This window comes from Myodes glareolus, chromosome 2, assembly GCF_982192425.1.
Source record: "Myodes glareolus chromosome 2, mMyoGla1.1, whole genome shotgun sequence".
Lineage (NCBI taxonomy): Eukaryota > Metazoa > Chordata > Mammalia > Rodentia > Cricetidae > Myodes > Myodes glareolus.
The window spans coordinates 40,846,975-40,991,153 of record NC_142027.1 but is presented as its reverse complement, the minus strand read 5'-3'; the positions used below and the strand labels follow the sequence as shown (position 1 = coordinate 40,991,153).

The following is a 144,179-nucleotide window of genomic DNA, read 5'->3' as shown; positions in this document are numbered from 1 at the left end:
TGCCAATTAAAGAAAAATAAAAGGTTTACTCCATGGAGAGTCTTCAGATGAGGTGACCGGTTTTCTATAAAAGCTTGAATCTGAACAAAAAACATAATAGACATCAAAAAATGTTTATATGACAACATATATATGTATACATATATATTACATGTGAATATATATATTAATTTTCTTTATGGCAATTATCAATTTTCCCTCATTATTTCCTACTTTATACCAATGTTCTGAGAATTAAACATCTAACAATAGTTTAGTGGATTATTTGACACCTGCCGCTATTGGGAGTAATTTTTATTTGGCCATATGATGTACATATGTGATCGTGTCTTAGATAAGAAACCAATAAATTCAGTATGGCTCACTCAAATAGGATATTTGAAAAATACTAAAGAAAATAAAAATGTGTAAAATGACAAAAAAAATTGCTTCAATTCTCCTCTTCACTGGTGAATATAGGTAATATTTTCATGCATGCAGCTCTCACCTTCTACCCATTCATGTGTTTTCATATTTTATTATCATAGGTAGAGATTGCTCGTTGGTTTTCCAGCTACCCAGACTCAAAATAATTGCTTCAAAACTATATTTTTTGCAATGCAGTTTGGCCAATAGCTTATGCATATTTTGAGCTAGCTCTTACATCTTAAATTAACCTATTTCTATTAATCTGCATCTTGACATATGGTTGTGATTTACCAGCAAAATTCTGTCAGTCTGGTGTTTGTCTCCTGTGGTGGTTACATGCCTTCTCATTGACTCTGCCTACCTCTCCTTTATCTCTGTTTGGAATTACTGGTTTCCTCTTTTCTTTCCTGTGATAGACACAAAGCATTTTATTAATCATAATAAAATATATTCATAGCATACAGAGGGAAACTCCACATCATATTATTATTACTAATAATATTAAAATGGTGACAATATACTGTTAAAAACAAGATGAAATACAACACAAAAATATATAACTCAAAATGAAAAACGAGGAAGTACTGGAGAGGTTTGGTTCTCAACACTCACAAAGTGGTTCAAAAGCACTTGTAACTCCCTTTCTAGGGGATCTAAAATCCTCTTTTGATGTCCAATGTTTCCTACATGTATGCAATGCACTTACATATACAAACATCCTGGCCAGCTCACATCACATAAAATAATATTTTAATCTAAGATTGAGTAAAAAAACCTGAAGAATATATACTAGTTTATAGGCTACTTTTTAAAATGTAATTTATGAAAGGAGTTTGGATGTAGATAGCATTTATGGAAGAGAGTGATGCTCTACAAAGACATAAGTTATTACACAAATATTTTTGCATGAACATGGGTTACTTCTTTATTCATTATGTGTCAGAGATCTTCACAGACTCTGTTCTTCATTGCCCATGTCAGTTAGACAGTAAATTCTTATTGCTGAACACAGCAAACACTTTGATCACAGAAAACAGATAAATCATTCCTGTCCTAATAGGAAAACTTCCTCCCTGAGGTAGATATCTTAAGTAAGGGAGCCATTTTAGGGTTGGCAAGAGACTTGACTCTAGAGGGGTTCTCAGGTCCAAGGAGAGGTCTCCAGCTTGTTCTTTGGGCAGCAGAGGAACAGGTGCCTGAACTGGCCTTATCCCATAGCCACAATGATGAATATCTTACATATCGCCGTAGAAACTTCATCTGGCGATGGATGAAGATAGAGACAGAGACCCACATTGGAGCACTGGACTGGGCTCTCACGGTCCAAAGAGGAGCAGAAGGAGAGAGAACGTGAGCAAGGAAGTCAGGACTGCGAGGGGTTCATCCACATACTGAGACGGTGGGACTGATCTAATGGAAACTCACCAAGGCCAGCTGGACTGGGACTGATGGAGCATGTAATCAAACCGGACCCTCTGAATGTGGCTGTCAATGAGGGCTGACTGAGAAGCCAAGGACAATGGTACTGGGTTTTGATTCTACTGCATAGACTGGCTTTGTGGGAGCCTGGTTTGTTTGGACGTTCACTTTTAAAGACCTGTATGGATGGTGGAGGACCTTGGATTTCCCACGGGGCAGGGAACCCTGACTGCTCTTAGGACTGGAAAGGCAAGGACAGGGAGAGTTGGGGGAGGGAGAGGAAAATGGGAGGTAGGGGGGAGGTAGAAATTTTTAATAAATAAATAAATGAGAAAAAAATTAAATGTATAAAATAAAAGACAAATGGTCTCTGGGAGTGGGGAAAAAATTTCCTCCCTGCTGGCAAGCTTTCATCATGCTGGAATGTTTTATAGAAGATTCTCAGAAAGAAGGCTATTAATTACCTTAACCAGCTGTGAACAATTTAAACTGATACCTACCTTCTAGGCAAAATCCACCCATAGATGCGACAGTGGCATGGCTATGTGAGGATAACTTCTTCTTTCACATTGGATTTTAGACCTACACCATAAAGGAACTCATAGCTGGCACTTTACATTTGATAAACGTATATAATGGGGAGGTCATAGGCCATCTGGGGGAAAATAAAAACATTTGTATTTGGAAAACAAATATGATGTTAAACTTCCCTGAAAACTGTCCTGTTTATACTCGTCTATCTAAGTGTTCCTATCAACTTTGATCAAAAAAGCTTCAGCTTGCAGTAGGCGATACTTAATACAGATATGTATACAAGTCAATTCAGTGAGAACAAACGACTGTTAAGTTCTCAGCCTTGCGTGAAATATCTAAATCATCCATTCCAGGCTTGTGGAGAACTGCAAAATGAGAGACCAAAAGAATATAAGAGATGAAGAATGGAAGGAGTGATATAATTTGTCATCTCCTGGACATGACAGGGCAGATGCAAGCATGAATACATATATGGATATCCACACAAACCTACATGGCACATGGTCCATCAGTAATTCCACCATAAATGGAAAAATGTATCATGTGACCTCATTCTCAGAGGAATTACAGCCATTTAAATGTCACAGGGGGAAATATAACTATATTCTCCGCTATTGCAGTCACTCATACATTGTTGTCATTTAAATAACCTCTGACTCGTTCTTATCTAGGTATCCCTAATTAAATGCAGCACCCTATCCATCACAAAAAGTCGTGAAAGTAGTGCATCAGCTTGGAAAGAAGAAGGTATTTGGTGAGAGATGAAGAGATTTGGAAAGGATAATGAGACATATTTTGAACAAACGACATTATTATTTAATTTGTGAAATTATAAATGAAAAAATATACTTTAAAAAATAAATGCTGATATGACATTAAAAGGCACCATTCTGATCATTTGGAGGAACTGTAAACATGCGCAACAACTAGGAAAGCCAGTACACAGGATTCTCAAATAGCTAAAACAGAAAGATCATGAGACCCAGCTCTACCATCCACGCACAAGTCAAGTAACTCCACACACTCTGATACAGATAGCAGTACATGCATGATCGTTGCTGCTCTACACACAATAGCTAGGAAAGACAATCAACCAAAACAGTCAAAAAATATGGAAAAGTAACATATGATATATATTCATAATTCAAATAAATTCAGTTGTAGGAAACATGAATTATGAAAATTGAAGAAAAATTAGTAGAGCTAAAAATATTGCAGTAAGTAATGTAACTCAGACACACAAACCAACTTTATATAATATTCCTCATTAATGAATTACTTTTGAAATTTTTATTTGTGTAATTATGTTTGAAAGAGTATCTCCAAAGATATCATTACTTTCTTCTGCTGTGTAGTACTCCATTGTGTAAATGTACCACGTTTTCCTTATTCATTCTTCGGTCAAGGGGCATTTAGGTTAATTCCAGGTTCTGGCTATAACAAACAATTCTGCTATGAACATAATTGAGCACATGTCCTTGTGGCACAATTGAGCATTCTTTGGATATATATATCCAGAAATGGTATTACTGAGTCTTGAAGAAGGTTGTTTCCTAATTTTCTGAGAAATCGTTGCACTGACATCAAAGGTGCTGTACCAGCTTGTATTCCTACCAGCAATGCAGGAGTGTTCCCACAACCTCTCCAGCATATATTGTCATCAGTGTTTTTGATCTTGGCCATTATTAAAGGCGTAAGATGGAATCTCAGAGTTGCTTTGATTTGCCTTTCTCTGATAATAACATCTTGATTTTGCAGGCAAATGATGGAGTTAGAACACATCTTTTTGAGTGAGATAATCCAGACCCAGAAAGACAATTATCACATGTACTCACTCAAGTGCTTTTTAAACACAAAGCAAAGAAAAGCAGCCCACAAATCACAATTCCAGAGAACCTAGACAACAATGAGGACCCTAGGAGAGACATACTGTGATCTACTCTACATGGGAAGTAGAAAAAGACAAGATCTCTTGAGTAAATTGGAAGCATGGGGACCACAGGAGAGAGTTGAAGGAGTGGGGAGAGGCAGGGAGGGGAGCAAAGAAAAATGTAGAGTTCAGTAAAAAATCAATTAAAAAAAGAATACAAAGAAAGAGTATCATCAAGAGTATCTCCACAGGCCAGAAAACAAGAGAGAATACATAGGATGTGGGGATTTGGGGTGAAGTCTTGTTGGGAACAGTAAAACACAAACAGTATGAAAATAGGAGATATCAAGAATGGGAAGGTATAAATGTGGATGGGAAAGTGGGGTGGAGGAAAGTGAAGGTTGTGGGAAAGTAAACCAAAACTATAGGAGCATGAAAGAGCTACTTAGAAACTTCGTGCTTTAAGGTAACTAGATAAGAAGGAAGTATCCAAATAGAGAGGAAGGAAGAAAAAGTGGGTGATGGAGTGAATGCGAGATAGATAGATAGATAGATAGATAGATAGATAGATAGATAGATAGATAGATAGATAGATAGAGATAGATAGACAGAGAGATAGACAGACAGAGAGATAGACAGATAGATGATAGATATGTCAAAAAACTAAAGTTAAAAAGACCTAGAAACTTGAAATATAAGGCCAGTAGTGTTTAACAGCAGACAAGGTCAACAACTACCAAATGAAGAAAAGTGAAAAACATTCTGATATCTGATGCTTAGTATTTAGAATGGAATACTCAGGATTACTGCTAGGATTGTTTTATTAAGACTTCATCAAAAGAGTGTGATATGTGTACTATACAGTTATTGTAAAAATAAAAACTCCCTATTATATACAGATTCTTTAATGACCTTTTAGGAAATAAGACAGAAGCAATAAAGATTTGAACTATCAGGTTTTAGAGTCAACAGGGAAAACTACTATTTTGAGTCATAGCTAACATGATTAACAATATAGGTGGTTATTATCAAAGAACTTTGAATCAAGGTACTCTGATTTGTGTTGGTCAATTCTGATACCAGAATCCATGGGCATTTTAAGGAAAGTATTATTGTCAGGTTCAGGATAACTCTCTATGAGTTACCTGTGGAGATCCCAGATAATCCCAAAGCAACAGAAGTTGTTGCATTTTCTCCTGGGGCCCTACCATAACTACATGGTAATAATCCATTACAGAAAGGACTGCACACTTGACCCAGGACAGAAGGCCCACCGACTGGAACCAAGCTAGAAGCTCTCTGCCTGCTGAGTAGCCCTAGCCTTCAGAGTCTCAGAAGGTGCTGTTGAGGCTACATGGGAAGAAAACTCCTCAATGGCCCAATGCCCACTGTTTCACGACTGGTGGGGGCTAATCAACATCTTTCTGATTGTGTCTTATATGAACTCCAAGAAAGAAATGTATACCTGGTACAGTAAACATGACCAAAATCACCTGACTATGAAGGTCACAAGCTCTGTGGGTAGGATTTACTACTTGTTATTGTGCTAAATGGACACGTAGTCAAACTACTTTCTAAACAAGTGTATTATTAGTCACAGACGAGGGCAACATTGAGTCTTGGTCAGAGGAGCTCCTTATTGTGGAGGACAATGATTAATGCAAAGACTCAAAACAGGGTTTTTGAATGTGAGAGGATGTAGGTGACAGAAAAAAATTGGACAGAGAAGACAGAGAAATAGAATTGCTATAAATACTGTAAATATGAAATTTTCAAAAAATGTAGCTTTTTTAAAAACTGTCCAAAGTGCTAAAAATAGGCATCTCTATCTAGATTCGTCAATCCTGAATAGGGCAACTATAACACCTGCGGCAAGCAACATGAAGAAAAAATGAGCAGAAAAAAATGTACAAGCCAAATGAAGATTTTAAAGAATGGATTCTGTGAAAAACTAATCTCTGTATTCAGCATGATCATTGCATTATGGACAGACAGTTCATAATTATAAATAGACATCTGTGGAGGATGCTTGCATAAACAAAGACATGAGAATAGGGAGGGGCAATACTTGACAGTAAGAAGAGAATCAGCAGGTATGGGGATAGGATGAGAGAGAACACTGAGAGATGCTTTTGATCATTAATATATGAAATAAATAATAAACAATAAATGGAAAAAAATGGATCCATACACATTGAATCATGCTTCAATAATATGGTAGTACATGTATCAGCAAAAGAATTAATTAATCTTATGAAGGCAATAATTTACAGATAACTCATGTTCTCCTTTGATTGGATATTCAAAAACAACTTATGCTTTATCTTTCCTTAAGGACTTCACTATTTTTATAATAATATTAATACATGCATATTAGCCAACATTTTATTGCTTTACTTAACAATATGTAAAAATATCCATATTATGTGCAAATTACAGGGCAAGATATTATGATGAAGTTGAAAAGAGAAAATTTGCTGATAGGAAACACCTTGAAGTTTTCAGAAGAGGTCATCATTTTGTGAGCCTTCTCAAGGCACCCAAAACTTCTTTATTTCTTAGGCTATAAATAAAGGGGTTCAAAAGAGGAATGAAGATAGTATAGAACAATGAATACATTTTACCCTGGTAACTGTCTGTGTCAGACCCAGAGAGCACATATATGACAAAGAGGGTGCCATAGAACAAAGAGACAGACACCAGATGGGCACTGCAGGTGGAAAAGGCTTTGCTTCTGCCCTTCTCAGACTTTGTTTTCAGGATGGCAAAAAGCACACGGATATAAGAAACTATGATGCTCATAAAAGTACTCAATTGCATAGAAAAAGCAAAAATGAAAGCAACCAATGCATTAATAGATGGGTCAGTGCAAGAAATTGTATAGAGTAGCAAGATCTCGCAGAAGAAATGATCTATTTTATTGGAACTACAAAAAGTTAATCTAAATAACAATCCTACATGAAGTAAGGCATGTAGAAGTCCAATTAAATATGACACACATATGAACTGAACACAGAGTTTTTTGGAGATTACAGCTACATAGTGCAGAGGGTTGCATATGGCTACATAGCGATCATAGGCCATTGATACCAGGAAGCAAGATTCTGTAGTCACACTTGAACAAAAAAAATAAAATTGAGAAAAACACTCACCCAGGGATATCATGTCATTCTTATTTAAAAATTTCATAAGCATCTTTGGAGTCACAGAGGATGAAGTACAGGCATCAGCAAAAGCTAAATTTCCAAGGAAAATGTACATAGGAGTGTGAAGATGGGGATCCTTCCATATGAGAAAGATTAAGCCAAGGTTGCCCAACATGGTGGTGATGTAGATGAAGAAGAACACCAGGAACAGGGGGACCTGCAGCTCTGGACGATCTGTTATTCCTCTGAGAACAAATTCAGTCAGCAAGGTCCAGTTTCCTTCCATCACACCTGCTCAGGCTGCTAGGAGGGAATTTTTTTTTTCATGAAAGACTCAGTAAGAGTAGGATCACATTGAGACCACATTAGTGTGCTTTAGGTGCTCCATAATTAAAAAGATGTTGTGTTTCTGCTTTTTAACCATGCCAGAAACAGAAAATATTTTCTGAACAGTTTTAATATTTTCTGCATCCAATCATCTGAAGGGTAAACAATTAGACTGTAGACACTAATTTATCTGATCTTATGCATACCTGAATCAGTTATAAATTGTGTGAATGTGTGTGTGTATGTATGTGTGTGTGGGGGGGAACAGAGAAAGAAATTGTGTGTACAGAATTTATAAAGAAAAACACATAATACATTTTATACTAAAATGTCTTCTTGTTTGTTTTTGTTTATTGAGATAGGGTTTATCTGCGTAGCTCAGGCTGTCTTGGTGATATTATGCAGACTACATTGGCCGCAGTCTCAGATGCACCTGCCTCATTCTGCAGAATTAAAAGCACATATACCATTCCAGGCTTGTAGTAAAATATCCTAAAGAGACACCAGCTCAATTTGAAAAGTCTTTCAATATCTTATAAATTTTTTGCATTTCATTATTAATACACATTTATTATGCAAAGTTATAGTTTATATAATGTCATTTTCATTCTATTGTATAATGTACTTTGAAAATACACCCTAGAATATCTCCCATTTTCCTCCCACTTTACTAAACTTCTTTTTTCTTCTAGCTGATAATTTTTCTACTGTCATTTTTATAAGCATATATCTTTCAAAAGTTTCATATGGTAAAGATATTTAACTTGTCTTTGATATTCCTTATGTGTGTAACTCTTTCATCTTAACATATTAATAGTCAAGTGATAAGATAGCAATTTAAAGCCTTATTTCTACTTTTTTCTGTTCCTTACACGATCATAGCATTCTAGAAGACTTTTTATTTCCTCTCAACGAAAACATGGGAAAAAACAGTAAGTTTCTTTCAGTTTCATGGGTGAGATTATCAAAGTGAAAGCGAACTATAAGATTATAAAAGAAACAACAGTGAAAAGAAAGACAAATGTTTTCAACAGCTGCATTCAATTTAAGAGCTGAAGTTTGTGATGTTTACAAAGGAAAACAGTGAAATGGAAAGAAATAGAGGGGATGGGAAAATGGTTTAGTGTTTAAGGGCACTTGCCACTGTTCTAAAGGATCCTGGCTCAGTTTCCAATACCTTCATGGTTACTCACAATGATATGTAAGTACAGTTCCAAAGGATCAGACATTCTCCTCTGTCCCCTGAGGACAGGGAACACACAGAGAGTGCACAGACATCAAGAAGGCAAAAACCCAAAGACATCGGAAACAAGAAATTAAATCCTTCCTTCCTTAAGCTGCTAATCAGGCATTTGAACACAGACACTAGAAAGGTCACTAAGTTTGTATGCCATGCTGCACATGATCAAGAGCCCATGTTCAGACTACTGCAGGAATTTGTTCCCAGGGAACGCATTATGTGAAAGATATAAAACAATATTAAAGTTATCTTTTAAAAAGGAAATCATGAGATCAAAATTCAAAAAAAATCAATAATGAAGTTATTAATTAACTTCATATATATATATATATATATATATATATTAGACAAATATATATATTAGACAAAGAAGAAAAAACAAGATCAACAGATATTCATGTGTTCAGTTTCCAGGGAATGAAGCTAGATCCAGTAGAAACCAAGGAGAAGGGAACTGAAGAAACAACCACCACATCATATTTCTGTAACAACACAATATGCAGAATCCTGTATATGATGTGTTTGTGTAAACACAGCACTGCATTGGTAGACTAAAGCAGGAACAGGTCAACTGTAAACAGCAGGTATGAGTGTCTAAACAATAGACAGTCATGGGTTGTTATCAAGCCAGACAAATAAGTTTGTACCAATACCTTTCACTTTTTTATCATTTTCTTATGAATTTAAGTAAAGATCATCATATCTGCATTCTACCAAAAGTATTTTTTTCCAAAAATCATTGTTCCAAACCAAAAGAAAAATGGAGAACTATTGAAGTATAAAGTTAAAAAATAATGTTAACTAAGAATAATTTTAAAGAAATAAAAATATGGAGAAATTGATTGTTACATAGCAAGTTATCTCAAGGCAATGTTTCATTTAAATAGCGGCACTACCCTGGGAAGTATTTCCTCTCCAACCTTACTGTGAATAGGCAAAAAAATTCTGTTTATAGTTGTATTATCCCTGTGAAGACATTAATGAAAACCAGTATGTTTGAAGTAAATTTAAACATCTTATCTCCAATAAATGTAATTTTTAGATGTCATACACCTCTGAGTATGATTCTAGGATTTTTTTAAATGAAAGTCATTTAAAAAGTAACTAAATTATTTGACAGATTGATTTTATTACTTTATCTTAATTAAGGTATTAAAAACCAAATTTTCAGAACCCAATTCAACTTTCAACTTACTATTATTTATATACAAGTTTACGAAGTTTGGTTTACAGTTTTACCACTGTGTACTAGCTTACAATGCAGTTCTCCTCAGCACCTAATAAAACTCAACTCCCCAATGTTATTAATAAGAAGCATAGCATAGAGGTTAACTGCAAAGAATTTACAAACCCTTATGATGGAGATCAAATCTTTCCACATACAGCTACCTGTGAGTCCATAGGGATTTAGCTCTCTCAGTAGAAATTCCATTGTGTTCTATTTATAAAATAAATCCCCTAAAAAGATATTGCCAAATACATTGTCAAACCCATTTGGGAAAGCCTTTATATTTGATACAGGCATTATTTAATTTTTTTAAAAAAAGAAAGTAAAATAAAATATTATATCTCACTCACCGAAATAAAAAAAATCCTAAAAAAATAATACTTTAAGTGAAGGAACAAAGGTATCAAGAATTGTTATTTCTGTGTCAATTTTCCTTAAGAAGTACAGTTTGAAGGGACTATTTATTTCTTCCCATCTTCAATTCTGCTTGTGAGATGAACACCGAAACTCCCAAAATGATGGTAAAAGCTCCCTGTAGGATATATCCAATCAGCTGGGCATTGTTCACTAATCAGCAAATCAAAACTAATAACAGCATTCTAACTGTCTTTGTTGTTCTAGAACTTTAAAAAACTAAAGTTATAGGTCAATTATAAGTAAAATGAAATGTTTACTCCGTCAATATACTTTCAATGATATAACAGACTTGCTATTTCAGATTACTTCTAAGCAACAACCATGCTGTACCACAGTGAAAAATGGGTCTATGAATACATATACATTATTATAAATATGTGTATTATTAATTCTTCTCACAATCACCAAAAGTTCACATAGTATTTGCTACTTTTAGCCAATGTTATGGGAATTCACCTTCTAGCAATTAGACAATAATTTTTTATACCATTCTTACACAGAGAAAAGTTGTTATTAAATAGTGACATTGGCAATGTGCAATCATTTCTGGCTATGAAACCAAAAATTTAATGTGGTTCACTGTAATTAGATTTCTGAAAAAAGACAAAGGCAATAAGATGATGTAAAAACACAAAGAAAAGAAATTGCTCCAATCACACTGATCACTGGTGAAAACAAATAACACATTCATATATGCATTTCTGCCACCTAAATATATATGTGTTAATATTCCATATACAGTATTAGTGTATGCTATTAGAAAATTAACTTGCTGTACACATACTTTTACATTCATTTTAAACAATAATATTAAGTACTCATATTCTCATATTCCAATAGTTTGAAAACAAAGTTTTTCCTAGTCACATTATTTTCATTAATATTTATTATTTTAGCCTTTTAGAATTGAAAGATGATTGTTGAAATATATTTACATTGTTCAGGATTTTGTTTGTAAATCTTCAATGAGGAGATATAATGTATATAATATAATGTATATTTGAAAATATAACATTCTAAACTTTAGACTAGCTAGAAGTAAGTGTGTGTGTGTGTGTGTTTGACTTCTGCATATTTTCTGGTCTAATTTAACTTTTCTTGCTTATAATTGTGGAGTGAATGTTCAATAAATGATTGTCCAGGATAATACACTAGAATTATGGCATCTGAGTAATAATAGAATCTATGCTATACCTCTATGTAAGCCATTAAATATTTCAAGTTGGCCTTATATAAAATGAGAATATCAATTCACTTTAATTTTTCTGAATATGAATAGGCAATTTTGAGCACACTCTATTTTTTTATTCTTTGTGTCTTTCATATCATGTATCTCCATGACATTCCAGTTTCTCAGTCCCTTGCAAGTTTCCCTGCAAAATAAAAATGGAAAGAGAGAAAAGTAAAAAGGAGAAAAAGCTGAAGCTGCAGTGCAACACAGTGTGTCACATAGTAAACCCATTTATCAATATATCTTTCTTCTTGCAAGTGTTCATTGCAGGGAGTCATTGATCTGGGTCGAAGCCTGTGATTTCTGCACTATCTATGCTGGGCCCTCACTGGAATAATTATCCTGCTGTTGCCCTGTGCTGTGAAAACCGCAACCTTGGGTCTGCATCCTTGGGTCATCAGGGACTGCTTCGTTCAAGTTTTCCAGCAGATCACAGGTGGAGTGGATGTTGGTGTGGGCCAACATATAACCCTAGTTGTGGGTTTAGATAGTTGCAGGTTTGGTCAGTCCACCAGCTCTCCCTTATCCTCACCAACAGGGTGCTGTGGGACATTGGTTTACCCTGTAAACATTTGTTTCTTGTACTTGTTTAATAAAATGCTGATTGGCCAGTAGCCAGGCAGGAAGTATTTGAGGGCAACAAGGCAGGAAGTAGAGTTGGGGCAATGAGAACAGGAGAATTCTGGGAAGAGGATTCTGCAGTCTACAGTCGTGATCCAGACACAGAGCAAGCAAGATGTGACTGCCTCACAGGAAAAGATACCAAGCCATGTGACTAATATAGACAAGAATAATGGGCTAATATAAGTTATAAGAGTTAATAAGAAGCCTGAGCTAATGGGTCAATTAGTTTATAACTAATATAGACCTCTGTGTGATTTCTTTGGGACTTAACAACTGTGGGAACCAGACAGAACAGAAACCTCAAACAACAGGGCAAGGAATTCTCTTCTGTCCTGGTAAGTTCAGACCTTACAGCATTGAGCAAGGGGCACTATAACATCTCTTTCTTTTGTGTCCTCAGGGTCAGATCCCCAACAACTATGGACTCAGTTCTACTGTGTTGCCCAGACATGAGGTAAGGGCAACTCTCCTAAGTGCTACAGCTGATGAGAGGCAGGACCAGCTCTCCCACATGCCTAATGCATTGATGGGGAATGGGGAGCATCCCTCTCCTGCCCATGCCACAACATGAGAGATGATTAATGGGGACAGTTCTCCCATGCTAATGACTACAGGGCTAACTCACCCACAGCTCCACCAACAGGAGTGGTCCTATTGTGCTGTCCAAGTGATGTGCATTTCCTGCTCTCCCAAGAGTTGCAGTTGGCGAAGGACATTGGCAGCTCCCCTGCCCTTCTGGCCTCAGGGTTGTCTCTCTCCAACTCATGCCACATTATAGATGAGTAGATGGCTCATCAGTGAAGAGCATTGCCTGCTCTTCCAAAGGACCTGATTTCAATTCTCAGCAGTCACATGGTGGCTCACAACTATTTGTATTAAGATCTGGTGCCCTCTTATTTTTTAAGATGAAAGTAATTTAATTAAAATTAGTTCAAAACAAGTATAGCTATTTCCAAGTAAAATTTTGGGTAGCTAGTAGATTCTGTTACCAGACTCTTCTGTGAAATATTTGAAAATTTCTGTTTTGTTGAAGGGAGTTAGGTTTGGACCTGGAGAGTGTTGTGTTGTCTTAAGAGCAAAAGCTAAAGTGTGCTGTTAAAATAGAATAATTATTCTGCCTGTGTTAAACCTATGTGTGGCAAACACTGGCCTGTTTTCAGTAAGTCTAGGATTATATTTTACTGTTGTAAAAGCATTTATATGCTTTTCCCTCAGGATCTGGATCTGACGGTGGCAAGCATAGAAAAAGGAAAGGCACGAAGTGTAGTCAGTTCTCAGACTGTAACTGCTTAAACAGTCTTTGTAAATCCTGGAGCAAACATCTGCTGGACACTTTCATTGTCCTAAATCCTGTGCTAATAATAAGCAGAAGGAAAATGATGAAGATAACCTCTGTTTTCATAATAGCTCCTAGTGACGTGAGGGGCTGATGCTTTTACTAAGTATAGAACATTGTATAAGCACTGCAGTTGGTCACAGACAGAGAGGTAAAAGAGCTTAGTGGAGAGGGTCTTGTTCTTTTCTGTTCAGTTAAGTCAAAATTCAAAGAATATAAATTATTGTGCTGTTAAAAACAAACAGAAAAGCCAACACTACTTGCCAGTGTTAGCATTCCTCACAAGAATCCTTTGAAGCAGCACCCTGCTGTATTACAGATAGCCAGCTATGATAGAGTGGATGCTTCAAGACGTGGAGTTATCCATCAGTTGGCTGAAGTCCTTTGTTTTACTTGGAACATGGGCAGGCAAGGAGAAGGTTTTTAAGTATTGTTCTTGGCCACCTTTCCTGTGTCTTAGTGTTTGACAGCAGTGGTAGCAGGCACGCAGTAAAAATAGTAGGTAGCACCCTCTAGTGTCTTATATATAGCCCTTGTGTAGCTCTATTTACTGGGACAGTTAGTTTTACAATAGTTATGGTTCCTGAGGATTCCTCAGCCTTTCAAGGTAGCTGACTTTGCAGCCTAAGGCCTAAGTTTTGGGTGTTTCTGCCCTTCAGAGCAGCAATTGGTATAGCTTGCTTTGGCCACTGTCATGACTGCCACCACTTGGGAGGTAGCTACCACTGCCTTTGTTTGATTGTTTGTTTTGTTTTGTTTTTTGTTGCTGCTTCCGCTGGCTGTTGGGCCACAGCCCATTTTGTATCCAATCTCTTCTGTAGCTGTCAGTGCACGTGGCTTCTCCACTTGAAACTCTGCTTGGCAACTATTTAGCTCTGCCTCTGCTGTCTGTCTCTGCTGGGCAATTGTGCAGCTCCACGCCTCTGCTGCATACCAATGCAGGTATGGGTTTGGCTTAATTTTGCAATTCAGCTGGTGGATCGTCCTCATCTGCTGTTGTCAAAGCAACTGGAAATTCTGCAGCCTCTTAGCTGGTATACTGTTGCTCCTACCACATTGTTGTCATGGTCAGAGTTGTGGCCACTTCCTGTCTCTCAGGCACTACTGTCGTGTTTCTGCTTCCAGCTCAGACTGCTCAAGCAGGCAAAAAAAGCCCATCCAAGAAATTCTTTTTACCGAGCCTAATGTTGCAACATAAAGAGAGGCAACACCGGAGTGTATATTAGTTGGCTCAAAAACTGAGCCAGATAGTCTTCTTATCTAGGCAGAAAGGGAGACTTTCACCAATCTTTCATACAAATGAGGGTTCGTATTTATACCAGTTATCTCTTGATCTGGTGCCATCATGAGGAAGAAACCTAGTCAGTCGTCCTCATCAACTTAGGCCATGAAACCCAATGTGGACGAGTTCAACAGAACCACCATATACTGGCTACCCATGCATGCTTCAGCATTGTCAGGGTATAAATTTCATTTCTTTCAATGAAGACAGCTCTCTCGTGTTGGTCATACTTTGGGGCAAGCTCAACACAGCACTGCCAATGGGGTTGTTTTATTATGCTGCTCTTGTACAGGAAAACCCTGTATTGAACTCTGTCAGTTTTCTGGGTTTTGCTCTTTGTATATTTTTATGATATGTAATTAAATTCCTTACTCTACTAATCTTAGACCACTATCCTGATGCTACTCAATTATGAACAGTCAAACTTTGGAGGCTTTTAATTTATCAAGTTAGTAAGTACATAAGATTGATCCTATTTAATATAAAATACTGAGAAAATATTTTGACTAGAAAATGATTTTAATCTGAAAGGTAATCTTACAGAACAACTTACACAAATTTCAAAATTAATAAAGAAAAACACTGCAACATATCACAAAGATAGCAATAATAATTGAAATTATGCTTCATATCACTATGAACTGTTGTAGATACAAAAAATACTAGGTTTCTGCATTAAGTCATAGGAGAGGCAGAGTTACAAAGTTAATACAACCTTTAAAGCACACCAGTTTAAGGACTTTGCCTCTAAAACACAAATCAAATAAATCCTCTAAGCCTTGGTATCCTCACTTTTAAAGCTAATAATAGGAGCTTAACAAGGTGTCACAGGAGCAAAGTGAAGGAATGCATATCAAGTCCTTCTTGTACTTGACAGAGAGCAAAGAGTATAAAATAGTGACTTAACTCACTTTTATCATTGGATCATTGGATTTCTGGAGAGAGAAATTTGCTCATCTCTTTTTTTCAAGAGATACAAGCTCAGAGGAATGAAACCAAGGCATATGCTATTCTGGTGGCAGTTTATGATAATAAAAATTTAACTCCAACCTCTATAAATCTTTCACATCTAGTTCATGCTACCAGTAAGCTATGGAGAACAGAAAGTGATTTAGATGAAAAAGTGAGACATATTTAAGAGAAATAACTGTAGGTGTAGCTATGCTTCAATAACACTTGCATTTAGTATTTTAAGATGAATGCTTCAGCCTGCATCAACCATAGACCTCTTCCTTCCTAACTGCCTTGCAATTTTGAGATCTCACAGTGTTAAAATACATGAAAAAGAACACCAGGTAAAGGATATTTGCAGTTCTCATGTGTTGTGAAACTGCCTTGAAAAGTGTCCTTTATATGTCCTTTATATGTATATAAAGTGCTGCTCTCATCCTTGGTCAGAAAAGCTTCAGTTTGTGATTGGAAACACTTAATAAGACACGAATACACAGTCAGTGCTGTGAGAACAAAATGATTGTTAAGTTCTCAGCCTTAAATGCAATGTCTAAATCATCCCTCCTATGCTTGTGGAGCTTTGAAGAAAGAGGGGCAGAAAGAATATAAGAGCTGAGTAATGGAAGGAGTGATATAAATAGTCATCTTCTGGACGTGACATGGCTGATGTGTGCATGAATACACAATATGGATATCCACACAAAACCTACATGGCACTGGATCCATGAATAACTACATCATGAATGGAGGAATGGATCGTGTAACCACACTCTCAGAGAAATTACAGCAATTTAAAGGAATATAATTATATTCTCCAGCAGTGTAGTCATTCATATCTTATCCTCATTCAAACAATCTCTGATTTATTCTCATTTAGGTAATCCTAATTGAATGCAGTATCCTATCAATCACAAAAAAGTCATGAAAGCATGGTATCAACTTAGGAAGAAGAAGGTATTTGATGAGAAATGAAGAAAATAGAAGGGGATAATGAGAGGGACGCTATGGGACAATGAATGGTCTGGTACCCTGTAAAGATTTGTTACTTATATTTTAATAAAATGCTGATTGGCCAGTAGCCAGCCAGGAAGTATAGGTGGAGTGACCAAGCAGGGAATAGAGGTTGGGCAATGATAACAAGAGAATTGTGGGAAGAGGAAAGAACAGTCTGCAGTTGTCAACCAGATACAGAGGAAGCAAGATGAGAATGCCTCGCAGAAGAAAGCACCAAGCCATGTGGCTAACACAGACAAAAATAATGTGCTAATTTAAGATGTAAGAATTAGTTAATAAGAAGCCTGAGATAATAGGCCAACCATTTTATAATTAATGTAGACCTCTGGGTGTTTGTTTGAGACTGAGTAACTATGGGACTAGAAAAGACAGAAACCTCTTTCAACAGAATTTTGAACAAAGAACATTATGCCTTAAATTTGTGGAATTATAAGTGAAAATAAACTTTAAAAAGAAAACAAATACTGATGTGACATAAAAAGGCACCATTATGATCATGTGGAGAAAGTGTAAACTTATGCAACAACCAGGGAAGGCAGTACACAAGTTTCTAAAATAGCTGAAAAAGAAATATCATGAGATCCAGCTCTACCAACCCTGTGCATATAGTCAATAACTGTACATTCTCTGATACAGATACTAGTACACCCATGATCATTGCTACTCTATACACAAGAGCTAGGAAATATAATCAACCAAGATAGCAAACTAAAGATAGAAAATTAACATGTATATGTGTGTGTGTCTGTGTGTCTGTGTATATGTGTGTGTGTGTGTATGTGTTTCAATTCAGTTCAGCTGTACACAGAATGAAATATTGGAAAAATGAGTAGAACAAAAAATAGTATATTAAGTGATGTAACTCAGACACACAGACAAACTCTGCATATCATTCCTCATTGATGAGCTTAGTTTCGAAATTTTTTATTTGTGTAATTAAGGTTGAGAGAGTATCCTTACAGACCAGAAAGCTAGAGAGGAGCCACAGGATGTGGGGATTTGGGGTGAAGTCTTGAGGAGGACAGTAAAACACAAACAGTATGAAAATAGGAGATACCAAAAGTGGGAAGGTAAAAATGGGGATGGGGAGGATATGGATAGGGGGAAGGTGAAGGATGTGGAATAGTAAATCGAAACTATCGGTGCATGCAAAAGCTATAGTGAAGCCTGCAACTTTAATATAACTATGTAGGAAAAAAGTATTCAGAGAGAAAGAAAGGGGGAACGGGAAGGGCAGTAATGGGATGAATGTGTGTGTATGTGTATATATGTGAGAAAAAGCTAAAGTTAAAAAGACAAGGAAAATTGCACTACAAAGCAAATATTATTTACCAAAAGGCAAGGTGACCGCTTTCTAATTAAGAAAAATGCATAAGTGTCTAATGTCCCATGTTGTTTATTAAAAGTGGAGTATTCAGAGCTACTGCTAGTATTACTTTTTAAGGCTCCATCAAATACAAGATGATTCCATAATAAACAATTATTGTAAAAGTAAAAATATCCCTATTGTATACAGATTAGGTAACCACAATTCAGAAAATGTGAAAGAATTAAATTTTAAAATACAAGATTATAGTTGAATGAATAGGAAAACTACTACTTTGATAGCTAGCTAATAATAATAACAATATGAAGAGTAATAATAAAAGAAATATGAACTTGTTGATTGATTCTGATACCAGAATCCATATGAGTTTTAAGGAAAATATTACTGTCAAGTTCAGAATAACTCTCCATGAGTTAACTGTGGAGGTCCCAGAGGATCTCAAAGCAATTGAAGTTGTTTCATTTTCTCTTGGGTGCCTACCAGAAACATGTACTATTAATGTATTACAGAAAGCACTTTACACTTGACCCAAAACAGGGAGACAACAGACTGGAACCAAATTAAAATTTCCTCCTGCAGAGTAGCCCTAGCCCTCAAAGTACTAGAAGGTGCTATTGAAGCTGCAGGGGAGAACATTCATTAATGGCCCTGTCAACTAAAAAACAAGTTTTGGCCACTGGTTCAGTGCCAGGCGACTCTTAGGGGCTAATCAATGACTTATTGATTAGATTTTATACCCATATCAAGGAAGGAAATGTATACCAAGGGCAGTAGACATGACCAAAAGAACATGGCTAGGGAGGTCACAAGTCCTGTGGGTAGGATTTATTACTTATTATTGTGCTAAATGGACACAAGGCCAAACTACTTCCTAAAGAGGTGTATTATTAGCCATACACTAGTGCAAATTTCAGCCTTGTTCAGAGAAGCTTCTTATTGTGGAGGACGATGATTAATGCAGAGACTCAAAACTGAGGTTTTGCATGAGAGAGGATGTAGGTGACAGAAAAAGTTGGAGGGGGATGACAGAGGAGTGGACATGCTATGAACACTTTATTCATAGATGAAATTTCCAAAATACATAATTTTTTTAAATGGCTAAGTGTTGATAATAAACAACTCTGGAGTTCTCTGTCCTAAATGGAACAACTATAACACCTGTTCCAAGGCCTAAGGACCATGATGCAAAATTAAAATGGGTAGAAGAAATGTAAAAACCAGAGGAAGAGGAGCAGTTCTGTATTCAACATGGTCATTTCAATTATGAACAACTGGAGGATTCCTGAGTAAACTGAGACAGGAGAGTAGGGAGGGGCACTGTTGGGAATAAGAGATTCAGCAGGTGTGACTGAGGGAGGATAAAGTAGAGAATGGATGCTACGATCATGTGCAACACGTTAATGCATAATACAAAAATAATCAATAAATAAAAATAGAATCCTTATATGTTGTTTCAATAATATACAGATACATTTATTAGGAAAAAAATTTATTAACATTAATTTGTGAACAATTTATGTTCTCCTTTATGCTGTATTTTCCTTACGGATTCCACTATTTTTATAATAATAGTAAAAATATTAATAACAATATAGGCATTTTCGTCTACACTTTATTGCCTTATTAACAATATGTAAGAAAAATCAATCCGTATTATGTGCCAAGCACAAGATATCATGATGAAGTTAAAAAGAGAAAATCTGGAAATAAAACACACCTTGAAGTTTGCAGGAATTAATCATCATTTTGTGAGCCTTCTCAAGGCACCCAAAACTTCTTTATTTCTTAGACTGTAAATAAAGGGGTTAAGCAGAGGAATGATTATGGTGTAGAATAATGAATACATTTTACCCTGATAACTGTCTGTGTCAGATCCAGAGAGCACGTATATGACAAAGAGAGTGCCATAGAACAAAGAGACAGACACCAGATGGGCACTGCAGGTGGAGAAGGCTTTGTTTCTGCCCTTCTCAGACTTTGTTTTCAGAATGGCACAAAGCACACGGATATAAGAAACTATAATGCTCATAAAAGTACTCACTTGTATAAAAACAGCAAAAATGAAAGCGACCAATGCATTAATAGATGGGTCAGTGCATGAAATTGAATAGAGTGGCAAGATCTCACAGTAGAAATGATCTATTACATTAGAACTACAAAACATTAACCTAAATAACAATGCTACATGAAGTAAGGCATGTAGAAGTCCAATTAGATATGACACATATATGAACTGAACACAGAGTCTTTTGGACATTACAACTACATAGTGTAGAGGGTTGCATATGGCTACATAGCGGTCATAGGCCATCGCTACCAGGAGGTAACATTCAGCGGTCGCACTTGAACAAAAAAAATAAAATTGTGAGAAACACTCACCCAGGGATATCATGTCATTCTTATTTATAAATTTTATAAGCATCTTTGGAGTCACAGAAGATGAAGTACAGGCATCAGTAAAGGCTAAGTTTCCAAGGAAAAGGTACATGGGAGTGTGAAGATGTGGGTCCTTCCAGATGAGAAAGATTAAGCCAAGGTTGCCCACCATGGTGATGATGTAGATAAAGAAGAACACCAGGAACAGGGGGACTTGCAGCTCTGGACGATCTGTTATTCCTCTGAGAACAAACTCAGTCAGTAGGGTCCTGTTTCCTTCCATCACACCTGTTCAGGCTGCTCACTGCCAAGAGATGAGACAAAAAAAATTATGGCCAAGACTCATTGAGAAGAGGATCATAGTATAGTTCACATTGTACATGCCAAAATCTCCTTAATAAACAAGAATGAAGTATACTGTTTTTGCTTTTGAAGTCTTGCTGAAATCAGAATAATTTCTGAACAATCTTGATTCTGCATTTTAAACCTGCAATTATAGGAAAAATACCTGAGAAGCCCATAGACATTGATTTATCTAACATTATACATGCTACCCTTAATAATTATAAATTATTTATTATTTAATGTACATTTCAATTATTTTTCATTTTAATACATATATTATATAACTTTTATGCAAAAATTAGAATAATAAAAGTTCAAAATATACTTTATCCTAACAATTCAAAACAAGCTCAAAATGAAAAGTCTTGTTGCAAGAAGTACTACATAATATAATAACATTTTCATTCTTGTTTTAAATGGATTTTGAAAATGCTGACACTCAATTTTCTCTCCCTCTTCTGATGGTTCCCTTCACCTTTTCAAATGGCATCAATCTACTGTCATTTCATGTATAACTTTCAAGTATTCTTATCTGGGAGAATGGACTGTGTTGTGGTATTTGATATTACCTACTATTGTATCTATTATTTTATATATGAATATGTCAGGTAATGAGACAGTAATTTGCAAAATTTCTTCAATGTCTATCTTTTTCATATATGCTACCTGTTTATACATTTGTAAGAACAACCACAAATTTTGAGTATAATTTTTCATGTATTTTTTCAAAAAGAATACATGTAAAGAATCATTAATTCATTTCTTTATAGGTAAAGACAACAGAATTAAAATATTATAATTTTTATAGTGTAAGAAATGACCCTGTTGCACATGTTAAACTATGATGTTAAAAGCACTTTTGTTTTAAGTTAAAATCCATATACACACATGTGTACAAAACTTGTTTACATATTTATGATTGTTTTAATAAATGAAATTGAAATATGTCTTTGTGGAAAATACCCCCATCAATTAAGAATGTCTTTTAATAATTGAATTGTCCATAGTTTTGAACAGATTCTAACAATGTTGCAATGTTTCCTAAACATTAATTTCCTTGAAGGAGATTGTGTAATTAAAGGTGCTGTTTAAAATCACAGAACACATTACCGTAGAATGAATGACCAGTGTCTCCAAAATCTGTCTTGGAATAAATGATAAACATTACATTTATATAAAGAATTCAATAGGTAAAACATAAAACTACCTGATTTACAATGATCACAGAAATAACATGCAAGGCAGAAAACTTCACCAAGGCACATATACCCATGAGTTTAATCAATCAGGACAGTGGTGTCAGATCTTACAATACATCAGGGAGAGCATTCAAATTGGAACTGCATTGCTATGTTTCTGTAATGATAATATGCACACTTTGGGGCATAAGGTGGTTTATGCATTTGCATCACTGTACAGTTGATCTAAAATTGAAGTGATCACTTGAAATAATGATTTCAGAGTCTAAGTATCCAATGAATAGAATGCAGTATTAAGACAAGTCCAGCCTAAAGGGTTTCTTACCAATATGAACTTTAATTTTTTTTAATCTTAGTAGTCAAATAGAATTAACTACGAGCTCTATTTCCAAGTCTGTGCAGAATTATTTTGAAGCAATTCTTGAAGGAAAATATACTTGAAAAAACTACTTTTCTTAAATCATTTGCTTTATTTATTTAAAGACGTGGAAAAGATGTTTTTAAGGGAATATGCAAAAAATAATCTTGTGGCAAGGAAAATATCTCATTGAACTGAAATAGTGTACAGAAAATTGTGCATGGCATCTTTTGCTTCTCTGTTCCAGTTACATAGAAAACTACTATATAGAAATAGTTCATCTTTATTATAACTGAGAATAGGAAAGATTGAGATAGCTTAGAGTATTATTGGATGCTGAAACACAATGGCAGAGAATCAGGTAATATTTGTTGAAATTATCACACAATTCACAGTCATTCCTTAAAAACAATTAAGATGATCTTTGTTTTTACATCTTCCAAGCATTTAAAATGAAACAGATGCTGTTAATGTAGGGGACTCTTCCTTTCTTCATCTTCTCAGGATCGCCAAGGAATTCAATGGTCAGGTGAGAAAGCAGGCATAGATGCTGTAAGAAGCCACAGAGTTCTATGACTCCTGGAACCAGAATTTATCTTCACTATGGAAATTTCCAAAGCTAAAGTTAAAAAGGGTAATTTTACCCCTTAAGAATCACAGCAGAAGTTGACCTATGGACTCTAAGAAACTCATATGATTGAGTTCAAATTTTCTGTGTATAAAACCATAGCTGTGAGTCAGCAGGGATTTTGAAAAGTAAACAAAGTAACAAAATAATTCATTTAGCTTTGCAGGAATGCTATGTTTCATAATTGTGAGATAATTCCCCTAAAATATATTTTCACATTATAATTTCTGTAAATATATTGGCATATTATGACAAAGTTTGACTAATAATGGTTGAATAAAATATGACAATAAAGTATTTTTCTCACCAAATTCTTATTAAAAGAGCTGTTGACATGGATTCCATGAAGCTTTCTTTAGGAACAAGGGTGTCAGCGATAACTGTTCTTCTCAGGTCAATTTTCTTTAGTAAAAGAAAATTGTAGGGGATATTTATTTCTTAGTATTTTCTGGCCTATTTTTAAGTCCAATACAAAAAACACCCTCAATGCTACCAAAAACTCCCGATAGGATAGTGCTAATCTGCTGGGCATTGTTCATTATTGAGCTAATTCTTACTAATTAACCTATTGTAACTAGTCTTACATAAGATTGCTTGCTTTCTAAAACCCTAATATTAAAGTTTAGTTATACATAAATATATTTACTCCATTGACATTCTTTAGGTATTTTAGGTGGAATTGATTTACCATCAATATTAATCTTTAATCAATAGAAATATTATAATGTTTAGAAAAATATTTTATTAATACATATATAATATATTAGTATGAATATTACTTACCATTACGACAATTGTCAAGTGTTCTCATAGCAAGTTCATATTAAAGAACCCTTTACTAATTCAGATTCAATCAATGGTGAAACATTTTGGTTTGCACCCTTCTCCGACTGAGAATAAATTTTATTGAAATATGATATTTCCTACATGATTAGATTTCTCAATTATAAAACAACAAATCTAACATCGTTTGCTATAATCAAATATCAGAAAATATTTAAAGCAATGAAAATATATAAGATATAAAGAACAAATTGCATCAATCAAACTGATTACTGAAGGCATTTTCATGCAATTATATCCTTCCTTCTACCTAGCCATGTCTTTCCATTTATATATACTATGTATACAGTATTCACATTTATGTTAAAAAAAGTGCTATGAATGTAAATATACTTTTTTAAAAAAATAAGTGACGTATTTTCTAATCTCTTAACTTAAAAATTCATGGGCTTAATTGTGAACACTAGAGGGCCACAAGAAAAACACAAAATCAAATAATCTGAGTGCAAAGGGGTTCACCTACCGGGGAATGTGAATTGGTCTGATCTATGCCCTCTGCATATATGTGACAGCTGTACTCCTCATATGGGTACAGCTTACTCCTCATATGGGACTCCTAATAGTGAGAACAGGGGTTATCTCTGACTCTGTCACCTGCTTCTGACCCTTACCTCATACTGGGTTGCCTTCTCCATCCACACTGGGAGAGAAGGTATCTAGTTACTCTAAATTGATATAGCATGGCTGACTGATACAATGGAGGTCTTCACTTTTCAGAAGAGAAAGTGGGAGGAGTGTGTTGACAGAGGTTTCTGTCTGGCCCAGTCCCACAGCTACTCAGTCCCAAAGAAACACACATAGGTCTACATTAATCATAAACTGGTTGGCCCATTACCTCACACTTCTTATTAACTCTTGCATCCTACATTAACCCATAATTCTTGTCTGTGTCAGCCATGTGGCTTGGTACCTTTTATCAGCGAGGCGTTCTCATCTTATTTCCTCTGCATCTAGAGGACAACTGCAGACTGCCAGACTGTTCCTTTCCTCTTCCCAGAATTTTCCTGTTCTAGTCACTCTGCCTATACTTCCTGCCTGGCTACTGGCCAATCAGCATTTTATTAAAATACAAGAAACAAATCTTTACAAGGTATAACACCATTGTCCCAAAACAGGAGTCGATTGGGGATTGGTAGAACAGGAGAAATTGGGAAAATGGACAGGGAGGAGAGGACAGAGGGAGGGGAAATTGTGATCATGATGGAAAAAAATTAATGAAAGAATGAAATAATTTTAATATTTCATAGCCTTATTTTTCGGGTTATAAAGGTTTTGTAAAAACGTTCCCATAACTAAGGTTAAAGAAACACTGCAATAGAAGAGGCATATAGTTTGTAAGTGTACAAAGATAAGGGAGTTGGCTTTAAGACTGAGTGTCTTCTAGGAATATCAGAAGAAATATCCATTAATTATCATCATCAATCAATTGTGGGATGAATCAGAATTACACAAATAAATTTGCCAAGCAAGATGTACAAAATCCCATGAGATCTCAGCCCTACAAGAAGAACTATAGTCTACTGAGGAGAGACAGAGCAGGAGATGTGGTCTTCCCCAGACAACAATTTTAATAAGTCAAGAAATTTTAATATATCATTCAATATTAGATTTGAAAAAGGAGATCATGTATTTAAAAGAGAGTAGAAAGAGATATGTGGAAGTGTTTGAAGAGAGAAAAAGGAAGAAAAATAATATAATTAAAAAATTCTAGTCTCAAAAGATGTTCTATGACTATCTCTAATTTTAAAGTTCTAAAATTGCAAAGCATTGCATCCAAATATGTTTGTATTGTTAAGGATGTTGTCTTACACTTTTGTAATGATTCTATAGTCATATTGTGATCATTAAATTGCATATCCATAGGCAGCACATGTTGGTTTTTGCATGCCAAAAATAACAAACATACTATATTTATTTGTATGCAATCTATATCTATATCTACAAAGACATAGCATAAAATCAGCCAAATATTCCTTACTTACATGTATTTGGAAAAACTATAACACTTTATAAAGTGGTGTAAGTTACCTTAAATTTTATTGAAAATTGGAGAGTTTTATTTTTAATTTTACATAAGGCCAAAATTTCCCCTCTTGCCTCTCATCCCAGCACCCCTTCCCCTTTGTTCTCGCTCTCCAATCCACTCCTCCTCCATTTCTGTTCACAAAAGAGTAGGTTTCCCATGAATATCAACAAAATATGGTACATTAAGCAGCAGTAAGAATAAGCACCTCCCCATACTGGGCAAGGCAACCCAGTCTGAGGAATAGGGTCCCAAAAGCCTACCTATTAAAGAGTCAGAGACAGCCTCTTCCCCACACCGTTAGGAATACCACAAGAGGACCAACCCACACAACTGTAACATATTGCAGAGTGCCTAGTTCATTCCCATGCAGGTTTCCTGGTTTTCAGTTATGTGAGACCCTATGAGCCCAGATTAGGTGATTCTGTGATTTTCCTGTGGTGTCTATGATCACTCTGGCTATTACATTTTCTTTACTATTCTGCAAAATTCACTGAGTAATGTCTAATATTTTGCTCTGATCTGCATCTGTTTTCATCAGTAGCTAATAGAAACCTCTCTAAGGGCAATTGAGTTAGGCACCAAACTAGTCAAAGGAGATGGCCAGTTCAGACTATTTATTGACTATTGCTAGGAATCTTAACTGGGATCATCCTTATACTCCTAGGAGATTCCCTTGTGCTAGATTTTTCCCTGACTCTGAGTGTCCCACCCCTTTCCAGTGGTCTCTTTCAGTATACATCTTCACCACACCACCTGATCATACATGTTCCCATTAACACTCACACAGAGACCACACATGAAATTTGTTCTATTTCCCCTTTCTAGGGTAATCTAGGCAAAAAATTATGGTTTCATCTATTTATGAATACAAATGATGTTTTGGTATGTGCATGCAAATTCAGTATCCCCTAGAGAAACAAGCATGAAAATCTTGCAGAGGTTCATCACATGAACTCCTACAAATCTACCTGACTGGTCTGAGATCTTTAGACCATAAACACATAGTTGTGAGCACATAGAAATTTAGAGAAAGTACACAAAATATTTCACTTAGATTTTCAGGAATGTTTTATGTTCCATTTGTCTAATAAATCCTCTGAAAAGATATTCTCATATAAATTAACATATTTCATTATATTTTAACATAAACTATGAGAAATTGGTGGTTTAGAAATGATCAAATGTTTAAATTGTCAGTAAAATAAAAATACTACCTTTTCATCCAATACCTATGGAAATGTGTATAGGCACAGATGCCATGGGAGTTGTGTCTTCATGAAGATACATACACTGCAGGAACAAGGGTATCAGTGATAACTCTCCATCTCACATCAATTTTCTCTAAGAATAGCAATTTAGAGAGAATATCATTTTGTTTCTTACAATCTTCAACTCTGTATCAATATAAAAACTCTCTCAATACTATCAAGAATGCCCTAAAAGATAAAGCCAATTTGTTAGGCATTGTTCGCTACTCAGCAAGGTGAGTGTACCCACCCAGCCGGACAATCCAGAAGGGAATACAGGGCCCCTCCAGCTCCTGCTGAAGGGGCTTCTTTGTTCCACAAGACCCTGCCTCCTACCCTAGCTAGCCCTATTGTCTGTGAGGTCCTTGGTCCAGGAATTGTTCCTGCTCCTGCACTGAGGAGATCCAGCCAGAGGGCACTCCTTTCCATCTGCGGGGTTGTAGATCCACCAGCATGGCCAGCTCCAGTGCAAAGGGGTTCTAACAGAGGCCAGACCAAGAAAATTCCCCAAGTACACAGTAAGTCACAGCAAAGATAAGACCAAGATGCCAAGACTCTCCTAGATGCATTTGAGGAGATGGGCAGGCACAAATGCAAGAATTCCTCCAACAACCTGAAAAGCAACATAACAACACCAGAATCCAGTGAACACGCAACAAGAAGACTTCAACACCCTATTCCAGAAGAAGTAGAAGAAATCGACTTTAACATAGCATTATGAAAATAATAAAGGCCCTTAAACAGGATGTGAAAAACTCCTTTAAAGAAATCAATGAGAAGACAGACAAAAAGTTAGAAGAAATAAATAAATGCCTCTAAGATACCCAAGAAAACCAAGAAAAAGCAATCAAACAGGTAAAGGAAACAATTCAAGACTTGAAGATTGAAATGTCTAAATAAAAAGGAAAGTTTTTATTTTAACATAGTAAAATTACATATAACAAAATAGGTATCTAGCAAAGAACAGTAACAATATTTCTTTCAGAGTCTAAAGTTTCATATCTGATTTATTTCTTATCATAATGATGGAAAACTACATCTGGTCTTCAATTCATTACCTAAGTAAACAGGAAGTGCATTGTAAGCAACTTCCAAAACTATAGAACTGACAGAGACATCTCACTGTCAAGATAGTCACCCGAAGTTCTTCAGTAACATTGGGGAATCCATCTTCAGCCTACAGGCCCATAGTATCTGGCAGATTTTTCCATAAAGCAGGAAATTTCTAAGACTGTTTTCCTATATTGACAGTTTGTCAGTTATTTTCTATGATTAGTTAGTTATTAGCTCTGCCTTCTTATCTTCAGTCAAGCTTTATTTATATAAACAAGATATTACCACATTCAAACTTCCAAATTAGAGGCCAATTAAAGTAAAATGAAATGTGTACTCCAAGAAAATTCCTCAGATGATATAAGTGAGTTTTCTCTCAAAACTTGAATCTGAACAAAAAAAATGATATACATCATAGAAAAATATTTATATTATTAAATATATTATATGTGAATTTATGTATTAATTTTATTTTTGACAATTATAAATTTTTTCATAGAATTTGCTACTTTCAACGAGTGATGTGAGAATTGAGCATCTAGCAAAAGGTTAGTAGATGATTTCACACATGATGCCATTGAGAATAATTTTTATTTGACCATATAATATATATGTCTAATCATCTCTTAGATATGAAATCAAGATATTTACTGTGGTTCACTCAAATAAGATATCTGAAAACATTAAAAAATAAAAATGTGTGGAAAAAATCACAAAAGAAACAAGTCACTTTGATCTCCCTGTCCACTGGAAAATAGAGGTGATCTTTTCATGTATGCAATTTCTAACTTCTACACATTTGTGTATTAACATATATTATTATTATTATTATATACCATTAGAAATAAGATGAAATGCAACACAAAATTAAGAACTTGAAAAAGAAAAGTAGGGAACATCGGAGAGATTTGCTTCCCTGCACTCACAAAGTGGCTCACAAACGCTTGTAACTCCAGGTCTAGGGATGTAAAACTCTCTTCCGATGTCAAAGTACTCCTCATGTCTGTGAGGCATGTACATATGCATATGTACAGGCAAAATGACAAACATAAAATAATATTTTAACCCAAGAATGAATAAAAATATCTTAAATGCTAGTTGATAGGCTAATGTTAAAATATAACTTATGAAAGGAGTTTGAATGTTGATAGCCTTCATGAGAGACTGTTACTTTCAGAAGACATGAGTTATTAAACAAATGTTTCTGTGTTAGCCATGGGCTGGACAAACTCTGTTTTTCATTGTCCTTGTTAGTTAGACAGTAAGCTCTTATTGCTGAAGACAGCACATACTTTGATCACAGAAAATAGATAAATCATTCTTGTACTGGCATGGAAGCTTCCTCCCTGCTGGCTAGCTTTCTTCATGCAGGAATATGCTACAAAGGCTACCGGGGAAGACAGCCATTAATAATCTTAACAGGCTGTGAACTATTTAAACTATAAAACCTACCTTCTACACAAAATCTGACCTCTGGTGCAATAGTGGCATGGCTATGTAGGGTAAACAACTCCTTTCTCATTTGATTTTAGACCTACTCCATAAAGGAACTCATATCTGGCACTTTAAATATGACAAGACCATATGACTGGGAAGGTTATTGACAGTCTGGTGGAACCTACTAATAATTGTGTTTTGGAAACAGGTGTGGTGAAAATTGTCTTGTTTATACAAAGTGCTACTCACAACCTTGATCAGAAAAACTTCAGTCTGTGGTTAGCAACACTTAAATTTTAATAGTCAATGCTCAGAGAAAACTTGACTGTTAAGTTCTCTCAGCCTTAAATGCAATACCTAAATCATTCCTCCTTGGCTCAGGGAGCATTGCAGAAAGAAGGGCCAAAAGAAAATAAGATCCAGGCCTTGGTCCTATCTCGAAGCAATTTGCTTGACTTTGTTGACTCCTAATGGGAAGTCTTACCCTCCCTGAGGAGTGGATAGGGGGTGAAATGGGGGAGAGGAGGTAGTAAATGAGAGGGAGATGAGGAGAGGAGGGAGTGGGAAATGGATGTGGCATGTAAAATGAGAAAAGACAGTTTTTTAATAAAATTTTAATATTATAGGAAAAAAAGAATATGAGAACCAAAAAATAAAAGGAGTGATGTAAATTCAGAAGAAAAAAATCTTCTGAACATGGCATGGCTACTGCGTGTGTTAGTAAACAAATAGTGGCAACTCTCACAAAACCTACATGGCATTGCACACATCATTAACTCCATCATAAATGGAAAAATGAATCATGTGACCTCACTCTAAGATAAAGTACAGGCATTGAAATGTTGCAAGTGGAATAAAGTCATATTCTCCAGTAGCATAGCCACTCATATACTGTCGTCATTTAAATAACCTCTGATTTATTCTCCTAATTAAATTCAGTACTCTATCCCTCACAAAATGCCAGGAAAGTAGGGCATGAAGAAGATAATTGGTGAGAAATGAAGAGAAAGGAGACGATGATGAAAGGGATTTTGAACAAAGAACATTATGCCTTAAATTTGTGGAATTAAGGCGGAGAACCACATTGGAACACTGGACCTAGCTCCCTAGGTCCAAATAAGAGGCAGAAGGAAACAGAACGTGAACAAAGAAGGCAAGGGCAGAGGAAACCTTCATCCGACGTTGGATGGCGATACAGATGGAGACCCATATTGGAACACCGAACTGAGCACTCCACGGTCCAAATGAGGAACAGAAAGATGAAGAAAATCGAGCACCCACTGATACAAGGGAACTGATATAATGAGAGTTCACCAAGGCCTGTTGGACTGGGACTGAACGAGGACGTGATCCAACCAGATTCTCTGAATGTGGCTGGCCTGGAGCCTTTTTGAAAAGCCATTGACAATGACACTGGGACTTGCTTCCTCTGCATATACTGGATTTTGGCGCTCCAGTCTGTTTGGACTCTCACCTTTCCTGGACCTGGAGGGAGAGGGGAGGAACTTGAACATCCCACAGGGCAGGAAACCCTGACTGCTCTAGGGGATGGAGAGGGAGGAGGAGAGGGAGTGGGGGGAGTGGGAGGGTGTTGGGAGGAGGGGCCGAAATGGAAACTTTTATAATTTAATAAAAAAAAATTTGTGGAATTATAAAAGAAAAAAGAAAAGAAATGCTGATGTGACATAGAGAAAAAAAAGAAATGCTGATGTGACATAGAGAAAAAGGAGCCATCGTGATCATTTTGAGAGGCTCTGAACTTGTTCAAAAACCAGGAAAGCCATACACAGGTTTCTCAAATAGCTAAAAAAGAAATATCTTGAGTCCCAGCTCTACCATCCCTGTAAATGTAACTCTATACTTTCTGATACAGATACTAGAAAATCCATGATCATTGCTGTCCTGTACACAATAGTTGGAAAATAGTATCAATCAAGACAGTCAAAAAATTATGCATGGAAAACTAGCATGCAATACATATGTATATGTGTATATAGCATATATAACATTCTAGTACATATTATATGATATATTATATATACATATTATATATATAATTATATATACATAATTCAATTCAGTTGAGTTCAGCTGTAAGAAAATGAAATATAGAAATTTCAGGAAAATGGGTAGAACTAAAAATACATAGTAAGTGTTGTAAATCAGGGACAAAAACTCTGCATGTTACTCCTCACTAATGATCTTATTTTTAAGAATTTTTTATTTGTGTGATTAAGGTTGAGAAAGTATCTTTACAAGACAGAAAACAACAGAGGAGCCACAGGATGTGGAGATATCGGGTGAAGTCTTGGTGAGGACAGTAAAACAAAAACAATACGAAAATAGGAGATACCAAGAGTAGGAAGGTACAAATGGGGATGGGGAAGCAGGGATGGGGTAAAGTGAAGGTTGTGGGAGAGTAAACCAAAACTATGGGTGCATGAGAAAACTACATAGAAACCTGGTGCTTTAAGCTAACTAGGTAAGAATATGGTATCCAGAGAGAAAGAAATGGGGGGGGATAGATGATGGGATGAATGAAATATATCGTGTGTGTGTGTGTGTGTGTGTGTGTGTGTGTATTAAGGTTAAAAAGAGTTACAGAAGATAGCAATGTTCGTCAAGTCGTTTTTACTATAAAGTGAAGAAAAGTGCAAAATATTCAGATGTCTGATGTTGAGTATTTAGAGTAGACTTTTCAGGATTGCTGCCAGTATTGTTCTTGTTAAGATTCCATAAATTACAGTGTGATGTGTGTAATATTCAGTTATTATAAAAATTAGAAATATCCCTATTGTATATAGATTATGTAATCACATTTCAGGAAATCAGAAAGAAGTAATTAAAATTATTTGAAATAATAAATTTTAGTTGAGTAAATAAGGAAAACTACTTCTTTGACAGCTGGCTAACAATTAACAATATAGGTAATTAAAATAAAAGAAATTTGAATCAAGGCACTGTGACTTGTTGATCAGTTCAGATACCAGAATCCATGGGTGTTTAAGGAAAATATCATTGTCAAGTTCATGATAACTCTTCGTGAGTTAACCGTGGAGATCCCAGATAAGCCCAAAGCGATAGAAGTTGTTGCATTTTCTCTTAGGTGTCTACCAAACTACATGGTAATACTCTTTTAACGAAAGCACTACACACTTGATCCAGAACAGGGAGCCAACAGACTGGGCCCAAGGTAGAAACTCTCTGCTTGCTGAGTAGCCCTAGCCCTCAGAGTACCAGAAGGTGATATTGAGTCTTCACCGGGAGAACACTCATTAATGGCCCTGATGCCTGCCAGGCAACTTGTGCCCACAGATATAGTGATAGATAATTAGGGGCTAATCAATGACTTTCTGATTGGATCTTATACAGATTCCAAGGAAGGAAATGTATACCTGGTACAACAAACATGAACAAAAGCGCCTGGCTAGGGAGAGTCACAGGTTAAGAGTTAATACTTTTTATTGTGCTAAATGAACATGTGGTCAAAATGCATTCTAAATAGGTATATTATTAGCCATAAACTAGTACAGCTTTCAACCTTGATCAGAGAAGCTTCTTATTCTGGAGGAATAAGACTTATGATTAATACAGAGATTCAAAACAGAGCTCTTGACTGTGAGAAGATGTAGACAACAGGAAAAAATGGAGGAAAAAGAGGAGTGGAAATGGTATAAATATTGGGTTCATAAATGAAATTTTCAAAAAACACATTTTAAGAAACCTGGTTGAAATGCTGAAAATAAGCAACTCAGTCATGAGTTCTCAGAGTTCTCAGTCGTGAATCAGAGAACTACAACACCTGCTGTAAGGCCTAAGGAACAAGATGGAAGAGAGGGCAGAAGGACTGTAAAAGCCAGAGGAAGAGGAGGAGTTGTGTGAGATACTACCACTGTATTCATCATGGCCATGACAATGAAAACAGACAGCTGTGGGGAACACCAGCATAAACTAAGACAGAAGAGTAGGGAGGGGCACTACTCGGCAGTAAGAAGAGAATCAGCAGGTGTGTGGAAGGAGAATGGGAGGGGACAGTGGGAGATATGATCATGTGCAACACATTCCTGTATAAAACCAAAAAAATCAGTAAATTAAAAATAGAAGTCGAATCCTTATACATGGAGATCTGTTTCAATAATATACAAACAAATGTATTAGGAAAAAAGAATTTATTGTTCTTATGAAGATAATAATTTGAGAATAATTCATGTTCTCCTTTGATTGTGAGTTCAAAAACAATTTATATTTTATCTTTCCTTAAAGACCACTGCTTTTATAATAACAATAATACAGGGATTTTAATCTACATTTTATTGCTTTACTTAACAATATGTAAAAAAATTCTTATTATGTGCAATGAACAGGGCCAAATATTATAATAAACTTTAAAAGAGAGAATCTGGTGAATGGAAACACCTTGAAGTTTTCATAAAAGGTCATCATTTTGTAAGTTTTCTCAAGGCACCTAAAACTTCTTTGTTTCTAAGACTGTAAATAAAGGGGTTCAGAAGCGGAATGAAAATGGTGTAGAATAATGAATACATTTTACCCTGAAAACTGTGTGTGTCAGATCCAGAGAGCACATATATGACAAAGAGGGTGCCATAGAACAAAGAGACAGACACCAGATGGGCACTGCACGTGGAGAAGGCTTTGCGTCTGCCCTTCTGGGACTTTGTTTTCAGGATGGCAAAAAGCACACGGATATAAGAAATTATAATGCTCATAAAAGTACTTGCTTGTATAAAGATAACAAAAATGAAAATGACCAATGCATTAATGGATGGATCAGTGCAAGAAATTGAATAAAGTGGCAAGATCTCACAGTAGAAATGATCTATTATATTGGAACTACAAAAGGTTAACCTAAATAACAATCCTACATGAAGTAAGGCATGTAGAAGCCCAATTAGATATGATACACATATGAACTTAACACAGAGTCTATTGGACATTACAACTGCATAGTGCAGAGGGTTGCATATGGCTACATAGCGGTCATAGGCCATCGCTACCAGGAGGTAACATTCCGCAGTCGCACTTGAGCAAAAAAAATAAAATTGGGAAAAACACTCACCCAATGATATCATGTCATTCTTATTTAAAAATTTCATAAGCATCTTTGGAGTCACAGAGGATGAAGAACATGCATCAGCAAAGGCTAAATTTCCAAGAAAAATGTACATAGGAGTGTGAAGATGGGGATCTTTCCAGATGAGAAAGATTAAGCCAAGGTTGCCCACCATGGTGATGACATAGATGAAGAAGAACACCAGGAACAGGGGGACTTGCAGCTCTGGATGATCTGTTAATCCTCTGAGGACAAACTCAGTCACCTGCGTCTTGTTTCCTTCCATCACACCCGATTAGGATTCTCACTGAAAAGAGAGAGATTTTTTTTTAATGTGATGAAGACTGAGTAAGAATAAGATGATATTGAGACAACATTCGTTTGCTTCAGGTATTCCACAGTCAATAGATAGGAAGGTGTCATGTTTCTGCTTTTTAATCATGCCAGAAACAAAAAATACTTTCTGGATCTTTTTAATGTATAAACTTTCTGTACCAATTATCTGTAAAATAAATAATGAATGAATAAACAGTAATTTATCTGGTCTCAGGCATTCACAAATAAATTATAAATTGTGTATCTGTGTCTGTGAGAGAGACAGAGAGTGAGAAATAGAGCATATACAGAATTTAGGATGAAAAAATACATAATATATTTTATACTAAAATATCATTTTTGATTGTTTGTTTGTTTTTGTTTGTTGATGCAGGGTTTATCTGTGTAGCTCAGGCTGTCCTGGTGCTAATATGCAGACTAAGCTAGCCTCAAACTCAGATCAACCTGCCTTTCTCCAGAATGCAGGGATTAAAGGCACATGCCATCAAGCGATGCTTGTAATAAAATGTCTTTAGGAGACACAAACTCATCCTTTTTATTTTCTCTCAACAAAATTATCGTTAAAAAAACAGTAAGTTCCTTTTAATTTCATGAATGAGATTTTTCAAAGTGAAGGCAGAATATCAAACATTATAAAGTAAACAACAGTTGAAAGAAAAGCTAATATTTCAACAGTTGTATTCAATTTAAGTGCTGATGTTTGAGATGTTGACAAAGAAGCAGTGAGACTGGAAGAAACAGAGGGCATGGGAAAAGTCCTGAGTTGTTAAAATCACTAGCTGCTGTTCCACAGGATCTTAGTTCAGTTCTGAGCACCTTCACGGTGACTCACAACCATATGTAAATCCAGTTCCTTAGGAGCTAAAACTCTCCTCCAACCTCTGAGGGCAGAGGGCAAACATGAAGTGCACATACATCCAGTAGAGAAAACATCCAAGAAGACACAAAAACAATAAGTTAAATTTATTTTTTAAAGAGAAAATCATAAGATCAAAATTCAAAAAAAAATTATTAGTAATAATAATTTATATATATATATATATATACATTGAAGAAAAACAAGATCAACATGTATTCATGTATTCAATAAGTCAGGAAATTAAGCTATATCCAGTAGAAGCCAAGTAGAAAGAAAATGAAGACACCACCATCGCATTTCATTTCTGTAATGACAAAATATACAGAATCCTGTACATAATGTGTTTTGTGTAAATACAGCACTGCATTGGTAAACTAAACAGGAACAGACCAACTGTAAGCAACAGACATGTGTGACTAAACAATAGACAGACATGGGTTGTTACCAGACTAGACAAATAGATTCGTACCAATACTTTTTTCATTTTTTATCTTACCATTTTCTTATGAATTTAACTAAAGACCTCATGTCCATATCTGTGGTCTTCTAAAGGTAATTTTTCTAAGATTCATTGTTACAAACCAAAAGAAAGATAGAGAACTATTACAAAATTAAAAAACAATCACATCAATTAGGAATAATTTTAAAGAGGCTAGAGAGATGGCTCAGCGGTTAAGAGCATTGTCTGCTATCCCAAAGGTTCCGAGTTCAATTCCTAGCAACCACATGGTGACTCACAACCATCTGTAATGAGGTCAGGTGCCCTCTTCTGACCTGCAGGCATATATTGTATACTAAATAAATAAATATTTAAAAAAGAATAATTTTAAAGAAGTAAAACTATGGAGGACTTACTTGATCATTACATAGAATGTTATTAGGGCCTTTGTTTCACTCAGAAACAGACAATATCCTGGGAAGTGTTGTCTTCTCGCCCCTTACTGGGAAAAGAGAAAAGAAATTGTTTGTAGTCTTATTAGGCTTATAAAGACATTAAAAAATCAAATATCTGATCTTCAAAAATTGAAGATTATAATCTTATAATTGGTACCTGCCAAAAATTTACTAATATAACTGATGTACCAGTGTGTTGGGCCCTTCCCTTCTTCATACTTCCAGGAATACTATGTGAATCAAGAACCAGGTGATGAAGCAGGCAGATAACTGCCTAGATGTTACACACCTCTGAATTCCAGAATATTTTTAAAATAAATTTCAATTTATTAATTAAGCATACAGAACTCAAATTTTCAGAACCAATGAGTCTCAGTTCCACCTTTGACTTACTATTATTCATATACACGTTTATAAAGTTTGGTTTACGATTCACCACAGTGTACGATGTTTTCTATGATGCAATATCCCTCAATACTCAAAAAAACTCAACTTCCCAATATTAATAATAAGAAGCATAGCATAGAGGTTACCTGCAAGGACTTCACAAGACCTCATGATGGAGAACAAATCTTTGGTCCACAAGCAGGTACCTGTGAGTCCATAGAGATTTAGCTCTCTCAGTTGGTACTGCTTTGTGTTCTATTTATTAGATAAATACCCTAAAAAGATATTTTTACATATAATGTTAAATATGTTTGGGAAAGCCTTCATATTTGATACAGGCATCATTTAACTTTTTAAAAGAAAGTAAAATAAAATATTCTCCTTACCTATGTATGTAAGAAAACATCCTAATGAAAAATACTTTAAGTGAAGGAACAAGGGTATCAAGAATTGTTCTTTCTGTGTCAATCTTTCTTAAAAAGTAAAGTTTTGAGGCAATGATATTTATTTCTTCCCATCTGAAATCCTGTTTGTGAGATGAACACTGAAACTCCCTAAATGCTGACAAAAACTCCCAGTAGAATAAATCCAATCTGCTGGGCATTGTTCACTAATTAGCAGACCAAAACTAATAATGCTATTGTAACTGTCCTTATATGCCTTATTTTTTCAAACACTAAAGATAAAGGTCAAATTGAAGTCAAATGAAATACTTAATACATCCACATTCTTTAAATGATATTTTAAAAAAATTCTATTTAAGTTTACTTCAAAGCAACAATCATGCTGTCTACATTAGAAAAATATTTCCTTTTTTTTCCACTTTGATGTAGAATGCCCTTCTGTATATGCATTCCTTTTATTGGATGTTGAATAAAGTTGTTTTGGCCAATGACTTAGCAGAGTAAACCCAGGCAGGAAAACTGAAAACAGATATAGAGAGAGTAGGCACAGTCACAGAGAATCTATGTATCTTCCAAAGGAGACAGATGCCAAAAAGTTTACTGGTATGTCACAGCCTTGTGGTGATACAAGGATTAATAGAAATGTGGTAATTTAAGATATAAGAGCTAGCTAGAAATATGCCTAAGACATGGGCCAAATCATGTGTAATTTATATAGTTTCTGTGTATTTAGGTCTGCGTGGCCAGAAAACAAAATTCTGTCTCCATTGACAAAATGGTGCCCACCATCTAGGGCATGGATTCACACAAGGCCTAAAAAGAAAATTAGTCTTAAAAAATAAGAGGACAGGCAGGCAGGGAGACTTCTGACCAGCGAGTGCTCTGATCCTGTGGCAGAGGACACAATGGAGGAGTAAGAGTGTTCCTGACCGCCACACAAGTCCGGAAAGGGAACACACAATCTTCCCGCCATCCTTATCTCCCTGGCTACTCCAAAGGGGCAGCTTCCCCCAGCTAAACCCCCTCTCCTCCAATCCTGGCTTTCTGCCTGGAACCCCTACCCTTCCTCTCTCCCTTTTTCAGGGCTTAAATTCCTCCAACTCAGTCTGGGTGGGCACCGTGGCCAGGACGGGTGAGTGCAAACGGAAGGGAGTTCCTTTGTTTTAATAGCCTGACTGCAGCAAAGTAGGACTGCAGGCAAAGTGATTCCTGGATAGCAAGGGGCAATAATCCGGTAGCAGAAGACCCAGCAGAGAGAAGAGCCATTGGAGAGCATCTGAAGGAAGAGATGGGCAGGCGCCAAGGCAAGAATTCCTCCAACAATCTGAAAAACAACATGAAAACACCAGATTCCAGCGATCTTACAACAGAAGGACTTGAACAACCTATTCCGGAAGAAGTGGAAAACAGTGTCATTATGAAAGCAATAGAGTCTCTTAAACAGGGTATGAATAACTCACTTAAAGAAATAGAAGAGAAATATAACAAAAAATGGAAGAAATGAGGAAAGAAATGGAAGAGAAACATAACAAAAAGTTTGAAGAAATGAGTAAATTCGTAAATGATACCCTGGGAAACCAAAAAAACAATCAAACAGGTAATGGAATCAATTCAAGAATTGAAAACTGAAATGGAGGCAGTGAAGAAAACACAAACCGAGGGCCGGCTGGATATGGAAAATCGAGGTAAACAAACAGAGACTTCAGGAACAAGCATAACCAATAGAATACAAGAGATAGAAGAACGAATCTCAGATTATGAAAACACCATAGAGAAAATAAACGCTCTGACCAAAGAAAACAGCAAATCCAACAACTTCTCATCACAAAACATTCAGGAAATATGGGACATAATAAAAAAAAACAAATCTAAGAATAATAGGAATAGAAGAAGGAGAAGAATTGCAGATCAAAGGTCCAGAAAATATATTCAACAAAATTATAGAAGAAAACTTTCCCATCCTAAAAAACGATATTCCTATGAAGGTTCAAGAAGCATATAGAACGCCGAATAGACTGGATCAGAAAAAAACATCCCCTCGCCATAAAATAATCAAAACACAAAGCATCGAGATTAAAGAAAGGATATTAAGAGCTGCAAAGGAAAAAGGTCAAGTAACTTATAAAGGTAAACCTATCAGACTTACACCAGACTTCTCTATGGAAACCATGAAAGCCAGAAGGTCCTGGATAGAGGTACTGCAGAAACTAAGAGACCATGGATGCAAGCCCAGACTACTATACACAGCCAAGCTATTGTTCACTATCAAAGGAGAAAACAAAATATTCCAGGATAAAAACAAAATTAAACATTACGTAGCTACTAATCCAGCCTTACAGAGAATATTAGAAGGAAAATCACAACCCAAGGAATCCAACATTCCCAACACAGCCTACAATAACTCAAACATCTAGCAACCCTTCACAAGCACAACTCAAAGAAGGAAAACACATACACTCTTCTACCCAAAAAAATGACCGGAGTCAACAACCACTGGTCATTGATATCACTTAATATCAATGGACTCAATTCACCTATAAAGAGGCACAGACTTAGAGATTGGATACGAAAACAGGATTCAACATTCTGCTGTTTACAAGAAACACACCTCAACCACAAAGACAGACACCTACTCAGAGTAAAGGGATGGGAAAAGGTTTTCCAAGCAAATGAACCTAAGAAAGAAGCAGATGTGGCCATTCTAATATCTAACAAAATCGACTTCAAACTAAAATCAATCAGAAGAGATGGAGATGTACATTTCATACTCATAACTGGAACAATTCATCAGGAAGAAGTCTCAATCCTGAATATTTATGCCCCTAATATAAAGGCACCCACATATGTAAAAGAAACTCTTCTAGAACTCAAGGCAGTCATCAAACCACACACACTAATAGTAGGAGACTTCAACACTCCTCTTTCACCAATGGACAGGTCAATCAGTCAGAAACCAAACAGAGAAATAAGAGATTTATTGGAGGTATTGAATCAAATGGACTTAACAGACATCTATAGAACACTCCACCCAAATAGAAAAGAATATACCTTCTTCTCTGCAGCTCATGGAACCTTCTCAAAAATTGACCACATACTTGGTAACAAAGCAAACTTCCACAGTTACAAAAAAATATCAGTAACCACCTGTGTCTTGTCAGACCACCATAAATTAAAATTAGAATTCAACAACAATGCTTCCCCCAGGAAGCCAACAAACTCATGGAAGTTGAACAGTCAACTAATAAATCACCCCTGGGTCAAGGAAGAAATAAAGAAAGAAATTAAACTCTTCCTTGAATTTAATGAAAACAAAGACACAACATACTCAAACCTATGGGACACTATGAAAGCAGTGCTAAGAGGAAAGTTCATAGCACTAAGTGCCTAATTAAAGAAAACGGAGAAAGAACACATGGGAGACTTAACAGCACACTTGAAAGTTCTAGAAAAAAAAGAAGCTGATTCACCCAGGAGGTCTAGAAGACTGGAAATAATCAAACTGAGGGCTGAAATCAACAAAATAAAAACACAGAAAACAATCCAAAGAATCAATGAATCAAAAAGCTGGTTCTTGGAGAAAATCAACAAGATTGACAAACCCCTAGCCAAACTAATCAAACGGCAGAGAGAGAACATGCAAATTAATAAGATCAGAAATGAAAAGGGGGACATAACCACAGACACAGAGGAAATTCAGAGAATCATTAGATCTTACTATGAAAGTTTATATGCCACAAAGTTGGAAAATGTAAAAGAAATGGACATTTTTTTAGATAAGTACCATATACCAAAGTTGAACCAAGAACAGGTGAACAATCTAAATAGACCTGTTAGTTGCGAAGAATTAGAAGCTGTTATCAAAAATCTCCCTACCAAAAAAAGCCCAGGACCAGATGGTTTCAATGCAGAATTCTACCAGAACTTCCAGGAAGAGCTAATACCTATACTCCTTAATGTATTCCACAATATAGAAACAGAAGAGTCATTGCCAAACTCCTTTTATGAAGCTATAGTTACCCTAATACCAAAACCACACAAAGACACAACCAAGAAAGAGAATTACAGGCCAATCTCACTCATGAACATCGACGCAAAAATTCTCAATAAAATACTGGCAAACCGAATCCAAGAACACATTAGAAAAATTATCCATTATGATCAAGTAGGCTTCATCCCAGAGATGCAGGGCTGGTTCAACATACGCAAATCTATCAATGTAATCCATCATATAAATAAACTGAAAGAAAAAAACCATATGATCATTTCATTGAATGCTGAAAAAGCATTTGACAAAATTCAACACCCATTTATGATAAAGGTGTTGGAGAGACTGGGGATACAAGGATCATACCTAAATATAATAAAAGCAATATACAACAAGCCAACAGCTAACATCAAATTGAATGGAGAGAAACTCAAAGCCTTTCCACTAAAATCAGGAACACGACAAGGCTGTCCACTCTCTCCATACCTCTTCAATATAGTGCTTAAAGTTCTAGCAATAGCAATAAGACAACATAAGGAGATCAAGGGGATTCGAATTGGAAAGGATAAAGTTAAACTTTCGTTATTTGCTGACGATATGATAGTATACATAAATGACCCCAAAAGCTCTACCAAAGAACTCCTACAGCTGATAAACACCTTTAGTAACGTGGCAGATTACAAGATCAACTCCAAAAAAATCAGTGACCCTCCTATATACAAAGGATAAAGAAGCAGAGAGGGAAATCAGAGAAGCATCACCTTTCATGATAGCCACAAATAGCATAAAATATCTTGGGGTTACTCTAACCAAGGAAGTGAAAGACCTATTTGACAAGAACTTTAAGTCTTTGAAGAAAGAAATTGAGGAGGATACCAGAAAATGGAAAGACCTCCCCTGCTCTTGGATTGGGAGAATCAACATAGTAAAAATGGCAATTCTACCAAAAGCAATCTATAGATTTAATGGAATCCCCATCAAAATCCCATCAAACTTCTTCACAGACCTTGAGAGAACAATAATCAAGTTTATATGGAAAAACAAAAAACCCAGGATAGCCAAAACAATCTTATACAATAAAGGAACTTCTGGAGGCATTACCATCCCTGACTTCAAACTCTATTACAGAGCTACAGTATTGAAAACAGCTTGGTACTGGCATAACAACAGAGAAGTCGACCTATGGAATTGAATAGAAGACTCGGATACTAACCCACAAACCTATGAACACCTAATTTTCGACAAGGGATCTAAAGGTATACAATGGAAGAAGGAAAGCATCTTTAAGAAATGGTGCTGGCATAACTGGATGTCAACTTGTAGAAGAATGAAAGTAGATCCATATCTATTACAATGCACAAAACTCAAGTCCAGATGGATTAAAGACCTCAACATTAATCTGACCACTTTGAACCTGATAGAAGAGAAAGTGGGAAGTAGTCTACAAGATATAGGCACAGGAGGCCACTTCCTAAGTAGGAACCCAGTAGCACAGACAATAAGAGAAACAATAAATAAATGGGACCTCCCGAAACTGAGAAGATTCTGTAAAGCAAAGGACACTGTCAGTAAGACAAAAAGGCTACCTTCTTACTGGGAGAAGATCTTCACCAACCCCTCATCAGACAATGGTCTGATCTCCAAAATATACAAAGAACTCAAGAAACTAGACACTAAAACTCTAATTAAACCAATTAAAAAATGGGGTACTGAACTGAACAGAGAATTCACAACAGATGAACTTCGAATGGCCAGAAGACACTTAAGGTCATGCTCAACCTCCTTAACGATCAGGGAAATGCAAATCAAAACCACTTTGAGATACCATCTTACACCTGTCAGAATAGCTAAAGTCAAAAACACCAATGATAGCCTATGCTGGAGAGGATGTGGAGTGAGGGGAACACTCATTCATTGTTGGTGGGAATGCAAACTTGTGCAGCCACTGTGGAAATCAGTGTGGCGGTTTCTCAGGAAACTGGGAGTCAACCTCCCTCAGGACCCAGCAATTCCACTCTTGGGAATATACCCAAGAGATGCCCTATCATACTACAAAAGTATTTGTTCAACTATGTTCTTAGCTGCACTATTTGTAATAGCCAGAACATGGAAACAACCTAGGTGCCCCTCAATAGAAGAATGGTTAAAGAAGGTGTGGAACATATATACATTAGAGTTTTACACAGCAGTAAAAAACAATGACATCTTGAATTTAGCATGCAAATGGATGGAAATGGAAAACGCTTTACTGAGTGAGGTAACCCAGACCCAAAAAGAGGAATATGGTATGTACTCACTCATAAGTGGTTTCTAACCATAGTTAAAGGTCTTTGAGTCTAGAATTTGTGATCCTAGAGAAGCTAAATAAGAAGGGGAACCTGAAGAAAATCATATAGTTATCCCCCTGGATAGTGGAACTAGGCAAGATTGCCAGGCAAACTCGGGTGCATGGGGGGTGGGGGGGTGGTAGTAAGGGAAGATGTTCAGGGAGAGGGGAGAGGGGGAGGATTGGGATGGCTTGGGGGAATGGGAGGGAGGGAGGGAGAAAGGATTGCTGTGGGAGCAGGGAGGTTTATATCTCAGCTAAGGGAGCCATTTTAGGGTTTGCAGGAGACTTGATTCCTGAGGGGTTCCCAGTAAAAATTAAATAAAAAATAAAAAATAAAAAAAATAATAATTAAAAAAAAAGGAAACGCTTTACTGAGTCAGGTAAGCCAGACCCAAAAAGAGGAATATGGTATGTATTCACTCATAAATGGATTCTAGCCATAATTAAAGGTCTTTGAGCCTATTATTCGTGATCCTAGAGAAGCTGGATAGGAGGGTGAACCTGAAGAAAATTCAGGTAGTTTTCCTCCTGGAGATTGGAAATAGACAAGAGTCCCAGGTAACCTCGGGTTCTTGGGGGGGGTGGGTGGGAGTGTTGTTGGAAGGGGAGAGGGTTAGAGAGAAGGGAGTAGGGGAGGAATGGGGAATGCTCGGGGGACTGGGAGCGGGGGAGGGAGGAAGGATAGATATGGGATCAGGGAAGAATATTTCTCAACTAAGGGAGTCAGTTTAGGGTTTACTAGAGACTTGATTATAAATGGGATCCCAGGTCCAAGGAGAGATCCCCAGATTGTTCTCTGGATAGAGGAGAGGGTGCCTGAACTGGCCTTGGCCCATAACCATGCTGATGAATATTTTGCTTATCACCATAGATCCTTCAGCTGGAGATGGATGGAGATGGAGACGGAGACCCACATTGGAACACTGGACTTAACTCCCTAGGTCCAAACGAGAAGCAGAAGGAAAGAGAACGTGAGCAAGGAAGGCAAGATCAGAGGGAACCTTCATCCGACGATGGATGGCAATACAGACGGAGACCCACATTGGAGCGCCGGACAGAGTCCCCCAAGGTCCAAACGAGGAGCAGAAGGAGGAGGAACATGAGGAAGGAGATCGGGACCTCAAGGGGTGCGATCACCCACTGATACAAGGCGACTGATCTAATGAGAATTCACCAAGGCCAGTTGTCTGGGACTGAGCAAGCACGTAATCCAGCCAGATTCTCTGATTGAGGTCGGATTCTCTGAATGTGGCTGGCCAGGAGTCTTTCTGAAAAGCCATCGACAATGACACTGGGACTTGTTTCCTCTGCATATACTGGATTTTTGGGATCCAGTCTGTTTGGATGCTCATCTTCCAGGACCTGGAGGGAGGGGGGGAGGAGCTTGGACTGCCTCAGGGCGGGAGACCCTGACTGCTCTTGGGGATGGAGAGGGAGGAGGGGAGGGAGTGGGGAGAGTGGGAGGATTTTGGGAGGAGGGGCAGAAATGGAGACTTGTATTTTAATAAACTTTGAGGAAAAAAAAATAAGAGGACAAAAATACAAGACAATTGGAGCTTCTTGGTAGCTGCAATTTTTCAGATAGACTCTTTGCTGACAGCAAGCAGAGGTGTGACTCCTTTAAGAGAAGGTTTCCTGACTCAGGGTTAGCAACAAAACCTTCTTGGTTTCTTTATATATCTAGAAAATCTAAATAACATGACTATAAGCTTGACTATTATTGATGATTATTCATTAACAACCTATATTTTCTGGCAATTCTACCAAAAGCAATCTATAGATTCAATGCAATCCCCATCATAATTCTATCAAAATTCTTCACAGACCTTGAGAGAACAATAACAAACATTTTACGGAAAAACAAAAAACCCAGGATAGCCGAAACAATCCTATACAATAAAAGTACTTCTGGAAGCATTACCATCCCTGGCATATATACCCTACTCAGCACTAAAAAACAATGACATCTTGAATTTTGCATGCAAATGATGGAAATAGAAAACACTTTACTGAGTGAGATATCCCAGACCCAAAAAGATGAATATGGTGTGTACTCACTCATAAGTAGATTCTAGCCATGAACAAAGGACATTGAGCCTATAATTTGTGATCCTAGAGGAGCTAAAAAAAAAGATGAACCCAAAGAAAAATACATATTTATCCTCCTGGATATTGGAAGTTGACAAGATTGCCAGGCAATAGTTGGGAGCACGGGGGTGGGGTGGGGTGGGGGAAAGGGAGATGGGGAGAGAGAAGGGAGAAGGGGAGAATTGGGGAGAGCTTGGGGGAATAGAATGGTTGAGATGGAGGAAGGGTGGATATGGGAGCAGGGAAGAAGATATTTTAACTAAGGAAGCCATTTTAGGGTTAGCAAGAGACTTGGCTCTAGAGGGGTTCCCAGGTATCCAAGGTGATTTCCCCAGCTAGGACCTTGGGCAGCAGAGGAGAGGGTGTCTGAACTGGCCTTCTCCCATAGTCACACTGATGAATATCCTGCATATCACCATAGAGCCTTCTTCTGGCAATGGATGGGGAAAGAGACAGAGACCCACATTGGAGTACTGGACTGAGCTCCCAAGGCCCAGATAAAGAGCAGAAGGAGGGAGAACATGGACAAGAAAGTCAGGACCACAAAGGGTGTGTTCACCCATGGAGATGGTGGAACTAATCTAATGGGAGCTCACCAAGGCCAGCTGGAATAGGACTGAATGAGCATGTGATCAAACCAGACTCTCTGAGTGTGGCTGACAATGAGGGCTGACTGAGAAGCCAATGATAATGACACCGGGTTTTGATTCTACTGCATGTACTGGCTTTTTGGGAGCCTAGGCTGTTTGGATGCTCACCTTCCTAGACCCGTATGGAGTGGGGAGGGCCTTGTACTTCCCACAGGGCAGGGTATCCTGACTTCTCTTAGGACTAGAGAGGGAGGGGAAGGGGGGGAGGGAAATGGGAGGATGGGAGGAGGTGGAAATTTTTAATTAATTAATAAATAAATAAAACTTGAAATTTGTTAAATTCAATAAATAAGAAAAAGCAGCCTATATTTTCTAATTGTACATGACATTTTTAAATGAACTACACAATCACAATAACTTAATCAAGATCAGAAATATACATATGACAAGATTGACCTTAAATTTATATCAATAAAGCAAAATCCATACCAATGCAAATTATTCATATCTATATCATATACCCCTTTAAATTTAAAAGAACATTTATAAACAATATTTGAGAATATGGATGTAGTTATTTCTCTCCAAACTGCTTCATGCTGTATGGGGATGCTCTTAATCAGGTCTTTCATGGTATATCCTGTGTGCTAGGTTCATCTCAATCAGCAGTTGAGTGAAGTAATTTTCTGAGGGTGTTTGAGGCAACATTTCAGGAGGGTGTGGTCTATCATACCATATTGTTCTAGAATCAATCCACAGGATCTTATCCTCTGTGAAAACAAAAGAAGAACCTCTTTTCCAAAGCATCATATCCTTAGACCCAAATTCTGAAGTCATAATACCTTTATAATATTCATGCTAGTTTAGCTTAGCAGCCCACACAATGAAACCTCTCTGTACTTAGCTCCTTCACAGTCAAAAAATTAAAGAAAACACAATAATATACATAATCCAGACTCTCTGTGAATTTTCCATTTTTACGTGGCTTATTTTCATTATTTCTTTAATCTATGGCTATCTGTACTCTGTCTTTTTAAAGACTTTACCCCTTTTTAAAAAAAAAACACCCACTGATACAAGGGGATTGATCTAATGAGAGTTCACCAAGACCAGTTGGACTGGGACTGAACAAGCACGTGATCCAACCAGATTCTCTGAATGTGGCCAGATTATCTGAATGTGGCTGGCCCAGAGTCTTTCTGAAAAGCCATTGGCAGTGACACTGGGACTTGTTTCCTCTGCATATACTGGATTTTTGGGATCCAGTCTGTTTGGATACTCACCTTCCTGGACCTGGAGGGAGGGGGAGGAACTTGAAGTTCCCACAGGGCAGGAAACTTTGACTGCTCTTAGGGATGGAGAGGGAGGAGGAGAAGGAGTGGGGGGATTGGGAGGGTGTTGGGAGGAGGGGCAGAAATGGAAACTTTTATAATTTAATAAACTTTTTAAAAAACCATTATTTTATGACTTTCTTTTTTCTTTTTTTTTTAGAATAATAAAGGCTTTATTTCACAAGTTTTATATCACCATTGAGAGAAACCAAGGCATGGAATTCATGGTGTATGTCTGACATAAAAACAATGGTCAAATGTCAAATACTGACGTATTTCCAGTCACACATTCAGCCAACTCTTTGTTGTACTGCCCAGACTCACCTGTGTAGGAATGGTATCACCCCCAGTTGTCCAGGAACCACTATGTCAATTAGCAGTCAAGAAAATGCCTCAAATACATGCCCACAGACAAACCTGACGAAAGCCCCCTTTTTTTTTTTTTGGCTGGGTCATATGGTATTTTATTTTTGGTTTTGTAATAATTCTCCACAGATTTCCATAGTGTCTATACCAATTTGTAATCCCATCAACAGTGAACAGGTGTTCCCTTTTCAATGATTCAGACCTAGCATTTGGTTTTGGTTGTTTTGTTGAACTTTGCAAACTTGCCTAGGATACAATGAGATTTCAAAGTTCTTTTGATTTGTATAATTGATAGGGGCAATGCACATTCAAAAAAAAAAAGAAAGAAAGAAAAAGAAAATTTTTAACCAGTTTTTTTCTTCTTTTAAGAATACTCTGTTCAGATCCTAGGCCCAATTTTTGGAATTTTATGACTTTCTATACTCTTTTTCTTCTCTTTCCCAAGCCTACATACTTTATCTAACATTGTGACCCATTTACAGGTCTTTTATGTCTGAATCTGTTTTATTGCATTGCCTTTGATTCCCTACTGTCTTGAAGAGCTTTTAAAATGCTAAGCTCTTAAGAACCTGAGCTGCGACAATCCCAGATCAAATACAGGTACTGCCTGCTTGCCCACCCAGTCCAACATGGCGGAGCTGCTTGTGCCTCTGAGCTGTGCACACTGCACTGCTAGCATGGCAGAGCTGCTTGTGCCTCTGAATCACTTGTGCCTTTGAGACACTGTGCACAATTCCCCTCTTTTAGGCACACTGTAGCACTTTACTCACAAACCCCATCTAAATGGTCTGTCTTCCGTAAGAGACAGAGGTCATGCTAGGAGCAAAACCCACAAAGCCGGCATTTTAAAACTGTGCAGCTTTTTTTTCTGCTACAGCTGAATCAGGAAAATCTCTCTTAAAACAGGTGCAGCAAACAGCAAGAAGCTGTGTTAAACTCTGTATTCTTTTTGAAGGTCTCTCAGATTTTATATGGAGTTAGTTTACCACGTTGAATGTCACTCTATAGTAGGTAGACCAGGACATGTCCTGCTGTCGGACTAGCTTAACCCCCAAATAACCACACAGAAATTGTATTAATTAAATTACTGCCTGACTCATTATACCCAGCCACTTCTTGGTCAACTCTCACATCCTGATCTAACCCATTTCTATCAATCTGTGTAACACCATGAGGTTGTGGCTTACCAGGAAAGATTCTAACCAACATCAGTCTCAGCCAGGAGCTTCATGGTGTCTGCCACACTGCCCTTCTTCCCAGAATTCTGTTCTGTCTACTCCGCCTACCTAAGTGCTGCCCTATCAAAAGGTCAAGGCAGTTTCTTTATTCAAACAATGAAAGCAACACATAGACAGAAGAACTTCCTATATCAATTTTAATCACTTTTCATGACATTCTTGCTTCTATTCTTTGTTTTTTTCACATCTGATGCTCATCAAATATATGACTTGCATATGTTTTGTCACATCATATAGGTTATAATCTCATTCAGTTATTTTTGGTTAATTTATGCAAAATCTTTACACTCTAATTTAACTTTTCACACATAATTTTGAGCTTAATATTCAACAAATATTGTCCAGGCAAATATAAGATGTTTTTTGTTTCTTGGTAGTAATAGAGTTTGTGATATACCTTTATTTAAGCAAATAGCTTATTTTGAGTTGACTTTACATATAATGAAAATATTAGTTAATTTTAATTTTCTGAATAAGAATATGCAATTTTGAAGACACTGAATTGAAAACTATCAGTTTTCTAGGTTTTATTATTTGTTTATTTCTGTACTCTGCTGTGTAATGTGTCTAACTTTAGACCACTATCTTGATATTCATAACTACTTGATTATGAATAGTGAACCTGTTAGGGAGTTTTAATCTAGTAAAATAATATATAATTTTAATCCTATTTAAGATAAAATAATTAGGAAATATTTTGACTAGAAAACTATATTAATCTGAAAGGTAATCTTGTAAAACAACTTGCAAAAATTTTAAAAATAACAAAGGAGAAACATGCAATATATCATAAAGTTAGCAATGACAATTGAAATTATGCTTCATATCACTATAAAATGCTAAAGATACAAAAAAAATCGATTTCTTCTATTTTTTCGGGAGTAGGGTGTTCAATCCTTCTTGTTGTATGATCCCTGGATTCTGGTGATGTCATGTTGCCTTTCAGGTTGTTGGAGGAATTCTTGCATTGGCGCCTGTCCATCTCTTCCTTCAATGCAGCCAGGAGAGTCCTGGTGTCTTGGTCCAATCTTTGCTGTGACTGACTCTCTGGGTTGATCTTCTCAGTGCAGGTGCAGGAACTGTTCCCGTCTGGATGTAAGTCCTCAGCACTGAAACAGGGACTCCTGGTAGTAGTAGGATGTCTACCTACTATCCAGTAGACTGGATGGTAGTCTGTGAAGCTGAAGGTGCCCTGCTTTTTGACGGGATCTTCCAGTCTGCCTGGCCGGCAGACACTCACCCCTCTGGGTGGGTCGCCTTAGTGCAGGAGCAGGAAATGTTCCTGGGCCAAGGACTTTGCAGACAATAGGGCATTATAGAGTTAAACATATGAAGCAAAAGAACACATGTCTTCATCATTAAACAAATATTCCACATCATAAATGCATGTAACACATCTAAAAATTATATTTCATAACATAAATTAATCCATAATGTAGTATAAGAAAGATTTGTGGTTTCTGTGAAATTTAGAGTGACTGAGCCCTGCCAATGTTAAGATACATATGTTATACAGTGAGTTGTAAATCAGAGTCTCAGAAAGATCTGACTGTTAATAAATGCTATGATTGATAAACAATAATAGAACTTAAAAAATAATTGTAATGGCATTCTATTCTTTTCTATGAGAATGAATGTGTCCTGCAAACTGTGGATATCTTCTGAGTGGAAATTTAATAGCTTGTGGCAAGGATAGTATGTATTGTAGAAATGAGGTATTGAGTGCCCAGGATCAGTAAATGAGATGGTGCTGGCTCCCAGAGTGCATGTGGTGAATTCAACCTGTGAGGAATTTGGACTTGTCTCTGTAGTTACTTAATTAGAATAAGGTAGAGTATCCAGTATGCTTTTGCTACTAAGTGCAGTATTTGGGAGGATAACTTATATTGTGTCCTTCAATAAAATGTAAGCGTTCATGAATGAAAACTTATATGTCAAGGATTAGTTTTGAGTGTACATATGTATTTAATTTAAAAGGCGTTCATACTCTACTTGTGTAATTTACATCAGTTAGAAAAATATTATTAAGTACACAAATCAAAAATATTTTTACCAAGATATCATGGTTCCTACTGTTTGATTTATTTCATTCCTTATTTTTATTTATGTTATTGTGGAAAAAATGAAATTTCAACCTGGTTTAATTTAAATTATCCTGAAATCACAGCAAAGTAAAAACCACTGACTTTTTGTATTGGATGTGCTGAATTTACAATCTGAAATTATTTCTGAGATAGATTTTACTCATATAATTTCTCTAAATAGTATATAATTGTGTATTTAATAAAAATAATTTAATAGTTAAAAAAAGATACAAAAAAATACTAACTTTCTGAATTTAGCCATAGGAGAGGCAGAGTTACAAAGTTAATACCATAGACTTTAAAGCACACCAGTTTAAGGTCTTTGCCTCAAAAACACTAATCAAGTAAATTCTCTAAGTCTTGGTATCCTCACTTTTAAATTAATAATAGGAGCTTAACAAGGTATAACAGGAGCAAAGTAAAAGAATAAATATCAAGCCATTCTTGTTCTTGGCAGAGAGTAAGGAGTATAAAATGGTGACTTAACTCATTTTTATCATTTGATTTTTGTAGAGAGAAATTCACTCATCTTTTTTGTAAGAGATAAGGCTTAGAAGAATAAAACTGAGGCATATGCTTTCCTGTTGGCAATTTATGGTAATAAAAATTTAACTCTACACTTAAAAGTTTTTACATCTAGTTCATGCTATCTGTAAGTTATGTAGTGATTTAAATAGAAAAATGAGACACATTCAAGGATGAAAACTAAATAACACATTAACATTTTAAAATAAATGTTTCAACTTGCATCTACCATAGGCCTTTTCCTTCCTAGCTACCTTGTCATTTTGAGATCTGACAGAATTAATATTAACAGAGAAGAACACCAAGTACAAGGTTAATTGCAGCTCTGGATCCTGTTCCCTTCCATCGCTTCCACTCAGGCTTCTCACACAGCAGAGAGAAGAAATAAGGACAATGTAATCAAGACATGTGAGAATGAAATTAGAGAGAGTTCACCTTCCTAAAGCCCAGATGCTCCTTAATCAACAAATAGGGTGATGTTTTTCTTCTTCTTTTAAAACATGAGAAAAACAAGAGGTTTCCTCTTAATAATTTTGATGTGTATGGGTTTTTTAATGTGTAATTTTCTGAAAGGTTATTGAGGAGGCCATAGAATCCAAGTCACTTAGGCATGTGTATGTTAGTCTGAATTACTATGAAGTATAAAAATATAATGGATATCCTTTACACAAATTAATGCATATTACACTTTTAAGATATTAAAATATCTTAAATAAACACTTAAATAAAAATAAATTATTGTCTGACTTTCTCCCTCCCTTCCTTCCTTCCAAATCTTCCCATATACCACCTCATTCCCTTTCATTTTTTAGTAGCATATTTTTTTTATTTTATCTACATTGGTACTTTGCCTGCATGTATGTCTGTGTGTGAGGGTGTCAGATCTTGGAGTTGCAGACAGTTGATAGCTGTCATGTGGGAGCTAGGAATTGGATCTAGGTCCTCTGGAAGAGCAGTCATTGCTTTAACCTCTGAGCCATTTCCCCAGCCCCTCTCTCTTTCTTTTTATAAACAACGAAGTCAATCAAAAATTTGTGAAGAACCACAAAATACCTCACACAGTAAATCAGTTGTGAAGAAAAGAAAAAAAAGTGTTGAAATAATCATATTCCCTAATCTTGAAGTATATAAATCATTGCTACCAAAGCATGCTAAAGGCATAAAAAACAGTTTAGAAAACACCTTACACACTAACAAGTAAGGATGGGAGATCTATATGTTGTGGGATAATCTTTTTGTATATTATATACTGCTAAGACATCTTCTGATTGATGTAATAAAGAGCTGAATGGCAAATAGTTAGGAAGTAGAGGATATATAGGATTTCTGGGGAGAGAGATGTACTTAAAGGGGAGACTCTGTGAAGCAGGACATTTTGCCAGTGAGGAGCATAGGAAGTCAGATGTACAGTACCAAGGAGAGGTAACAAGCCATGTAGAAGAAAGTAGATGTATATAAACAGCTCAAGTTTTAAGAACTGGTTGTGAGCCAGGAAGTGGTGGTACATGTCTTTAATCTCAGCATCTGGGAGACAGAGGAAGGCAGATCTATGTGTGTTTGAAGTCAGCCTGGTCTACAAAGTAAGTTCCAAAACACCCAGGACGTTTACACAGAGAAACCCTGTTTCATACAAAAAAAAAAATCAAAGAGTTAGTTGGGAACAAGCTCAATATAAGGTCAAGTTTTATACAAAATAAAAAATCTTTGTGTGATTATTCAAAAGCTGACAGTCCAAGGAAAGTCAGGCTACACCTTACACACTGATAGATAAGAATGGAAACTGAAGTATTTGTGGTCAATGTTTTTAACGATGGCACCAAGATGGCAAACAGAAATGAAAGTCACTCCAGTAACAGGTATTGAAAAAGATATTGTTCTACAGACAAAAGAATCAAATTTACAACTCAATAGCATATACCATATATGAAAATAATTTCAAAATTGGTTTAATGAAGCTTAGATGAAGTATTACACATATAGATTAAATGAAATCACCATCAAAATATCAACACAATTCTTCTCGGACCTTGAGAGAACAATCCTAAACTTTATATGAAAAAACAAAACATATGAAATATATAATATGATTCTGTAGAATAAAGGAACTTCCAGAGTCATCCCGAGCCTGACTTGAAATTCTACTACAGAGCTACAGTAATAAAAAGAGCATAGTGCTGACATAAAAACAGACGTGTGGACCAAAGGAATCAAATTGAAGCCGCCAAAGTGATATGATGGAAAAAGGAAATCATCTTTATTGACAGAGACTACTCATTCATTCCTAGCTGCCCAGAGCCAAAATAATCACGCAGAAACTGTATTAATTACATTACTGTTTGGTCAATAGCTTAAGTGTATTTCTAGCTAGCTCTTGATTCTTAAATTAACACATTTCCATTATCTTACATTTTAGCATGAGGCTTTTGGTTTACTAGTACCAATGCACAGGCATCTTTCTCCTCCAGCAGCTACATAGTGTCTCCTTGACTCCACCAAAAACTCTACCAGAGAACTCCTCCAGCTGATAAATATCTCCAGTGATGTGGCAGGATACAAGATCAACTCCAAAAAATTAGTAGCCCTACTATACACAAAGGATAAAGAAGCAGAAGAGAAATTAGAGAAACATCACCTTTCATCATAGCCACAAATGACATAAAGTATCTTGGGGTAGCAATAACCAAGGAAGTGAAAGATCTATTTGACAAGAACTTTAAGGCTTTGAAGAAAAAAAAATTAAAGAGGATACCAGAAAATGGAAAGATCTCTCATGCTCTTGGATAGGAAGGATCAACATAGTAAAACTGGCAATTCTACCAAAAGCAATCTATAGAGGCAATGCAGTCCCCATCAAAATCCCAACAAAATTCTTCACAGACCTTGAGAGAACAACAATCAACTTTATATGGGAAAAAACAGATTAGCCAAAACAATCCTATACAGTAAAGGAACTTCCAGAGGCTTTACCATCCCTGACATCAAACTCCATTACAGAATCACAGTAATTTTTTTAAAAAAGCTTGATATTGTCATAAAAACAGAGATATTGATCAAAAGAATCAAATTGAAGACCCAGATATTAATCCACACACCCATGAACACCTAAATTTTGACAAAGAGGCTAAAATTATACAATGGAAGAAAGAAAGTCTTTTCAACAAATGGTGCTGGCATTACTGGATGTCAACTTGTAGAAAAATGAAAATAGATCCCATGCACAAACTCAAGTCCAAATGGATTAAAGACCTCAATATAAATCTGACCACACTGAACCTGACAGAAGAGAAAGTGGGAAGAAGCCTGCAACACATGGGCAGAGGAGACCACTTCCTACATATAACCCCAGCAGCACAGACAATAAGAGCAACAATTATTAAATGGGACTTCCTGAAACTGAGAAGCTTCTGTAAAGCAAAGGACATTGTCATTAAGACAAAAAGGCAATCTACTGAGTGGGAGAAGATCTTCACCAACCCCACATCAGACAAAGGCCTGATCTCCAAAATATATAAAGAACTCAAGAAACTAGACATTAAAATTCTAAACAACCCAATTAAAAATGGGGTACTGAACTAAACAGAGAATTCTCAACAGAAGAAGTTCAAATGGACAAAAGATACTTAAGGACATGTTCAACTTTCTTAGCTATCAGGGAAATGCAAATCAAAACAACTTTGAGATACCTGTCAGAATGGCTAAAATCAAAAACACCAATGATAATTTATGCTGGAAAGGATGTGCAGTAAGGTGAACACTCATCCATTGATGGTGGAAATGCAAACTTGTGCAACCACTTTGTAAAACAGTGTAGCAGTTTCTCAAAAAAATTAGGAGTCAACCTATCTCAGGATCCAGCAATGCCACTCTTGGGAATATACCCAAAAGATGCCCAATCATACTACAAAAGATTTGTTCAACTATGTTCATAGCAGCACTATTTGTAATAGCCAGAACCTGGAAACAACGTAGATGCATCTCAATGGAAGAATGAATAAAGTGTGGCACATGTACACATTAGAGTATATACCCAAAGATGCTCAAACCATGCAATGAGGACATTTGTTCAGGTATGTTCATAGCAGCATTATTCACAACAACCAGAACCTGGAAACAACCTAGATGCCCCTCAACAGAAGAATGGATAAAGAAAGTGTGGCACATCTACACATTAGAGTACTACTCAGCGGTTAAAAAAATGACATCTTGAATTTTGCATGCAAATGGATGGAATTAGAAAACATTATCCTGAGTGAGATAATCCAGACCCAAAAATACGAATATGGTATGTACTCATTCATTAGTGGATTCTAGTCATAAACAAAAGACTTTGAGCCTATAGTGCATGATTCTAGAAAACCTAAGTAATAAGATGAACCCAGTATAGATCCACTTGGAAATTGGAAGCAGACAAGATTGCCTAGCAAAAGTTGGGAGAATGGGGACAGGGCATAGAGGGAAAGGAAGAAGGGGAGAAAGAGGGGAGAAGGGGAGGGTTGGAGAGAGCTTGGGGGAGTGGGATGGTTGAGAAGAAGGAAGGATGGATATGGGAGCAAGGAAGGAGATGTCTTAATTGAGGGAGCCATTTTGGGGTTGGCAAGAAGTTTAGCTCTGGGGGATTCCCAGGAGTCCACAGGGATGACCCCAGCTAGGACCCCGGGCAGTCGAGAAGAGGGTGCCTGAACTGGCCTTGTCCTGTAGTCAGATTGATGACTATCTTGAATATCACCATAGAACCTTCGTCCAGCGACTGATGGAGACAGAGACAGAGACCCACATGGAAGCACTAGACTGGGCACTTAAAGTCCAGTTGAAGAGTGAAAGAAGGGAGTATATGAGCAAGGAAGTCAGGACCACAAGGGGTTGGTCCACCCACTGAGACAGTGTGCCTGATCTAATGGTAGCTCACCAAAGGCAGCTGGACTGGGAGTCAACGAACATGGGATAAAAGTGGTCTCTCTGAATGTGATTGGGGCAGACTGGGGGGCCAATGACAGTGGCACTGAGATTTGTCTCTACTGTATGTACTGGCTTTTTGGGATCCTTTTCTCTTTGGACGCATAACTTGCCCAGCCTGGATGTAGTGGGGAGGGCCTTGGACTTCCCACAGGGCAGAGTACTACAAGAGAAAGTATTGTGGTGATTACCCCCACAGACTTTACAGGAGACAAGGAAAAAAAAATCAATCAAGATGAAGAATAAAACTTGGCTCAGCCTGATTTTATTGTAGCCCGACTTGGACCAAGACTTCTAGATTCTGCACCAGATCATTTTACATTAGCCATATTTAAGCATAGCACAATTTTCAAAAAAAAATATATATTCAGATGACAATTTACTCAGTCCCAAGCGCAAAACATTTTAGACACTTTTACATTGAAGCTTTTTGCAAAGTACATATGGTTTCATCTGTAAGATGGTTTCCTGCTGACTTAGAAATAATGCTCAGGATAAAGGCCTAGGGAGAATGGCTGAGGTAAATATAATGGCTGTGCAAGTCAGGATTGGCCTGACTCTAGGATAACACAAAGTCACTTAGGATGTTGTAAAACACAAGTGACATTACTCATGAAAGTATGTTCCATTTCTTAAAAGCAATGCTCAAGATTTACAAGAAAAAAATCTAACCAAAGTATATTCTAGAAGACTTGTGGAAAACCTGTTGCATCAGACAGCAAAGAATTGCCAGATTACAAAACTACATCATTCCTAGCAGTCTAAGGAGGTCAGCTAAGCACCTTATTTCACTGAAGAAGTGAGCTGTGTGTTTAACTTTCCTGGCTTCTCCGGTGCTTGTCTGTGTGCAAAAAAAAAAAAACATTTTGCCCTCTACAACAAATAATGTTAGTTACACAACTTAACCTATGAGTGTAAAGGTAGACTGACAGTCCTCTAAGCAGAAATCCTAAAGGCAAGAAAAATCCTGACTAATGTTGTTCAAGCCCTGAAACAAACAACTGACAACCAACATTACTATCTTAGCAACATTGTCCTTTAAAGGCAAAAGTGAAATAAAGACTTCATGATAAGTGTAAACTGAATACATTCATGACCACTAAGCCAGCATTACAGAAAATACCTAAGGAAGATGACATAAGAAAGGAAAGATATGGGTTCCCAATGATAGGAGTTCAACAAAGAATAAATTCTCAATAGAAGAGTAAACAAACAAAAAATAGGAAAGAATTGAACATTAAGTCAATAAACCTCAGCATAATCAAAAGAAAAGTTAGTAATACAACTTTATGACTGGCATGGTGGCATGCACCCTTAATCCCAAAACTTAGGAGCCAGAGGCAGGCTGATCTCTTTGAGTTCAAAGCCAGCCTGGTCTCCATAGTGAGTTCCAAGACAGCTGGGACTACACAATGAGAACCTATTGAAAAAATCAAAATACAAAGTGGTATGAGTTTTTCAATAATAACCCCAACTAGGAAGCAGTCAGGGCTAGAGAGGTGGCTCAGCATTTAAGAGCACTGTGTGCTCTTCCAAAGGTCCTGAGTTCAATTCCCAGCAACCACATGGTGGCTCACAACCTTCTGTAATGAGATCTGATGCCCTCTTGAGGAAGGGATCAGGTCAACTTCAATCATCCTCATCAACTTAGACCATGAAACTGCATATGGACAAATCCAACAGAACCACCATACACAGGCTGCCCATGCATTCTTCAGCATTGCCAGAGCATAAATTTTGTTATTTTTTCATTTCGTTTCACAAATCTTTCAATAATAACCCCAACTGGTAAACTGTCTTAACTCTCCAATTGAAAAACATAAAAGTTAAAAGGAAGACAAGAAACTCACGCCTAGAATACTCCCAGCAGAAGATGTGAATGATATCTACATTGAAAGCTTTAAAACACTGAAGAAATTAAGACATGAAAAGATAGAAAGACTTTTCATATTCTTGGATAAGCAGAGTTAATGTGGTGACATATCTGAACCACGGATTCAAGGAAATATGAAGTAACTAACATATAGAAAAATGTTATGTTGTTGTTAATATTCACACAACCAGTAAGTGGAACTATATTTCATTTTCAGAAAATCTGACAAGAAAAGATAACATTCAAGACTACTATGCATTATTGCCTCCTTGTGATATTCCAAAGTGACCTATATACCTACTTCAGGGTGTTGCTGTTATTGTTGGTATGAAGCCTCCAGGTTCCTGCCCTTCAATGATGGACTACAATGTGGAAGTGTAAGCCAAATAATGCTCGCCCTCCAAAAGCAGAATCATCCAGAACCTTCTTCACCCAGCCCCAGAGCCCCACCTTCCAGGCCCTGTGAATCTCATGTCAAACAGTATTCGTGTCAGCAAGTCTTTTTGATAGAAAGTTTGTGTTTCCACTGCATTCATCTCTAGTTCTTGGTATTTACAAATAAAAATAATTTTCTTTCTATAGAAGAAAGTAGAACCTTAAAACTGTGTTCCCTGTTCAATATAAGAAATAAATATTAACCACCATTGAAAAAAGAAAAACGTGTCTCTAAGTAACAGGGTTTAATTTCCTATTGTTGATTAAACCATTTGACTATTTTTCAATAATTTTCTCCGTTTTGGTTATTGTTTAAACCATTTGATTATTTGTCATTAATCTTCTCTTTCCTTCTCTCCTGTGTTGGCAAGCACAAATTAGTTTTTATTCAGTTTGTGGGTTTTCTTTTAAAAGATAGTTTAAGAAAAACGCTGGGGTTTAGGTAGGAATATGTGTGCTTTGCTTCCATCTCGTGGCAATATTGAGCAATTACATCTTAACTAGCGTGTCTCACTCTAGAGGCTTTACTGGTACCACAAACAGGATTATGTTTCCCGCTCTTGCCACAGCTGATTCTAGCAAGGGTGTGAGATGGGAGTGGAAGAACCATATTTCATGAGAACAGCAATATACTAAGAGACAGAACTCTTAGTTGAGAGAAACATTTTACAGAAAAGGGAAAATGCCATGTCATAGACAATTATATTTCTGATATGCCATTATATTTCCAATTGTTAACAATTTCTGACATAAACTGAAAGCACAGACAGATGAACTGACTGCTCACTCTGTTGTCCTAGTTTCAGAGTACAGTTGCTTCCCTAAACCCAGGTCAGATATACATAGTTTCAAACAACTACAGAGCTAAATTTATCACCAAACATTGTCCTGTGTGGTGCAAACACAGCCTGTTTCCATTCTCTCCCATTCCATACAGTGAGACAATTATTTACACAGAATCTACATTATACTAGAACTATTTGTGATCTGGGGAGGATTTAAAGAATACAGGAGGAATCAGGGAGACGACTCGGTAGGTAAGGGCACCTGTTGACAAGTTTGATGAGCTGAGTTTGATTCCCAGGACCCACATGTCAGAGAGAGAAAACTGACTCCCAAAAGTTGTCTTCTGATCTCCGCATGGAGAGAGAGAGAGAGAGAGAGAGAGAGAGAGAGAGAGAGAGAGAGAGAGAGAGAGAGAGATCATATGTTCACATGTGAAAAAAATTAATAAATCTAATAAATGTTTTAAATAATCTTTATGTGTTTTGGGGTTTAGTGATATCTTGTTTGTAATCTATCAAATAAAGCTTGCCTGAAGATCAGAGGGCAGAGTTAAGGCACTAGAGGTCAGAGAGTGGTGGCACATACATTTAATCCCAGGACACAGGAGATAGAGGCAGACAGATCTCTATGAGTTCAAGGCCATCCTGGGCGACACAAAATTGATCCAATTTAAAAGAGAAACCGAGCTCACACAAAGGTTATCCTGACATTTGGGATCATATACCTTTAATCCTAAAACTAGGGTGGTGGAGACAGGAGTGATATGGCTAGGTTGAGAAAGAAATATAAGGTGGGAGGAGACAGGAGGCAACGCAGTCTGAGCAGCAGTCTGAAGCAGTCAGCCTGAGATACAATCTGAGGATAGAATCACCCTTTTGCTCTGAACTTTACCAGCTGACTGCTCTGCTTCTCTGATCCTTCAGCTTTCACCCCCTGATAGTTGACTTCAGGTTTTTATTATTAAGAACAATTAGAATCCATGCATACTTGGGGGTGTGATCAGATTACGTGCAGGAACATACATTTCATGTGTAAGACTTGAGAATCCTTGTATTTTAGCCTCCTTAGGCTTCTGGAATAAGTTCTTCAGTAATTCCATGGGGTGACTGCATTTAAAAAAGAAAAGAAAACAGAAGAAATAAAGAGCTGAAGTGAACCAAATTATCTCCAAAAATCCTTCTGAATCAACATTTTATGACTACAAATTCCAGATCAATATATTTGTCTATGTGACATTCAAGAAGCTCACTTGAAAATTTCTGAAGCGTTGGAAATATTGTCATTGTTGTTGCTGTTGGTGGTGGTGATTACATTTGATCCAACTTTAAACGGAGCTTGGCTTTACTATTCTTTTCTATTGTAGGCTAGTGAGAGCTACATACTCAAGAAGAATGTAAGGGCCCAGCCATTCTATCTGAGTTCACTCTTAATTCTTTGCCAAAGAAACAGGTAAACATCATCAGAATGAAGGAAGAGTGAATGAGGGCAACTTATACAGGGGACAGCTCAAGGGCCAGCTGAAGCTATTACCAGCTTCTCCAGGAGCAGCGCCTTACTTTGTTTCCTGGTAATCACCAGTTTCTCATTTTGACAGATGTGGTTTTCTGCTTTTTTTTAATCTTAAGATGCTTACTGAAAAAAAAAAAAAAAACACTAAAGGGATAAGATCCACAAGCCCCCTCAGCGTCAAGAGACAGATGCTTTCTGGTAATTGAATGAAAACTCTAAGGCTGCTTATGAACCAGCTGCTTCTATGTTAAGTCACTGGCTTGTTCTTATTTTTATGGAGACCATTTCTGACTTAAAAATTAATGACAGAAAATTATGAAGTGTTATAATTATTATATTTATTAAATATACTAAATAGTTTAAGTATAGGATATGAAAAAAACAAAAGGCTCAACAAAGAGTTCAGATGAGTTCTTGCCATTGATTTGTCCTTATGATAAAGGGGACACCCCAGGCATCTGAGTGTGATGCAAGTGATGACAAGGTATCTGAACTGACAGGCATTTCTGAAAAGCAGGTGTCCTGAGAAGGTCCCCTGAGCTCTCGAGTGCAGATGTTTCTAATTTAAAGAGTCATTCCTTTGAGACCAGCCTGGTCTACAAAGTGAGCTCCAGGACAGCCAGAGCTATTTTATAGAGAAACCCTGTCTCAAAAACAAACAAACGAAGAAAATCATTCCTCAGTGCTATTTTATAGAGAAACCCTGTCTCAAAAACAAACAAACGAAGGAAAACATTCCTTTGGGTGAAATGTACTTTTTTCTTCTTTTTTTTATTGATTTTATTAAGCTCTGCGTTTTTCTCTGTTCCCCTCCCTGCTTCTCCCCTCCCCTTCAACCCTCTCCCCAGGTCCCCATGTTCCCAATTTACTCAGGAGCATGTACTCTGAGAGCTCCTTCTCCATTGCTGAGTCTTAACAGGTCACACATTTCACTATGAACTTAAAAATTTAATAGTCATGATACACAGCTTTAGAATTATAACAATAGCATTTTGATAAAGCATGGTTCTACCTGTAAGCAATAATTTCCCAAACTGGACGTTTTAGAGGAACATCTTTTGTTTGAGGGTTTTTGTCTGTCTGTCTGTCAATTTGTTTGTTTTAAGAACAATTTGAGGCTCAGTAGCTCATTTCTTAGCACACCCTACCTTTACTCTATTTTCATATATTTACCCTGTGTGTGTCTGTGTGTTTCAAAATAGTTATATTCAATAGCCATAGAGGATTGGGAAGAAGAAGGAGGTTAAGGATATTTTTTAAGGGAGCAAGAAAAATAAAAGACTTCTATGGAAATACTGAACTCACTATTTGTTCACTATTTATACAGAATAGATTAAAAAATGGAGAACAGAGCTGGCAAGGTGACTCAGAGGTTAAGAGCACTGACTGCTCTTCCAGAGGTCCTGAGTTCAATTCCCAGCAACCACATGGTGACTCACAACCATTTATAATGAAGATCTGGTGACCTCTTCTGACATGAAGACATACATGCAGTCAGAACACTGTATACATAATAAACAAATCTTTAAAAATAAAAAGAAGAAAATAAATAATAAAGTCATCAGATACTGCAAGGGAGGAGAATGGATGAAGAGGAGAAAAAGAAGATAAAGGAAAAGAAGAAGAGCAATAACAACATACCTAAAACACAAGAGACTTTGATCCATGGGCTAAAAAAACACACAGTCTGAGTTAAAATATATGAATGCACTAGGTTCCTAACAATATATACAAGATGTTGCGTTCACAAGTCTGTCTGAAGCAATGTGCACATCTCCTCCCACTCTTTTTGTCACTGTGCTGCCTATCTTATAATATTCTAGTAATAGAAAGTTAATTTCACTGAATGTCCATTCCGTGGCATTTTATATCCATACAGTGCATTGGCTAGTCTTCTGTCATCTTGATACAAACTTGACTCATCTGGAGGAGGCAACCACAATACCTCCGTAAGATTGGCCTATAGGAAAGCCTTTGAGGCATTTTCTTGATTAATAATTGAAGAAGAAGTATCTGACCCATTGCAGATGGTGCTGCCCTGGGCAAGTGGTACTGGCAAACATTATAAAACACACTGAGCAAGCAAACCATGAGGAGCAAGCCAGTCAACAGCATCTCTCCATTGGCTCTGCTCCAGTTTCTACCTCCAGGTTTTTGCTTGAGTTCCTTGCCTTAATGGTGGACTCAGGCCTGAGATGAAAGAGGAAATAAATCCTTTCTTCCACAAGTTTTTTTTTTGCCACAATGTTTCATTACAGCACAGGAAACCCTACCTAAGACATACATGGAATAGTTCCTACAAGCCAGAATGTCTACTCTCTGTCTGTAGGCATCCTGCTTTTAGAAAAACATAGGACTCTAATTTAACAGTGACAGGTTAATGTTTGGTGCATTATCCGGTACAGTAATACTTCATTCTTGTTACTATATTTACCCTTAAAGTGTACTACTTTTTGTTATGAAGGGAATAAGCCATCTTAAAATGTGATAGTTTACTTGAAAATACAGTAATACTATTTTCCTCTGTGGAGGAAGGGCCGTATGTTTAAGGAGAGGAAAGAATTTCATTCCAGATTAAATGAAACATCAGGATAAAAGAAAAGGCCTTGTTTACAATGTGTAATTAAGATTAAATTAATCATCTTTCTCTCATTAAGCATATTATTTTACAGAGTCATTCCATATATTCGAATCATATTGCATTGGATTAAGAGGATTAGGGCCTAACCTAGCTTCTTTGTCTGCTGAGGACGGCAGCTAAAAGAGTACTGAGTGGGGAATCAAGCATCGTGCTAAGAAAGAAGCTCCCCTGGAAAGAGGGCAGACGAAAGGTGTTGCCTTATTTTCCTTACATTACTGATGAGGTAGACAGACACATGACTGTGTGCCATGCTAATCAACTTAATCTACAGAAACAATGGGCGACATTGAAGACAATATCTGCTTTTTTTCTCCTTTGTTCATTTTCATGACGTGATAATTTTTTTTTTCTGAAAGACACATGGACAGGAAATAGTAGCTGCATTGGTGGCATCCATCTACATTTCTTTCTTTTGGAAGACATGGTGCTGGCTGTTTGGTTGGTCTTCTTCATGTACACCTGGATCACATGGATTCCAGATGCTTCTGCTATTTCTGCCATCAAGAGACACCACCAGCAATGCCTGGCTTCAGTGAAACAAACACGGTAAGATACAGAAATACAGTCATCAACAATTTCCCTCTTTCCCCCAACAGCTGCCTCAGACCTTCTGCTGATCTAGAAACATATCCTTAAGGGAAGCTCAGCTTTGTTGCGGTATCTGTGTTTACAATAGTACTGACCCATCAAAATAAATTACCTCTGTTTAACATTCAAAAGCATGGGCTCTTCCATCTTTGGCATTGTTTATTTAATTCTATTTATTTGGGGAGAAAATAGTTAAATGTTTCACATATGGGTCATCCTTTAGAGAGCTGGTCTCTTCGGTGTGGCATGCATTTATCATTAACAATGATACTTGTTTACACTTTCTCCAAATTTTGAATAGGATTTAGCTGAAGAAACAACTTTTTTCTATATCAATTTTTTGGAGGTCAACATAGTTTTTTATACATTGAAGAGATAGTGTAAAGAAGGATAAACATCATTTATTATCTGTTGAAAAGTATTCATTTATTTAAAATACCTTTCTGAAGATTGACTCATTGTCATTGTTATTTCCTCATCAATAACATGAGCTATCTGGATAGAACCAGGAGAAATCAGTGTGTTATAATAATCAAGGCATCACAAATTGCCTGGGACTTCCTCAGTTTCACTAAGAGCACCCCGAATCCCCCAGCCTTACAAACTGAAAAAAAAATCACTCTCCTTCCCATAGAATGTCCATGTAAAAGCCCCCTTTTTTTTAAGATTTCTCAAAGGACCTGATCTGTGAAGTGACAGATGTTCAGCAGCTTGTCCTTACAATGTTGCATATTCATGAAACACTCATCACCAGATCAGGAAAAAGAACAAAATGTTTAACCAATACCTTCAGAATCCTCAGGTTTAAAGAAGACAGAAACTGCAGTCCCAATCCCTGGTCTTCTTTGTGATTTTTAAATATGTTCTTAGTTGAAATAGAATTGCATAATTTTCCCCTACCTTTTTCTCCCTTCAACTCCTCCAATGCCCCAACAAACTCTCAGGTTAATAGACTTTTTCTTTGACTATTATAGTTACACAAACACACATACACATGTGTATGTGTATGCATGTACATATGTGTGTATGTATGTGTGTATGCATGTATATATGTATATACATGTGTGTATATACATATGCATATATGCATGTACATATGTATATGTGTATGTACATTTGTGTATGCACAAATATACAAATATAACCATTTTGAGTCCACATTCTGTTATCTGCATGAATGTAGTTTCTGGGTTGATCAGTCTTTATTGGACAGTCAATAAGGGGGCTCCTTCTCTCAGCCATCATTCATTACTTTTAGTTCTTTGCTAGGAGTGGAATTTCATGAAATCTTCCACCTTCCACATTCACATGTCCTCTGATACTGCCATTTTTCCAGTCTTGAGGATGCAGTCATTTCTAGGAGACTTCACAGCATATTTTCTCTTATTTGTCACTTACAATCTTTCCACCTATGAACCATGACAATGACCAACACGACAAGATATAGGTAAAGGTGCATTAAGTGTCACTCATGTGTTGGTGCCAACCAACAGCTGTCTGACTGGACTTAAAGGCCCACTCACCAGGAGAGAAATCATGCCTGGTACTGGGCCCAGCCAACTTCCCAGAGCTCATGAGATCATGGGCCTGAGAAGGAAATCTACTACTGTCACTTTGGTCCTCCTACACTTTACTTCCAGTTTGCTCTAAGACCACAGACCTGAGAGGACACAGGGTCTGGTTAAGTTTAACTTCTTTCTGGATCCTCTCCAAAGAAATTAAGCATGAATGAAGGATTATGTGAGACTATGTGTTTTTTGGTTTTGTTTGTTTCAGGTTGCTTCCAACATTTATGTGGTTTATTTTATAATAAATGGATAGTATATTAATTATCGTCTGTCATTTAAGGCACTAGATTTCTCTGGCTGTCCCATTGATGCTAACGGAAGGAAAGGATAAATTATAATAAGTGCTATTCCATCATACTAGACCACATCCATGTCGCAGTAGCTATAGGGGAAAAAGCCATTACACAATTACTGACATCATTCACCTACATGGATAGTTAGCTGCACTGGGCACACACAAGGCAAGCCCTATCAACAATCAATCAAGAAAAACAGGGATGACTCCGAAGGCTTTTTGTCTTTACCTCTGAGCCATCAGCAGATTCCAGGAGGGAAGGAATCACTGTCTTTAGTTCTGTGCCTTGGTTCAACCCACCAGCCTCCAACCGATAGCTCCAGATAACCTGATTAGTCTCAGTGGGTTATAAAAAATTAGACATGTGCATGGGAGAGAAATTTGCTTGTATGCTGGGGAGGTGGGAGGTAAAAATGGTCAGTGTGCAAGGTGTGCATGTATGAAAGTGTAAACAAGAGCAATAAATTTAAAAAGCTAGATTTACTGCTTACTACATTGTTCAAGTCAACAGGGAACACAAAGTCTTTCTAGTAAGGAGGGACTTTTTTCCTGAGGTTAAATGCCTCTTTTTATTTCCTTTTAAAAGGAAAACAACTTAAGGGTTCTATAGGTCAGGTTTTCTCCAGGGAAAACACTCGAGTTTCTGTTGTCTGAGTTCCAAATGCTTATTTTCCACTTCTCTGTGTACTAACTGAAGAGCCCTTCAGGCCACAAGCCAAAATATGATTCATTAAAATTTATATGTGCTGCATGTGTTCTGCAGTGAGCAATTCTCTAGGGCACTGAGGATCGTGTAAACCACCACCCAGGTTCAAAGCAGCCACTTAGGATGAAACAGAGGCACTTTCCCTGAGTGAACACAGTAATCCAAGAACCAGTTTCTACACTGCTATCAGCATTCACTCATGCAAATGTTAAAGCATTTGGCAAAAATATAGTTGAGCCTATATAGAGCTAGGCTTCTCCCTACTTTCCTTGTAAATAAATATTGTGAGGTTCTTTGCTCAATACCCAACCTGATTACCCACAACAAGTAATGGTACAACTGATTAACACTTACCCCTTATAACACAAGAACACTAACAGAATGGAGACTAAAGGAAGACATAGTCTTTGTTAGAAAATCGCGCACTTTGCACCCTGCTTTGTGTTTGTATCAGTTATTCGGAACCCTGCTTTCATTCAGCCCGAGCTGTATATATAAATTAGGCTATTTATTTTCATTCAGATTATAAAAATATTGCTTTCCATCAAAAATAACATTACCTTAGGCTGAACATTTTTAAGAGTCTTTTATTCTATTATTCCTCAGGTTTCTAAGAAAGACAGTGGGGAGAAACTATGGATACAGAAACTTTTGGCAAGTGAAAATGTATTTCTTTGCCTAGGAAAGACATATGGTTCTACTGTAATCGTACTGTCCTTGGGCTGTTTAGGCCGATTATAGCTCTAAGGCAGAATTTAGTAATTATTACACTATCCTACTAACCTACAGATTATTCTTTTTTGTTTATTTTTTGTTGTTTTTTTGGGTTTTTTGGGTTTTTCTTGATTTTTATTGAGCTCTACATTTTTCTCTGCTCCTTTCCCTGCCTCCCCCTCCCTCTTCAACCATCTCCCCAAGGTTTCCATGCTCCCAATATACTCAGGAGATCTTGTCTTTTTCGACTTCCCTTGTAGATTACATCTATGTAAGTCTCTCTTAGTGTACTCATTGTTGTCTAAGTTCTCTGGGACTGTAGTTTGTAGGCTGTTTTTCTTTGCATTATGTTTTAAAACCACCGATGAGTGAGTACATGTGATAACTGTCTTTCTGGGTCTGGGTTACCTCACTAAAAATAATGTTTTTCAGATCCATCCATTTGCCTGCAAAATTTAAGATGTCATTATTTTTTTCTGCTATGTATACTCAATTGTGTAAATGTATTACATTTTCCTTATCCATTCTTCAGTCGAGGGGCATTTAGGTTGTTTCCAGGATCTGGCTATGACAAACAATGCTGCTATGAACATAGCTGAGCACATGTCCTTGTGGCATGATTCAGCATCCTTTGGATATATACCCAAAAGTGGTATTACTGGGTCTTGTGGAAGGTTGTTTCCTAATTTTCTGAGAAATCGCCACACTGACATCCAAAGGAGTTGTGCCAGCTTATATTCCCACCAGCAGTGCAGGGGTGTTCCCTTCACCCCACAACCTCTCCAGCATAAGTTGTCATCAGTGTTTTTGATCTTGGCCATTCTTACAGGTATAAGATAGAATCTCAGAGTTGTTTTGATTTGTGTTTCTCTGATGACTAAGGATGTTGAACATGTCCTTAAGTGTCTTTCAGTCATTTTAGATTCCTCTGTTGAGAGTTCTCTGTTTAGGTCTGTACTCCATTTTTTATTGAATTATTTGTTCTTTTGATGACCAATTTCTTGAGTTATTTGTATATTTTGGAGATCAGACCTCTGCCTGATGTGGGGTTAGTGAAGATCTTTTTCCATTCTGTAGGCTGTGGTTTTGTTTTGTTGACCATGTCCTTTGCTTTACAGAAGCTTTTCAGTTTGTGTGCATTCCTTCAGCATTCCAATCCAAGCCCCACACTGGTGTGAAAGGTCATGTAAACAGTAGCACAGTTAGCAGATTTCTGATCTTTCTTCAAACAAGATAAGAACTCCAAGTTTCATATAAAATTTTGTAACTTGCTGTACCATGAGAAGTCCAGATAATGACTAGAGACTAACTCTAAAATTGGTCTGGTTTCCTAATTCCATGATGGTGTCTGAACGAACCCTCAGCACTGAGTTTATGACCTGTTAGAGACCCAGGTGACATACAGCAGCTGCCACATCTCTAGTGGAGCCCACTCCCTGGCTGTCTCGTCCACAGAGATGTTCACCAGCAGACCTATTCCTTTGGTAGGCAAAAGCTATCGATAATAGTAATATAATATATAATTACTACTTAAGAGCATTGTATATTAATTATATATTATTAATATATTGATATGTAATAATATTATATATAGTATAATAATAGGGAAATAATAATAGTAAAGAAAAATCATCTGTAGAACAGGACATGCTTCTAGAATGAGAACAGGTGATGTCTATGGTAACTCTAGAACAATGAATGGAATGTAGAAGGTTCCAAGTTCACTTTCGAAAGAGAGAGAGAGAGACAGAGAGAGAGAGAGAGAGAGAGAGAGAATGAGAGACATTTTTCAGTAGCTAAATATGTGACCATGACCTGGAAACATGGATTCAGGTTACCCAAATACCATATTTTAATAGTATTTTTTTGTACAATATACCCTGGTTACAATTTCCTCTCCTTCTGCTCCTCCCAGTTCCTCCCCACCTCCCTTACCATCCAGATACACCCTTTTCTGTCTTGCTAACAAACAAAGAAGCATCTAAAGATTAGTAATACTGAAATAAAAAGGATAAACAAATAGGAGAAGGATAAAACAAACAGAAGGAAAGGAGCCCAAAAAACGGCACAGTAAACAGACAAGATGCAGAGACTTACTCGCTCATATACTCAGGAATCCTACAAAATACAAAACCAGAAGGCGTAATATTTACACAATTACCTGATGAATAAAAATAAAATAAAAATAAAAAAGCACTTTTAATATTTATAAAGGAATACATTCTTTATGTCTCCATGCCAAAGTCTAGAGCATAGAAATAATTTTATATTTTCTTTGAGAAATTTCCACATTTTCACAGACAGTATAAGAGAGTTTTGTTTACATCCACTTATAAAATTTCAAGTGTGCTAAAAAGGTGTTTGATTCTCCCCAGGCAATGCTAAAATGTTTTAATTCTTAGTTTTAATATGGCCTCAAAGATACTAGAGGTCCCAAAATCACCCAAATTCTGAACTCCGCTGCCTCAGGCTACTGCTTTCCTAGTCACAGACTGAGGTCTAATTCTTAGAAGCCCCACAGAAACACGACTCCTTGTTGATCCAGAAAAGAAGTGTCCTCAATCAAAAGGAAAGGATCCTTCCTTTTGATTTTAGAAATTTTAGAATTTCCTAAATTGCTATTACCAAGATTTATAGCAACAATTTTTTTAATGTCTGTAGTACTTTGTGGTCAAAAGCAATAAAAGAGGACAATGCTGTTATTCTCTTATAATATAAAACACAGTTTATAATGACTATTCCATGCATTATAAACAATATATAATTGTGTATAATTATAAACATATATAACACCAAGTCAGAGGTTTTCAAAGCAAACACCTGTATTCATGAGGCATCATGTATCTACAAGGGGACGTGCAAGCTATCTGAGGGGCATGTCGTCAAGTGCAATGTCTAAACAATTTCTGGATTCCATTCTTTATGACCGCTTTATTAAAGTAGACTAACCTGAACACTCACCCCATCTCCTTCATCACCCTCCTTTAACAATTGATCTGCCTCATGTGACAAAAATACAGACCTCTCTCTCTTTCCTAACGGTGTTGTGTGCTTCCCTCTCGTACAAAGCTTCCTGAGAATAAAGAGACAATTATAAATAAAATGAGGTTGAGATGGTGAATGATTCTATACCAAGTAATGTATCATTTCACACTGGTTTGTTTCCCACCTTCTTTTAACAAAATTAAAGGAAGAACCTAGTAATTTGTTAGGTGATAAATCACGGAAAATGATTTAAAAGTCACATGATGTGACTTTTAAAATAAGAGCCAGAAGGTATTTAGATAATTCGGGTGCATTTTTCAAACAATGTGAAAAGTTTTTTTGATATTCAATGTAGTCACACACATTTGAACAAAATTCAGTGCTTGTTTCTATAAAACTAATAAAAAGGGAATTTATGCAAAACTCAGTTTCATTCTAACAATGACTAAATCCATTTAACACATAAAATAATTGAAGAAAATATACCACCATTTCATTAACAAATTTATTTTTTCTAAAGTTTTATTCTTAAATTTAGTAGGAGTCAACATTTACATAAATTATTTTGTTCTCTTTGTAAAGGTAATATAAAATTTAAAAGTTATTATCAATGTATATATACATTTTCTTCCCAAAAATACTTGTATGATGGGCAAGAAAGATCTATGAAGCAAGAAATGGAAATACAAGTTTTTAGAAAATAATATAAATTTTCTATTATTTTAAAGAAGAATTTATTCATTTATTTTTAAATACTTAATGTAGGTATTCAAGTTCACTGGGTCCTTTTAAAGAAAGAATGTCCTTCTAAATAATCAATATCTGGGTATTTTTAAATGTATAATGAAAGAATTATAGAAACAATTTATATTTGTTAGGGGGAATTATTTTTTAATTTTTAATTATGTGTGTGGTTCTGTGTGTGTCTGTGAGGGAGTGTGTCTGTGAGCGGTGTGTCTGTGTATGTCTGTGGGGGTGTGCCTGAGTAAGCCTGTGGGGGTGTGTCTGTGTATGTCTGTGAGGAAGTGTCTATGTGTATCGGTGGGGAAGGGGTGTCTGTGTAAGCCTGCAAGGGTGACTGTGTGTGTATGTGTGTGGGGGGGTGACTGTGTGTGTCTGTGAGGAAGTGTCTATGTGTGTCTGTGTGGGGGATGTTTGTGTATGTCTGTGAGGCTATGTCTGTGTGTGTGTGTGTGTGTGTGTGTATAGGTGTGTATAGGTGTGTATGTATGTCTGTGTGTGGGTGACTGTGTGTGTCTGTGTGGGGGTGTCTGTGTGTGTCTCTGTGTGTCCGTGTGGGGTGTCCATGTGTGTCTGTGAAGAAGTGTCTATGTGTGTCTGTGTGGGGGATGTTTGTGCATATCTGTGGGGGATGTTTGTATATGTCTGTGGCGGTGTCTGTGTGTGTCTGTGTGGTGAGGGGTTCTGTGTCTGTCTCTGGGAGGAGTGTCTGCAAATGTAGGTGCCAATGGAACTAGAGGTATCAGAGTCCCTAAAGCTGAGGTCAAAGGCTGCTTTGAGTCACCCCATATGGAGACTGGGACCCAAACTCCTGCCCTTTGCATGGCAGTAAACACTTGCCCACTGAGCCATCGTTCCAATTCCTTTAAGTATTTATTTAAACATGTATGATACAGTGCAAGAATTTGTAAAATTGTGTTGAGGGTACAGTCCACATATTCTCCTTGCAAAGAAATTAAGGTAAAACGAAACCAAGATGAAATAAACACGGACCACTCGGTGCAGATCAGATAAGCGCTGGTGCCTGTGCCCCGCCGCTGCCAAGAGAGCATTTCACAGCAGGCCTGTGCTCAACGTACTTGGAGTTCTTAATTAAAATGCATCTGTATTTCAGTCTCCTGCAGAGGAATGCTTCTGAAAAGACACATTAGTCACATGTCATTTATTTGTTGTATCCAAAATATCATTACCAGAGGAGTAATTTTTACAAATTTCCCATTACATGTTACATCTACACTTTTGATTTACAAAAACAACTAGCTAGCTTTTATTAACTACGTGCTATTTTCTACAGGAACAAGTTATCCTGAAAAAACAAAACAAAATACGTTACAAATGCAATTTTATACCCCAAACCTACTGAATCAGAAACTCTGGACAGAGACCCAGGAAACCAGAAGAGCTGGATGCTTACCAAACATCTGGGCTGATGTCTTGAACGTAGCAGGCATTACTTGGAAGCTACCTCTTGCTATTAGTGTATACATGTGTGGGGTGGTGTTTATGTGGGTGCATGTGTATATGTACATATGTGGAGGTGAGAAGTCAAACTCAGATGCACTTTCTCAGGAGTTGTCTACCTTCTGCCTTCTGACAGAGTATCTAATTTGACTTGGGCTCACCATTTAGGTTATTAGTTGATGAGCAAACTCTGGAGATCCTCCTGTCTATGTCTTTGAGATTAAAACACTTGTGGCACCATGACTCACTTGGTTGGGGTAGTTAGAGAGATCAAATTCAGGTTCCCATGCCTACTCAGGAATTACCTTATGACTGATATCTCCCCAGTCCTCTATCATTATTATTTTAATAAATAGTTTGTTTTAGTTCCTTAGAAAGTTTTCCCTAGTTTATTCTAGCTTCTTGGGAGAAATAGTTCTATGTGTTCAATTATTCACAGGATATAAGGATTTATTTACTATATTTAAATTCAAATCCATTGCCTTCTATCCAAAAGAGATCGCTTTCCCAAACTTATCTACTTATATTACTAGAAAAAGAATACATCTCTAAATCCCTGAGGATTCATCCAGGATCCGCCCTATTGAGAGATCACACTGAACCATTTCACAAACCCTCTTCCATCAGCTGCTTCGGGATGTGAAATTCTCCTAGTCAGACTCATTTTTTTGAGTCAAGAAAATGCCTCCAGTGCTAGGGAGATTATTCAGTGACTACTACCCAGGGAGAGCACCTTGGTTTAATCTCTAGGACCTACAGGATGGAAGAAGACAAGAGAATTCCACAAGTTGTCTTCTGTCCTACACAACAGTGGCATGGGAACCACAAGAAAGTATATGCTTATGTGTGTACACACACAGAAAGAAAGAAAGAAAGAAAGAAAGAAAGAAAGAAAGAAAGAAAGAAAGAACGAAAAAGTGGCAAGAAAAAACTTTAAATAAATTGCTTCTAAAAACTGTTTTGTTAAAATTTGTATCAATGTTCCTAGGAAATGGCGGCTCAGCAGAAAAGTATTCCCTTTGTCCCAATCCCTTGCTCCCACTCACGGATGCCCAGAGAGACAGGACTTTGTTTCCACATAGCACACCACAGAAAGAGTTTGCCATGTGCACTTTGTCCTAGAGAAGGAGAGGTAGAAATAGTTGCCTATTCCATTGCTGAGTTTGCCCAGGTCCAACAACCCTTGAGCCCTACAAACTCTGGTAGGCCTTCTACCTGCAATCTCCGTCTGTCCTTGTACCTGCAACAATCTCTGTCTGTCCCCACAATCTTGGCTTGTTCTGGCTTTGAAAACCCTGTTTTCATCAGTTTACAGCTTTGTAATGTTTTCACCTCCTTACTGCTTTAAGGCAGAGATTGTCCAATCAATGTCAGTCTCTTGGTGCTTGTTGAAATGCTCGCCTCCAGGCTGTTTCCTCAAAGTGTCTTGTTGAAATGCTTGCCCCCAGGCTCTGTTTCCTCAAAGCTCTCCTTAGCTGATATGGGTGTCTGTGAATCTGACCTTTGATTGCCTTCACTCACCTACTGTTTCCTATCTTATACATGTACTGTGAGAAATGGTGTCTGCCTAGGTATTTAATCCCTTAGTGTTTTCTATTTCAAGTACTCTAAAACTTGTTTTACCTACCTGCTCCACCCTTATGTGGCAAAAATACAAATGTTGACAAATATGTGACTGAATCTGAACTAACAAGATGAACTTCTATGTGTTTATTTCAGGCCACTCTACATTAAGCAAGATGGATAATAAGAATAAATAAATGTGTCTTAAAAATATTTTGTACTAACTAGTTTTGTGTCAACATAAACTAAAGCAATCTGAAAGGAGGAAACCTCAACTGAGAAAAATGCCTCCACAAGGTCCAGCTGTAGGGCATTTGTTAATTAGTGATGGATGAGGGGAGTCCAACCATTGTGGGGGGTACCATATCCTGCATTCTATAAGAAGGCAGGCTAGGCCAACTCTGGTTCTGGGCCTGAGTAGTAGCTGGGTTGGTCAGTCTGCCAACTGTCTCTCATCATCACTCTCAGGAAAAACTCTTCAGCACCGCCCTGACTAGCTCACCCAGTGCGGCAGGCAGACCAACCAACTGCTCTCACTCCCGGAGCCAGCTCGCCCACACCCACACCACCCTGGTCAGCTCTACTGATTTTCCCAGGTGAAGGACAAGGTCCCCTCTCTCGAGTTGCAGGGCTCACTCTCCCCAACATTGACCTCATCTATGAACCACTGGAGCATGTGAATGGACTAGACCTGCAGATCCAAAGATGCAGGATCTCCATGACACAAGGAAACAGCAGGATATTCAAGAAGAATCCCAGTGAGGGCCCAGTAACAGTGGTGTAGCAGATGTAAGCCAGATGCCTCTACCCAGATCAATGACTCATTGCCATGAACACATAACAAGTAAAGATGTGCAGACTATGTGATTCCCTGTGTCACAATACAGTTTCCACATCAAGACTTTTGTTTATTTGTTTGTTTGGTTGGTTGGTAGATTGATTTGGTTTTATTTTTCTTTTCAATTTTATTTTATTTTGGAGGGGAGGGTGCAGGGGAAAAGGACAGGTATGAAATGAAAAAAAGATGAATGGGATCAGAATTCATGATGTGAAATTTATAAAATTTATAAAATGGTTTTTAAATGAGAAAGAAAGAAAACAAAGAGAGAAACAAAGAAAGCAGGCAAGCAGGCTGAGCAAGCCATGGGGAGCAAGTCAGTAAACAGCTCCCCTCCATGTCCTCTACATCAGTTCCTGCCTCCAGGTTGCTGTCCTGTTTGAGTTCCTGTCCTGACTTTCTTCAGCGATGGACTATGGATGTGGAAGCATACCACAAATGGACCTTTTCCTTCACAAGTTGCTGTGGCCATGGCGTGTCATCACAGCAAAAGTAACCCTAACTAAGATATATGTGTATCTTTTTCTCGGAGGAACAGCATAAGGGAAACCAGAATGAGGAAAGACGACAGTACGAAAGTCTGGCCCTTGAAACGTGAGCAGTTGTTGCACATTGAGGACCACGATTTCTCCACAAGGCCTGGATTTGGAGGTGAGTGTTTTCATCAAAAAACCCAGGCTAAGGTCTACCGCACTCTCAAGATGGGACTAAAAAAAATGACGCGATTAGTACCGAAGCATTAATCAATGCCTTCTTCTAAAGTCAGTAAGTAAATAAATAAGTAAATACTTTTAAATACCTGTTTGATTATCTTCCCTTGACTGGGAAAAGGTGACAACATATACATTTTATACTGACATTCAAACTCCTTTTTTCTATTTTTGACATCCTTGCCAATACAATGTGCTCAATATTTAGAAGACACATAAATTTGCAACATGGCAACTTGCTCTTTCTACTCTAAGCTGAATAAGACAGCATGACACTAATTTTTAGAATCTCACCAATTATCCCTACAAGCTAGAATGTCTGGCTTTAATGGTAGAACGATAGCAATATCCAATGCCACCACTTGCTCTGCTGAGTTTATTTTCCTCCTTTTAAATGCTTTTAGCAAATAAAACTTTTTTTAATATCTGGCACTGTTAAACCCTTTATTGTACTGTACCATTTACCTTCACAGTCATTACAAATAGGCACCATCATGAACCTTCGTATCCCAGCATAAAAACCCATGGTTAGGGAGGTTAGAAAGCATCCCAATACCAAGTAGTAAGTGGTTGAAGCAAGATGTCATGGCACGCGGGGATGGTAGAGCAGGGCCCCAGAAATGAGCTTTGTAGAGCTTAGGGTTCTTCCCTTACAGCTCTTCTACATGGTTTCATCACTGAGGGGGCCTCATTTTCCAGGGATGTACAAGGAGCTTGACATCTTTCAGATTAAATTTGTTTGAGTCTGCCTGGTTGGTTTTTGTTTGTTTGTTTGTTTGTTTGTTTTATGGAAACAAAATCTCACCTCTATAATTCTCAAATTGACAACTTTTCAAAATGTTGGAATATGCAAATAAGGGAAGGGTAGATGAAGGAGAAACAAGACCCTCTGACAATAAAGCAGCCCCAGAGCTTGAATGAACAACCAATGACCAGAGAGAAATGGGAGAAATATGATAATTCTTGCATATTATGCTCACAGCCAAGGAAAGCAGGCAGGCCTGTAGATGCCATGGAAAGTTGATGTGCTAATGGAAAAAAAAAATTATCAAGCCACTGTTATTTGAAGGGCTGTTTTGGTTTGTTATGGCTTGATGTGATTTTTCTCTCTTTTTTTATGTGTCAGTATGTTCTATGTATATGTATGTCCACACAGATGTGAGATCATATGTGCCAGTGTGAATTCACATGATTATGTATGCATTCCGAAGTCCAGAGCTGATTTGAGAACTTTTCCTTGACACATTATTCACTGAGGAAACACCTCTCAGTTGAATGCAGAGCTCATTGGTTTAGGTAGTGGCTAGGCAGCTCCTTTGGGGGATCCTGTGTCCCTACCTTCCCAGTGCTGAAATTGTAGATAGTCTGCCATGCCCATCCAGCACTTATATGAGTGTTGGAGAGACAAACTTTGGTTATTACCCTTACACTTTACCTGATAGACAATCTCCCAACCACTGGTTTTCTTTGATAATTTTCCAGAAACCATTGAGTTACTATTCTAAAGACCCGATTTAAACTCTATTTCATTAGTGATGTAGACTGTCCTGATCATGAGAACAGTGGGGAAGACTCTTATCATTCAGGGCCCTGGACCCCATCTCCAGCATTCCTGACTCACTAGATCTAGGTGAGGGAGACTGAGAGTTTGCACAACTGGCAGATGCTGCTGACACTGCATTGTCAATGATGCTGATGCTGTGGCTCTGAGAATCACACACTGAGAGCCACTAGGTTAACATAACATCATCAGATTTAAGTATTGGTGAGTTTGCTACTTTTTGATTGCCGGAGTATTTATCACAGTTATTGAATTGCAATTTACAATCGTAGAAGCCTGGAAATTAATCAGGTTTAAAGATGCTCTTATTTAGTGCTGAGCACTCAACAGTTGCATATTCTCAGCACTCGGAGGAGTTATGAGGCTCTGAACTGACTGCTACCCACTGCCAAAAGAAGCTTCTATGACCAAGGCTGGGAGCAGCACTGGTACACACACTGGTCTATAGGTATAAATGCGTATGACCAGAAGGCAGTTTGACAATGCCTTCCCCTTCGACAGCCTAATGACATCCCCAGTGACTATTATCAGGTTTTCAGTGCTAGGAAACAATTTATTCCTGTGGATTATGCCCCAAATCTGATCAGAGAACATACCTGTACAAGTGTAGCACAGGATCAAACCAGTCAATTATTCCAGAATGGGTTGGAGAGGGCAACTTGTGGCTTTGTATCGAGCTGAGAAGCTATTGACAATTGATGTCTCCCTCAGGAGACAGCATCATTTTTTCCTGGAGGACGTGGCTACTGAAAGTCTGCCCATACTCATGATAGCACCACTAATTGGATTTGATTTTTCAAAGAGAAAAATAAGGAAGAGGACTTGGGGAGTGGTCAGGATTAACGGTGGGATCCAATGAGGGAATGTAGCATTGGTGTGGATATAATCACAATACAGTGTGTGTGTATGTGTGTGTGTGTGTGTGTGTGTGTGTGTGTGTGTGTGTGTTTGTGTGTGTGTGTAAAATTATCAAAAAATAAATAAAAATGCTAATTTAAAGTCAAAAGGTATTCATTTCACTGTCCTTCTGGAGCTCCCCCTTCTTCTTTCTCTACCTCACTATTTCGCTGACAATCTTTCAAAAGATTCCACAACTCTTTTAAATAAACTTGTGCTCATGCAGAAAAGAATTTTCCAAAGTTTGGATAATATAGTTTACAACTGTGGGGCAGGTGAGCGGTAGCAGTTTCCTCCATTCTGTGATTTTAAAAAATCAGGAAAAGAAGCTCGGCGTTGGATCCTTTGTGGCCACTAGGAGGCGCCAGTCGCACATGAATTGTTAGAAACTGGCCTCATCCATGAAAAAAGGATGAATCATGAATCTTTTCAATAGGAATTCGAGATTGTTTGGCTGATTTATCTGTTGTTTATTTATTCTATTTGTTTGTTTGTCTGTTTGTTTTGAGGCTATTGTAAATTGTACTGCTTTTACTGATTTCTTTAACAATATGTTTGTCATCTGTATGCAGGAGGGCTACTACTGGTTTTTGTGTGTTAATTTTGATAGCCTTGCTGGAAGTGCTTCCGCTGAAGGTGCTTTTCAGGTGGAGTCTTTAGGGAAGGGCGCATTGGTGTCTCCCTTTCCTATTTGTATCCCCTTCACCTGCTTCAGTTGTCTTCCTGCTCTAGCAATGACTTCGAGTTATAATTCCTGAAGCTGGTTCCTCAATTAAGTTGTTCCCAGGAATAAAGGAAGAGGTGTTGTTGGTATTGTTGATGCTGTTGTTGTCGTTGTTTAATACAGTCTTTTATAGGAACATTAGCAATAAAGAGAGAAAAATGGCTATACCTACTAGTGGACCTCACAGCAAACAATCCACAGACACCTTATTGTTCAATATGTTTCAAGAATTAGCAGAAACACCAGAGAGTCCATCTAAATTCTGAAGTTCAGGCCCAAAGCCTGCATTGTAACTCTGCATGGTAACAGGATGCCCAAGTGAGTGACTATGGAGTCTGCAGAATGCCAAGGCTGCACCCTCCTTTCAAGGTAAAATATTTATACTTTCATCCTCCACCCTATACATCATTCTCACCTCCAGAAAAGCATAACACCGGCCCAACAGTCCCTTTTTGTCTGGTTGTTAGGAAATACATGATAATAGTTCTAAGTGATATGCTTTCTCAAATGTGAACGGAGACTGCTCTTTTGTTCCCAGATTCGAATACTCACACAGAAGCTATATTAATTACATCACTGCTTGGCCTGTTAACTCAGGCTTCTTATTAACTAATTCGTACATCTTATATTAACCCATTTCAATCAATCTGTGTATGGGCACGAGGCTGTGGCTTATGGGTAAAGGTCTGGCGTCTGTCTCCTTCCACAGCTACATAGCATCTGTCTGACTCTGCCTACTGTCTCTACATATCTCTTCCAGCTTGGCAATATTCTGCCCTGCTGTATGTTGAAGCAGCTTCTTTATTAACCAACAGTAATAAAACATATTCACAGCATACAGAGGGGAATCCTGCATCATCTTCCCTTTTCTATCTAAATATAAAGGAAGTTTTTAATTTTAACATAGTAAAATTACATATACAACACAGGTATCAAGCAAGAATTACAGTTACGATATTTCTTTTTAGTCTAAAGTTTCATATCTAATTTATTTTTATCATAACTAAGGAAAATTATAATTATTTGTCTTCAACTCCTCAAGATCCCAGAAGAATAAAATATTACCTAAATAAACGGGGAAGTACATTGTAAGTAACGTCCAAAGTTCTAGAACTGACAGAGACATCTTGCTGCCTGGACAGTCACCCAAATTTCTTCTGTAATGTTGGGGCATACATATTCATCTTATAGATCCATAGTATCTTGCAGACTTTTCAATGAAGCAGGAATTTAAAAGACTGTTTCGCCCATATTGGCAGTTTATCAGTCACTTTCTTCTGTCTCCTGCAGAATGTCTGGAAGACTCTTTCATGAAGCAGGAACCCTGAAGGACCATCTCACCTTCTTTAGATAACTTCATCACTCATTTTTCTATGGGTCCTGCCTGTCTAGTTTATACAGCATCCAATCAAGCAGTCCAGGCAAGAGCAGTTTGTTGCCCAAATGACTAGCAAACTCCATGAGGGTACTCTTTGATGACCATCATTCTCTTGAAGTAATTGGTGATGCCAGAAGCAGACATGTCTCACTGTTTAGAAAAGTCAAAATTCTTTTTTATTATTGATTTTCTTGAACTCTATATTTTTTCTCTGCTCCCCTCCCTCCCTCTCCCCTCCCCTTCAACCCTCTCCCATGGTCACCATGCTCTCAATGTACTCAGGAGATCTTGTCTTTTTCTATTTCTCATGTAAATTAGATCCATGTAAGTCTCTCTTAGAGTCATCATTGTTATCTAGGTTCTCTGGATTGTGAATTATAAGCTGGTTTTCTTTGCTTTATGTCTAAAAACCACTTATGAGTGAGTACATATTATATTTATCTTTCTGGGTCTGGATTACCTCACTCAATATGATGTTTTCTAGATCCATCCATTTGCCGGCAAATTTCAAGATGTTGTTATTTTTTTTTCTGCTGTGTAGTACTCAATTGTGTAAATGTACCACATTTTCCTTATCCATTCTTTGGTCAAGGGGCATTTAGGTTGTTTCCAGATTCTGACTATGACAAACAATGCTGCAATGCACATAGTTGGGCATATGTCCTTGTGGTATGATTGAGCATCCTTTAGGTATATCCCCAAAAGTGCTATTGCTGGGTCTTGAGAAAGGTTGTTTCCTAATTTTCTGAGAAATTACCATACTGATCTCCAAAGAGGCTGTACCAGCCTGCACTCTCACCAGCAATGGAGGAGTGTTACCTTTACCCCACAATCTCTCCAGCATAAGTTGTCATCAGTGTTTTTGATCTTGACCATTCTTATAGGTGTAATATAGAATCTCAGAGTTATTTTGATTTCCATTTCTCTGGTGGCTAAGGATGTTGAGCATTTCCTTAAGTGTTTTTTAGCCATTTTAGATTTCTCTGTTGAGAGTTCTCTGTTTAGGTCTGTACTCCATTTTTTAATTGAATTATTTGTTCTTTTGACAACCAATTTCTTGAATTCTTTGTATATTTTGGAGATCAGACCTCTCTCTGATGTGGAGTTAGTGGAAATCTTTTCTCATTCTGTAGGCCGCCATTTTGTCTTGTTGACTGTGTCCTTTGCTTTACAGATGCTTAGAAAAGTCTAAATTCTTAAAACATTTTAAATGCCATATTCCATAGGTCTTTGAAGTATTGAAAATTATCTAACTGAAATATATCTCTGTATGTCTAGAAAACCTAACATGACTACAAGTTTGACTATTATTATAAATGACTATGTATTAATCTGTATTTCTTAATTATACACTACATTTTTAAATGAGTTGTATAAACATAATATCTTAAACAAGAGTAGAAATATACATCTAACAAAATTGACCTTAAATTTGTATCAATAAACCAAAGTCCATACCAGTGCAAAGTATTCATCTCTACTTAAATTATTTTTCCCGGGGCTACTTTATGAGATTATTAAATATGCAATTGAAACACGTGACTCATACTTAGTGACAGGTAGCAGATCATCTCACAATTAAGAAATTTTTCTGACAATCATAGGCTGGGCTAAATGGTGTTCAGATGGTTTATTGAGTCATTCAGGAAGGAAAAATCCCTGAGTCCAGGCAGAAGCGTCCATCTACTAGCTCTATGAAATAGTCTTTAACGATCATCTGCTTATCTTGACCAGAACCGTACCTTATATGGTGACTCATTTCTGTGTCCTCAGATGGTTGCTTTCTTTTGGGAAATTGGGCTGTGGAATACAAAAGGCAAGCTTTAATTTATCTACCCTCGCTTCTCCTTGTCCACAGCACAAGCTCATGAACATACTTCTCTCCTCTCAGCTAAATGTAACTTCAGCACTTCCCTTGCCTTAATGTGTTTTTCTAATTAGGTTTAACATTAAAACCAGCTGCTACCAGAGTGGTTTTTTTTTCACTTTTATAAAGCATTGGAAGATTAATTGACTCATTATGTGGAAACAGGAGGATGTAAATTTAGGGAGCTTTTTGTTTAACTCAGGTTATAAATTGCAGCTCATTTTCTTTATTTATGTTTTCCCGCCCACTATGTCTCCTATAACTAAGGACTTTTTGTTTCAGTCTTCCAGATGACGATTTCTTTGTTTCGCTAAAGTCAATTCAGCACCTCGATTCTGGCAGCTGAGTTGAGACAAAAGCTAACATTATCAAAGCTTCTTGCGGTCCCCACATGTCACATAACAGGCCTGAGAGTCAAAAGTACTTGTCCCCATCCCTACCACTACCTTGCTTCAGATTTCAAACAAGAGTTCTTATTTATCCACATAAGTTCATACAGAGGTCACCTAGTCATGAGTATGTAATGAGTAGAGTCCCTGTAAGGATATGAAATGATACATTGTGGAATGTATTGTAATGACACTACAGAGATGGATATATAATTTCTACTTATCCCTAATTAGTCTACCTGAAGAAAAAATCCAAATATATACATTAAAAAGTTTACAGATGTGTGTTACTACCTAGTGATTTTTGGAAGTTAATTGTCAAAAGGGTTAACATTCAGATAACTTTTACTTGATTTTACCTATAAACTTGGTCAAAGTTCTTATAAAGGTACTATCATTTAAGATGTTAAATCTATTGCTGACCCAACAGAGAGTAGACGTTAGATAGCAGAAAGTTAGAATTCTCTAGGGCAGGATGTGGTATGCACTCCTATATGTATTCTCACAACAGCCCTACAAGGTGGGCTCCATATCTGTTCTCTTTAGTGATGAACAAACAGAAGTATAAAGATTAAGGAGACACAGAACTTTAGTCCTACGTTGGTTTTATATGACTGCATATGTTGGCATTTTAACATCCGTACTTAATTGTCACTTTGTCTTTACCTGATAGCACAAGAATGACGAATGGCGGTATGAAGAGTAACCAATATTATGTAACTCAGTCTTGCCTTTACATTCCTTCCACCTTGTATTCAGCCCTCAAGTGTCAGAACTCCTTCTACACAGGAGTAGGGTGCCCTTGACAAAGAGTTCAAAGGAGACAGGCATGAGGCCAGAGAGCATCCCACAGGAACACACTGTGGAATCTGGGAAACTCATCTCCATATAAGAGTATAGATGTATCAGCTCCTGCTGCAGGGTCTTCTGTGTTCCATTCGACCCTACCCTGCCCCCACAGTTGCCCTTTTGTCTCCCGTGTCCTTGGAATATCAGCTATCCCTATTTCAGTGTTGAGGAGTTCCATCCAGAGGGCTGTCCCTATTTCAGTGCTGAGGAGTTCCATCCAGAGGGGTGAGTCTATGCCTTGTCAGATCACCATGGATTAAAGTTAGAATTCAACAACAATTCTAACCTCAGGAAGCCTACAAATTCATGGAAGTTGAACAGTCAACTACTGAATCACCCCTGGGTCAAGGAAGAAATAAAGAAAGAAATTAAAGTCTTCCTTGAATTTGATGAAAATAAAAACACAACATACTCAAACATACTATGGGACACTATGAAAGCAGTGCTAAAAGAAAAGTTCATAGCACTTAGTGACCAATTAAAGAAAATGGAGAAAGCACATATTGGAGACTTAACAGCACACATGTAAGCTCTAGAAAAAAAAAGAAGCAGATTCACCCAGGAGGAGTAGAAGACTGGAAATAACCAAACTGAGGGCTGAAATCAACAAAATAGAAACACAGAAAACAATCCAAAGAATCAATGAAACAAAAAAGCTGGTTCCTGGAGAAAATCAACAAGATTGATAAACCCCTATCCAAACTAATCAAATGGCAGAGAGAGAACATGCAAATTAATAAGGTCAGAAATGAAAAGGGGGACATAACCACAGACACAGAGGAAATTCAGAGAATCATTAGATCTTACTACAAAAGCCTGTATGCCACAAAATTAGAAAATGTGGAAGAAATGGGCACTTTTTTAGATAAATATAATTTACCAAAATTAAGTCAAGACCAGGTGAGCAGTTTAAATAGACCTGTAAGTTGTGAGGAAATAGAAGCTGTCATCAGAAGCTTCCCTACCAAAAAAAGTCCTGGGTCAGATGGTTTCAATGCAGAATTCTATCAGATCTTCCAAGTAGAGTTAATACTTATACTCCTTAATGTGTTTTACAAAATATAAACAGAAGAGTCATTGCTTAACTCCTTTTATGAAGCTATAGTCACCCTGATACCCAAACCACATAAAGACTTAACCAAAAAAGAGAATTACAGACCAATCTCACTCATGAACATTGATGCAAAAATTCTCAATGAAATACTCGCAAACAGAATCCAAGAACACATCCAAAAAATTATATGTTATGATCAAGTAGGCTTCATCCCAAAGAGGCAGGGCTGGTTCAACATACGAAAATTTATCAAGATAATCCATCATATAAATAAATTGAAAGGAAAAAAACATATGATCATTTCATTAGATGCTGAAAAAGCATTTGACAAAATTCAACACCCCTTTATGATAAAGGTCTGGGAGAGATCAGGGATACAAGGTTCATTCCTAGATATAATAAAGGCAATATACAGCAAGCCAACAACTACCATTAAATTAAATGGAGAGAAACTCAAAGCTATCCCACTAAAATCCGGAACAAGACAAGGCTGTCCACTCTCTCCACACCTCTTCAATATAGTGCTTTAAGTTCTAGCAATAGTAATAAGACAACATAAAGAGATCAAGGGGATTCAAATTGGAAAGGAAGAAGTCAAACTTTCATTATTTGCAGATGATATGATAGTGTACATAAGCGACCCCAAAAACTCTACCAAAGAACTCCTATAGCTGGTCAACACCTTTAGTACTGTAGCAGGATACAAGATCAACTCCAAAAAATCAGTTGCCCTACTATACACAAAGAACAACAATACAGAGCCTGCCTGCCTCTCCGGGAAGGGAGGACAGCCCTTCCCCCCTCAGCTTCTGCGGCAGGGTCTTCGGTGTTCCAAGGGTCCCCTCCCCTCCCCCCACTGCTGCGGGCCCTTCGTCTCCTGAGTCCTGGGAAGACCAGCTAGCCCTGTTGCCCTGCTGAGCCGTTCTTCCCAGAGAGGTGAGTGGGTGCTAGCCTGGGCAGCCTGCCTGCCTCTCCGGGAAGGGAGCACAGCCCTTCCCCCCTCAGCTTCTGCAGCAGGGTCTTCCGTGTTCCAAGGGTCCCCTCCCCTCCCCCCACTGCTGCGGGCCCTTTGTCTCCTGAGTCCTGGGAAGACCAGCTAGCCCTGTTGCCCTGCTGAGCAGTTCTTCCCAGAGAGGTGAGTGGGTGCTAGCCTGCCTGCCTCTCCGGGAAGGGAGGACAGCCCTTCCCCCCTCAGCTTCTGCGGCAGGGTCTTCGGTGTTCCAAGGGTCCCCTCCCCTCCCCCCACTGCTGCGGGCCCTTCGTCTCCTGAGTCCTGGGAAGACCAGCTAGCCCTGTTGCCCTGCTGAGCCGTTCTTCCCAGAGAGGTGAGTGGGTGCTAGCCTGGGCAGCCTGCCTGCCTCTCCGGGAAGGGAGGACAGCCCTTCCCCCCTCAGCTTCTGCGGCAGGGTCTTCCGTGTTCCAAGGGACCCCTCCCCTCCCCCCACTGCTGCGGGCCCTTTGTCTCCTGGGTCCTGGGAAGACCAGCTAGCCCTGTTGCCCTGCTGAGGAGTTCTTCCCAGAGAGGGCTGAGGAGCTCTATCCAGAGAGTGCTGTGAAGTCCTACCCAGAGAGTGCTGAGGAGTTCTATCCAGAAAGTGCTGAGGAGTTTCATCCAGAGTGGGGGAGATGGGCAGGCGCCAATGCAAGAATTCCTCCAACAACCTGAAAGGCAACATGACATCGCCTGAATCCAGGGAGCTCGAAACTAGAAGAATTGAACACCCTACTCCAGAAGAAATAGAAGAAATCGACTCTAAGCGCTTCTTTATGAAAATAATAGAGGAACTTAAACAGGAGGTGAAAATCTGCCGTAAAGAAATGGAAGATAAGTATAACAAAAAAATTGAGGAAATGAGTAAAGAATTGGAAGAGAAATATACCAAAAAGTTTGAAGAAATGAGTAAATCCGTAAATGAAATTCTGGGAAACCAAGAAAAAACAATCAAACAGGTAATAGAAAAAGTTCAAGATTTGAAAACTGAAATGGAGTCAATGAAGAAATCACAAACCGAGGGCCGGCTGGCTATGGAAAATCTGGGTAAACGAACAGAGACTTCAGAAACAAGCTTAACCAATAGAATACAAGAGATAGAAGAGAGAATCTCAGACTCTGAGGACACCATAGAGAAATTAAACACTCTGTCCAAAGAAAACAGCAAATCCAACAAATTCTCATCACAAAACATTCAGGAACTGTGGGACACAATAAAAAAACCAAATCTAAGAATAATAGGAGTAGAAGAAGGAGAAGAATTGCATTTCAAAGGTCCAGAAAATATACTCAACAAAATTATAGAAGAAAACTTTCCCATCCTAAAGAACGATATTCCTATGAAGGTTCAAGAAGCATACAGAACACCGAATAGACTGGATCAGAAAAAAACATCCCCTCGTCATATAATAATCAAAACACAAAGCATTCAGACTAAAGAAAGGATATTGAGAGCTGCAAAGGAAAAAGGTCAAGTAACTTATAAAGGTAAACCTATCAGACTTACACCAGACTTCTCGATGGAAACCATGAAAGCCAGAAGGTCCTGGATAGAGGTACTGCAGAAACTAAGAGACAATGGATGCAAACCCAGACTACTTTACCCAGCCAAGCTATTGTTCACTATCAACGGAGAAAACAAAATATTCCAGGATAAAAACAAATTTAAACAATACGTAGCTACTAATCCAGCCTTACAGAGAATACTAGAAGGAAAATCACAACCCAAGGAATCCAACATTCCCAACACTGCCTACATTAACTCAGACATCTAGCGACCCTTCACAAGCACAACTCAAAGAAGGAAAATACATACACGCTACTACCCAAAAAAAAATGACCGGAGTCATCGATCACTGGTCATTAATATCACTTAATATCAATGGTCTCAACTCACCTATAAAGAGGCACAGACTTAGAGATTGGATACGAAAACAGGATCCAACATTCTGCTGTCTACAAGAAACACACCTCAACCACAAAGACAGACACCTACTCAGAGTAAAGGGTTGGGAAAAGGTTTTCCAAGCAAATGGACCTAAGAAACAAGCGGGTGTGGCCATTCTAATATCTAACAAAATCGACTTCAAACTAAAATCAATCAGAAGAGATGGAGATGGACATTTCATACTCATAACAGGAACAATTCATCAGGAAGAAGTCTCAATCTTGAATATCTATGCCCCTAATATAAAGGCACCCACATATGTAAAAGAAACTCTTCTAGAACTCAAGGTAGTCATCAAACCACACACACTAATAGTAGGAGACTTCAACACTCCTCTCTCACCAATGGACAGGTCAAACAGACAGAAACCAAACAGAGAAATAAGAGATTTACTGGAGGTACTGAATCAAATGGACTTTACAGACATCTATAGAACACTCCACCCAAATAGGAAAGAGTATACCTTCTTCTCTGCAGCTCATGGAACCTTCTCGAAAATTGACCACATACTTGGTAACAAAGCAAACTTCCACAGATACAAAAAAATATTAGTGACCACCTGTGTCTTGTCAGATCACCATGGATTAAAATTAGAATTCAACAACAATGGTACCCCCAGGAAGCCAACAAACTCATGGAAGTTGAACAGTCAACTACTAAATCACCCCTGGGTCAAGGAAGAAATAAAGAAAGAAATTAAAGTCTTCCTTGAATATAATGAAAACAAAGACACAACGTATTCAAACCTATGGGACACTATGAAAGCAGTGCTAAGAGGAAAGTTCATAGCACTAAGTGCCCACCTAAAGAAAACAGAGAAAGCACACATTGGAGACTTAACAACACACTTGAAAGCTCTAGAAAAAAAAGAAGCTGATTTACCCAGGAGGAGTAGAAGACTGGAAATAATCAAACTGAGGGCTGAAATCAACAAAATAGAAACACAGAAAACAATTCAAAGAATCAATGAAGCAAAAAGCTGGTTCTTGGAGAAAATTAACAAGATTGACAAACCCCTATCCAAACTAATCAAACGGCAGAGAGAGAACTTGCAAATTAATAGGATCAGAAATGAAAAGGGGGACATAACCACAGACACAGAGGAAATTCAGAGAATCATTAGATCTTACTACGAAAGTTTATATGCCACAAAGTTGGAAAATGTAAAAGAAATGGACATTTTTTTAGATAAGTACCATATACCAAAGTTGAACCAAGACCAGGTGAACGATCTAAATAGACCTGTTAGTCGTGAAGAACTAGAAGCTGTTATCAAAAATCTTCCTACCAAAAAAAGCCCAGGACCAGATGGTTTCAATGCAGAATTCTACCAGAACTTTCAGGAAGAGCTAATACCTATACTCCTTAATGTATTCCACAATATAGAAACAGAAGAGTCACTGCCTAACTCCTTTTATGAAGCTACAGTTACCCTAATACCAAAACCACACAAAGACACAACCAAGAAAGAGAATTACAGGCCAATCTCACTCATGAACATCGACGCGAAAATTCTCAATAAAATACTGGCAAACCGAATCCAAGAGCACATTAGAAAAATTATCCATTATGATCAAGTCGGCTTCATTCCAGAGATGCAGGGCTGGTTCAACATACGCAAATCTATCAATGTAATCCATCATATAAATAAACTGAAAGAAAAAAACCATATGATCATCTCACTAGATGCTGAAAAAGCATTTGACAAAATTCAACACCCATTTATGATAAAGGTGTTGGAGAGACTGGGGATACAAGGATCATACCTAAATATAATAAAAGCAATATACAGCAAGCCGACAGCTAACATCAAACTGAATGGAGAGAAACTCAAAGCCTTTCCACTAAAATCAGGAACGCGACAAGGCTGTCCACTCTCTCCATACCTCTTCAATATAGTGCTTGAAGTTCTAGCAATAGCAATAAGACAACATAAGGGGATCACGGGGATTCGAATTGGAAAGGATGAAGTTAAACTTTCGTTATTTGCTGACGATATGATAGTGTACATAAGCGACCCCAAAAACTCTACCAAAGAACTCCTACAGCTGATAAACACCTTTAGTAATGTGGCAGGATACAAGATCAACTCCAAAAAATCAGTGGCCCTCCTATACACAAAGGATAAAGAAGCAGAGAGGGAAATCAGAGAAGCATCACCCTTCATGATAGCCACAAATAGCATAAAATATCTTGGGGTTACTCTAACCAAGGAAGTGAAAGACCTATTTGACAAAAACTTTAAGTCTTTGAAGAAAGAAATTGAAGAGGATACCAGAAAATGGAAAGACCTCCCCTGCTCTTGGATTGGGAGAATCAACATAGTAAAAATGGCAATTCTACCAAAAGCAATCTATAGATTCAATGCAATCCCCATCAAAATCCCATCAAACTTCTTCACAGACCTTGAGAGAACAATAATCAAGTTTATATGGCAAAACAAAAAACCCAGGATAGCCAAAACAATCTTATACAATAAAAGAACTTCTGGAGGCATTACCATCCCTGACTTCAAACTCTATTATAGAGCTACAGTATTGAAAACAGCTTGGTATTGGCATAAGAACAGAGAAGTCGACTTATGGAATCGAATAGAAGACCCAGATATTAACCCACAAACTTATGAACACCTAATTTTCGACAAGGGAGCTAAAGGTATACAATGGAAGAAGGAAAGCATCTTTAACAAATGGTGCTGGCATAACTGGATGTCAACCTGTAAAAAAATGAAAGTAGATCCATATCTATCACCATGCACAAAAATCAAGTCCAAATGGATTAAAGACATCAACATTAATCCGTCCACTTTGAACCTGATAGAAGAGAAAGTGGGAAGTAGTCTACAAGATTTAGGCACAGGAGGCCTCTTCCTAAGTAGGACCCCAGCAGCACAGACAATAAGAGAAACAATGAATAAATGGGATCTACTGAAACTGGGAAGCTTCTGTAAAGCAAAGGACACTGTCAGTAGGACAAAAAGGCTGCCTTCTGACTGGGAGAAGATCTTCACCAACCCCTCATCAGACAAAGGTCTGATCTCCAAAATATACAAAGAACTCAAGAAACTAGGCACTAAAACTCTAATTAACCCAATTAAAAAATGGGGGTACTGAACTTAACAGAGAATTCACAACAGATGAACTTCGAATGGCCAGAAGACACTTAAGGTCATGCTCAACCTCCCTAGCGATCAGGGAAATGCAAATCAAAACCACTTTGAGATACCATCTTACACCTGTCAGAATAGCTAAAGTCAAAAACACCAACGATAGCCTATGCTGGAGAGGATGTGGGGTGAGGGGAACACTCATCCATTGTTGGTGGGAATGCAAACTCGTGCAGCCACTGTGGAAATCAGTGTGGCGGTTTCTCAGGAAACTGGGAGTCAACCTCCCTCAGGACCCAGCAATACCACTCTTGGGAATATACCCTAAAGATTCCCTAACATACTACAAAAGCATTTGTTCAACTATGTTCATAGCTGCACTATTTGTAATAGCCAGATCATGGAAACAACCTAGGTGCCCCTCAATAGAAGAATGGTTAAAAAAGGTGTGGAACATATATACATTAGAGTTTTACTCGGCGGTAAAAAACAATGACATCTTGAATTTTGCATGCAAATGGATGGAAATAGAAAACGCTTTACTGAGTGAGGTAAGCCAGACCCAAAAAGAGGAACACGGTATGTATTCACTCATAAGTGGATTCTAACCATAATTAAAGGTCTTTGAGCCTATTATTCGTGATCCTAGAGAAGCTAAATAAGAAGATGAACCTGATGAAGATTATTTAGCTATCCACCAGGAGGTAGGAAATATACATGAGTCCCAGGTAACCTCGGGTGCATGGGGGGGTGGGAGGGTCGATGGAGGGGGAGAGGACTAGAGAGAAGGGAGTAGGGGAGGAAAGGGGAAAGCTTGGTGGCCGGGGAGGGGGGGGAGGAGGGAGGTAGGATGAATATGGGATCAGGGAACAATATATTTCAACTAAGGGAGCCATTTTAGGGTTTACAGGAGACTTGATTATATATGGGATCCCAGGTCCAAGGAGAAATCCCCCAGATTGCTCTCTGGACAGAGGAGAGGGTGCCTGAATCGGCCGTGGCCCATGACCATACTGATGTATATTTTGCTTATCACCATAGATCCTTCCTCTGGCGAAGGACGGCTATGCAGTCGAAGGCCCACATTGGAGCACCGGATTGAGCCCCCCGAGGTCCGGATGGGGAGCGGAAGGAGGAGGAACATGAAAAACGAAATCAATACTGCGAGGGATGCTATCACCCACTGATACAAGGGAACGGATCTGATGAGAGTTTACCAGGGCCAGCCGGACTGGGACTGAACGAGGACGTGATCTAGCCAGATTCTCGGAATTTGGCCGGATTCTCTGACTGTGGCTGGCCCGGGGTCTTTCTGAAAAGCCATTGACTATGACACTGGGACCTGTTTCCTCTGCATATGCTGGATTTTGGGGATCCAGTCTGTTTGGACGCTCGCCTTCCTGGACCTGGAGGGAGGGGGAGGGAGCTGGAGCTTCCCACAGGGCAGGAAACCCTGACTGCCCTGGGGGACGGAGGGGAAGGAGGGGGGGGAGTGGGGGGAGTGGGAGGGTGTTGGGAGGGGGGGCGGAAATGGAAACTTTTATAATCTAATAAAATTTACTAAAAAAAAAAAAAAAAAAAAGAACAACAATACAGAGAGGTAAATCAGAGAAACATCACCTTTCATGATAGCCACAAATAGCATAAAGTATCTTGGGGTAACTCTAACCAAGGAAGTGAAAGATCTATTTGACAAGAACTTTAATGTTTTGAAGAAAAAAATTGAAAAGGATACCAGAAAATGGAAAAATCGTCTATGCTCTTGGATTGCAAGGCTCAACATAGTAAAAATGGCAATTTTACCAAAAGCAGTCTATAGATTCAATGTAATCCCCATCAAAATCCCATCAAAATTCTTCACAGACCTTGAGAAAACAATAATCAACTTTATATGGCAAAACAAAAAACCCAGGATAGCCAAAACAATCCTATACAATAACAGTACTTCTGGAAGCATTACCAGCCCTGACCTCAAACTCAATTACAGAGCCACAGTAATAAAAACTGCTTGGTATCGGCACAAAAACAGAGATGTTGACCAATGGAATCGAATCGAAGACCCAGATCTTAATCCACAAACCTATGAACATCTGATTTTCGACAAAGGAGCTAAAACTATACAATGGAAGAAAGAAATCATCTTTAACAAATGGTGCTGGCATAACTGGATGTCAACCTGTAGAAGAATGAAAATAGATCCTTATCTACGACCATACACAAAACTCAAGTCCAAATGAATTAAAGACCTCAACATTAATCTGACCACATTGAACCTGATAGAAGAGAAAGTGGGAAGTAGTCTACAAGAGATGGGCACAGGCGAGCACTTCCTATGTAGAACCCCAGTAGCACAGACAATAAGAGCAACAATGAATAAGTGGGACCTCCTGAAACTAAGCTTCTGTAAAGCAAAGGACACTGTCATTAAGACCAAAAGGCAACCTACTGATTGGATGAAGATCTTCACCACCCCTCATCAGACAAAGGTTTGATCTCCAAAATATACAAAGAACTCAAGAAACTAGACACTAAAATTCTAATTAACCCAATTAAAAAATGGGGTACTGAACTGAACAGAGAATTCTTAACAGAACTTCGAATGGCCAAAAGACACTTAAGGTCATGTTCAACCTCCTTAGCGATTGGGGAAATGCAAATCAAAACCACTTTGAGATACCATCTTACACCTCTCAGAATAGCTAAAGTCAAAAACATCAACGATAGCCTATGCTGGAGAGGATGTGGAGTGAGGGGAACACTCATCCATTGTTGGTGGGAATGCAAACTTGTGCAGCCACTGTAGAAATCAGTGTGGCGATTTCTCAGAAAACTGGGAGTCAACCTACCTCAGGACCCACCAATTGCACTCTTGGGAATATACCCAAGAGATGCCCTATCATACTACAAAAGCATATGTTCAACTATGCTCATAGCAGCACTATTTGTAATAGCCAGAACCTGGAAACAACCTAGATGCCCCTCAATAGAAGAATGGTTAAAGAAGGTGTGGAACATATACACATTAGAGTTTTACTCAGCAGTAAAAAACAATGACATCTTGAATTTTGTATGCAAATGGATGGAAATAGAAAATGCTTTACTGAGTGAGATATCCCAGACCCGAAAAGAGCAATATGGTATGTACTCAATCATAAGTGGATTCTAGCCATAATTTAAGGACTTCGAGCCTATAATTCGGGATTCTAGAGAAGCTAAATAAGGTGAACCTAAAGAAAATCATATAGTTATCCTCCTGAATATTGGAAGTAGACAAGATTGCCAGGCAAAACTTGGGTGTATGTGGGTGGGGGAGTGGGGGTGGATGTAAGGGGAGATGGGTAGAAAGAGGGGAGAAGGGGAAGATTGGGGAAAACTTGGGGGAATGGGATGGGTGGGATGGAGGAAGGGTGGATATGGGAGCAGGGAAGAAAATATCTTAATTAAGGGGGCTATTTTAGGGTTTGCAAGAGACTTATCTCTAGAGGGGTTCCCAGTTCCAAGGAGAGGTCCCCAGATTGTTCCTTGGGCAGCAGAGGAGAGGGTGTCTGAACTGGCCTTGTCCCATAGCCACGCTGATGAATATCTTGCATATCACCATAGAACCTTCATTTGGCGATGAATGGAGATAGAGACAGAGACCCACGTTGATGCACTGGACTTAGCTCCCTAGGTCCAAATGAAGAGCAGAAGGAGGGAGAACATGAAGGAAGTCAGGATCACGAGGGGTGTGTCCACCCACTGAGACAGTGGGACAGATCTAATGGGAGCTCACCAAGGCCAGCTGGACTGGGAGTGTTGGAGCATGTGATCAAAATGGACACTATGAACGTGGCTGGCAATGAAGGCTGACTTGAGACGCCAAGGATTATGACACTGGATTTTTATTCTACTGCATGGACTGACTTTGTGGGAGCTTGTTTGGATGCTCATCTTTATAGACCTGTATGGAGGGGGGAGGACCTTGGACTTCCCTCTGGTCAGGGAACCCTGACTGCTCTTAAGACTTAAGAGGGAGGGGAAGGTGAGGAGGGGGAGGGAAAAAGGAGGCGGGGAGGAGGTGGAAAATTTTAATAAATAATAAATAAATAAATAAGAAAAGAAATATTAAAAAAGAGTATAGATGTAAATGGAAGAGAGAAGAAATAGAAGATAATGGGAACTCAGTTCAAATGACAAAGCCATGTACTACCTTCAGTGTAAAAGAAGTCTCAAGATTCCATTGCATGCCCAGCAGTAGGCTGAATATATCATTGAGAACTAGCGTTATCGCAGAGTCCCTAAGATTTCAGAAATAGCCACTAACAACTAGGATATGCAGTCATCTCTCCATATCTTTTTTTCTTTTTAAAAATTGTTTTTATTGAGCTATATGTTTTTTCTGCTCTCTCCCATGATCCCCATGCTCCCAATTTACTCAGGAGATCTTGTCTTTTTCTACTTCCTGTATAGATTAGATCAATGTAAGTCTCTCTTAGGGTCCTCTTTGCTGTCTAGGTTCTCTAGGATTGTGAATTGTAGGCTGATTTTACTTTGCTTTATGTCTAAAAGCCACTTATGAGTGAGTACATATTATATTTGTCTTACCTCACTCAATATGATGTTTTCTAAATCCATCCATTTGCCCGCAAATTTCAAGATGTCATTATTTTTGTCTGCTGTGTAGTACTCCATTGTGTAAATCTACCACATTTTCCTTATCCATTCTGTGGTCGAGGGGCATTTAGATTGTTTACAGGTTCTGGCTATGACAAATAATCCTGCTATGAACATAATTGAGCACATGTGCTTGTGATACAATTGAGCATCCTTTGGGTATATGCCCAAAAGTGGTATCACTAGGTCTTGAGAAAGGTTGTTTTCTAATTTTCTGAGAAATCCATCTCTCCATATCTTAAGGGATTATTTTCCAGTCTGCCACTATTCCTAAAAAGACACCAACATGTGCAGATGTTTAAGTCCTTTGTATGAAAAGGCACAGCACTTGCATATACCCTATCTTAAGTCTTCCATCGTCTAGCAATTGTTTCTAGCTTACGTCTAATGCCTCATACAATGTAGAGGCTATGTAAATTGTTGTTAATCAGGCTTTTCCAGAAAATAATGATGAGGAAAAAGCAGTACATGTTCAGTTCATAGACAGATTGGATCTTAACTGAAGTTGATAGAACCACAGATATGGAACCCATTAATTCAAATACCCGATTGTCATTAAAAGATCCTAAATCCAAGCTGTTCTCTAGTTTCTTCAGAAAATGAGTGGTGGGAAATCATTGTAGGGGTGTGTGTGTGTGTGTGTGTGTGTGTGTGTGTGTGTGTATGTTTGTGCACATGTGTATTGATAACCAGTATGCTTGAGTGTTTGGTTAAGAATAGTGCCCTTCTAGTTGCATTTTTGTATAACAAAGCAAGTAGTGTTAATTTATCAAGATCTAATTAAGTCTATAAACTGTACTGTTTATGACCTGAAGTGGTTGGTACTCTTTGAGAATCTCTGGGCAGATTCTTATAGTGAAAGAAACCAACCTTTGGAAATACATCTTACTGCATAATATATAATAGTGATGAACTTGTGTTTGCACTTCATCCTGGACCTTCTGCCACCCCCTCAGGACCTTTCAAAAATCTCATCCCCTCGCAGTATTAGAATTAATGGGAAGATTTATTCACCATGAAGTGCCAAGTAGAGCAATGGAGGAGATGTTTTCATGAATTTTCTTTTGATTATAAAGTCAAGAAAAAGGGCAAATTCCAATTACCAGCACTGAACCCTGCAAAGGAATCATGTCAAGCTGTTCCCAAGTTCATGTGGTGTCAGAATCTGTGGTAAACAACACTATTTATGGAATCAGTCTCATACAAGTTAACTGATCCAATATGCGAAGAAGATGGTTACGACACAAGTAAGGCATTAATAAAGGGTGAGACAGGAAGATATTTGAGTGACCGGCCAAGTACCTGGCTAGCTGAGATTCTTCTAAGTAGCAAATGATAATTTAAACCAAAGAAAATTTGATGTTACTAAAGATAGCATCAAGAATTAACGATGTCCCAGAAGAGTATGAAAGGAGTTAGCTTGTTCTATACTGTATTATGCATTTAGAAGGCTGTTGAATTGTGTGCATATGTGTGTCACATAGAACATGCTCAGTCAATCTTAAGTCAAGTATGGAAGTTTCTCAGGATGGATTCATCTAAATCCCAACATCTGGATTAAATAGCTGGGACTCAGCTGTGCAGAATTGATCTTTATTTGTTAATAGTTCAAAGTTTTTTTAACTCAATGAGGCAACATGATTTAAATAAGAATGACTTTATTATCGTAAGAAAACACATGCAGAGATTATGTGTAAACATGTGGATTGTGTCAACATAGATAAATGCAGATCAAATTTCATACCCAAAACTTAATGATAAAGTTATTAACAGCAATTCTCCTACAGATACAGAGAGGAGAGAGAAAGCCTGGGGCGCGTGGGAGGGGAATGTTGCAATTCCTTCTTAGCGGAACTGGAAAAAGCCACAATGGCTGTCTGACTTGGACTCTCTGGGTTGTTTTCTACAATTTCTGGACTCAGGAGCCATGTTCCAGGAGTTCCAGCTGCCAGTGAGTTTAAAGTCCACTGTCTGAGATTGCTTCAGTTTCCATCTGAGTGTATTTCATCCAACAAGTGCCTAGACTGTTTGCTTCTTCTCTGTGCCCTCTGTGGCTACTGATCTACAAGAAGACATGTTTGAGTCTACAGCCTTGGTAAAACTTCTGAGCATCTGTCTATCTCTAGGCCACCAACTGCTTCACGAATGAGAAAGGCTGACACTAGGGAAAAGAGAGAAGTGAGTTTGACATTTCCAGAGCCAAGGACTCTATAAAACTCACTGAACTGCCATTATTATACAAAATGCACAATCTGGCATGCTCTTACATATGTTTCCAAAACATTGTTCCTCTTTAAAACCCTACTAGCCAAAACACAGAATACCAAAACGGACAACACTAGTTCTAGAATATATTGTACAAGGAAATCTTTAGGATTTTCCAAGCAAGTGAGCACTGATGATTGAAGTAGCATTTATTCGTGCGTGTGCCTTAGTTATTATATTTGAGGGTATGATAAATGATTCAACAGAAATAGAGGAAATGATGAATAAAAATATTGGATAAAATAAATCACCTTCAATTGTTGAACAATGGTGTTGCTTGGTTTTGGAAAATGTCCAAAATGATTATAATGCATTTCTCAGTAAATTATTCATTTTTCTTTCTGAAGGTTCGCCAGTGCCAGTAGGTATAGATGTCCAGGTTGAAAGCATCGACAGCATTTCAGAGGTCAACATGGTGAGTTTTCCCATAGGATATTGAGCTTTTTCTGACAAAAAGAAAGATGATCATTTTAAGGTCAATGGTTTTGGGTTTTGAATAAGCCACTTCGGGCACTTATGTTAGTAGTCCTTCCTACTTGGCCTCATAGTGGAGTTGTGTTTCTTCCTCCCCTCCATTCCCTTCTTTCTCCCTCTGACTACACTCTCATTCTCTCCTCCCATTTCTGTCTCGTGATTTCTCATTTATGGCTTCCTGCAGCATATTGTGGTAAATCTGCTGTCTGTCACAGGTTGAAAACAAGTGTGTTAGAAGACAGCCATACAGTTTGCAAACTATGAAATCTCAGCCCCAAGACCTTGGTCATAAAATGATAAACTTCTATGCCAAGCTTTATTATTTCCAGATGTTTCTGTTGATATTAATTCTGCTTGTCTCTAAGTAACCATTATCAGAAGACAGGGCATTTCAAGATTCATGATCAGTATATTTAATTTAGAAAATTTCGTTTATCCCGTGGTATGTTATAGAAATACATAAGAGTTTGATGTTTTATCTTCCAGTGTAATACTTACATTTTCACAGAACATTTTTAAATTTTTTTTACTTATTATGTATACAATATTCTGTATGTGTGTATGCCTGAAGGCCAGAAGAGGGCACCAGACCTCATTACAGATGGTTGTGAGCCACCATGTGGTTGCTGGGAATTGAACTCAGGACCTTTGGAAGAGCAAACAATGCTCTTAACCACTGAGCCATCTCTCCAGCCCCTTCACAGAACATTTTTATTTTAAAAATCACTATTTTATTTGTAGTCATATATAAAAAATAGATAATATAACTATTTTATATGCATATGTATATTAGAAAGAAAAAAGAAAAGAAAAACTAACTTGTTGGATACAAATAAATTCAAAACTTATGTCTACATGTTACAGCTCATATACCAAGAAGATTTTTTTTTAAATATCTACTTTCAAATTTCATGCTTCCAGTAAAATGTTACTATCCATTCACCTGGAACTATATGCTGTGAACTCTAATATAAAGACCCTACAGATTCTGAAAAATAAATAGAAAATATCTAAAAACTACTTTTTAAAAATTTCATGAGAATACACATTCAAAAACTTCCAAACAAGAGAAATGAAGTATCAGGATTAACGGAATGTCTATTAAATAATAAAGCAGGTATTTTCACAAAGATGTGAAATCTTAAAAAGAAAATACGTAATAGCGATCTTTTATTCTCAGTACTTCTTTTAGCGTTTCCCAGTCCTCTCCCTCACTTCACTTGCTTTTTCTACATTTTTCTCTTCTTTAACTTAGTTTCATCATTTTTAGCCACTTTTATGTTTAAATGGCCTTGACCTTACTTTTTCCATTTCATTTTCCCTGTTTTTAATGTATAAGGACTCTCTTTGTCTGGGTAACTTTCCAAGTAGTCTTTCATTTAAATGATTTTCAGCACTGAGGGTATTTTACTATAACGAGAATTAGGGCTGGGCCCAGCTTCTGTACTTACATACTTGGTTTTCAGATGGATTTGTTTTACCTCCTTATTTTATGTTAATTTTATCTAGTCTGAGTTTTGATGAACCCTTTACTTTATCTTTGCGTGCCAAATCCAGTGCCTTTCTAAGGCACATTTTCAGTGGTCCTTTCCTGGTTTTCCCTAATGGCTCCCGGCATCTGTAGGGACCAGAAGAAGCCCTGAATGAGGGAAATCCCAAGTAACTATTCTGTTGATAGAAACCCAGAGCCTCAAGCCCAAGGAGTGATGGCAAAGGTCCATGAGTGAAATATTGACAGTATGTGCAGAAAAAAAAGTCCAACAAACTTTACCCCTCCCCTGACAATTATAGCCTGAAGACTGCTCCCCTACAGAGACAGTTTCTACAGAGATTAGCTAAACCTGTCCCCTTGATCCAGTTGTATATTATAAACCCCTGCTTGCTTGTCCATCTGTATGTAATAACCAGCTTCCTTGCTCAGCTATGTACAACAACCCTGCTGTCCACTCAAGTCTATATAATAAACAAATTGAAGGTCCTTTATGCACAGGCTTCTCCAGCAGAAAGCCCAGACCACAGAATCCCAGATTTCTGCTTGACCATGTGGGTCTTTGTCTTTTCTTCAATCCCAGGAAGCACCAGTCAGGTTTGTCCCTGGAACCCTGCTAGATGAGTAGCAATCCCCACCCCCACTTTTGTTGTCTCTTCTGCCCTTTTTACATGGGTTTCCTTTATTCTGATTATGTGTACATGTAAATAACAAATACTCATAGCAGGTACCCAGCACCAAGTAACATTAAGAGTATGGATCTTTTGGGTGTACTTTGCTTCTTAGTGCCCCCTGAATTGATTTGACTATGAAAGGCTCCAGATGGATCTTGTGCCCTCCTGTTGGCCTTAGATTCCAGGTGCTGCTTTGATGTGGGATTCCCCTCTGTATGCTGCAAATCCATTGGCTAATAAAGAAACTGACTTGGCCTGATAGGGTAGAACAGAGCTTGGTGGGGAAAACTCAACTGAATGCTGGGAGAAAGAAAGGCAGAGTCAGGAAGAAGCCATGTAGGCCAGCTGGAGACAGACGCCAGAACTTTACCTAGTAAGCCACAGCCATGTGGTGATACACAGATTGCTCAAAATGGGTTAAATTAATATGTAAGAATTAGCCAATAAGAAGCTAGAGCTAATTGGCCAAGCAGTGATTTAATTAATACAGTTTCTGTGTGGTTATTTCGGTTCTGGGTGGCCATGACGAACAAGCAGCCTCCTACTACACTGCTTCTCTCTAGATTTAGTCTCCCTGTTCTATGAAGTTACCCAGATGGTCCTTAGCATTATTTGAGATTGTGACTGTTATCCTGGTAGTAATCATCCTTCCTTTTCTACATTAAACATCGTAGCCTGGACTTTTGTGCTGGGCTGTTAAAAGTGTTATAATTAAAATATCAAAGTTGTGCGATTTATGAGGTAGGCACATATAAAAGACACAGTACTCCCATCAAAACATGGCTATCTCCCCACACTTTTCTATAAAAGTACTCAACTTTCTTCTTGTTTTTTTGAAAAATACACAGCACATTAATGATGGAAAAACATACACCTGCAGTCACTCTTCTGTGTAATACCATACTGGGACTTTCTGTATAATATCACACTGGAACTTCCTATATAATACCACATTGGGACTTCCTGTATAATACCACACTGGAACTTCCTGTATAATACCACACAAGGTCTTCCTGTATAATATTACGTGAAGTCTTCTTGACCTGCTGTAACTTAGCTCCTGTTTGTCTACCTTTTCCCACCTCCCTATTCCTCTCAGGCTCTAGTAACCAACATTCTACTCACAACCAAAATGAGATCAACTATTTGAAAGTCCACATATGGATCTTCCACATGTGTGATATTTTCCTTCAATAAAATCAAGGGCTACTTCCTCCATTAACAAGTGAAAATTGAAGTATTTGCATTCTAAATTTTGTTTTCAGCTGAAGAAAATTGTCAATATCTACAAGGGATTCTACATTCATGAATCCTTATAATTCATTCTCTTTATTTGAAGCTTTCACATGTATGTGCTAATTAAATTTTCAAAAGTTGCTTATAGATATTTAAAAATAAAACTTTTGATATATAATCTGTATTATGTATCCTTATTTTTGTGGAAATAACTTTGAATTTAGATTTTACATATGACTATTTATGAAAATACCACAATTAAGGATAAAGTATGAGAGAGAAAGGAAGAAAGGAAGCAAAGTTAGACTATCTTTTTAAAAAATATTTATTTATTTATTATGTATACAATATTCTGTCTACATGCATGCCTGAAGAGGGCACCATACCTCATTCCAGATGGTTGTGAGCCACTGGGAATTGAACTCAAAACTTTTGGAAGAGCAGACAATGCTCTTAACGGCTGAACCATCTCTCCAGCCCCTAGACTCTCTTTTTGGAGACAGGGTTTCTCTGTTAGCTTTGGAACCTGTCGACCAGGCTGGCGTCATACTCACAGAGATATGATGCCTCTGCCTCCCGAGTGCTGAGATTAAATGTGTGCACCACCACCACCTGCCTGTGAGACTCTCTTAAGAGAACTAAAGAATATAAATTGTGAGTCATGAAACTCTTTCAGTTGCTTATTTAATCATATATCTTTTATAGTTATTCTTCCTCCTAACTGAATAAAAACTTCAGGAGGTGTGAAAATTCCATATGCATCTAACAAAAATTCCAGGTGCATCTAAATAAAATCTTCTGTGTCCCAATCTGATATTAAAATTTTCTTCGCCGATATCTATTTAGTTCACAAAGGCCTTAAGTTAAACATTCTTCGTTTTCCCAGCACTTGCCCAAACGATAGTGGCAAAGACCTTCCCTAAAACAATGGCTTCAATATCCACACTTCCTGACCCAAAGGCAGCTCTTATTAATACTTTTTGTTGTCTATTGGAATTCTAAAATGGGATTTAAATTATATAAGTCATTCATAGTGATCTAGCCTATACTTAACATCTGCCTCTTGTCTACAAACCCCCAAACTATGTATTGTCTTTCTCCCCTAAATTAGGTTTACTTTGCTGCTCAGTATCAGATAAACATAATCTGGTTTCATCATGGCCAACTAGAAAATACTTTATAAATATGAGTGACCTCCACCTATTGCACCTTGCTTTGTGTGAAAGGTTAGCCTTTTTTAATGTTCTGTACATTATTATCCAATCCATTCAACCTCACTATGAGCACCCTTTCAACTCTGTCTTACTCTCTACTCAGCAAACTTCAGTTTGGTGCTCAAGATAGTGTTGGGTAATGCCTCAAAGGCAGGCACCAGTATAAGCAATCTGACTTCATAAGTTCAGTGTTTGAAAAATGACTTCCAGATCACACTGAGCATATCATTCCAAGTATATGCCTCTTAAGCCAATCCCCCCAGGAACCCACACAATTCCCTGGGAAATAGTGTCATGTTGTTGAAGAAATGGTTCTGTTTACTGACCTTCACTCTAAGCCACAGTCACCCATACTTAAGGGTCATAGTTAATTCACAGCAATCATTCAGTGGACATTTTTGGAACCTAAGAAAAACAATGTAGCTGGATGAACGATTGGTAACTTATTTGCAATCAACTGAGACTTATCTTCTGCTTGTACAATGTATGCCAAAGTTACTTTATACACATCAGTGCAAGAAAATGTGCATTTGGGTTGTGAAAGATAAGTAAATAATTGTGAAAAGTGAAACATAATCAAGAAAAGTAAAGCACGTTATTAATATCCAGACCCAATGACACAGATGATAAGAGTTTCTTTTCAACCAACCAGAATATTAACTGTGACATCTGAATGCTAAATTCAGATTTAGCTAAATAAATTCTTAAATCTTTGTCTGGTTTTTTTTTCTGTAACGTTAGTATAGGATTTTATTCCTCATCCTTATATTCTTACAGCTGCCATGCATGATACCAGTTCAGCCCCTTGAGCTGTGCAGTACTGGATGCTAACTTAGATTTCTATGGCTCGTTGCCATACTCTTACAGCTGGTCTACATAATGCCAGTTCAGATCCCCGAGCCACGCTGAATTGGGAGTGCTGACAATTTGCTTCTCGGGAGTGTGCATCTCAACAAGCTTCAGAGGAGATTTTTGTGCAAGCCAGCGTTTCACAGTAACCTTTCTATCATCAAATATATTACTATCTATAGCCTTGAACTTCCAGCTACTGGCTTTCCACTAATAAACACTGTCTGTGTTTGCGTTCTGGTGGGACTACATTGCATTCAATTTGGGAGATCTGTTTTTTAAAAATAACACAAAGCAATGAACATTAAAAAACAAATTTAAAAGGGAATACTTATACAGATTTTTCTTAAATATGCTATAGTCCCGGCACCCAGGATGACAAAGCAACAGGATCGTGAGTTTAAATCTAGACTGTAAATTTTCTGTTTAAAAAAGAAGTAGGAAGTGGAAGAGAAAGAAAGGAAGAAGAGAGGGAAGGAGGAATGGTACGGGAAGACGTCAGAGATGGGAGTGGAGGAGGGGTGTGAGAAAAAGTAAGAGACTCGCTTCATCTTACATCTCTCTGAGATTTCAGCGCAAACGATAACTTACAACTATGAACACTGTGGCTCTCAGGGAGTTCATAAGATTGAAGTGGTAATGAAAGCACTGGTTCTCACTGGCCCCTTTCTCTGTGCCCAGGACTTTACGATGACATTTTATCTCAGGCACTATTGGAAGGATGAGAGACTCGCCTTTGCTAGCACTACAAACAAAAGCATGACCTTTGATCACAGACTGATTCAAAAGATTTGGGTCCCTGATATCTTCTTTGTCCACTCTAAAAGATCCTTCATCCACGACACAACCGTGGAGAACATCATGCTGCGCGTACACCCAGATGGAAATGTTCTCTTCAGTCTCAGGTATGAGGGCTCCTACGGCCTTTGGCATCTTTCCACCACGGCCGTCTAACCAGACCTGCTGAGTCTCATGTCAGATTGGACACACCCAGATTATGCAATTTTCCCTGCTTCTGTTATCCAAAACTTTACGGAATTTCTTTCTATTCTGTATATTCCCCCTCTGGTGACATATTGTTTAGACAGATTAAAGTGGAGCTGAATTCTGGAAATACTTAAAAATCTGACACACAATTGTTTAGGTATATGAGCCTATTTCCATTAACAAATTCCTTCCTATACCTATACTCCACCAACTAATTTAGAATCTTAAATTGTCAAAACACTTTGTTCAGTTAGCTCCTTCATTTGTAATATGAATGCATAATCACAATACAAGTTAACATAAATTTTCTCACTTGTTTTTCCTTGTTAGTTTTAGTTAAAACATGTGTTCAAGCACTGTGCTATTATAGGCATTTCATCTTTAATCACCCATACTTTATTTTAGCTAAATAAGTTTCTATGTATGTGCAGCAGTTTATAATAGAAATTCTAGAAAGAAAAAAAAACATGTACGTCCAAGCTACTCAGCTTTTTTAACACTCTGAAAATCTGAAACAGGGTATATGATATGTTTAAAAACTGAGGTCTTTATTCTTTCAAACTTTGTGAGTTGTTCTGTATGAAGGGAAAGGATCTTTACAAATGTGCTAGGCTAATGATGTGCTAGTTTGCTTGTTTGTTTTTAGATGTATGGTTTCTCTGTGTAGCCTTGGCTGTTCTGGACGTCTGAGTGTCGAGGACTGTTCTCAACTCAGAGATCTGCCTGACTCTGCCTCCCAAGTACTGCTATTAAAAGTGTGTGTCACTACACCTAGCCCTAAATTAATGATCTCTATGTAGGAAAATGGTCCTGTATTTTCTGTCTTGACTTTACATGCAGCATAAGAATCTATATAAAAGAAAAAGGAGAGGAAATCTGATACACACAAAAGACGAGTTGACAATGAGTTACCAAGCCAAGGACAGCTGGTGTCAACCAGTGTGAGTGGATTTTCCCCTGGAAAGTGTTACAAGAGTAACTCTGGATCAGAGTGTCTAATCAGACCTTTGGGCTACAGAACTCTGAAATAATACATTTATTATTATAATAAGCTGTTATAGCAACATTAAGAAATTATGTTTGCTCATTACAAGTATCATTCACAGAGTGGCTAACATCAGTCATTTTTAAAGAGCTATAAGCGCAATTAATGAACAGTATGGTTTTTTCTATTTTATCTAAATGTGCCTTGGTGTTTTGTCTGACTTTATGTCTACGTGAGAGCATTAGATTTGTTAGCTGCCATATGGGTGCCAGCTGGGAGTTGAACCCTGGTCCTCTGGGAAAGCAATCAGTGCTCTTAACTACTGAGCCATCTCTCCAGCACTCCCAGTACTGTTTTCTATAGGACTCATAAATACTACTGTCAAAAGTCCTTAAGAATTGAAAAAACAGAATCCGACAAAAGAATCAGCTGTTTTAAAGTTGCTTTGGTGAGAAAATGAACTGTAATAGATTAACTCTGGGGATCCTGTTTACTTTGCACTTTCTAATGTCTGTTTGGCCCTTGCCGTACATGGTGAAATCACCTTTAATCTCTTGGGCTATCTTGTCTATGAAGAACGTTTCTGTTCATCTGAAGTCCATAAGCCATACCTGGGAGTATATGCTCATGGTGGTTATGGTGGGTTCCTTGTACCACAGTATCATTCTCACGTCTGGAGAGATTGAAACTAAGGTCACTCATCCAGCTGGTAAATTCTGAGTTAACATTTTCCTCACCAAGGCCTGTGTGAGCTTTCCTAGTCCCTAGTGCACTGTGCATGATGCCATGTGTATCACTACTGGCAGAAGGAGGTCACACTTTCCAGGAAGGACAACTGGAAACTTGTGATTTCTCCTAGACTTGGTGTTCTTGCCTTTTCTGGTTACTGTTTTAATCCTCCTTGTTTTAAAGTGCAGTATATGTCATTCAGGTGTACCCATGAGCATTATAGCTTTACTGATTCTTAGAGTCTTTCTGCAGAAGCTTAACCCTGGAGGTGGTCTTAGAGGTTCCTGTACTCAAGAGGAACCAAAATTGTTGTAAGCACAGCTCTTTGGTCCAACAAAAAAATCAGTCCAAGCACAGATCTAGATCTCCTGGTACCTGGAACCAGGTTGAGTTCTGAGACCATCTAGCCAAAATCCTCTTCAGTCATTCATTTCTTCATGTATACTAGGGAGCAAATGGTGTAAAGACCTCAGAAAATAATTCCTTTAATGTACTAGGAACATACCAGACTAAGTATGCGTTTTGCACAGAAAGAAATCCACACACTTCTGTTATTGATGTTCTGTTCTGACTATTGACAATAAAATTCAGATCACAGAAGATAAAATAGTTCTGCTCTTCTGATTAACTCAGGGGCACCACTGGCAGGAGCATCTGCTGTCTTTGTTTTTGCAGACTAGCTCCGGGGCCTTTTATGAACCTCTAATCTGCTGTTGTGGCTACCGCCGCTCTCACTCTGAGGCAAGATCACAGGACGGCAGCCTCTGCCTGGAGCCAGGAAAATCCAGGAGAATATAAAATGTTATGGAAAAAAATAAGCCTCATCAATATGCAAGTCTTTGCCTTAATAGATTGTGAATTATGTATTATGCACATGGATCTATCACTAAACACGCTCCTGGCTTTGCCTTAGTACCACAAGGAAAATTTCCTAGTGCTTTGTAAAGGAAACCTTTACCTATAAATTTGTGTTTTCACCACCTCAACTCTTTTTAACTGGAGGCTACTCAATTTTGCATCTTCTAGACAGCAGAATGTGTTTAAATCCACTGAAAGCATCTGACTTTGAAGTGTTTTTCTGAAAAAAAAAAATAGTCATCAGAGCCAGAAAATGCAGAAGGAGCTAAGCACGAAATGGTGAGATCAGGACAAGTGTAAGAATTCACTCATCAATCTCTGTCTTGAGCAATTTCTACCCCTATGCGCTTGCTTCCTTATTATTTGGACAGAACATAGTCAGGCCTGTTTCTCATTATCCCTGAAAGGCACCCAAAGCAAGCAAACACTAAGAAGCATCATTTCTGCATGCTAGTTGGGCCATATGGGTAAATGATCACAATTCTCTTCCTTATTCCGTTTCCAGGATAACGGTTTCGGCCATGTGCCTTATGGACTTCAGCAGGTTTCCTCTGGACACTCAGAACTGCTCTCTCGAACTAGAAAGCTGTAAGCATTTCACACGCCTGCATTATCATCAGAACACACCACACACATCACCGGAAATAAGAATGTGCTTAGCAATCATTTAAGCATCATGTCACCTTTTTCCATTTTATCATATTTTCCAGTTAGATTGTATTACTTTTCAGTGTTACACCACCTCTATTTTTCTAATGATAAAAATGACAGATTGTCTTTCAAATGAGGAGATTCATGGGCAAATGCTTTGGTCATTAAATAGTCTGTGATTTTCACAATAGCAATAAAAAGGCAGCTTTCCACCATTAGCACTGACCCTCTACACGTGGAAGATCCGGGGATCCTATAGCTAGACAAGTACCGATCCTCTACTAAATGTGGATGAGCTTCCTAGAGCAACCCAGCTTCGGGCACAGACTCCATTAAGAGGCATCTGGTTTAGCTCCATGCCAATAACTGTTACCCAACATTTACTTTTGATAAGGCAGCTTAAAAGATGATCAGTTTTTCATCATATGACTGAAACTCTGACGCTCAACGGATGCTGTCTACACATCTGCTCCTTTGTACACGTCTATTACAAACATTTTATGACACAATAAAAAAATTCGTAAGGCTCATTTGAGAATTTCATCTAAGAGAATTCCATTAAAGAAACTTAAAGGCATGGACTCAGCCCCTGCGAGTTAGTGCATTGGCCTTACCCTGAGTGAGAACTTAATTTATATAAGAATGCATGCAGACAGGCACACTGGAGTACAGTAAACATCACAAAGAAAGAAATGCTTCTGACCTGACAGTCTCTGGATTTTAGAGATGGTTGTGGGGTTGGTGTTTGTTTGTCTTTGTTTCCTTTTTTAACTGTGGGTTTGTTCAGTCCCTTAGAAAGTGTCCTTCAATACATAGCACATGGACACCTCTGAACCAGGAACTGGGGATTCAGAACTGTTGAAAACAGACCTCACCTAACTGCTAAGACATGAACTGTCTGTGTTATTTTAGATGCCTACAATGAAGAGGACCTAATGTTGTACTGGAAACACGGCAACAAATCCTTAAACACTGAAGAGCACATTTCCCTTTCTCAGTTCTTCATTGAGGAGTTCAGCGCATCTAGTGGATTGGCTTTCTATAGCAGCACAGGTACAGCCTTCTATGTGCAGACAAATCTGTTGCAACTACGATCCCTCCAACCCCCACGCAAACCTTTCCAAGAAGACTCCTTGATTCTGCGCTTGGTCCCTCCACTCTATGCTTAGTAGAACTTAAAGTATGGTCTTTGCAACATGGAAATCGCAACTTAAAACCCTTTCCAGATCAAAAACCCTTTGGTGTTTTTCCATCGCACTTAGAACCAAGGGCAAGCTTCTCAACATGATCTCGATCCTGCATGCTGCTCTGACTCACACCAAACCCTGTTCCTATATCATAGTGTCCTCCCCCTCCCCTTCACTTGCTCCCAGAGACTTTCATCTCATTTCTTCTATGTGATTTTGCCCCTGCCCCACTATCTCATGACCAATTACCTGCCTTAGTCGTAACTTTGCAAATTATCTTCTCAAATGGTGATATCCTAGTTAGTCCTTCAAAGCTAGGCCTCTTTCCTCACGATTTCCTGTCTTCCCAGCACATACTCCCAACTGAAGTAGATGCTTCATTGCCTATTGTCTCGGTCTATCTTTGGAAAGAGGTCAGAAACTATCTGCCTTGCTAAGCAGTTCATCCCAGATTCTAGAATATGCCTAGCATATGGTAGCTGCTCAAAATATAAAAATCACCTGACACACCGAGTTAACAAGATGCACTGATGTCCTAAAAGCAAAATCTGTTTAGAATCAGTACAGTATATACGTATATACTCTTCACCATGACTGGCAGGTTTCTGATTGGTAGCATTGATCCCAGGAGTTTTTAAAACTGATCTGGCTGTTAACTAAAATTAAGAGCAGCCTCTTTCTGACCTCCTCCACAATACCCCACCCCCATAGCCATTATCCATCATCTTGCTAGTGACAAGTACTCTGCGTCTTTTAGCTGGAGGAAGTATCGTTTGTGGTTCAAAAGAGCAGTGTTCAGGCTACAAGGCGTGCTTCACAAGCTGCCCTGGCTAGAATCCTTCTCACCTGCACAGCCTTGGAGCTTGAGGAGCAGATTCTGAGTTATCAGTCATCGTCGTTGGCCCCCACAATCATCTATCTAAAAGTCTGTGTCTTAAGAAAACAGCCAAAATTTAAATCTCAAAGAAGCTAATTGCATCCCCAGGACCAATGTGTCTTTAGCTATTTAGATCAGGAAGAAATGTCTGTTTCACCATGTTGGCTTGCACTCTTTGTCATTCAATGAGCGCTGTTATTAATTTTAGTCTTGTTTGTTGCGTTTTCTGATATGCAAGTAACATACATTTGTGTTTCTTGATTACTGATATATCCCTGGAATATAGAAGATTCTTGCAATCAAATTGTTGAATAAATGAATACATGGTGAATAATTCAAAAAGAATTTCAAAAGTCTAAGAGTCCTTGGAATACTAGGAACACCTCATGAAGACAAGCTGCTGTGATTCAGTTTTCTGCTTTTCTTGCTCCTTTTTCAAATGTGGTATCAGGAAGTTAATGTTCTTAGTTCTCAGTTCAATTAAATCAGCATTTAAATAAATATATATATATGGTGAAAAATGATATAACTGAGTTTTAATTTTTCTATATTATTTCTGTGATAAAATAACTTTGACACATAATAAATTACATCTATAATCTGTCTTTTAATGTTATCATAATGTGATATATGGGAAACACCAAAATCTAAGGGTAGTATCCTTGTACCAATCAATACATTGTGTCTATAATGACAGCAATATCATTTCCTACAATTTTGAAGCTTAGCATCCATGTAAATATTTAGTAGAAATTTAACTATTCCTCTTACAGTAGAGGGTGAGTCTTCCAGTTCCTAACTCTCCCTCTAAGACTTCCCATTCACGCTGATGTCTGTGCTGTCACCAAGGCAGGATCAACACTAGGTAATTTTTATCCTCTTCTCTTCATGTTTTAGAGTCTGGCAAAATTCAGACAAAACATCGCTGAAAATCTGTTCACAAAGATGCTTTTATGTATTTTTTAAACGAACTATGAAGCCTTAACATTTCAGTTTAATTACACTTTCAAGAAATAGAACGTTAGTTTCTGTGAAAAAGACGGACTAAGATAGCATTCGTTTCAAATGCTTTGTATAGCATGATGTGAGCTTGCTCTAATTTTAAAAGTGACTAATAGAAGAGTCGTTAACAAAAACCCATATCTGTTATTGAAGAAATGATTTATACACATGTGGGTATGTTTTATGTGCCAGTCTGTTTTAAAATTCAGAGAAGTGGGTAGAGATTGAGGAAAGTTTCAATTTTATTTCTATACTTTGCAGTTCTGATTCTGTTAAAACATGCACATTTTAATGACAAGGAATAAAGTGGGTTCTAAGAGTAGAAAAATGCAAGAGCACAGCATTTTGAAAGCTGTGCTCTTATATCAAATTAATAGTTGCATCCAGATCTATCTAATTCCTAAGCTTCAGAAAAACGGCCTTAGAAATTGATTTTAGTTCGTGAGTAAGTAACTGCTCTGCCCCATGTTATCCACCAGTTTAAAATGTGGGGCCCTGCTGTTTAAATATTTTAGCTTCATGAAAATGATTGTAAATATTTTCCTTATTCCCATCATCACAATTGCCAACTATAACCGCCATCCTAAAATAGCTATACAAGAAAATAGGCTCCCATTGTCAAAACTGGAGTTGGAGGGAGCTGTAGATAGAAACATACTTTCCGCTTGTAGCTGGACCACAGAATCTTCCTTTTCTATTACGATGCTTTCATCACTCCCATTGCTTCTGCACAAACCCACAACCACTCAGTGGCATCAACAAAGAGGAGAGGGTTTCTCTGTCCCTCGTCCATTTCAGTGCTCTTCTAACTCACATGTCTTGAGTTCACCAAGGAAAGACTCCTACCTCCATGGAATACATTGGAAAATTATTTATTGAAACTAAAGTCCAGGGGCAACTGCCTGACTTCAAACTCTACTCCATCGCTTACCACCAGGACAACCTCGGAAGCGTTGCTTTATCCAGCCTTCAATTTCCTTAGCTTTAATATGGTGTTTCCCAATGTCTCTATCTCATGGGATTCTGTAGCTAAACTGATACATTTAATAATTATATGGGCAGTGTTTGAGCAGTTAGAAACTCTCATCATCACCACTTCCATCAGCATCTTCATTGTGGTGCTTTTAATACAACCCAGGGTCTCAGTGTCAGAAAGTGATTAAAGGTGACAATTTATAGGTATAGAAGAAGCCTTTTACTGCGGATGGCACCTCAATTACTGCCAGTGCTTTTCTCACGTCTTTGGTTCTGCTTCTTTCTACTGATGGAGGCAATGGGAGACCTAAGACTATACACACGCCTAAAGTTCAGTTCATGCTGTAAAATGTATGATGCTGTACACATCAAAGTATGAAGAGTTTATGACTCACATTATGAGCTTCCTAGAAAGAACAATTCAGGTTGCCAAACAAGTCTGAAAATAGCACAGAAAGGAGCGATTGGCTTGGGGTTAAATTTATGGTGGCTTGGGTAGAGTTAAGGTCAAGGATGTTCCCTTTATTAGAGCAGACACTGATGGCTTGAATTTTTCACAGGTACCAAAAGAGGTTTTGTTTCATTTTTTTGTATTGCAGAGCTTAGTATCATCATTATTTGTTTTTGTTCTTTAGTTTGTTATCTATAAGGTAGAAAGGGACCCAGAAATGGGGCCTGGGAACTCTTGGTTCTTTAATACTAAAGACGAAATCAGACCCTTTTATACTACCTGGAGTGATGATCCAACAAGGCGGCATGACCTGTTGTAACAGGTAAAGGAGCCCTGCTGGCCTACTGTCTACCCACAGTGCCATCCTGGTCTTCCCTCCCTGATCCACAGGGTGGAGCAGCATTCTTCCTTCCTGGTTAATCCCTTGCACCAGCCTCACCAACCAAGTCCCAGAAAATAATTATCTAGAAAAATGTAAAAAAAAAAAAAAAAAAAAAACAAGCAGTGCAGTTTAATGATATATACTTACCTCGTATTTCTGAGGCTCTGGGTTTAATCCTTAATGTTGCTAAATAATAATAATGACTATTCATTAAAAGAATAGTCACCTAAATTTATTTGAAAAACTAAATAATGAACATAAAACTATCTACAATCATCTTTCTGTATCTGTTGCTCTCACATCCATGGACTCAGCCAATTGTGAGTTGAAAATATTTGTAAACCGACTCGTACTGAGCATAAGCACAGCTGTGTATTATCACAGCTCCCTAAACAACGCGATATAACAGATATTTATGCTGCATTTACATTATGTTAGGCACTACAAATAAAAGAGATTACTTCAAATATACAAATAGATATAAATGCAAATAATTCTACAGGATTTTAAATTAGCATACTTCTATGCTAATTTACTTCTATATACATCAGTGCCCAAGAGTCCCTGGAACCAATCCCTTTACACGTCTGTAGGAGTAACTATATTGGAATTCTATCTTTATTTATAAAACACTTTTGTAATTATTCTTTATTTTAATCTTCCAACAGTTATATGAACTGTAGAGCTTGGTATATTATTATTCAGCCCTACAGGCATAATCAAAACTTTCAGTTTCACACACAGCAAACTTAGTGACCAATACAAAACAATGCTTTTTACCAAGCTTTTAGCTAAAATCAAATGCAAGTACAAGTCCATGAGTGGGAACAGAAGGCAATGTATATGTTAACCTAAAATGCTTTGCATGATGTAGCCTTTATTTCCACTGCTAATGAAATTAATAATCTTGCAGTATATATGTTCCAAGGCATGTGTGTCAACTAACAGTGAGAATTTTAGTGTCTAAGCAGATGAGAAGTATCATAAGCAGCTCACTGAAAGTCAGAGACTGGATCTAGAGCCTCCCAACTCACTGCTGTTGTTCTACTGCTCAATGTTAGGCCAAAGACCCTGTGTCTCCCATCAGGTTTACCATTTGTATATCCTAAGAAATCACTACTAAAAGTAGTAGAAGAATTCTCTATCTTTACATTGCCTGTGATCCTGATTTAAAACTTAACCTATATAGTCTCTGGGTTTTGAATAATTTCTTTTAAAAAATTTGACATATAGAAGTTAGTCTATATGTCATTCATAAAGCATATTTTGGTGCTTACTCATTTCACTGTTTACAACCTTATTTCAGTAAATATGAAGATCAATACATGGTTATTATTAAGCACTAAAAGGTACGAGTAAGGGGCTAGAGAGATGGCTCAACAGTTAAGATTACAGGCTGCTCTTCCAGAGGATCCAGGTTCAATTCCCACCATCCACATGGCAGCTCATAACTATCTGTATCTCCAGTTCTGGGGGATCTAGTATCCTCTTCTGGCCTACATAGGCATCAGTTATGCACATAGAGTACATACATACATCAAACCTGAAGATTTGTAAAGTAAAACATACATACACACACACACACAAATAAAATAATAAAATAATTAAGCATGAATGGAAAATGAAAAACATAATTCTTGAGCATAGTCTTGTAGTGGCATTTCTATGCATTTTAATAAATAAAGACTGCCTAAAGATCTGAGAGTAAAACAGTCCCATTGGTCAGCCTTACAGACCAGGTTATAATAACACACACCTTTAATCCCAGTAGCCACACTAGTTGCTACAGCAATCAGGTCCTGCATGCCTTTAAACCCAGTGGTGCACGCCTTTAATCCAGTCCTAGAGAGGAATATAAAATGGGGGGAGACAGCTCTCAGACACAGTCTCATTCTGAGATTCCAGGAGGCAGGATCACCATTTCAGACTGAGGTAGAGATAAGAGCCAGTGGCTGACTGCTTTGCTTTTCAGATCTTCAGGTTGAACCCCAATTTCTCTCTCTGAGTTTTTATTAATCGTGCTCATAATTTGGGACATGATGAATAATCCTCAGTGATGTCCTGCAGATGGCTAGAAAATGTGGCTGTAAACACCTTTATATACTTTGGTTTCTATTTTCACAGAAATCTCCTTTATATACTCTGGTTTCTCTTAAGGTCATATAAATCTTCTACCTTTTGAAATGTCCTTACAGCAAATGTGTGTGTGTGTGTGTGTGTGTGTGTGTGTGTGTGTGTGTGAGAGAGAGAGAGAGAGAGAGAGGAATTCTGTACAGTTTGCTATGGATATGGCAACAATTGTATTTGAAGTCAGATTAAATAATATCACCAACATGAGTTTACATTAAACCAAGAATATGCAAAGAAATATCACCACTGGTAATCTGTTTACAGATTGAACCCTTTGTGTACTAGATCCCAAACAAAGGCCCAGTTATCTACTTAAAACCTATTCTTGCAGGCAGACTGTTCTTCATTTGTGACAGCTGATAAATGATTATTAACGATGCAGTCATCAATTAGCACTGAAGCCTTTCCTTCTTATAGAAACCCTGCGAACAACATAAGTGTATAAAAGGGTCTTCAAAGACCACACACAAATGTAATTACCGTTCACCCCTCCCCCCAAGCTTGGCTATAGAAGGTAAACATATTTTTGTAGGGAATAATTAATCCAGTTGTTATTCAGGCTATCTAACAATGTTAGAATGGAAGCCCAGGTGCCAGCCGGTGCTGAGGAAACTGAGATGGGTATGTCAGATTCTATGAAGGCTGAGAGCTTGCCCTCTGAAAAACATGGAGTGTAGCTAAGCACGCTGTCTCCTGAAAGCCTGCCTAATGGTAACTGTTTCTCTCTCCTAGGGTGGTACTATAGGCTTTTCATCAACTTTGTGCTGCGGAGGCATATTTTCTTCTTTGTACTGCAGACCTATTTCCCAGCCATGCTGATGGTGATGCTGTCGTGGGTTTCATTCTGGATTGACCGGAGAGCTGTTCCTGCGAGAGTGTCCCTGGGTAAATAAAGTTTCCCATTTGTTTTAAAATTCTAATGCAGAAGGAAGGGCAAGGGGGTACAGAAAGCCGATGGTGCAGGGAAAAGTAAAAGGAGTGGTAGAGTAGTCAGGAATGGGCTTGTGTGTGTTCAGGTGAAAGTGTTTATCTTTAGCTGGCTTCAAGGACAAATTGTAATTGGGCTCTTCGGCAACTGAGTGTTTGAGGACGGAGGTGCTGCTGACTGATCCGCAGCTGAACGATGAATAGTAATAAAACAGGGTGGGGTTATGATGCAAAATGCAAGCTCACTTAAAAGAAATTCCTATGCCGCTAAAGAACCACCACTCTTCCCCCACCCCCGTACCTTACCCAAGTTTATTTGGCTTTGCAAGACAACCCTTTTACAGCATAGAAAGAAGAACCCTTAAAGTAATTCACATTGGACTGTTGCTGCCTTCATAAATCTCAGGACAGGGCGTGCTTAATGTGGGAACATGGGTGCCCATGAGAAATTAGAATTTAACTCAAAGGTCAGAATGAGATTCAACAACAGTCTAATTTCAGAGGAAACACAGTTCCTGCCTCATTGAGTCACCACACGAGGATGATTAGCTAATCCATCTAGCATGTTAGATGCCACTGCCACACACCTTGATTTATGGAAACCATTTCAGAACCACTTGGTGGTCATTGAGTCCTAAGTGGGATGTGCTAAGTCAAGCACTTGGAAAACACGTTAATAAAAATCCAGGAGTTAATGCCACTTGCCTTCTTGTCTGGTTTAGGAAAATTTCCGGTTTCCCCTAATTTTGTGCATTTTTTTAACCTGTAAAATTCTATCCTGAGAGATTTTAAAGGCTTCACAATCATTGGAACTATAATAAAATTCATCCTAATCCTCTTAGAAATTAATGTTCACAAATTTTATTCATACTTCAAAAGATCATTTGAAGACACAAATTATTAACATTAATAATTTGTTCACCTTCCCCCCATAAAACCACAGTCTGTAAGCATTTCAGATTTGAATATCTTCAAGGCAAAATATTATCTAAATAAGTAATTAAATTATTTGGACAGTGGCTTCATATCAGGACATCTGTGTCCTGACCCCAGTACAGCAGGGGCAAACATAGACCAAACGAGGGTCTGAGGGCATATTCCAGCCCGCAAGAGTGACTGGGAAAGGTATTCATCAGTCTAAATGTATATTCCCGTGCCTTCTAATCATATCTCTCAGGCTGACTGCTCTGTACTTATATGGTGATAATGGCAACTCTAAAAGCTAGGAGGCTGAAGGGAAGTATGAAGGCAGAAATTCTACGTCAAGCCTCTCTGAACTTCCATCTGTCTCCGGATTTATTCCTGAGAGGCAGAAAAATTTTGTGATTTTATGTAAATGAGCAAGCAAATCAGAGCAACCCCTCCCCCACTTTTACTGCAACAAATAATCACTTTCTCATAACATGGCTGTGTCCCCTGGCTTTTGCTTCCTACTACCTTCAAGTCCTGCCTTTGTTTTTTTCCCTTTCTCAATGCAGTGTTGCTCGGTTCCTGGAAGGCATGGTGTGGTATTTCAAAACATGGCTAGAATTATGTGTGTATTGATCACATTAGGTAATTAACATTTCCACCTCCTTCTCATTAGTTTCTGTTTGGTGCCTTTGAACGGCTAGTTAGTCATAAACTATATTGTCTATGTAAGCCCTATGCACGCTAGAGAACACTAGACCTCACTCTGCTTGTGTCTGAACACTCACTACTTGTATCTCTCTATCTCCTCATCCCCTCACCCTTTCTACCCCCTTATAATAATATTGCATAATTAGTAATATATTCTGGTAACTTTTTAAAAGTCTTCTAAATTGAGGAAATATGTTATACTTGTCTCTCTGTACTGGCTTACTTTGTTTAACACAGTATCCTCCAGTTCCGCTCACCTGCTACAAACAATGGATTTCCACTTTTATGACTTAATAGTATTTCATTCTGTATATGGAATTTTTTTATCCATGTATCCTTTTATTTCTGTTAACATTTGTTAATTGTAAAAGCTAATGGGCTTCACTGTGACATTTTTATTGTGTATATAATATATTTTGATTTTTGATTATCTTTAATCCCCTATTACTATATCCTACTCATGCTCCCACTGCTTCCCTTCCTCTGACTCCAAAGTCTCCTTCTACTTTTATTGACTATCTCTATTGTAGTCATTTTTCTTTTAATTGGTATTTTTACATGTACACACACATAGATACATAAATGAAACCTATTTAGGACATCAAGTGTTGCTCATATGTTTTTAGGACTGACACTTGATACTAGATAGTCACTTAGGGAACTCATCTCCGTGGAGGACCATTGACTGCCTGCAGGTTTTCCCCTGGGGGTAAGGCCTTATGAGATTTCCCCCATCCATGTTGTCAAGTGAACTGGTGTCGTTACTGTTTCAGTAGCCATATTGTTCAGGTTTTGTGGGCACAGATTTCCTATCTTATACAGAAAACACCATCGTCCAACAAATATCTAGTTCTCTGACTCTTAGAATTTTTCTGTCCTCATTTCCAAGATGGTTCCTGTGCCTTAGGGGTAAGGGTTATATTTTAGATGTATCAGCTAAGATTGGTCAGTTGACCAGTTGTGGTTACTGTAATGACTTCCATTGCCTGCAGAAAGAATCTTCAACCAGTATAATCCCTACCTAACTTCTAATACTTATCCTTATACCTACGGATAAATGGAGCTCTCATCCATATGTCTGTTGATAAGCAAGCACACAGGCTAAGCATTGTAGGTCTTAGCTGTTTTGAACAATGCAGCAGTTAACACAGGTGTGCAGTTATCTCACTGATATGCTGACACTATTTTTTTTCTGACATATATCAAGAAGAGGGTAGCTAGATCATATATATGGTAAATGTGTATTAGTCTTTTGAGGACCTTCCATACCATTCTTCATAAACTTGGTGTGTGTGTGTGTCTTTGTTGCCCATTTTAATTGGGGTAAGATGATCACTAATTATAGCTGAACTTGCATTTCTAGTGTGTACAAAGAACTTGAAAATTTTTGCAACTTGCTGGAAAATTAAATTTCTCCTTTTGGGTTGTGTTGGGGTTGTTTGAGACAATTTTCCTGTGTAACCCTGGCTGTCCTGGAACTCACTCTGTGGACTAGACTGGCTTTAAAACTCAGAGATCCATCTGCCTCTTCTTCCCAAGTGCAGGGATCAGAGCCGTGCACCACTAATAGCCGGCAATGAATTTTTGAGAAGTATGTACTCATATTTCTTTCTCATTGGATTACTTATTTTATTGTTAGGTATTTAATATATACTGTACACTTTAGATATAATTTCTTTGTCAAGCTAATGGGCTAGTTAGCAAAAATATTTTCCCATTATGTAGGTTGTCTGGTCACTGTGTTTGTTTCCTTTGCTGTGCAGAACTTCTTAAATTTATTTAGCCACTTTTGCCTAATTTTCTCTCATTTCCTGTGCCTCAGGAGTATCATCCAAAAATTCATCACCTGTACCAATGTGTTGAAGTATTTCCTTCTAGTTTCTTCTAGTAGTTCAGTGTTTGAGGTGTTATGTTCAGACAAGTAATCTGATCAATTTCTTCAGACTGTTGTAATAAATTTTCACTGAAAACAATGAGAAATATGATCTTATTAAATAGTTCAGTAAGGGCTGGAGAGATAGCTCAGTGGTTAAGAGCACTGCCTGCTCTTCCAAAGGTCCTGAGTTCAATTCCCAGCACCACATGATGGCTCACAACCATCTGTAATAAGGTCTGGTGCCCTCTTCTGGCTTGCAGCATACATACTGAGAATACTGTATACATAAATAGTTCAGTAAGCGATAGTTTCCAAAAGGTTAGTTACAGTGTGGAATCTGAAATGGCCTGTTTAATGAAGCCACTGGTCGGTTCTGTACTGTGAAAGGGTCTTTTACCCACAGGCTCAGTTACTTGAAAAGCACTAGCTTACTGAGTAACCTCCAGATCTCCCAAATATTTCTGCAATTTATTGTATAACATCAGAAAAACTATTGATATTACCACTAATTGCTCATGAAAATTGAAAAGTAGGAGGTTCACAATGGCATATACAAGTTAAGTGGCAATCTAGGGTGGGACTGAAAGCGTGGGTCACATGGTTAACAAACAATGACATTGTTCTTTCACTTGATTTGATAGAGTTATTAGCCCAGGTTTAAGAAAATCAGTACCAAATAGTCAAATTAGGGTGATTGATTTGCCTTGTTTTTTTTGTATAAAAATAGTGTTTCACTGAAGAGGAGGCTAGGAAGTGGTAGAGAGCTTGCTATAACATGTGTGAAGTCCTGTGTTGGATCAGCAGTACCACAAATAATATGTGAATTTATGATTAAGTAATTGTCTAGTTCTGCCCTTGACTCCTGTCACTGAGGGTTTTCCTCAAAATAACCTTTGTACTTTGATTTGTGAAAGCACTGTATCAACTTCACATTCCACCATACAAAATGGCTCAAATAAGTGCACACATGCAAGAGAAATTCATGTAACCATCACAGGGGTGACCAAAGCCTCTAATGACAACCACTGGACTCTGGTAGCCCCTATGAGCAGAAACTGTTGCTTCTGGCCACTGAGTGGTACTGCAATATCCAGTCCATATCTTCCCCTTATATGCCTCCTACTGTCATTCTGCCTATGTAACGGCGAATCAATCCCACACCAGTTATGTTTTAAGGGGTTATTTATTTTGGGGGGGAAAACTTACATACACCATAAACCGTCAGGAAGGGAGCCTAGTCGCTGGAGCAGGAGCCGGGACCAAGTGCCGGAACCAAGAGGCCTGAGCTGAGCTCTGTGGCTCTTTTTAAAAGAAAAATATACCACGCCCCAGTGGGCTGGTATTTCAGCGGCTATTGGCTGACGGAGCAGAAGGCGCTCCCACAGCACCGTGGGCTTGTGCTTCAGTGACTATTGGCTGAAGCAGCGGAAGATATTCCCGAAGCACCTCCCCTTTTGTTTAAGTAAGAGAGTTCTAAGCCTACTATGAATTATATACAGTAAGTACAAACCTATACAATTATATACAATAAGTACAAATATCCTATTCTAACTAGCTAAAGTCTTGTATAATAAATAACTTGGCCAAGTCATGAGAGGAAAGTAGCTACATTTATCTAGTCTTCAACCCCATAGAAGATCCGAGAAGGGAAATAATGTTACATGAGAAATTAGGAAGTGCAATCAAAGAACTTCCAAAACATGCAACAGATCACAGAGACAACTGGCTACCTGGGCAATCACCAAAGACCTGTTTGCAGCGTTGAAGCAACCAACTTTGACTTAGGCCTAGAATAACTGACAGATTACTTTTAACAGGCAAGAGATTTTTCAAAACCATCTTACCCTGTCTTGGCAAGATTTAACAGTTCTGTTTATCCATTTCCGGATTTTATCCATTTCCGGATTTTAACAGGCAAGAGATTTTTCAAAACCGTCTTACCCTGGCTTGGCAAGATTTGACAGTTCTGTTTATCCATTTCCGGATACTGTGTATTTGTCAGTAGTTGAGGTATGAGCAGTTCCTTACCCAGAGGCCAGTTTTGTCAAGAAGACAAGCTCCAAGTGGAGTGTCTTTGGTGCTCAACAATCTCTCAAGAATAGGTCGGTGTTGCCAGGAGTGATTGTGTCTCACTACACAGAACTCTAAGATTAAATTAAATGCCATTTTCTACAGCTCTTCAAAGAGGTTGAAGACTATTTATATATAATCTCTAAGTATCTAAAGAACCTGATTAGTCTAACCATAAATATGACAGACATAGATGACTATTGATCTACAATTCTTAACATGTATCTAACTTAAAGACTAAGAGAATAAACAACTGTGCAATAAATGAGGGCAATGACCTCCAAATGTAAACAATAAATATCAATACATAAACAATATATGAGTATCTGAATCAGAGGTAGAAATGTACACTGCAATATGGTATACATATATCAATACAATATTTATCAATACATAAAAAATGTTTTAAACAGGTAGAAGCATGCTTACATACAATATTCAATATATGCCGATGTAATTATCTATAAACAATAACTCACAAATACCATTATTATCTATCCAATTATCCCCCTCCCTTTTTTTTTCAAAAGATCCCTGAGCTTATAAAATTCCTTTCCCAACTCTCAACCGTATACTAATTATAATCAATCCCTAAATATTGTTCCTAAACCTGAGGACAAACTTTGCTGAGAGAGGGGACATCGTCCTCAAGAATTACTTCCAGCTGTCATGGAGGTATGGTTCTTTCTGGAGGATCCTGTGAAACTAAAATGATGGTTAGATTTCAAGGTCAATGTCTTTTAAAATTGCAAAGAGTCTCTGAGTATTTTGTGGAGGTCTGGCCAGAATGTTGTACAAGATGTGCACCATTTCAGCTAACCAAGTTGGAATCATCTGTGCAGCTGATACCCGAAACAGGACTTGTAGTAGCACTATCAGTATCATGACGTCATATCAACCAAGTGGAGTTGTTGTTATGGGGGTCCCATCTTCTTCCTGAAAACTTCAAATGTCAGTGCAGAAAGAACTCATTGTTCATTGTGGAAAACCTCAACATTAATTATATAGACATATACAAACATATTCAATGAAAGGTATGATAGACATATTCATTGAAAAGTATGATAGATATGAAAAAAAGCAAAGATGTTTTCTAAACTCATATTTCTTTCTGTCTCATATCATGGCTCTTGAGATAAGACAGAAACTCCAGAAACTCTGGGTTTTTCTCCTAACAACAGGCTTGAAATTAGAGAGGGACCGAGCCAAGACTCCAACTCCAAAACCAGCTCTATAAATTCAGAAATATGATTTAGTATATTCAAGAGCTTCATACTCACAGAACCTATTCAGTTTTCTTGATAATCCATATTGGGTAGTTATTTTTCCATCTGTCAGTATTCAAACATCCAAGGTACTTTGAATTTTTCAAAGACGAGTGTTTTCCTGCGGAGACAAGAACAGAACCCTGCCCCCATTTTATGTTTTTCTTACCACCTGTATGGTCATCATCATTGTAGATGCTGTCATTTCTCCATTCCAAGAGGTTTCTTCTCTTCAGATCTAACCTTTATTAATTTTGATGGTATCCACAATTTTTCTTCTCCTGTGGAAACCAGAGCAAAACCCCTTCCCCAACGCAGCACATCTCCTGGCTTCCACTGTGAGGTCAGTACATCCTTGAAATAAATTGGTTGATTTAATTCAGCAGACTTTTCCAATATCCAATGTCTTTCTGCAGCCGTTGTCCCCTTCTCATTAGCAATGAGAAAATTCAAGGTTAATAAAGCACTATGTAACCTATTCCTGGGGGTATTTTCCACCTCTTTCTGTTTGTTCAACATATCTTTTATAGTTTGATTTGATCTTTCTATAACTGCTTGACCTGTAGGATTGTATGATATACCTGTAACATGCTTAATATTATAATAAGCAAAAAATTGTTTCATTTTCCTAGAAACATAAGCTGAACCATTATCCGTCTTTATCTGTGTAGGTATACCCATGATGACCATAACTTCTAATAAATGAGTGATTACTGAATCAGCTTTTTCTGATCTTAAAGCAGTTGCCCATTGGAAACCTGAGTACGTGTCAATGGTCTGATGTACATATTTTAATTTGCCAAATTCTGGAAAGTGAAACACAGCCATCTGCCAAATTTCATTCCTTTTAATACCCTTTGGATTAGTTCCTGCAGGCAATGGTGTTTGGTTATAAAAAGAGCAAGTAGGGCATTTCTTTACAATCTCCTTAGCTTGTTGCCATGTAATAGAAAACTCTTTTTTCAAGCCTTTGCTATTGACATGATGTTTTTTATGAAATTCAGGTGCCTGCAGCACACTACCAATCAATAATTGATCAATATCTGCATTACCTTGTGCTAGAGGACCTGGCAGACCCGTATGGGATTGGATATGCATTATATACATAGGGCAGAGCCTGTTTCTGATCATGTCTTGTACCTGGATAAACAATGAGGTCAGTTCTGTATCATCAGGTATAAATTCAGCAGTTTTGATATGCAAAATAACTCTTTCTGCATATTGTGAGTCAGTAATTATATTAAGAGGTTCTTTAAAATCTCTAAGCACCATAAAGATGGCATATAATTCTGCCTTCTGGACAGAATCATAAGGACTTTGTTCCACTTTACTCAATTCTTCTGATTTGTAACCTGCTTTCCCTGATTTATTAGCATCAGTATAAAATGTATGGGCTCCGGTTATTGGAGCATCACGGACAATTCGAGGGAGGATCCAAGAAGTTCTCTTTATAAAGTTAAGTCTCTTGCTTTCTGGGTAATTGTTATTGATTTCTCCCAAAAAATTAGCACAAGCTCTTTGCCATGGTTCATTGTCTTCCCACAACTTTTTTATCTCATCAGCAGTGAAAGGCACTATAATTTCTGCTGGGTCTATACCTGCTAATTGACAAAGTCTCAATTTTCCTTTTATAATCAATTCAGAGACTTTTTCCACATAAGTTTTTAATTTTTTACTAGATTTGTGTGGTAAAAAGATCCATTCTAAAATAGTATCTTCCCTCTGCATTAAAATTTCCATAGGAGAAATTCTGGAAGGCAATATGACTAGAATGCAACTAAGATTTGGATCCACCCTATCTACATGTGCCTCCTGTAATTTGTCCTCAACCATCGTCAGTTCCTTTTCTGCTTCAACTGTTAACTCTCTGGGACTATTCAAATCTTTGTCACCATCTAAGGTTTTGTTTAAATGAATTATTAGATCAGGTGTTATCCCAACAGCTGGTCGTAGATTGGAAATGTCTCCTAATAATCTTTGAAAGTTATTAAGAGTTCGTAACTGGTCTCTCCTGATTTGTGCCTTTTGAGTCTTAATTCTTTGTAAACCTATTTTATAACCTAAATAATTAATAGAATCTCCTCTCTGAATTTTTTCAGGAGCAATTTGCAATCCCCATTTAGTTAATACTATTTTTACTTCTTCAAACAGCCTTTCTAAGGTGTCTTTCTTTTGATCAGATATCAGGATATCACCCATATAGTGGTATATTATGGACTTAGGAAATTGTTTGCGTATAATTTGCAATGGTTGGCTTACAAAATATTGGCACAGGGTGGGAGAGTTTAACATTCCCTGTGGGAGGACGGCCCACTGGTACCTCCTTGCAGGCTGAGAGTTATTATAGGTAGGCACTGTGAAGGCAAACTTTTCTCTATCTTTTTCTTGTAATGGGATAGTGAAGAAACAATCTTTCAGATCAATAACTATAAGAGGCCATCCCTTTGGTAACAGGGAGGGCAGAGGAATTCCAGATTGCAGGGGGCCCATAGGTTGAATAACCTTGTTGATAGCTCTAAGATCTGTCACCATTCTCCATTTACCAGATTTTTTCTTAACAATAAATACAGGAGAGTTCCAAGGGCTGGTAGATTCTTCTATATGTCCAGCATCTAATTGCTCTTGTACCAGCTGTTCTAAAGCCTGTAACTTTTCCTCAGCTAAAGGCCACTGTTTAGTCCATATTGGTTTCTCAGTCAACCATTGTAGAGGCATGGCTGTTGGTACCACTGAAGGGCCATCAATTGTGTTGTGTTCTTGTATAGCTCTAATGGCTGGTGTCCGCCATCTGTAATATCTTGTAATCTTGTCCTTAGAAATATAGGCTCTGGAAGCAGCAGGAACGTTAATTTGAGTATTCCATTGCTGCAATAGGTCACGGCCCCATAAATTCACTGCAATATTTGCTACATATGGCCTTAGTTTTCCTATTTGTCCATCTGGACCTATACAATTGACCCATCTCGTGCTTTGTCTTACTCGAGAGAGGGTTCCAATTCCTAAGAACTGAATATCTACCTCCTGAAGAGGCCAATGCGGATGCCAAGATTCTGGAGTAATGATACTTCCATCCGCACCTGTATCCAGTAAGCCAGTAATAAATTTGCCATTTACACACACTCTTAGCTGTGGTCTTTGTTCATTTATAGAAGTCTGCCAGAATATTCGTTTACTTTGTCCTCTTAGATTTCTTGATTCATTCACCACATTTAACTCATCCTTCAGGCCGTTATTGCTTTTAACAGCAGGCATGGGGCATTCTAATTTCCCTGAAGAGGCATGTTCTCTGCAGTGATCAGAAATGACTGGACCACATTTGCCATGGGGCCCTTCGAGAGGCTCCCTATTGAGTTTCCCGATGGCAACGGGTTGCCCTGTTTATCTCTTGTTGACCTATACTCGTTCGTCTAATGCCTGCCCTTTCCACATCTCCTACATAAACCTGAAGGCTGAGTCCTCCTATTCCTGTTATTCCTAGAAGAGGCATTATTCCTGGAATTCCATTGTCTGCAGTCCCTTATCATGTGTCCCATTTTGCCACAATGAAAGCATTTTGTAATCTGATGTCTCCTTTTACCTTTAGAAATTGCTTCTTGCACCCATGTTTCATTGCCATAATCAAATGTATCAACATTCATTGTATGTAAAACCCATTCATCCAAAGGCACTGATCTGAGCTTTAAAGGCCCCAGGATCCTTTTGCATTCTACATTGGCATTCTCATAAGCCAAAGACTCAATTACTATATTTCTTGCTTCTGGATCAGGTATCCCTATTTGTACAGCCTTAGTTATTCTTTGTAAAAAAAAGTCACTAAAGGGTTCTCTCTGATCCTGTTTGACCCTGATATATGATTATACTCTCTGACCTGAGTCTTGAACCCTGTCACAGGCCCTTAGAGCTGCTGTAGCACATATGGATAAAATGTTTTCATCATAAAGAGCTTGTTCCTGAGGATCAGAGTAAAGTCCTTCCCCTAGAATTTGATCTAGAGAAACCTCGATTCCTTTTGCTGATTCTTGTTGTTGTAAAAGTCTGGCCTCTTGTTTGAATAGGCATTTGAAATGCCATAAAGGACCGTTCTCTAGGACAGCTGACGTGAGCTGGTTCCAATCTTGAGGGGTGGCCCTGCTGCTCAGAGCCCAGGATTTTAACATCTCCCTAACAAAGGATGAATGTAGTCCATAATTCACAATTGCTTGTTTAAATTCTTTCAGATCATTCATACGTATAGGCTCCCATGTATGTTCTTTAATGACCTTAGGGTTTTTGGAGCCGGTTATCTTTTCTGATGTTATTACTGGAAAGGCAGGTATAACTCTATGTAGACTGAGAGTTTTTTGAGGTGCATGTTGCCTTTCTACCTTTTGCTCCTGTTCATCAGAGTCTATGATTTCCTCAATCTTAGTAAATCTGCTCACCATTGCCTTCTGTAAGTCCTGAATCTCCTGTCCAGTATTATGCTCCAAAGCCTTCATTAACGATTCTAAGGCATGGAGCTTGTCTGTCAGAGACACCATTTCCTCCTTGGACACAATCCTCATGGCATGTACTGTGCCTTCTTGTATGGAAATCCTGTCAATTAATCTATCATACCCTTTTGATAAAGTCCGATTTTCACATTCAATGGTTATAATCCTCTCAGCTAATGTTTCAGCACTTACAGTCATGGACTGGAGATTATGAGTCATTTTGGTTGTCCCCTCCTCCAGAGCAGTGAAGCTCCCTTCTAAAGAAGCAATATCAGACTGTACCTTCTTAATATTTTGGTCAGTCGACCGAGTCATATCAGACAAAGGTCTAGTCTCCTCCTTGAAAACTCCAAACTCTTTTTTGAGGAGGTTGGTATCAGTCTGAATTGTTCTTAAGGTTTTAATCTCTGCCCTCAGCATTGTAGATTCAGTCTGTAAGGACTGTATCTTTCTTATAAAATAGCCAAACACCAGAAAAGCGACAGATCCCAGGAATAACAAAGTAAGAGGAATATCAGAGACATCCTTCAGAATGTCCTCCATTGCGCAATTAAAAAAACCATTGAACTTTTGGATAGTAATATTTTCTGACATTTTCAATCAAAGGAAATTGTAGTTGTATGTATGTATGTATGTATGTATTTTCAACCGAAAAGAAGAATCTTACCTGTAATGACCGTTGCCTGCCAGTAAGAGGTGGGGCGCACCTGAATCCACGTGGCAATGCCGTCGAATCAGGAAGTAAACTCTAGAATATATACACTCAAATCCAGAGGTTAAATTCACAGATCACAAAAGGTCAGAGAGCTTCTAATGGCCAATAAATAAGGCAGCCTGGCCTACCCCGGCTGGGCTCTCCTGCCCTGCCGCTCTGTTCAACCCAATGCAGAGGGTTGTGACACAGCCACTACGCTGTTGCTAAAGAGGCCTAGTGTTTTGGGCCCTGTGTCCCTGTGCTGGGATTAAGGGTCAAGCTGCTTGCAGCACTCCCAATCAGTTATGGCGGATGGCAGGGGTTTCAAACAGCTTGCTGGAACTTCAAAGGGAACTTGCGCTGTGAGCTCTTTGACTCACGTTGCAAGGAAAAATTTAAAAATCCGTGTAGAACAGGGAAAAGTAGGCCGGCAGAAACTGTCCGGACCTGTGTATCCTGGGAGGCGTGGAGGTTATGGCTGAGGGAGGGCTCGTGCCAAGCCCAGCTGGCCAAGCCCAGCTGGTGGCAGGTAGCCAAGCCAGAGGTCGAGCTGGGGGTGGGGGGTGGGGGGTGGGTTGGTTCTTAAACCAAACTCTGGGCGCCAAATAACGGTGAATCAATCCCACACCAGTTATGTTTTAAGGGGTTATTTATTTTGGGGGGATAAAACTTACATACACCATAAACCGTCAGGAAGGGAGCCTAGTCGCTGGAGCAGGAGCCGGGAGCAGGAGCCGAGACCAAGTGCTGGAACCAAGAGGCCCGAGCCGAGATCTGTGGCTCCTTTTTAAAAGAGAAATATACCACGCCCCAGTGGGCTGGTATTTCAGCGGCTATTGACTAATGGAGTGGAAGGCCCTCCCACAGCACTGTGGGCTCGTGCTTCAGCGACTATTGGTTGAAGCAGCGGAAGATACTCCCGCAGCACCTATGAGCATAGGAAAAATGTTCTTACTCACATGAAGGCAAATGAAGACCACCCCTCCCTCAGGAAAACTATTTATAGTACATCCACTGAGGGGGTGAACAAGGTCAGAAGTCCAACAAGTGATGTCTGTGTGCCTACTACCATCATTATAGTTAATGAACTGCTGCTCCAGCGTGCCAGTCAATGAAACACAGACAGGAAGAGTTTTCCTCTGACGGTCCTTAATTTACACACGCATGTGCTTAAAAGTTAATATAGTGAAACTGCAAGAGTTCATGGAGGCTGAGTCAAATGGCCTGACAAAATGTTTTCTCATAACACTTTTCTCACTATGCATACTGATATCAGTAGGTGGGAATATAATTTTCTAATGTAATATATGACCTTTCCTTGAATAAATGGCCAGTTCTTGTGATTCAAAACTCCTTTACTGGGATGTTAACTTTAATGGATCTGCAAGGAAAACCACTTATCAAGATTAATGTATTTCCAAGGGATGGTTCAAGGCATAATAAGTATGTTTAATGTAGCCCTAATAATCCCAAATTCCACTTGCATTGCTCGAAGAGTTTATGCAGTTATCTTATCATTTACTCCCCCATCCAACAATTCTTCCTCCCCACACTCTCATTAATTTTATCATTATTATTATTGCTGATTTTATGCAATGAAAATCAGGACTGCTGGCTATTTAAATAAAGAAGTGGTAAATTAGTTGGGCTAGGCATCCTTTTAAAGAAAATGATTGATAGTTAATTCCTCTCTGGAAAATGTAGACACTGTGGTTCATTTTTATTAATCCAAATAGTCAATGATCCCAGTGTATACTCATAACTCATGTACACTTGTAACTTTTCTAAACCTTTATTTTATTCTCTAAATCCAAATTACTGTCTATTGAAAAACAATGACGTTCTATGCTCCATATCTTATAAAATGAAGAGAAGACATTTACATTTTTTTTGAACTGCTGATGGAAGTTACTGTAGAAGAGTGTGAACTCAGGATTCCCTCAGTTCCTAGAAGGACATCTTAAAGGGATTAAGACTTCTGGCCCACTGAAAGTACAGAGTACCCTCTTCATGCCCTTTGACATATCCCCCATACTTTGTAGGATCTTCTCTCAGAGATCTGCCACATATAGAAACTGATTTATAGTCTCATAAATAAAAGATATTCCCTTTCAGGTCTAAAACGAGAGGCAGTAAGTATACAATTAAAAAAAAAAACATTACAGGCTTAACACTGACAGAGAGAGATCAGATCAGAATCCTGCTCCTGACAAACTGTGGCCCAATCACTCAGCTATCCTCAGCATTTATTTCATTTTTGTAATCTATGGCCAACATTTACCAAAGTGTACAGCAGGTGAATATCTGATTGAGGCAAACAACTTTTAAGTTCTAATGTTTTCAGTTCTATGTGTTGCACTAATAAAAAATTCATGACTCCACGTTTACATAACAAGTGTGTTTTGAATCCAAAGCATGGAGACAACATATAGCTGCACGCAGACTGTTCGTTGTTGTCTTTGTTTGGTGTTGTGTGTGTTTGTTTATTGTTACTGTTCTTGCATGGAAACCTGAGATTGAATGAAACAGTCCCTTTGCCTAGTGTTAAGAGCTAGAAAAGAGAGTTTAGAAGTTCAAGTGTCAAGATGAGATTCTTGATTTTTCCCATCATAATTGTCAAACTACAAAGCTGTAATGTGCTTTGTTATGCAAACTAAAACTTCATTTGAAATTGAGTGGTTCTACAGAGTTGCCATTGTGTTTGGCATAGGGGGTCCCATGCAGGAGCACCCCACACAATCCTGAAGAGAGGATAGAAGCCTCTTGGTGAAAGTGTCTCTCAGTCAAGAGTAAATCACAGTGCTCTTCCTGCTGTTGGGGGCTCCACACTCCATAAGCTCACATGGATTTCATTTGTACCCGCCTCGTGCAAAGTTAACAAATGAAACCACTGCAGCCAGTGTGCATTTCAGATATTTACAACATTGCACCTTCTCTCCAGACAAAACTAGCAATATTCTTCTGAGAGATTAAGGTGGAGATCTAACGGCTCTTGTAACTAGTGTTTTCCTAAAAGCTGAGTCACTCCTGCCTTCATTTGTCTCCCAGAACTCAAATCTATTCACCAGGACTGCTCTCTTAAGAGACAAAAGAAAGAAAACAGAGCAGGAAAAAAGAAATGGAAGAAAGCAGGAGTCTTCTAGATTCTAGAAAAGGGGAAGGAAGAGAAGGAAACAGAGATAGCAGAGGGGAGGAGAGAAAGAAGAATAATGACCATCTGCTCAGACACAGGCTCTCTGAGTTTCAGTTGAAGTGTCGTTTCATTTATGGGAGTCCAAAGAAAATAATGATGGCTTTGTTTTTTTGTTTGTTTGTTTTGTTTTGTTTTTGACATTTTTGGTGAAAGAAAAATGGGGAGAAATAGTAGTAGTACTGAAAATCAACCAAGAAAGACTGAGCTCCCTTTGCTCCATGACAGAGTAATGGTAGATATAAAGACAATAACTTCTTAAGAGCAACAGTTATTAAATATTCAGAGAAGAATGCCTTAAGCTGGCACATTTTTATCTTTCTGGGATGATCAGAAGTTTCTCATTTATGTACAGGCTCCAAACATGTTGGGTTTTTGTGTTTTGATGAAAGGTGGAACCTCTGTAGGAAACAGCAAGACACAGAGGCAGAAAAAAAAATCCAGTGAGACCCTTTAGATGTCCAAAGCTAGCATGCAGAGGTTCACTCCAGCTCTGGGACACCAGATTAATTTTGTTTCCAAGGGACGTGCCTTGATGATGTATGAATGGCTGTTTCACTGAGTTTCTCACTCACTCTTCTTGACCTGCAGGAATCACCACAGTGCTCACCATGTCCACAATCGTCACTGGTGTGAATGCCTCCATGCCCCAGGTGTCGTACGTCAAGGCAGTGGACGTGTACATGTGGGTCAGCTCCCTCTTTGTGTTTCTGTCGGTCATTGAGTATGCAGCGGTGAATTACCTCACCACAGTGGAAGAGTGGAAGCAACTCAATCAGAGAAGAAAGGTACGGCTTTGCCTTGAGGGTCAGCTCCTTTCAAAATGTGGCAGGCTTGGTTTCTTTTCTTGTGCTGTGATAAAATACCCTAAGGAAAACAATGTCCAGGAAAGAGGAATTATTCTGACTCACAGTTCAAGGGCATTGACCATCAAGGTGAGGAAGTCAAGACAGCAAAAGCAGCAGGTTCTATTGCATATTGCATCCACCAACCAGAAACAGCAAACTATTCAAGCAAACTATCGCCCCTTTCTTCACTTATTTCAGTGGTTCTCAACCTGTGGGGCATGACCCATTGGGGTTAAACAACCTTTTCACAGGGATCATCTAAGACCATTGAAAAACACAGATGTTTACATTATGATTCATAACAGTAGCAAAGTTACAGTTATGAAGTAGCAACAAAAATAATTTTATGGTTGGCGTCACCACAACCCGAGGAACTGTATTAAAAGGTCACAGCATTAGAAAGGTTGAAACCCATTGGACTTATATAGTTTAGGGTCCTAGCCAGGGAAAAGTACCACGCACAGTAGGAGGGGCTTCCCACCTCAAACAATACATGTAAGTTAATCACCTACTGGCCCAGAGGCCCATCTGGCAAGGCAAGTGATTCTAGATTCTGTCAAAATGACAATTATAATAAACATCCCAAGCACAAAGCCAAACTTCTTTAGTAAATTTCCACTTACAGTTCTTAAAACTCTTGCATTAAATCCAAATGCCTTGGCAGAATTGAGCAATATTGGTACAGTATAAGGTAGAACATTAATCACTGCTCCAGGCTGCCTTTTTCCTCAGCATTCTCACTCACTTTCACCAGGGGCTTTTGTGCATGAAGAGTTGTTCTCAGTGCACATTGGTCCACTGATTCTGCCCCACTAGAAGAAAGGGTTGTTGTAAACCACATTTTTTTTTAAAAGGTGGTGGTGGTGGTGGTGGTGGTGGTGGTGGTGATGGTGATAGCTAGAATGTATTAAGTGTTTGCTTTATATTAGAATTATGCCAATACCTAAAATATTTTGTGGAATTTAATTTCCATAGTATCTCTGAGAGGTCAATGTTTTCTCACCTTCATTTTACAGGGGTAAAGTAAGTATATCCAAGCTCACAGAACTAAAGGGCAATCAGGATTAGCTTTTGAGTCTATGACTCATCATATTTTGATATTGCCTAATAACATTTTTCTCATGGTTAAGGATACTAGACACTTTTTAAAGTGAATCCTTGTCATTTCTATTTCTACTGTTGATAACTCTCTTTACTTCTGTAGCCATTTTTAATTAGATTATTTAAATAATTAATATTTAGTATTTTCGGAGGAGGAGGCTTGCTTTGTTTTTTATTTCATTGTATATTCTTGACAGGAACCCTCTGTTTGATATACAGATGACAAAGATTTTCTCTCATTTTGTGGGCTACCTCTTTATCCACAGACAGTTTCCTTTGCCATAAGGAAGACCTAAATTTCATGAGACCCTCTTTGCAGATGCACCCTGTACCTTCAGAGTGTTATTTAGAAACTCATTACCTTTTTTCCTTCAGCATTTTCAGAATATCAGTCCTTGTGTTTAGGTTCATTGGAATTGAGTTTTGTGTAGGTTGAGAGTTAGAGTTGGAGTTTCATTCTTTTACATGCTAATACCCAGGTTTCCAAGTACTGTTTGTTAAAGATGATGTCTTTTCTTCAATGTATTTTTCTTTGATGACTTCATCAATGACAAGGCAGCTGTAATTAGGGAGTTATATTTGGGTTTTCCATTCTATCTCACTTAGCTATGAGTCTACTTTGGGTCCACTACTGTGGAATTTTTATTATTATGACTCTGTAGCATAACTTGAAATCAAATGTGTTATTTCCTCAAGTACTCATTTTGTTTGAGATTGGTTTTGCCTGTTTGATTGTTTTTTCCCTAAATCTATGAAAAATGGACCTGAAACTTGCATTGAATTACATTGAATCTGTAGATTATCTTTAGTAGAAAGCAATTACCATGATATCGATATTCCATGAGTATATTCATCTTCTAATGTCTCTTTCAATTCCTTTCTTCTTCTAGATTTTTAAAAATTTAGTAGAATATAGATTTTTTTATTACAACACTGCTTGGCTAATAGCTTAGGCTTCTTATTGACTAGCTCTGATATCTTAAAATAACCCATTTCTATTATTCTGTGTATTGCCACGAGGCTGTGATTTACTGGGTAAAGTTCTGGCGACCATCTCTTTTGGCAGCTACATGGTATCTCCTTGACTCTGCCTACTCTCTCTATATATCTCTGTTTGGGTTTCCTGCCTGGCTTTACTCTGCTAAGCCATTGGCCAAAACAACTTTATTCATCAACCAATAAAAGCACCGCATGTACAGAAGGACATCCCACATCAGCCCATTCCCCCCTGCCACATTAAGATGTGCACAGAAATTGATTTTCCTGTTTTGGCCTGTTGCAGGTCTGAGTTCCTGTAGGAGACCCAATTCTGAGGAATTATAAGCACCAGAAGGGAGGTCACGTAATTCATTTCAGGAATGTTGACCCAGGTGTCAATATTTGAACTCTTTTTGCAGGGATTGATGTGCCTTTCCTATTTATGTTATTCCCATTTCTGCTATTCCTTGCTTCCTTCCTTCTTTTCTCATGTGTGTGTGTGTGTGTGTGTGTGTGTGTGTGTGTGTGTGTGTGTATTTGGAAGTGTAGGGAGGTTTAGCTTTGGAGATCTGGATATATACCTAAAAGTAGTATTGCTGGATCTTAAGGAAGGTTTCCTAGTTTTCTGAGAAATTGCCACACTGACATCTAAAGGGGCTGTCCCAGTTTGCACTCCCACCAGCAATGCAGGAGTGTTCCCTTTACCCCACAATCCTTCCAGCATAAGTTGTCATCAGTGTTGTGGACCTTGGCCATAGAATATAGATTTTTAATGTATGCCTTTACAATTATTAAAGCAAAAACGGGTAATGTAATTCAATAGTGTAGATCCCCACTAGTTAGTTAACTGAATGCACAGAAGTCTCTGTGTATTTTTGATTCAGTAAAATATTACAGTTTTAAATTGCAATGAATCAAATATGCATTTTGATAGAGTTGACTCTGCGGCCTCCAATTTAAATTCTAAGTAATTTCATCTAGAATAGCCTCTTCTTATTTGTTCATATTTCAACTCCCTCAGAGATCAAGAAGGATTTTATTTTCTCCAAAAGCAATTACTAACAGCTGCTTCCTAGACACTGCTCCAGGTTTGTGAGAGTCACTACCTCCCAAAGCAAAACTCAAAAAAAATCAGTACAGATTCAACCAGACTAGAAATCACTGATAATACTTCTTTAGAAAAACAAGCCAATTTCATTTTAGTTTACTGTGCTTTGTTAGCAGTGTTAGAAGTGGTTTTAGGCAAAAATGGGAAAGCCTGACTCGTTTCATTTTCAAAAACAAGTAAAACCCTTTCACTAGCTCAACCCCAACTTAAGGGTAAGTAGGCAGTTAGTGTTCTTCTGGTTTGCGACCAAAAATTAAAAAAAGAGACATGGATCTGTGTATTATTATGTTCTCTTTAAAGAGGAAAATGGATTTGGAAAGCAAATCCAAGGAGCCTATATTGGTGATGTAATAAATCACAGTCACCCTCAACTCATAAAGCCATGGCAGACTGTTCATACTGATCGGAACAAAGAGGAGTGCAAGCATCTGGGACAACTGAGTATCAGTTCAGGAGTATATTAGGAATTACTAACATTAGACTGGTATAGCACTTAATCATGTGGTGCCCAAATTATCCCATGGAATTAAATATGAACCTCCTTGCTACATCAGGATTTGCAAGGCGATGCTTTCCACTTCTTATTAAATGATTTTTTTTTTAAAGTCAAATGCCAGAAGCAAACCTAGAATTCTGTTTTGGTTTTTTTTTTTTTTTTAATAATGAACAAGACAAGCTTAATGTTTATGGGAACTGTTTGGTGTCTGACTTACATTTTCTGTAGTTCCTGTCCATAGCATCACTTTTGTGACTAACTGAAGAAAAGTCTTTCTGACAGATTTCTGGAATGTACAATATTGATGCAGTTCAAGCCATGGCCTTCGATGGCTGCTACCATGACAGTGAGACTGATGTGGACCAGACTTCATTCTCTCAGCACTCAGAAGAGGACTCCATGAGAACAAAGTTCACAGGAAGCCCCTGCACAGATTCATCTCAGTTAAAGAGAAAACCCATGGGAGGAAATGTTGGTAGAATCATCATAGAAAACAACCATGCCATTGATACCTATTCTAGAATTGTGTTTCCCATTGTTTATATTATATTTAATTTATTTTACTGGGGTATATATTTATGAGGAGGACGTTTTGTTTATTGACTTTTTTCTCTTTGCAGTAATCAGACCTTGCACATGCTAATTAAGTGTTCTACCATCTGCAGCCTGAAGAGGAATTTTTACTGTAAACTTCTATTAGAGTCAGATGGTGTTATTTACCTCCTGGATATGACCTAGACAGTTAAACTGGGGCAGAGCCAGTCATGTCTCTTGGCCTAAAGAAGATGTAAATTCTGGTTGATTATGGTTAGTGCAATGCTCAAAGTCTTGGGAAATTTTGGCTCTATAAATAAAGCACCACAAGCATGTGTATTATGGAGGCAACTTTTCCATCAGGAATAAATACTTGGTAATTATTTTATCCTTATCGTCTCTTTTCATGAAAATGATTTTTTAAATTAGGGAATAAAGCTGGACTGTGGCATTTATTCAAGGATAACTGATATCTTAGTGTCTGCCAAGTGACAGATGACATTGTCCTAAGGGAGAACTTCCATCTTCAACTCAGAGTCCTGTGAACAGTCCCCTTCTTTCATCTGTAGTTACATTTTCTATGTATTATGTTTTGTATATTATTGAGTCCAAAATGGAAAAATGTTTGTTTCATTAGGTCTTTATTCATAATGTTATATTCACCTTCAGTCATCAGTAACAATATATAGTGTTTTGTAAATGAGTTATAGGTGTCATAATTTCATTTATGTTTTTATTAGCGAGATTTCTGTAGCTGTGATATAACATAATGACCAAAGCAACTTTTAGAGCAAAGAGTTTGTTTGGTCTTCCAGTTCCAGAGCCCATGATGGCAGAGAAACATGACAGCTAGCAGCAGGCATGGTGGCAGGAGGAGCCAGATGAGAGCTTACATCTTCAAACCACAAGCAGAATGAATCGGAAATGGTACAGATCCTTAAACTCTCAAAGCCTGTCCCTGGTGCTGGTGATGTAATTCCTACAACAATGCCACACCTGCTAAATTTCCCCCAAATAGTGCCACCAACTTGGCACCAAATGTTCAGATATGTGAGCCTTTGAGAGACATTCTCACACAGACCAACCACAGTGTTTGTCTGAGTTCTAGCCATAAAATGTTCATTGGCAGCCTACATGTAGCTGGCACTTTATTAACTGTTACGAACCAAAAAGAGAAAAAGAAATGACCTCTTCTTCCTCCCCTGAACTCACAGCCATGAAAGAATGACAAACTAGTTGAAAAACCAATTTTGTGGTTGTGAGCATGAAGTTATGAATACTGTCCTGAAAGGGGGGTGTCTGTGGAGGAAAAAGAACATGTGTGAAGAGTCTCTCAGCTTTAAACAATTGAATATTGTGTGGACATCACACCAAGTAAAGAAATGGAGGGAAATGTATGCATCCCACAGTGATTTGCGAGGCTACAAGTAAATCAGGTCAAGAAGGCATTACATAAATGTTGTTCCACAGAAAACCTTCCTATGATCTGCATTTATTTTTCTGATTGGCAGTGTACATGGCTCAGAGTTGGGTATTTTATTTGAAAGGCACAATTTTGAGCAAATCCCTTGGCAGGGAATCAGAAAATTTCTCCTTATTTTGATTGTTGAAATGAATTAAGAGAATAAATTAAATAAAGTAGTCAGTTTAATATATTGCCTTTTATTTTTGCCCACGATCAAACAAAATGGTTTGAATTCTTCATTACCAGTTGAAGAAACAATAATTTCCTGCATAACTAACAGGAATATTGCTTTTGCCTCTTAGGAGCCACACAGGCTTCAGAACATTACCCTTCCTCCTGGGTATGAAGGACTAAAAGAATTCTGTCTATATTATGGCTTTTCTGGTATACATACTAATTCTGAGGAACTTAATTTTATTGTCTTAATTATTTGGAAATAGAAAAATACAATTTTCCAAGTCTTTCAAAACATCTCAGAGATTGTATTTTTTCTAGGATACTATCCAAAAGTGAGCTAATATTTATTTTAGACTTTATTCATTTATTGTAAATACATGATAATTTAGCTTTTTAATTATGTTTTAATGGCTGTTAAACTTGATTTAATAGGAATATTTTATAGGGTTATATTTTGGAAATTAATATCCTTGGTGGTTGAAGATCTATAACTATTAACTACTATAGTAATAGTTGGGTTATATTTATGAGTTGTCAAATTCTATGTGTGATTAAAAAACAACAATTTAGAGATAGAAACAGCCCCACTCTTCCCTTCATCCAGCTATCTGACTCTTCAGAGATGTCTGTTTTTCACATACTTTGAATTGCAGCACTCGCAGTGCCTGTTGCTTCCCCTGAGCATCTTCATTCCACTGTTTTAAATCAGATGTGTCACTGGATACACTTGCAATCGAGGCTAGAAGAATGGGCCTCTATCACACGCCACATATTCTCTATATTCTCTTGCGAGCCATTAATGCACAACTGTTGGCCAATGAAAAGTAACTTTTGCTAATATCTAGAAACACAGGCAGTATATCTTCCAGTAATAAATGTCTAACACTTAGAAATAAAATCAGTTTACTGCACCAGGGAATTATCAGACCATTCAGAATGAGCAGCAAGGATGTTAGTCAGTATGCTTCTCATCAAATCCACCATTTGTGAAACAGAACTGTTCCCGGTGGCTTCATTTCTACAAGGGAGAGGCAAGGTTTCTTAGTAGGTTCTTGTATCAGAAAGAATGAAAGCATGGTTATCTGGAAAAGATACATGCAACAGAGAGCATATAATAGTTACCTCATTTTAATTTTGACTTCATTTACTGATCACAACCCTGAACAGACTGTGCAGGAGTGTTCACTGAGGGATAAGCTTGGATAAAACGGGAGGATTTCAGAACATAAGCTGCTTTGTAAGATTTTTTTAAAAAACCAGTCAGCTTGTAAACCCTGCCTAAATATAGAAATGGGCAGGTTTGTAAAGACTACACAAGGAAAACTATGAAAGGGTTTATTTGAACATAGAATTATGGGTTTTGTTATAGTTAAAAAAGTATAGCTTCACTATTTAAAAAAATGGATAGCAAATTGATAAAAAGTATGTCCACCAAAAACTAGACATTTAATGTTTTATATTAGAAGTTTTCTTTTAATAGCATCTTTTTTCTTTTTTAGTCTAATTATATGAGCTCTCCATGTTTTATTACCATAAAAGTTGTTTCAGTTCCAGTGTTTCTCTTTTACTTTTTGTTTTTTAGTTGAAAATAGATTCTTCTCTCACATTCCAGCCACAATTTTCCCTTCCCCCACTCCTCCCAGCTCCTCTTACTCCCCGCTTCTTCAGATATACTCCCCATTTGTATCCCATCAGAAAAGAGCTGACCTCTAGTGGACAACAACTAAATATGGCCAAACAAGGCATAATAAGGCTATGCAAGAGCTCTCAAATCTAAGCTGAATACGGCAACATAACAGCAGGAAAAGAGTCCCAAGAGCAGGCCAAAGAGTCAAGCTACCCGACATCATGTTGCTGTCCTCCGCCTGTGTAGCCACCAGAGGCCATGTTGATGTACTTGGCCATGATGGTGTCTGTGGTCTGTAGTGCCCAAAATCAGGTCGAAGTTCATGATCTGTACTGCCACTGACTGTAAATGGCAGGGAAGCTTCTTTTGCAGTAGTATTGATGACTGCAGACACACATTTGCCAATGAGAGCCATAGACAGCTTTTCTATGCGGACAACCTTTCTCCGCACCCCATCCCTGCACCGCCCCCACCAGCTAAAAAACAATACAGGCAGCAAGCCATTGAAGAGAACTATTAAAAATTGTGATTGGGATCCTGAAGTATAGCTCTGCACAATTTACGGCTTTGGCAGGGGTGGGAGTGGGGAATGACTCAGTTTTCTTTAAGGAGCTGGCCACTGGGAGTGTGACCATGTTCCAGTGAGAATATGGCCAATACAAACTGGACTTGGTATTTTCTTCTTTTTTTTTTTCCTCTGGAGGAAGTCACAAGGGGTGGGAGAGGGTGGACCTGGGAAGGCAGGGAAGTGAATATGATCAGGGTGCATTACATGAAACTCCCAAATAATCATAAAAATGTACTGGGAAAAAAAGGGTGAGTCAGAGACAAACCCTGTCCCACTGTTAGGAGTCCCACAAAAACACCAGGCCACAAGTAAGGACCTGGTGCAGACTCATGCAGGCCCCTTGCTTGCCCCTTCAGTTTTTGTGAGCTCATATGTGCCCTGCTTAGTTGATTCAATGGCCTATTTTCCTGGTGTCCTTCATCCCCTCTGATGCCCACAGTCTTCCTCTCTCCTGCTTCCAAGGGATTCCCTGTATAATGATCTGTCTCTTTAAGAGGCAAGCTGTGCCCACTCCCTCCCCCATCCACTGAGGCAAGCTGATCTTCAGCTTCCAGCCCGAGTCCTTCTCTTCTTTTCCATCTTCCTCTCAGAGAGGGAGCTTTTTTGGTCTCTTCTCTGTCTCTCTCTCTACCTCTCTGCTCTTCTCCCCTTCTCCCTTCCCTTTCATAAACACTAAATAAATATCCAATCTCACAATGTATGGTGTGCGTATCTGTCTGTCTCTCACCCGCCACCCACATGGACCTTTGGAGACCTGCCACATGGTCTCGTGCACTGTCCCTGCTTGGGACTGGCTATTCTCGGAACCGCGGCCCCGTGCCTGCCACCACTTGGGGACCCTGCAACGTTTCTGCTGCCTGTCACCACTGGGAATCCTGCAGCAATTTTTAATAATCCATTACACCCTGAACTCTGAGTAGGTACTAATTGGAAACATCTGATTTAGACTCTCTCTCCACATAGTGTCTGGTCGTGGGTCTCTGTATCCACTCCCAGCTACTGTCCGAGGAAGCCTCTCAGATGATGACAAGACACCCCTATCCCAGGTCTCTGGACTACTCAGGATCCAGTGTCTAGCATCCAAGCAGTATCTGGCCCAGTTGAACACTCCTTACCTTGAGCAATAAAAGTAAATGAATCTAAAATGGCATTAACGCCTCATTTCTACTGTGATCCAAGAAGTCTTTTCAAAGTTTGATATACAAGACTGCATCCTTTAAAAGAAACATATAGCTCTATCATTTTCCAGACTAGCTAAGTCAACAAGACAAAGCATCCAAAGAAAAGGAGAAGTGTCCACCTCCATTCACTGCTTTTCTTACTCCATCAGAGAACATTAATTCAGGCATTTCTCAGCATGTCACACTTCAAAGAGGTGCTATACCCACAAAACCAAACATCAAATACATTTTTAGGAGACTCACACTATCCCAAAATAACTTAAAATATGTTTTGTTAATTGGGTTGTGCCTCCGTCTGAGATCATATTTATATTAAATACTGGATCAATGACAAAGGAGCACAGTTTTTAAATATATTTGGAACTCAGAGATCAGGGAAATAAAAAGAGAATGTTTTGTGGGTATTACGCCTAAATTCTGGAACCTGAATCACCACCATGAGACCAAGAGTCTTTATTCACAAGTTAACTCAGGTCCCTCTCTCTGCCTAAAATGGCAGTGGCAGCAGCAGCTATGACAGCAACAACAGTCTCAGGAACAGTGCAGAACAGTCCTAGAGCAGCGAAAATGGGGGGTTATATAGGCTTGAGGCATTCCAAGTCTCAGGACTGCCCCATAGTGGCTCGAGGAGGAATTCCAGGCTTTCAATGATGTAAGGAGGTTTTCCAGGCCCAAGCTGCCAGTAACTGTCTGGGGCTCTGATTGGTCCATTTTCTGCTCAGGGGGATTGGTTGGTTTCCTGACAAGGACAGAAAGGGCTCCGTTTTTTGGAGCCAAACTGTGTTTCTTTCTCTGATTCTTTCTACCATTTTAACCCCAATTTTGGTGCCAAGAAAATATCTTTGGTATGTCCTGAACCTAGGGACTTAGTGTGCTCTTTTGGTTCTAATTTCAAGGTCCAGGGGGTTTTCTCTGGCTTTAGGTTTGGGGACAAAATGTTTCTTCCCTTGGCTCTGGTCCAGTTTTCAGGTTTTGTTTCTTTCCCAGGTTCTGAACCCAGAGCCAGGCTGCCTGGGGGGTGTGTTGGGCTATGGACTTGCTGAATCTGTGAAGGGCTGGGACTTTCCTTGAGAATGAGATCTAATGGTTGAATGTGATTTGGAAAAGATAGTGGAATTTTGAAGTCAGAACAAATACAAGACAAAGGAAAGACAGGTAGAAACTGAAAATGTGGTTGATCCACAAAATGATCTTCTTATAAGGCTTTAATTGGCACGTTTCTGTAGAAAATGTTCATAGTAGGTTATTAAATCTCAGCTAAGATACTAAGGCAATAGTAGTATACTTGTATATTTATTAACTTAGGATCAACATTGTCATATATGCTTTCCACACTTGTTTAAAAAGAACAATCCACAATACTGTGTATTAGTGGGAAACAGAGTCTGAGTTTTGTGCTACCTCTATAAAATATTACCTGTTTATTTATCTTAATATTTAAAAATTTTTATTAATTCATTGAGAATTTTATAAAATGCCATGTTTACTGAGCTTTTGTAGTACGTTTGTAGCTTCAGGTCTTCCACTTGTTGTATTTGGAAAATGGGGAGATGTAAGTAAAAAGGGTACAAGATTTGGCTAAAAGAAAAACATATGCTAAAGATCCAATATATAACATGACTTACTGTAATTAGTGCTACTATGTTCATTTTTAAAATAAATGCTTTTTCTTTAACTTTTGAGATTAAAAATGATCTTCTTAAAGTCTGGTGTGGTACATATCCTGGGAATGATTTCAATTTAAAGATATCTATCTGTTATTTGTCTATCTGTCTGTCTGTCTGTCTCTCTGTCTGTTTTATATGGAATAATTTGGCCTCATTGTGAGTATAAACAGAACAAAGTTTATTTTTTATTAATTATTATCATATGAGATCTGCTGATTGTTCCTCTTTGTCCCCTCAGTAGACTTTAATGTTTTGGGGACACTTAGTTACTATTCAGTTGCTTTTAAATAACCACTTGTGTAAAACCATGCATATATGGAAAACACTGTAGACATATTTTCAGGCATTGGGATTATTAGTCTTCTGCTCTGGTCCCTTTAAGGGCAAGCCACACCCACTCCCAGCCACTACTGACCTCCCTCGTCGCCATCTTAACTCTTTCTCTTCTGTCCCTCTCTCCTGACATGTACACACGTGTTTTTCCTCTCTCTCTCTGTCCTCTTTTCTATTTCTGCCTTTCTTTCTCTCCTTCTTCTTTAAGTAATAAATACTTACCCTTATGTTTAGCCTTACGTCTATTTATTATGTTCTGTAAGTCTTTTATCTGCTGCACCCTCCTGCCTGCTCTCTGGGCCGCATGGCGGGACCAGCTCTGCCGCTTGCCGCGGGAAACCTGCACCCCTCTGGCGGCAGCCTCTGCCTGGCTTGCAGGCCACTCAGGGCACCCCAACATCATATCTTTAAAGAACAAAAGTGATGGTGTG

The 144,179-nt window shown here is 38.1% G+C and overlaps 4 protein-coding genes across 4 annotated transcripts; 1 reads left to right on the top strand and 3 right to left on the bottom strand.

The window, feature by feature from the left end:
• Nucleotides 1–6,745: 6,745 nt before the first annotated feature.
• Nucleotides 6,746–7,663, bottom strand: LOC125392936 (olfactory receptor 5AC1-like). The gene has a single exon (XM_048422919.3). It carries the CDS (start codon nucleotides 7,661–7,663, stop codon nucleotides 6,746–6,748), a length of 918 nt encoding a protein of 305 aa, XP_048278876.2.
• Nucleotides 7,664–20,095: 12,432 nt separating this feature from the next.
• On the bottom strand, nucleotides 20,096–21,013 carry LOC125392871 (olfactory receptor 5AC1-like). Its single transcript, XM_048422855.2, has one exon. The coding sequence runs from the start codon at nucleotides 21,011–21,013 to the stop codon at nucleotides 20,096–20,098; it is 918 nt and encodes a 305-aa protein (XP_048278812.2).
• Nucleotides 21,014–34,305: 13,292 nt separating this feature from the next.
• Nucleotides 34,306–35,223, bottom strand: LOC125392861 (olfactory receptor 5AC1-like). Its single transcript, XM_085677930.2, has one exon. The coding sequence runs from the start codon at nucleotides 35,221–35,223 to the stop codon at nucleotides 34,306–34,308; it is 918 nt and encodes a 305-aa protein (XP_085534056.2).
• Nucleotides 35,224–64,971: 29,748 nt separating this feature from the next.
• Nucleotides 64,972–136,778, top strand: Gabrr3 (gamma-aminobutyric acid type A receptor subunit rho3). Its single transcript, XM_048422893.3, has 9 exons — nucleotides 64,972–65,096; nucleotides 76,548–76,660; nucleotides 98,749–98,816; nucleotides 105,019–105,242; nucleotides 108,402–108,484; nucleotides 109,460–109,600; nucleotides 116,284–116,436; nucleotides 132,257–132,453; nucleotides 136,479–136,778. Exons 1-9 carry the CDS (start codon nucleotides 64,972–64,974, stop codon nucleotides 136,776–136,778), a joined length of 1,404 nt encoding a protein of 467 aa, XP_048278850.1.
• Nucleotides 136,779–144,179: the final 7,401 nt, after the last annotated feature.

Bases quoted from the DNA above. Each gene is read 5' to 3' on its own strand.
- LOC125392936 (XM_048422919.3), bottom strand. From the start codon at position 7,663: ATGGAAGGAAACTGGACCTTGCTGACTGAATTTGTTCTCAGAGGAATA.
- LOC125392871 (XM_048422855.2), bottom strand. From the start codon at position 21,013: ATGGAAGGAAACAGGACCCTACTGACTGAGTTTGTTCTCAGAGGAATA.
- LOC125392861 (XM_085677930.2), bottom strand. From the start codon at position 35,223: ATGGAAGGAAACAAGACGCAGGTGACTGAGTTTGTCCTCAGAGGATTA.
- Gabrr3 (XM_048422893.3), top strand. From the start codon at position 64,972: ATGGTGCTGGCTGTTTGGTTGGTCTTCTTCATGTACACCTGGATCACA. The intron at 98,817-105,018 runs GTGAGTTTTCCC...CTCTGTGCCCAG, and splicing joins GCATTTCAGAGGTCAACATG to GACTTTACGATGACATTTTA. The intron at 116,437-132,256 runs GTAAATAAAGTT...CTTGACCTGCAG, and splicing joins TCCTGCGAGAGTGTCCCTGG to GAATCACCACAGTGCTCACC.